Genomic DNA, 144,179 nt, shown 5'->3' on the forward strand with positions numbered 1-144,179 from the left:
TTTATCCAGTCACAGTATTATAAGTTCAATAATATTGGGCATCTCTGACACACCCATTGCTGTTCTTGAAACACAGAAAGTATATACTGTTGGGACAGGCTACAGATCAATTTTAGTCATTTTCACCTCACCAAGGAATCCCAAGGTGGATGATCCCAGTGCTCTAAAATACTCCCACAAAATTCAGTTATGGTTTTTTCCAGCAAGGTATTGGTTGATCCAATTTAAATGTTCCTATGCAATGCCCCGGAAGCACCTTGTTACAAACAATTCCATCCAAGCTTCTCTGGATTGAATCGTCAGCCCAAATGTTGATTAGAGCAAATGTTTTTTTTTTTATCCCTGCTGCCATCTGGCTCATGATGTGTCTCAATCAACAAAAATAGGGCTAAACAGAATAAACAGAAATGTTGCTTACGGACGTGAAACCTTCACGCAGGTGTGGCTGTTTCTTACTTCATCTGCTTACAAACACCCATCATTCATTTTGTCTCACTTGACCCGAGTACATGGTTTCATGCTACGCAGGACTGTGACCCAGGTAACCAGACCCTGGGTTGGGACCTGAGTAGGAGCACCAGTGTGAAAGGGGCTCAAGAAAGAGTGTAGTAAACCTTACTCTTCAGCTAGGAGTGTCCATTTCATGGATTTCAGAAAAACAACAAAAGCAGTTAAACATGTGGCCACCCTCAACTCACCGTCATTTTAACCCTTTGCGGTCCTATGTCGGACCAGGTCCAACATTACAATTTTCCCTTTCCTTTCCGATGTCGGACACTGTCCAACATCGTCAAAAAGACGTAAAGCACAGGTCTCTAATCTCTAGGTCTGAGAAAACCTTTCAATGGCTGAGTGAGAACGATAGGAGCCTAATGAAGCCAAAAAAAAAGGGGTTATCTGATAGCCCCATGCACCACATAGATAACACGGACATAAGCAAAGGAGATACATACAGTAGCTGCTTTTGCATCCAACGCTCAAAGAATATCACAAACATTTGCAGAGCTTTTTGAGATGTATAGTGATAAAATAATGACTTGGATCGCATTATCGAGGAGTTTAGTGATAAAACGAGTGATCAGGAGAGGATTTGTCAGTATGCACATATATAAAGAGGTATGTGAAAAATACAGCAAACAAGGGGTGGGGCTTGGCTGGGGATACAGTACTGAGTGTGCTTTTGCGATTCAGTGCCTTTTAAACCTGTTTTACTCTGAAAAAAAAATTTAAACAGCGCGTGTAAAATAAACAGCACGTGTGCAAATAAATTAGACATGACGCGCCTGACAAGCGCTGAATAAATAGACTGCAAAGGGTTAAGGGATATTTCAGATTTGCAAAGCTACTTTTGACATCGTATATCCAATACATTCATTTTTTATTTCCCAAAACTGCTTTGACTGGTCTAGTAATTACATTTGATAAACAGCAGAGAAATCAATTAACACAGACAAATAGGAATGGAGTCTCACCCCAAATGTGGCATAAAGTGTGGTCTGCCTCCATCAAGGCGTATATCTGCAAGTCAATGAAAGGGATTAATATAAAATCATAACCAGAAGTCAGTACACTACTTACAAGTGGACTGACCAAAAAAATAAAAGATAGAGTAACATCCCTACTTGGCAGGATGTAAGCATGTGTGCAACGTCATTTGATAATGCTTCATTTGTACAACTAATTTACTGAGCTACTATAAAAGAAAGATTGAGCAATAGAATTAGAAAACATTAAAAAATAATGACTGAAATTCATAATGTGTTGAATTTCTGAAAAGTTTTTAAAAGCCTGTATGGTTCTACTTCATGAAGAGTTTCTTAATTATGATGAGTAACATGGTAACATATTATAAAGAATTGTAGTGCTTGGAGTGAAATAGTTGAGTCTAATGAAATTACAGCACTAAATCCCTAACATATTACAATTTGACAAATATATAAAAGATTATCAATAAATCAACAGAAGGCAAGGTGATCATTTTTTTATATTTAACAATAGGAACAGCCACACTGTAATAGAAAACACGATAACTGGAATTATGTACAGTACTGAATTAATGAAGTTGTCACAGATACTAATAAATATCCTGCCATGTATATTTACAACTATAATAACACCCTTGTAAGCTAATCTGTTATATCCATTATGAAGCATTAGGGATTTGCCTTAAACAACAGCTTTCTGTACTAACTTTGGTATTTACTGTAGACCAATCCACACATCTGAAGTTATTAGCAGTGCTTTGCAGACTGTCAGCAGCTATATGACTGTAGGTAACCGAGTCCTCTGGTCAAGACTGCAGCTGCTCTTTTCATGGCTCAGGGGATGTATGTAGATAAGAGATTCCAGTTGTGGGTGGTTTGGTTGGCCTTTCTTCTTTCTGTGGTTAAAGATTCAGTATCATATAGTTTAAGCTTCATAGTGCTGTACATGCATTCTTTGTGAGTTATAAACAATTTTACCTTAACCGAAAAAAGTTTTACCGTTCTCTTGTTTTCCATTTTGGAGATATCTACCTCTTTGTTGGGTTACCTGAGCGAATCCTTTGTACATTGACAACATTGTTTTTTTTAAAAAGACTGCAAGAATCAAATATTTATTAGAGCTGCGTTTTCAAGAGATGTGCTCTTGACCACGGTCAAGAACAAAAGTATAAATATTGGCAAAATAAAATGTCTAGTCTACACAAACTCCACTCAAAGTTAGGGTAATCTGTTCTATCTCTAATACTAATAACAATATAGGAACATGTATATACAAAAGAAAAGTGAAATGCTGTGCCATCTTATTTCTTGCTGCCATAATATGGATTTCATGAAAAATGTTCAGACTGTTGATATTTTAATAATTGAAATGTTATAACTGATATGGGCTGGATTGTATTTAGTGCAGTAATGCAGTGGCAGCAGTGTAGCAGGGTTAAATTAATTTAGCTTGATTGGCCCAGCTGGTTAACAGGAATACGCATATTAATATATACCATGTTTAATATATTCTGTACAAACAGTAAAACAATAAGAAAATCAAGGATCGATTCAAAGGGTTTGATGAAATTCATACAATAAACAGACAGCATGTGGACATTTTTTGTTTGTAATTTATCTTTTGATCATGACATGATTGTCATTTTTTAATTAATCAGGTTTAAATATACAGAGTGAGGTTTATAAATGATTACTACCAACCTTGAGACTTACAAATCACATTACCAATGAATTCCTGTCAAGAAGCTTGAAATCCTTTGTTTGTAAATGCACATACAGTGAAGACAGGCTGTCTCCAGCTCACTACACACTGTGAAGGACTTCCAGTCTGAGATGAGAATCACTCACAGGCCCAAGAAAATGTATTGAATACAACAAGCACATTTGTTTTTCAGTCATGCTGTTTTTAATGTAAAACAAACGTAAAGATCACTGTATATTGTGTAGACTTTTTTTTCCTGTAAAAAACAGGAAAATCATTAATCATATTCCCTGATTAGCATTACAAGAGCCAATTAAATCACATGAAAGCACAAAGAGGGCGGAGCTCATTTGCATACAAACTCCAGATTTATCTGGCCAGTTAAATATTTAGTTAAATGTTAAATCTTGTAACTATATTTATAAATTATATCAGAATGTACACATTTAACAAAAATGTTTATTTATTTTCACAATATTTATAAATCTGGGGAAAAAATACAAGATTTAAGTTCAATCTGGAAAAAATATAAGATTTAAGCTAAATCTGGAAAAAAAAGACATGTTAAAATATTAATGCTTTTTTTACACATCGCATCCCATACACGCTTCTGCATCCAGCGATCAAAGAATATCACAGACATTTGCAGAGCTTTTTGAGATGTTATAGTAATAAAATAATGACTTGCATCGCATTATTGAGGAGTTTGGTGATAAAATGAGTAATCAGGAGAGGATTTATCAGTATGCTCATCTATAAATAGGTATGTGAAAAATACAGAGAACAAGGGGTTAGGCTTGGCTGGAGATACAGTACTGAGTGTCCTTTTGCAATTCAATGCCTCTCAAATCTGTTTTACTCTGAAAAGAAATATTATAAACAACGTGTGTAAAATAAACAGCGCGTGTGAAAATAAACTGGTCCTGACACACCTGAGAAGCGCTGAATAAATGGAAACTAAGGGTTAAAATATGGTAGTACTGGCACTGCTGTAATGCTCAAATTACCATACAAATGAGATATGGAATGCAAGGCTTTCATAATCTGTTCATTTAAATTGATTTATTATTGTTAAACATTGTACAAACCATTCTGAGCTATAATGGCAAATGCATACAGAAATAGATTTGTATTTTTTATGCTTTACCTTTATCTGAAGGAATTTGTTATTCAGAAATAAAATGCACCACCAAACCTTCTTTTGCAATTTATTAATCTATTCAAACCAGGCGTTAAATTGTGTTAACTCAGTTAAAACTGATGGCATAAAAGTTGAACCAATTTGAGTAAGCTGTCATGCAAGCGTAGAAAAACAAGAACGTAGTTACATAAACGCTAAACTGCAAGTTGCATAAAAAATTATAATTACTCAGCTGATTGGTAATCTGTGAATATAGTGCGATCAGAATCGAATAGTACACATTTTGAAGGATTCATGCAGCAGCTTCTGATAAAGTACTATGCAGATGTATTTCTAAATACAGGACTGGTATATGCCATATACTCAGTGGTCCATGTCTTCCATAGTTATGATATAGTGCAAATTGATACCCTGATATTGTAGATCACTTTGCAAGGCTTTGACCTTAGGTGCCGACATTTAAATTTACTGCTTCATTGAAGTGCAGACAGATTGGATACTAAACATGACAGGCAGTGAGTGAGAACAGCTGGTGAATGTGACTGAAATGGAAAGTTGATGAAAAGCACTCATTTCCGGTGTTGCCTGGTATTAAGGCCCCTGATAGACTCATTTACAAGCATTTGCAGTAAGCATTTTTGTACCAGGTCCTATTTTCACTCAAGGTTAATTGACAATAAATTGACAGGATTTAAAAGATATTTGACAATATTAACAGCTTTATTTAATTTAGACTTTATGTAACTAGAATAAGAAATCGCTAAACACAAAGTCAAGTGTGGCCCTGGGATTTATTTTTAGAAAACACTGACAAAGAATCCTCATCAATCTTTTAAGTAATTTAATTTTGTTTATAGGACTAATATAGTATTGTAGTACATAACACAATATGCATTCCAAATATATTGTACAGCATAGTCTATTGTAATACTATGAGTTCTTTTAAATGTTCAATATTTTAGTACTTCACAGTACATAGGGCATGGTTCTTGGGGCGCAAGCTAGGGTGCTACCTAACCTCTTTCAATCACTATCCATTTCCTATTTAAAACACCAGTTTGCCCTCTCTCCTCCTCCTCCCCTCCACCCTTTTTTTTCCCGTTAGTGCTTCTTCATTGGTCTCCTCTGGGAGTCAGTGATCACACTTTCCTGACCTCGGGTCAGACTTCAGCAACCCTCGCTGCTCAGAGGGAAGTTCTCACTGCGTGAGTCAGAGGGGACCCCCCCGGCCACACTCCATTCTTTCACAGTTGTTTACACAATTATTAAGTACCAATCAGTAACAATCTGGCAGTGTGATTTCATCCATTTCTTGTAATCCCAGATAAGTCCTCTGAATTTTTTTACGGGACATCAGAACCTTCTGTAAAATTTTAAACTCAAGCGTCCTGTGTATTTATAGTCCTGTATCAATCGACCTTGCCAGTGACATGTAAGAATTGATAAAAACATTTCCGGGGTGTTCGCCTCAAAGCAATAAACCATAATAGAATATTAAAATTGATATGGAAATATATATCACTCAAGGGAAGGAGCAGTTATGCGACATGGTCAAGGTGCCGGTAGCCTTTGGAAAAGAAGGTACAATGAAATGAAAAGGCACTCAGTTGATACACTTTGTTATCCCTCCAATTTGCACAAGTTATTTACATCCGGATTATTGTTTACAAATCATGCACAAAAGTGCCTTCTCTGGCCACAACATCGCCTTTCATTTTGAATTTACCGACTTTCTTTGATGAAAAGTAGTCAACATCTGGGAGGTTGTTAGACATCGTCTGCTTTTGACCAACTCTGAGGATGCCTGATTTTCAGTCCTGTGTGAATAATGCCAAAGGAAAGGTCACATTTATGTAATGAATCAATTACATTTACAGCATCTGTATGGCAGTAGAAATGACCCCCAAGTAAGGAAAATTCACGGATTTTATATCATTGAATGTGGAAGTTAAATTCTTTGAATTGGTGAAAGGTATAAAGGACAGTTTTTCTTGCTGTGAAATTAACACATTCATTAGTAGGCTTGGTTGGTTTTATTTAATAACTACCAACACAAACTTCTTAAAGGGATTTATTTGGAAAATACAAATATCAGCACACCCCTAGTAATAGCATGTATATTAAATGCTTATTTATGAGAATTGATTTGACCTTTCTACAGATTTGTAGTTTTATGTTTTAGGGCGCACTTTTCCAAGAACTTTTTCAGAACTGGAAAAAAAAAACACACTTAGAAGCATTATGGCAGGGCAGGGCCCTGCCTGTAAATAATATTGTTTTGTGGGGGTTTGGTGGTGATTGGCAGGGATAGGGTTAATTTCCTATCCCTGCCAAAATACAAGAGAGAATGTGGCTGGAACTGATTGAATAGTTGATGATAATTAGGCTCCAGCTACATGGTATAAAAAGGAGAAAAATCCTTTGTTTGGGGAAGAAGTGGGGTTTTTTTGGTGAGTGTTTGTGCTGTGTTTATTTTGGAAAACTTTGTAGTGAAGGCTAATGCCCAGCCTACGGTTTTGTGGATTTTGATTAAACTTTTTGTTTTAGACTTTGAGACGGTTATTTTGTTCTTGTTTACTGTGTGCAAGACCTGTTTTTCTTTAACCTTTTGTTTTTGCTCTGTGAGCAGCGGTGTTTTGTTTTGTATTTTTATTTTATTTTGTGTTTATTAAAACGCGCAGCCTCGCTTAAACTGCAGCTTCCTTGCCTGAGTCTCCTTCCCTGCCGATACCATCTGGCCCGCAATGCTACCCTGTCACAGGCATGTTTTCTGTACTCCCCCCGCACCTCCCCCATTTGGTTTCATCATGTTTCCTTTGTTTTTCCATATGCAAAACATTTTATACAAAACATTGAGGGTTCTTCCTTAAGCTCTATCTTGTTGTGTTTAGATTAGCCTATGTGGTTGTTTTTGTTTAAACTGATTAATTAAACGTGATCTTTCGAAAATAAGCCTGACTTAAAAGTATTAAAGACAGAAGTGCATTCCCCTTTTTATATGCTGTCAGCTCTGACTCATTTTCTGAGTTTTAATGAGAGCTGGTGGAACTCTTAAATACAGGAGAGCTACATTATTATGAATCCATCCTTTTTTAATTGAGTAGGAGAACAAACGTGGTTTACATGCAAATGGTATCAAGGATTTAGGAATTTGTTCCTTGAACAAGCAGCTTGGATTTGATTAGACTGTGCAAATAAACAATGTATATGCACCCCAAGCAACCTTGTCTATTGTATATATAACCAAGCAACTTGGTATAGGTGTGGCACATCCACTTGTTTAGATTCACTTTGTGTATCATTTTCTATCTAAGTTCAGAGTTTAACCTGTCTCCCTGGCCATTGTAGATGTTAGAAATGCATAAGAAAGACCACTTTACAACTGTAAAATGATTAGGATGCATTAAAACAAAAGATATGCTAAGACAATTGATATTTTATACATTTTCCCTTTGCCATCCTACAGTGAAAAGCTGAAGCTGGATGTATTTTTATTTTTTTAAAAAAAGGTTTTTGAGTCAGTCACGTCTGTTAGTTGTGTGCAGACCTAATTTAAATGTGAACAGTATTTACATATGAAAATGGATTCATATAAAAACGGATTATAAACTCACTAAAACTGACAAATGCAAAAATATTGAAAGAAAATAAAATGTTAGTTGAGGTCCTGAACAGGGTGAACCTGCAAAACAACCAAAAACGATGCTACAGACATGGGGGACCTCTTCCGAACCTGATAGTAATCTCAGGAAGACTATGCCTACTACTTGCTTCAGGAGTTAGTAAAATAACCATCTGGATTCAATGGGCCATTGTAGCCTACCACGTGGAGTCAAATATATGGAAGATGCTTTAAATTAGATCCAGGTCAGTTTAATATTATTATTAAGCAAATGAGTTTAATTTACTGTGGATGTACTGAAGAAACAAAATTAGTTTAATTTGTTTGATTACTTTATTGCATTATGCATACTCACAGTAAATGATAGTAACAGGCTATAATAAACCAGCATATTAACAATTAATTTGCATATAGGCTAGACTCTTTTACCAGTGATACTGCTTTCTTGATATCGAGGCCTGGAAACGTAACAATTGAATTGCTAGTTTTTTTAAACCTCATGTTATGAGGGCTGGCTCTCTGCATGTGTTAAAACTTCTGCAGTTTGGCATTTGTGTGTTGACTTTGCGCCTGGCTGTCCCTTGATGTTCACATTTTCTCTCCTGTCATTCCAATTTAAGTTCCTGACCCATGTCTTTGTTTCAGTAAGACTCTGTTGCTCTGTGTGTTGGTTTTGCAAAGGTCAATCTCTCTGGCTATCAACTCCTTGCAGACAATGTGACACAAACACAGTCTCAAATTAGTCAGCGTATTAATATACAATCAAAGGAATATTTATAAATGATGTCAATTATTTTATCCTCCACGCACAGAGAACAGTGAATTTACTTTGTATCACAACATCCCCTTTCACATGCAATCTGCACAACTTTCCACAGGAAGCAAATTTATATGAAAGCAAGCAAATGTACAGTGTATAATGGGATAAATTTAGCAAGAAACATGGTAATAATTGAACTGCTCATTTCTTTAACTATGGTCTTTGTTGCTGGCATTTCAATTAATCTCAGCAAGTTTGCCTTTGTACACTTACATATTTGAGACCAACACAGTGTAACCAGGAGGTCCCTGTTTCAAATCCCAGCTCAGACACTGACTCATTGTGTGACCCTGAGCAAGTCACTTAACCTCCTTGTGCTCCGTCTTTGGGGTGAGACATTGCTGTAAGTTGCTGCAGCTGAGATATAGTTCACACACCCTAGTCTCGTATCTTGTAAAGCACTTTGTAATGGTGGTCCACTATGAAAGTCGCTATATAAAGATTATTATTATATCATTGATGTGGTAAACTTACTTTCTAATCGACCTGTATAAAACATAAATTATATGTAAGTTTTAAAAGATATAGTTATTAAACATATAGTAACATATATTGTATTACAAGTATATTACAATTATTTATTTCCATAGTTCTGTATTGTATATATTTTCTCTATATTTTTTCACACTTTTGTAAGAAAGTTGTTACCCTTGTTTAAGATACCATCTATAAAAAAAAGTTCCCTGTAAAATATTATCAATATAACAAAAGCTGAATTAAACAAAACGGAAATCCCTTGTTTTACCTTTGTTTATAGTTTTGTGTTGTTTCCTTCAGAGATAAGAGGAGGAGGTTAAATAAGCCAGTCATGAATTCTAGCCTCTGCAGGTTGTAGCAGCACATCAATGGATGTAAGTGGTGAGGGCCGGTGCATGCCTGTTTTTCAAAGAGTGACAGAGACACAAGAAAGCTTCTAGAATGGAGGACGTTAATGTGCCTGTAGCTAAAACTGTCTTTATAGAATGTAAACAACCTGGAAATCAAGCAGCCAAACCAGGAATCATATTTTAGCATGAACATTAGTACTTATTAAGTCAGTCAATTATTAGTTACTTCTAGTAGCACAGAACCTTAGATCTAAGGCTGTTCTATCATTTATGGGTCCTATGAAAATAAAACACACATTTCGTCAAAAGGGCATTCAGTTTTATCGCACCGTGACCTTGGAAAACACTTCAGAATGACTTGAAACTCAATGCCTTGAAAACTCTAAAGTAGCTGAGACAAAGAATTGCCATCTATTTGGCATCATTTGACAATATTGTGTAATTATGTAATTTGTGTTGCTTCCTCCTTGACCAGGGCAATCTGTTTTCTATTTCAATAGTCTTCCTGGTTTACTAAATGTTTAAGAAATGGACCTGATTGTGGGGCAGGGCAGTTTAACCACACAGTTTCCCAGCCCCTGATCCTTACTGTCAGTATGCCTGTGAACAAGAGTGTTAGAATTCAACGGTGTGTTGCAGTTTTTGATTTGTCTTTTTAACATAGAACAGATCCTCTAACGTGTAATGTTTTGCTAGATATCCTATCCCTGTAACTTGTAGTTGGATGATATGAAATTGATAGACAATGGAAAAGTACTAGGAGTGGAGGAGGCTTTCAATTCTGTATGAGGGATTATGATTGGATACAACACCCTCACTCTGTTAACACACAGCCTCTTATGATTAAATATGTGCACAGGAAATGAGGTTAGGCACTTTATTGCCTAATCGTAGTAGTCCTGGATCCTGCCTGTTTCAGAACAAGGGCAGGGAAAAGGTAAACATTATCCAAAATCAACATGAAAAGAATAGATGTTGCTGCTATGATTTCTTACCCATTATAACTGTATGTTTTAATTTAACACAAATTCAACCCAAATTAGCTTTAATTCCTTTTCTATCATCTAACTCAGGGGTGCCCAATCCTGGTCCTGGAGGGCCGGTGTTCCTCCTGGCTTTTGTTGCAACTGTGCCATAAATTACTTAATTGGACCAATCAAGCTTAATTGGTCCAATTAATCAATTCAGTGTACAGTTTGAACAAAAACCAGGAAGGCCCCGGCCCTCCAGGACCAAGATTGAGCACCCCTGCTCTAATTGGATCTTCCTGTGCTAAAGTTAATTAAATAAACACCATAAAGAAGTCTAAACATAAATACAGTTACTAAATGTAAAAATGTATTTCTACTAGAGAGTTTGTTTTAGCTAATAGTTATTATTTTATGGAATGCTTTGGATCATTTTGGACTTTTAGTCAAATGTCAGATTTTATGATATGAATGCACTTACTAGATTATTTTAATTACTTTAATTAAGTTCTATTAACGTTAGTCAGATATCTAGCAAAACAATTTAAGGCACAGTGAACAAAAGCACACAAATAATAGTCAGCAATGACAATAAAAGAAAAATGTCCTGTATCCCGCGACGCATGTTGGAGCTCTGTTGGTGCACTTAAATGATTCAATCAAAAAAAAATCAGAAACCTTTGTTTGTTCGTCCTTTAACTCAGTACTCACAAACCCAAACTGAAATGATGGAAACCGTGAGCAGACAAGCAGGCGGTGTCCAGGTGATAAAGCAGGTCCCCCTAAAGTCGTCAGAAACAGAATCGCTTTCTCCTCTCTGAGGATATCCAAGGCAATGGCAACAGTAGAATCTTCTTCAGCTATCCTATTTGTCCTCCCGAAGTCTTATTTTAATGCAAGTAGTCTTAGCTGGGTTCTTTTTTTATGCAGGCTTAAAGTTGAACAAGCGCTACAAATCTACGCCTTTAGAGCAAGAGTCCATTACTTTAAACACAAGCTATTTTCACACAATTAAAATAAATGACTTGACAGTCAAAGCAAATAAAGACTGGAAGGTTTTCACACAGGAGCCTTTCAGAGATTCTAAGTTAGCGTTCTATTTTCAGTAATTTAAGGAAATTGTTTGGGCTCAAAACGAATTGAGACTCACAGAGTTCTCACTCGCTTACATATTTTTCACAGTTCCCCATCCTTTCAGTGTCTCCCTCTTTTCTACCGTCCCGCAAACTTAAATTAAAATGACCCCTCCCACAAGTACAGTATAAAATAATCCCATTGGTGGAAAAATAACATATGCAAAAAACAAATCGTACATTGGACAAATAAGTATGTTGACATAATCACTTACCAGGCAGAATGCAAGCACATGTTGAAACAGGGCGCTGCCATTTTGCTTTCTAACACATTAAAATAAAAGTTAACAATGGACCATTTCAACTGGAGTAAAAGTCCTGGAAATTAAACAGTAACCAATGAGAAGCAGAACTCTTAATTAGGATTGACAAGCTCTCCTGAAAAACACTGCACAGCATGCCAACTGCAAAGAAATACGATAAAAAAAAACATAAAATAAATAGAGCACCAGTTTTTCTTTTTTTTAGATGGGTGTTACAGATATAAATACCCACAGAAAATGATCGATTTTTTGAGTGCACTGTGGTTTTTTTTTTTCATATACTGGTCAGGGACAGTGCTTCAAACTTGGCATGTCTGAGAAACCAATAACATTGCTGGGAAATAAACAACTATTAAGAGCTGCTTCAGTTTGGGGGAGAATACTTGAAGTCACGTAAGTGATGTTACCTGTAGCTGAGCTTTCACTTGAATTGCCATCATCAATTTATACTTCAAGCCTGAGTCACTGAAAAAAATGTTTTAGTGATTAACTGTATTTTAATATATACTTCTTTGGGTAAATGACACATTCAAGGTCTAATTACAGTATTCCTGTTTTCCAGGGTCCCCAAGTGAGTCAAACAGTCAATAAAGTGTTGGTTCATGCCTCGGATGCATCCTGTCGGATTCCATAGAGCGAAGCATTGGCTATGGCGCTCCTGCGGGTCAAGTAAGAAAAACCTGCAAAGACAGTTTAGCCACACAGCGCTACAGACACCACTGAGCTCAAGCAGACCTGTAGATCTGACTTTTGTTCTTCAGGGGCATGTAGGTCATCAATTTCTCCTCTGGAGCTTCTGGAGGGGCAATTGGCTTGTGGTGTAAATGGAGAACACCCACTTGTCTTTATTGTAGTTCCCTGGGCTCTTGTGGGGAGTTGCTGCAGTGAGGAAGAGTAATTGGCAACACATCCTTAACAAAACACATTAAAAGGGATTTAAAAGAAATCTCAAGCATGAAGGACAGTCATTCCTTTTAAAACAGTTTGGGTTTAGATTGGGAATACAGACTGTACTATTTGGATTATTTGGATTAAACAGAGCTCTAGTAAAATAGAATAAGGCCTTCTATAATTATACATACAAAGCTATGCCATCAGTAAAGCCTTCTGTGCCCAAAAGATAAGCACCCAAAACAATCATACAACAAGCAGAGGCAAAATTTCCAGAGTGCAAATTAAATGTGAGACGATTATCAAGCCAGACAACAGCCAATGTGGTAATATCTTCAAACCCCCCCCCCCACCATCACCACCACCACCACCACCACCACCATCACCACACACACACAATTTTCATACGACCACCAAGATCCCTTGACTCACCTGACACCTGAAGGTGGACTAAGTGAGATGATCTGTGAGGTTCATAATACAGTTTTGTAAAAAGAATCTACATGCTGTAGGATCCAAAGGGTTGACTTGTCATTGCTTAGTTTGCACTGTGTGTGGTTTGTTTCAATCTGTCAAGAATGTGACAAGATACATAAATAACAGTATCAAAAGCATGCAGGTGTATGCTAACATTTTCCAGGTTAACATTAAGGTTACCACTCAGACTGACTGGGAACATCTTAAAACTAAGGGAAATGATAAAAGCAATATTGAGTAAATGAATGTAAAGTGTACGCCCACAGATTCTGAAGTGAGTATCTATCTACCTCAGAAATGTCTTCATCTAGACAATGTGGGGAAGCTATAAAAAAGGCTAACAAGATGCTCGGATACATTGTGAAAAGTGTTGAATTTAAATCAAGGGAAGTAATGTTAAAACTGTACAATGCACTAGTAAGACCTCATCTTGAATATTGTGTTCGGTTCTGGTCACCTCGCTATAAAAAAGATATTGCTGCTCTAGAAAGAGTGCAAAGAAGAGCGACCAGAATTATTCCGGGTTTAAAAGGCATGTCATATGCAGACAGGCTAAAAGAATTGAATCTGTTCAGTCTTGAACAAAGAAGACTACGCGGAGACCTAATTCAAGCATTCAAAATTCTAAAAGGTATTGACAATGTCGACCCAAGGGACGTTTTCGACCTGAAAAAAGAAACAAGGACCAGGGGTCACAAATGGAAATTAGACAAAGGGGCATTCAGAACAGAAAATAGGGGGCACTTTTTTACACAGAGAATTGTGAGGGTCTGGAATCAACTCCCCAGTAATGTTGTTGAAGCTGACACCCTGGGATCCTTCAAGAAGCTGCTTGATGAGATTCTGGGATCAATAAGCTACTAACAACCAAACGAGCAAGATGGGCCAAATGGCTTCCTCTCGTTTGTAAACTTTCTTGTGTTCTTACCTATCTCTCTCTCTCTCTCTCTCTCTCTCTCTCTCTCTCTCTCTCTCTCTCTCTCTCTCTCTCTCTCTATATATATATATATATGTGTGTGTGTATATATGTATATGTATATATATATATATATATATATATATATATATATATATATATATATATATATATATATATACACAAAAAGTTTATAACATGTATTAGAATGGTTAAAGAATATGATATGTTTTGGGACATGCTGCAAATCCTATCAGCAGCATGCCATATTCATATGCATACAATCCTGCATTTGAACAAGTTCTTATGATTTATTACCAGCGATACATCCGGTTATAAATAATAAGAAACATCTGGCAAAGTATTGTTGGACTTTTGAGTAATCGCACCATATAAATGTCAATATTAATATTATTATGCACACAGTACAGTAGGTTGATAATTAACAGCTGTGTCATTAGCCAGCAATAATCTGTCTTTTAACATCGATTTGTATGACGCTGCAGTGACATTTGGCAGAGAGTTCTATAATAAACAGGATGGCGCCAAAGATCAACAGCGTGGATGCATTTTTAACTGTGAAAGCATTGTAAAAGACAAGTCATTGATCAAGAAAGGATATCTGATTAGACTTAATTTAAAATGTATTATCCTGTGAACCAGACATCCAAATTTTACACGGGGAACACACATTAATAACCTCTCAAGGACAGGTTCTGTGAAAACTGGAACTGGATGCTTTTTGGGCCTGTCCATGGCGCAGCCACTGTATGAAAAAGGAGCTGTGGGCTGACCCAGCGACATGCCAGCAGAGAAATGGAAGAGAAGAGAGAGTCTAAGATAGGGCTGATGAGGGGTGTCAAGGACTTGTCGGTATGCAACAAAAACACGAGCCAGCAATAGTGCTGTCATCTTTTATGTCTGTTCCATTTCCAGGATGACCCTGGTCAAGGCTATAAAATCAGAAGAACTATACACTGTCATTTTATGAATATGCTGTCTCTCCATTTATAGGGCTATTTTAGCATACAAAGCTATTGTTTTTCAGTATTGGGGGCTGCATCATGTGGATACCTTATGAATATGGTATAAAAAGTACCAAAATATTAGCATTTTACGATGATACGTCAACAACATGTAAATAAAGCCCATATTCCACATTATATAACGCTTGTTGTATACTCAGTGTGTTCATTTAAGAGCCTGATGTACACCTGCTAGATTCAGAATGCAATTTCCTCTGTTCTATGTATTGCATTTAAATTGCTTTGTTTAGCTCTTATTATTGGAAATGTGGCTAGATTTTTAACAAAAATAGATGTATCATGCGATCATGAAAAAAAATCCCTTGAACTCTTTTTGTTTTGACAGGGGTTTTTAACAAACTTCTAAGTGCACTGCCAGTGGGTGTTATTGTATGGACGGCACACATCAGAAGAGCTCTTCTATTAATTAAACGTGCATTGCAAAAAAAAATTGTTCACAACGACTTTGTAAGATTTTTTAATGATATTACAGAAAAGTTCCACTTTTATTTACTTAATCGTGGCCCACCAGGGTTTTCAACAGATTTACTGGATTGTTCTACTTGTCATCCTTACTTTTTTCCATCTCTGAGGAGGGTTAAATATAATTACTGTAATTATGTGTTAAATGTTTCCCTGAAGATTCCCTTGTAGTACAAAAGAGGTTTGTTAATGTGCTTTGCAAACATTTCTAATGCAAAAAGTACTAATTCCATTGAAGTTTATTTGTTGAACTATGTACTAAATATGTGTTTTTGGGGTTTGTCTTGCCACTTTTTGGGACCATAACACTGTCTTCTTGTGAAACAGAATACTGGACCACAGATATTTACCAAAACAGGCCAGTGCCTGTATATTTAATTGTTGCAAAAACAAAACAAGTACTTTCCTAAACTTTTCTTTCTGGTTACCTTGCTATGATTGGGCTGCTAATCTGCTTGCCAATCCAAAAGCCAATCTTTCCTCCCACACATAATACTTTTATTTTGAACAATTTCTACCTCCTTCCGGCCACAGCCTAACACCCACCCCATTTGGGAACAAAGGAGAGCCTTTATACAGCTGGCAATCCTAGTAACAATCAATTTACACCCAGGTAACTCAATCAGCACAGGTGTTGCCAGTCTCACTCTCCCAGTGCATGCTGGTAAATGTAGTTTGACCCCTGGTTTCAGACTCCAGTCAGAAAGGAAAAATATTGTGCTGGGTTTTCGGGATGACGTATCTCCCATCTATTATTCTTCCAACAACTCTCCTACAGTGGTTATACCTATTCATTCAGCAATGCAACCATCAGTATCATCAGCTTCACTGTAAGACTATAACTGTATACTGAATTTCATTGGCCCTTGTATTACTTGTTCTAAAGTTGATCAATCAGCATTTCTTAACACAAGATTTGCAATGATATTACAGGACATAAGGAAGTGCATTTCTGTCCCAGTAAGAGGATGTGTCTTCAATTTGTCTCTTGAATTTGAGGTATTTTTACCCATGGGATGATGCTAATTGTATCAAACTGGTACTGGCCTACCCCCGCCAGGTGTTCCACGCTTGGAACACGCATTTATAAAATCTAGAAAATTATAGTATGATGACAGTATAGTGACATCACAATTCTAGAAAAAAAGTTATATTCTGGGTGCCAATAGTGGTAAACATAGTCATAGTCAGTGGCGGCAAATGACCTTTGTGATATTGTAGATCAGAGGACCTAAATTATTTGTGACTGCAGTATTTATGTGACTATCAGGGCAAGATCACAAACTACCGTGGCAAAATCTTACATCCTCATATATTTAAATACAACATGGACCCCCTAAACTACAGTTTACAATGCTAAGATTTACATAAACTGCTAAAATACAGTTTACAAACTGGGTCCACTAGAGGTTTGGACTTTAAACTAGGTCAGAACCAGAATCATAAACGAGGTAAGCTAAACAACAGACACTCTTTTGTCAACCAAATATGTGCAAAAGTCCAAATTCTCTTCGTCATTATCTTCAACAGTATCATTTCTAGTTGGCACCCCAGAAGTTACATCTCTCTCCCTGCATATAAAATAAGCACTCTATTCTTCCTATTGCAAATCCTAGCTTGTCTCAGGGCTCTGATTTGTTACTATGACGGCATGCCTTTGACACTTGCACAGTACAACGTTTGAATGTTTTCACTATTAATATGGACTGACTGCAAATTAACCTTTAATACATTCATGATTTGTCCTCTTCCTGACCTATTGCTCCCCATAAGTCTATTGGTATGAGCCATCAATGAAAATAGTTTCCAATGATTTGCCATTGCATGCCTTTGCTTTACTATTCTGTTATTTTCCGCTCTGTGCAATGCTTTTGCCTGGGCATTCCACATGCCTGTATAAGGGCTTTATTGGTATTAGTGATTGGTAGAGGTTAGTGTATTTTCCCACAATATAATTAATTGCAATCTATTACTTTAAGTACAGTTATATACATAACAGACTTGAGGAGATTGCAGATGACAGCCAGACAGGTTGACATCATTTGGATTTGGATCAGCACCCTAGAGCTCCAGTAACCATACCTGACAAAACAGAGGGTTTTACACCCTGTGGCTTTAGTGTGCCCAGGCCCAGCATTTTATTTTATTTTGCTAGACTATATAATGATCCAGGTAACTCACAGCTCCATTAGATCACAAGCAGTCTCATTACCCACTATGCAATACTGACAACTGTCACCCACACCTCCATATACACACTCAGACCCTCAAACCAAACTGGACCCTAAGTGCCAAAATACTTTCATACATGGTCCAGGGGTGCTGGTAAGAATCACTAATTGGAAGTTGCTGTAATAATTCAGATATTTTATCATCTATTTATAAAGCCACCCTGACTGGAATGTTAAATGGTAACGGCTAGAAGAGCTGAATGATAATCGGTAGCTGCTGTAGTGCACACAATGCTGTAAACATTGTCTGCATCAATAGGATCAATTAAATAATGAAGGGTCAGGTTGGAAGAAAATCCTGCAATGGAGTGGATTGGAAGAGCCAAGGCTGCCTACCCCTGCCTTAGGCAAACCCAAGTAAAGTGAGTAGTGCTGTCCATAAAAAAAAAGCATAAACGCTGTGGTAACCTGGAAGAAAGTGTTTTTTTTTTTTTTTTCCAATGACTTAATAACAACATTTTGAGGCAATAAATCCAGTTGGAGTCATTGGTTGTAGGAATTGGTCACTAAAGATAGAGGGGATACTTCAGTCATCAAGATAGAATACACTCTTATCATAAATTGCACAGCTGAAGGGTTGTACCCAGACAGCTGAGAGTCTAAGAATAGTACTGGTACAGAAATAGCACGGTGATATAACATAAAATACACAGTCAATGCTCAGAGCAATAAAGGAACCCTGAAACGACATTAGTCACTGTTTCAAAGCCAAGCTGAGAAGCTGCATCACCATGACGACCAGGGTGCAATTTGATGGGGAGGATTCAGGGGATTTCCCTGGCTTTGCACTTTCGTTGTTGTCCCCGGGGGGGGGAGGGAGAGATATAAAATTGTCCCCGATAAAAGATTTTGGATTAACAATGATATGCTGCATCATTTTTATGCAAACTCTTTTAAAAAAAAAATCCCATTATTATCACTTCAGACCCTAAGATCAGTAGCACGTTGTTTTAACATGATTTTTTTTTAAAAAAGGAATGGAGTTAAGTTTCACTGCAGCCTAAAATAATAAACATCAATTATGTTCTGCAGACAAGACAAAAGAAAAGACAAAATGAAAAAAAAAAATATGTAAAGCTGGCTCCTTTTTGTATTGCTAGAGTTGTAGGGGTCTGTCAGGGAAGCTCTGTGGTGCAGAGAAGGACAAGACCAGAATACAGATCATGGCTCTAAAAAAAGCAGACTGAGTAAAGATGCCTTTATTTGCAATACAATTTAAAATTAGGCAAGAGCTGTCTCGTTAAACCACCCTGTCAGTCTTGCCATGCACCACCTCCCCAAATCAGTAACTTTGCTCTCACTAGTTCTACCCATTCTACCCTGTCACTGACCACAGTCCATACAATTGTGTCTAGTAACAGGAAAACAGCATTTTATTCCAACATCATGAAAGCATAGTGAAAGTAATGCAAGTCACAGACTGCTACATTTCCTTGCAAATAGGTTTAGGTCACTTGTCTCAGTCCTAAGGCTAGGAAGTAAACTCAATTAAAACTGCAGAAGGTTCACTTGATATTTTAAAAAAAAATACCCCTCAGCATATAAATCGTTTTTAGTGGTGACTGACCTAGTTTCACAAGATTTATCAAATGCTGAAGAAACTGGAAATTGCTTTGCATGCTTGTGCTAATGAAAAATGATAGCGGCAGAAATGGGGTCATGCTCATCATCACACCTTGAGTTTATTATTAGTCAGCTTTGAGCCAAACTTAAACAGTTTGCAACCTGAGGAAAAAAAAAAGCCTTAAAATGATTCCTGTTTTATTAATAAAAAAAAAACCTTTGTAATTGGTGACAGTATTGCAAGTAAAATTTGTCACAGTTTAGTATCGGAATGTTCATGTGGAACGGAATGCTTCATATACATTAATAAAGGTTTTAGTGATACATTTACAAATATACTAATTTTAAGATACAATTAACATGTCACTCATTTACTTTTTATAGACAGTTATATCCATTACATTTAATTGAATTACTGCTAGTTGGGAAATATATTTAGCTTTGCTGCTCTAAACTTAGTTTGAAGAATTTCTAGAATTTACTAACTTTATGTCAATTTTACACACCGCAAGGGAGCGGACTGCTGTTACTTTGTATCATTGCAATTCAGATAGTCTTTAACACAGACGATCTGCAGAGAATTAGTTCATTGCAGTTGGTACTGCCTGCAGATTATTGCTAGCCCTGTCCTCCATACTCACTACAAGATGATCTCCAGTTAGTAGACCTTTAGGTCTTATTTACTTATTATGGTCACACCAGACTTTCATACAAGGACACATTTACAGAGTGGATTATTTGCTTCATTGGTCTGAACAGCAGTCTTGATAGTCAGAATGCCATTCAAAATGTCTGTGGAGAGTTGATTACTTACTAATGCTGCAGTATTGTGTGTCAATATGAAGAAAGGAGCCCCTCACTGAATGATTACTTACTGACCAGTCCCAAATCAAACCCCAATCTGCTATGTATCCTAACTAAATTCTGACAGCACAAGGTTGCATTTACGGCAGACATTACAAAGACTTTCCTGCAAATTTCACTTGCAGAGAGAGACAGAGGTGCAGTGAGATGAATGAAGTTCCCAAATCAAATGATCATGTAATGATTATTTTGTTAAAAGTCGAGAATTTAATGAAAGTTTATTCATACCATCATTCAAGAACCATTTGTTAAACTACAATGAGGTATCTTGTGCTTTGGGTCTTGAATCACAACAGAAAATGAAAACATACGTATATTATGATATGATATATCATGTAAAGAAAGAATGTAGATGGTATGTGTGTCTGAAACTAACCTGTCTAGAGATTTGACAAAAAATAAATCTCTTCATATAAGAACATAAGAACATATGAACATAAGAAAGGTTACAAACGAGAGGAGGCCATTCGGTCCATCTTGCTCGTTTGGTTGTTAGTAGCTTATTGATCCCAGAATCTCATCAAGCAGGTTCTTGAAGGATCCCAGGGTGTCAGCTTCAACAACATTACTGGGGAATTGATTCCAGACCTTCACGATTCTCGTAAAAAAGTGCCTCCTATTTTCTGTTCTGAATGCCCCTCTGTCTAGTGTCCATTTGTGACCCCTGGTCCTTGTTTCTTTTTTCAGGTCGAAAAAGTCCCTTGGGTCGACATTGTCATTAGCTTTTAGAATTTTGAATGCTTGAATTAGGTCGCCACGTAGTCTTCTTTGTTCAAGACTGAACAGATTCAATTCTTTTAGCCTATCTGCATATGACATGCCTTTTAAACCCGGAATAATTCTGGTCGCTCTTCTTTGCACTCTTTCTAGAGCAGCAATATCTTTTTTATAGCGAGGTGACCAGAACCGAACACAATATTCAAGATGAGGTCTTACTAGTGCATTGTACAGTTTTAACATTACTTCCCTTGATTTAAATTCAACACTTTTCACAATGTATCCAAGCATCCTGTTGGCCTTTTTTATAGCTTCCCCACATTGTCTAGATGAAGACATTTCTGAGTCAACAAAAACTCCTAGGTCTTTTTCATAGATTCCTTCTCCAATTTCAGTATCTCCCATATGATATTTATAATGCACATTTTTATTTCCTGCATACAGTACCTTACACTTGTCTCTATTAAATGTCATTTGCCATGTGTCTGCCCAGTTCTGAATCTTGTCTAGATCATTTTGAATGACCTTTGCTGCTGCAACAGTGTTTGCCACTCCTCCTATTTTTGTGTCGTCTGCAAATTTAACAAGTTTGTTTACTATACCAGAATCTAAATCATTAATGTAGATTAGGAATAGCAGAGGACCTAATACTGATCCCTGTGGTACACCACTGGTTACTACACTCCATTCTGAGGTTTCTCCTCTAATCCGTACTTTCTGTTTTCTACAAGTTAACCACTCCCTAATCCATGTACATGTGTTTCCTTGAATCCCTACTGCGTTCAGTTTGAGAATTAATCTTTTGTGTGGGACTTTGTCAAAAGCTTTCTGGAAATCTAAATAAACCATGTCATATGCTTTGCAATTATCCATTATCGATGTTGCATCCTCAAAAAAATCAAGCAAGTTAGTTAGACACAATCTCCCTTTCCTAAAACCATGTTGACTGTCTCCCAGGACCCTGTTATCATATAGGTAATTTTCCATTTTGGATCTTATTATAGTTTCCATAAGTTTGCATATAATAGAAGTCAGGCTTACTGGTCTGTAGTTACCTCGTAAAGTTTTGCTTCCCTTTTTGTGGATCGGTATTACATTTGCAATTTTCCAGTCTGTCAGTACCATCCCTGTGTCAAAAGACTGTTGCATGATCTTGGTTAGCGGTTTGTAAATAACTTCTTTCATTTCTTTGAGTACTATTGGGAGGATCTCATCCAGCCCAGGTGATTTGTTTATTTTAAGAGCTCCTAGTCCCTTTAACACTTCTGCCTCAGTTATGCTAAAGTTACTTAAAACTGGATAGGAACTGGATGACATGTGAGGCATGTTGTCAGTATCTTCCTTTGTAAAAACTTATTTTCAACTTATTTTCAACTATTTGGGGGAAGATTTCAACTTCCCCCAAATAAAATGGGAAAACCCGGTGGGGAGCACAAAGGATGAAATAGAAATGGTGGAAATGACAAATGACTGCTTCCTAACACAATTTGTCAAGGCACCGACTAGAGGGGAGGCATGCCTTGATTTAGTCTTTTCAAATAACGAAGATAGAATAACTAAAACAGAGGTCAGAGAACCACTAGCAAACTCAGACCACAACATGGTCTCATTTGAAGTGTTCTTTAAAACCCCAAGAGTAATGACTAAAGCTAAGGTTTACAATTTTAGAAAAGCAAACTATGAAGGTATGAAACAGAGACTAACAGAAGTAGATTGGAGTAAAATAGAGAAAACACCCACAGAAGAAGGATGGTTGTTCTTCAAAAATGTAGTACTAGAGGCGCAAAACAATTACATCCCTAAAGTAGACAAATCTAAATGTAAAACTAAATTGCCAAAATGGTTTAATAGATCAATTAAAAAAAAAATTCAGCGAAAAAAGGCACTTTACAGAGCATTAAAAAAGGACTAAAAAGAAAGTACACAGAAAGAGTACACAGAACTGCAAACACAAGTCAAAAAGGAAGTTAGAAAGGCCAAAAGAGAAATAGAAATGAACATTGCTAAGGGAGCTAAAATCAATTCCAAAATGTTTTTCCAATATTACAACAGCAAGCGGACATTCAAAGAGGAGATTAAATGTTTAAGAGATACAAATGGCATGTCCTCAATACAATGAAGGCAAAAGACCTTCAAAACTATTCCAACATAAAAAAAAAAAAAAAATGGGGGAATTGTGTTTTAAAAAGTTATAATACAAACCAACAGACAGGCATCACCTACAGGCTTCCACAGGTTTTACAGGTAGTTGTTTGCAGGGATTTTACAATTAAATTGACTCTGTTTCAGAGCTTAAAGGGATAAGATCTCTAAAACTGCTGGTGTTTATCTGTTTGCCTTTTCCTTGTTTCAGATGAATATCAAACAATGCTGTTTTTAATAAACAGGAGTGTATCATAATCTGAGGTCAGGTTTGGGACAAAGGGAGGTGAAATGTACATCCGGATGGTAGAGTGGACATGAGCTTGAACCACTATAGACCTCACACTAAACACGGAGGCCCAAATTTATAAAGGGGAAAAACCGACCGCTAAAAGTCACGTAATGTGCGTGTTCAGTACGGCCGCGCTCAGCGTCAAAATAAGATAAGACTAATTAGGTGAAGCAAGAGATTCCGCAATCAAACTCCTTCAGCACTATATTCAACAACAATAACTTCATACAGCTTCATACGAACAGTCTTCAGTTTAAGTATGACTTATCAGTTTAAGTATTTTCTTTCAAACTTGAATTTAACAATACTGCCTGAAGCAGCATTGTTAAATACCAGAACGCCATATTGCAAAACATAAATTCTGTAGGCATTACTGAAATAGCAGTGGAGGATGAGTCTTCACTGTATATGAGACTTTTTTTTTAGTGCACCTCGGAATATCATTCCATCTTAATCTCCTCCACTGTTCTTTTAATAATGCCTACACTCTAGAAGTAAAGGCCCTCGTTAGAACCTTGCTTTGCTTGCTTTGGGGAGACCTTTTTAGGTGCTTCTAAGAACCTTTTTTTACATGGATTCTATATTCTCTATTTGCAGACTTTCTGTTTTGTCATGTAAGCTATGAAACATGTATTGAAAATTGGAGTACAAAACAATACGGTACCGGTATTATAAACCGTAATTTACAAACTGACTTAACCAGAAGGGTTAAAAAATGAGCTCTTTGCAAAATGTTATTAAATGTTTCTTTGTCCTTCAAAACGATGTCTCCTTCTTGTTGTTGACAAGTCTCCTACATCACCTTGCCTTTTATAGAACCTACTGTCTGACTGCGGCAAATAAACGCCAGCTTTTCAATTAGACTGAATATTTAATAGATCTCATTTGCAAAATCCCCTCCCAATTTTAGCGGTTTCATTCAGAAACACCCCAGAATTACATATGCATCAGGGGCTAAAGCGCATAGAGACATTGCCACTGAAAATCACGTCTTAATTGCGTGTTTATTGCATTGCGTGTGTTTAATAAATCTATAATAATCCTGAGACTCTATTTAGAAAACACGGTGAACAAAGCCCAACCCAATAAGGTCACTTTAATGAATAGTTGGAATCTTCAGTCATATTGAAAAAGATAACCAACAGCATTATTACAATAAAAATAAAAAACAATTCAAGCATAACTTATGATAAGAACCATTGACCCAGATAAACACTATTCTTGGACTACCTTACCTAAGGTAGCAGATTTACATTGCTAGTCCAAGATTAATGCTACTTGGGGTCTTTGAAACTATCTTATACTGTTCCCAGATTAAGTTAAAAGTATGGACAAAAAAAGTAATTGACTTTAAAGTGTAACTGTAAAGAAATTAATTAATTAACATATCTTTTTTGTGCCTGCTTAACCAGCAGAGCATCAGTTCTGGTCAATGTATGTAACAGCCAGAGGCTGGGCATGAACCGGCAACCACACGCTCTCCACAAGCAAGCGTCTTAACCACTAGGGGCTCACCTGCATCCATAGATTCAGAGCTTTTATCCTCATCTATCTGACTGAAAGGGGACAGCAATGGCCGTGCATCAAAAATGCTATACAGACCATTTTATTAGATGCCCAGGATCACACACTAAAATAGAAAGGGTTTGTGTAGAATCATTCCAGGACTAAGCAAGGCTCCTGGTGTTTTAAAATGTTTTTAACAACATCCATATAATTCAAAGTATGCACACAAGAGAAAAAAAAGAAGAAAAATAAATAAGCAAATGGAGGGTGGAAAAGCTATGGAGTTGACAGAAACAGCAGGTATTATAAATGTGACGCAGTGAATGGTATTGCTACTTGGCACTTTCTGAGTCTATTTCTGTATTTCCCTCATCCAGTTCATTTATCAAACAGCTCTTTGTAAACGTGTTTTCCCAGAAGCACGAGTCTCTGCAAGTCTGTGTGTTCACGGGGTTGGATGGAATCAGACATCACGCAGCACTGCAGAGAGCCAGTGTGAGTGGTCTCTGAACACATTTTCGTGTTGGGCATAGAAAGGGGTGGTGGTGGTGGTGTTGGAGAGAGGAAATGCCAAGATTAAGCAGCTGTGAAATAGCTGCAGTACACAGCTTTGACAGTGCATCTTGTGATGAGTCATCCGTGTTGCCTAGGCAACTGCCACTGGAGGCACATGCTGTTGCATAACCTCAGCCAGGAGCTTTTCTGTGATACCTGGAGCCATGATAATAAAACCTGCAATGGAGATATTAGTCTAGAGGTTGTTTTAACCTCACTGCTTACAATGAGCAGGGTTCTGTTTCAAGCATTCTCTGTACAGGTGTTACCCCTGTTCCCCCTCCCCTTGCAACACAAATCAGCAGTTAAAATTTCCTGTTTTTAACAGAATACTCAGTTAGTTATTTAATTACTGTGTTTTTACCATTATATTGGGTCTGGAATTAAAAATAATTAATTTTTCCTCTATTGCAGCTTAGAAGCTGTTTTAATGCACTACCCTTGACACCGACTCCTCCTAATCAGGTAAGGCCATGAGTTGACCTTAAGCTCCACCAGACAACTGCAAGGAGGCGTTCCGAAAAGACCCGAAGGGCAAGGGGATGCAAAGATTTGATGGGATGCAGGATATTTCACACTGGGTTTGTGTGAAATGTTGTAGTGATGGTAACACTATCATGTTAAGTGTAATTAATGACAGCTAATGTGATTTTGACACAATCTGTACTTAAACACAAACTTAAGCACAGCTAGAGCTATATGGCATTACATCTTCTACAGTTTAGAAACCTCGAGGAATGAAGGAGAAGGAGGAGATACCTTGCAAATACAGTATATAGGACCAGAATGACTTTTCTTGACCAGTCAGATGAACATGTCTTATAGAGATACCAGCTTGATAAACCTGTTCTTCGGATGAGACCTAAAACCGAGGTCCTATTGTATGTGACTGTTGCAGTTGTTAATGCATAGTTCACCTCCTAGTCTATGAGACGCTTTGGATAAAAGCATCAGCTAAATGACTATCCATCCATCCATCCATTATCTGTAACTGCTTAATCCGATAGAGGGTCGATGTGAGCCAGAGCCTAACCCGGCAGACATAGGACGAAAGGTGGGAGTACACCCTGGACGGCACACCAGTCCATCGCAGGGCAACAAAAGGGCAATTTAGAGAGGCCAGTTCACCTAGACAGAATGTCTTTGGACTGTCGGAGGAAACCCACGCATGGGGAGAACATGCAAACTCCACACAGACAGACCCCTGAGACTGGAATCGAACTCAGAACTGTGAGGCAGCAGCACTAAACCACCGCACCACCGTGCCACCCTGCTAAATGACTAATTAATAATAATAATAATTTACCTCACTACCTGACACCCCTCGAGTTTGAAATAGTGATGTACTGTACTACATAACCCAGGGAACACCCCAATCATGAACCCCGTGGTTGGGCTTCAATGTCCTGCCAACTTGAACCAATCCCATACACCTGTCATCCTTTACACCGCATCTTCATTCGTGAAATGAAAAGTTGTTTCATTTCGGGTTAAATATTTTGAGACTCTTTTTCCACATTGCACTTTTTTTCAAAACAGAAAACTCCATTAGTGTTCATGGGATTTATTTCACTCAAGAGAAGGGAAGTAAACAACTCATTCTCCCCCTTCGAGTGCTTGCCAATTATTTGCCCGTCCTCATTACTGGAATAACCACAACCCTCTATTTATTCCACAGATAACCTTTTTACAGAACTCTGTTAAATAGCTATAACTGCCGTGCTTGATGCTTACAGGCCTAAGGTTGCAATAACATCCTACAAAGTAGATGTCTATAATAATGGAAAGAGGGTGTAATATGATTACAAATTCAATTTGCAAAGTAATTCCATTACCAGCCTTGTCCTGACATTTCCAAAAACCTAAAATGAAATCTTGTTTGTTATTTTGTTGGACACTGAGTTAGATAACATCGTATAACAATTTTTTTTTTTTTTTTTTTTTTTGTTCCTGGGTAGTAAGTGTTATTTCCTAATTGCTTATGCCTCACAATTATAGAAAATGGCTATTATTCCCCACAAACTTTGCTTTTGTGACCAGGACAGTGATATTTCAAAATATCACTATTTCCAATGGGAAAACGGGCAAATGTGTGTTTACAGTATAGTCGTAAATCTCGAAAAACTACTCACTTCTAAATCGTTTGTAGTCATTTTTGTATTACTTTAGTATAAATACATGTTAATTTGGATTCATATGTTGTTTTTTTCTGACTTTATGGGAACGAAAAGACACACATTTGCCTGTTTTCTCACTGGAAATAGTGATATTTTGAAATATCACTATCCTGGTCACAAAAGCAAAGTTTGTGGGGAATAATAGCCATTTTCTATACTTTTGAGGCATAAGCAATTAGGAAATAACACTTACTACCCAGGAACAAAAATTGTGTTACATAGTGTAATGAATGATATGCTTTCTGCAGGCCATACTGACATCTGTTTGTTAATATATGAGCAAAACGTTTTAAAATGAGCAAAAGTCAGCATTATTTTTTAGTAGTGCTCTGACTTTGTGAATTTTATTTCTGATTTTTAATATATTTAAAGAGATTACTGAACCCACCCTCCAGGAGGCGACTCTCTGAAATGGAAAAGCAAGGGAACCCCAAAACACAGCACAGAAATGTTTTCACATGAATTATAATAAATACAAATATTGCCTTGGTCTAATATAAAATCTTAGATGTATTTTACAAATTAGTCCCTATGACTTTTACAGAGCTTCATTGTCATCCTGCACGTCAATAGATGGATTTTAAACCATTAGCTCTTAACCTGTTAGAGCGTATCTAGTTCAGCGAGCTGTATGTCAGCCTTGTCTCTACCGGCAAGGAGGTTCTGATTCCAGCCTCCTCTACAATGTCCATTTTAGGACATCCTCAGTCGTCACCCCTCCTCAAGTCAGTCGTCAGGCATCAGTCCTCCTCGAGTTTTTTTTTATTTCCCCCACGGAGCGCAAGGGGTTGGACGGAGTCGTCTGAATCACCCAATCAAACTTTCGGTGATTCCATTGGATTGACTCGAGGAGGGGTGTCGACTGACTCGAGAAGGGGTGACGACTGACTTGGAGGGGTGACGACTGAGGATGTCATGTTTGTTAATCATGATTCAGGTATGAGCTAGAGCTGAGATGCTCCCACGCACACTGTGGTGGAAGACTGTGGCTCTGGCTGATTTTCTGAATTTCACTCTAAACTAAGAACGTTTTTGTTTTCTAGTTCTTTATTAAGCCATAGAACTCTAATTAGAGGGCATCAGCATCTCATAGTTGATCACGTCTTAAAATTAAGAACTACTGGTCAGACAAGGAGACGTTTAGAAACCATTAAGCAGTGCCTTTATTTTAAATCTTTCAATGTTTCACTTACCTTCCATTTCCCTTTCTGAAAGATGGACATTCTATCAGAATATTCGACAGCCGTCTACCGTGTGGTTGTGTCCTGCAATGGAGCTTTTTTGATTGGTGGATGAAAGTTCCTAAGGTTCTTAAATCTAGTTCAAATAGGTAGAGGACCTCTTTTGAACTTGGTGCTGATGAAGGAATTAATTCCAAACCATTTGTGTTCTTGACTTACCTATTCAAGGGCTTACTTACCCCTTGCAAGGATTTCTACTCATTGTCTACCTAGATACTTTAGCTTTAATTAGTTTGAAATTTAATTCTATACGAAGAATAATCTATAATATTGACTTTTATATATATATATATATATATATATATATATATATATATATATATATATATAGTTTTATCTGTCTGCTACATTTACTATCTACAATATTGCTAAATATGGCATTGTCCTTGACAATCACCTGTAAAATGTTAGCAGCAATACATTAAAAAATTAACTGTAATTTCTTCATCTTCCACAAGATGGTGAAGTTGTCTCACTTTTAGACACTCATTTATTGCACTCATCTATTGTATATTAAGAAATGCTGATGATTTTTCCCACCTGATAAAATCTCACGAAGCACATAATCATCATTTTCACTTTTACAATGACTTCAGTATAACCAAGGGAGACTGTGAATAACAAATTACAACACACAGTCCCTTATCATTGTGAGCCAAGAGAAACTGCCACTTTGTGCAAACTGGAGGACTCCATTCTTATGGTATATGTATATATAATATATATATATATATATATATATATATATATATATATATATATATATATATATATATATATATTAAATATGTGCTTGTACTGTACTATACATTTACTTTCAAATTGAATCGGAATGTTAATACATACCTGATGTTATCTTGAACACTAGGTTAACAACCTTGTTCTTTTTGAAAAAAAAATTGCCATGACATTCACATAATAGTAAGTGTTATATTTATGATATTTCAGATATTCTGAGTGACTGCTATAATTTCATTTGCTGTAATATTTTTTGTTTCATAGACCAAGTATTCCATCTAGTGGACAACATTGTCATTACAAGCCATGGTATCTGGAATATCACTTAGCATTTGTAATGTTTTGTTCACAATAAATTGTGTGGCATTTAAGTGTGCAAATTTGGTTATCTTTGATTTGTGCCGAAAAAATATCCACGGCCTGCATGGAAGCATATAAAACAACATCTCCAGAGGAGGACAGTTGACAATGGCAGACACAGAGGAGCAGAAGCATTATCATTTTGCCTCTGTAATATCACTTGTCCTCATTCATATATAATGTCCTAGATAAAGTCTGTGACTGATGCTATTTTAAAGTGTAGCATGATCCCTGACCCACGTATATAATTATACAGCCCGTTGGCAATTGTGCCTCAGATTGACTTTGGGACTCTGGCTCCATTTTCAGCCTGTGTTTGAAGAGTCACTCTTTGCTTTTTCAAACATCCAAACTTGTGTATCTCCAGATTTCCAGTTTATTCTGCAAATATCACATTATACTCATATTATATTTTTAGAGGAAAATTATATTAAAAGTGAATACCATGCTGAATGCAATAAGGGTGTAAATTAAGGGTTAGGGCTTAGGAGTCAGGGTAACATTTACTCATATTTATACACAGACAAAAACATTGGCACACTACACTTATTATACCATAATTCAAGGTAACAGATTAAGGACAGAAAAAAAGCTAAATGTACCATTTCTAGTAATTTAACACATAATCGTTAACAAAAATCAAACAAACTCATTTCATTTAAAAGTATTCGTTCATGACAAAGGTATTGGCACCCAAAAGTTGTTTTTTTTTTGTGTCCTCCATTTGCTTTTATTACATCTTTCAGATGTTTATAATAATTCTTAACCAGTATGTTGCATCTTGTTGATATTTTTAATTATTAAAACTTTTTTTGTATTTATTTTAGGACAAAAATTAAATACTGAAGCTTACACAAATACACGAAGGTGCACTCAAATCCTGATAAAAATAAAATGCAGACACCGGTACTTTTATTCTTTCACATGCTTTACATGTTTTAGAGGTTGATAAAAAGAAACAGTTCAAAACCATGCTTGCTATTGTGTATGAGGTCCCTGAAACAGGTACATTTTTTGTAGCATTGCATTATTATTTAGGCTATTGGAAATATCCACAATGTGGCATGATCCACCAATGGAATTAAGACTGAAGGCTACCTGACCACATGTGGAATTCTGAGCAAACTGTATTACTTATGGAATATTGAGGCAAACTAAGGCAGACCTTACCCAATGGTAAAGCCCTTTTCTTCAGGTTCTGTTGCTTAATTAAGTGCAGGGTGCCAGTACTTTTTGTCTGTGACTGTATTTGTAACCCAGAACATACTGAAAGTTTAAAAACATTTAGAGGTTTTAATTTACCAGTACACTTTTACGAAAACCATTTCGTAAAAAGAAAAATTACATTTTCTTGATATCTGGATCTCACTGGGCACAAAATATATATACACCATTTATTGGAATCTAAGCATTGTATAGATTGTGTAACATATGTAAGCTATGTTTATTTTTTCTGTTTTATTTTTTATTGGTTTTGTTCTTTGAATATAATGTACACAGAAAAAAGGTTGTTCATAAGAAGCCCATAAATGTTACTTATGTTTGCATGAAAAACAAAACAAACTAAAAAAAAAAATTAATTAATTCTCAGTTCTTGTGCATTATATTTTGCTATTAAACTTAAGCATCATCAGTTGGTTAACCCAGTCTTTTTTCATAGATTAATGTTGTTCTGTGAAAAGTTGTCCATATGAAAAAAAAACACTTTTTCAACATCCAGAGAATTTGTAACAAATGACAAATATATTTGAGCCTTTCTTGCTAAATTGAGAAATAGTTGTTCTGCATTTCTCCAAAATACAGTCAAAGAAATTCCAGTAGTTTTATTTTGCATATAGTTGATATGGCTCAATTTCTGATTTCAGTAAACACTGGAATACACTAATGGGATTCTTCAGAACTGTGTTACCTAGTGTTACTTAAGGTAATCGTAAAAGCAAAGCGTAAGCCTTGCAGATGGAAATATGTAGTTTATTGTGTTTTTGTGTTATTTATTAATATTTATTTAATTAATTGTTTAGCTGTTGTGGCGCTTCGCCGGCGACGATTACCTGTCTGCATAGAGCAGCAGCTGAAAGCAATCAGCTGTTCCAGCAGGCGGGTGGGCGTCTCTCAGCGGAGCGTCAGTATAAAAGCATGGCGATTGCTGTGATCAGGGCTGGTGCAAGGCCTGCCGTTTTCACGGCACCTTTGATTTATTGTTTGTTGTACTGTGTTTTATTTTGCACTTTTTGTACAGCTTGCTGTATTAGTACTCTGTGCGTTACCGTCGCTGGTAATGTCACATGACCACCTTTATTTTACTTTCGTTTTCGTTTGTGTTAATAAAACCTAACGCCGGCACTTGCGCGCTTCAACACCACATCTCTCTCTGTATGCTTGAACAGCTGCGACCCACATGCGTGACACGAGAATGACCTTGTCACAGGTGCTAATCAGGTTCTGTGAAACCTGCCATATCTATTAATATACAGTTAAATATTCAAGACTTAAAATATTAGAATAAAACTGAACTACAAATGTTAAACTAGTGTATCTAATAGGTTTCAGCCATGAAAATATAAGTAATACAAATAAAATAAAGATGAGGGATTTTTTTTTATTTATTGGGAGATGATCATTGATACAGTTTAAAACCAGTAACAGGCCTTGGAAATTGGAGTAGAATCTTAAACAAAAGCCTGTTCTAATGTTATTCAAAAGACCAAACATTTTCAATTAATTTATAAAAGAAACACTACATGTATTGATAAATATACATGTATTGAGAGATACACACTATATATATTTTTTATATATATATTTTTAAAAAGCTAGTGCTTTCTTCATTCTAACTTTGTTAATCAAACAGTAATCTCCACCTCATAACAATGGTTATTTAGTTCCATTTCTCTTAATTACAAAGTCTTAGGACGATCTAAAATGAATAATTTAACCTAGCTCCCTTTCAATCCCTGGATCAGGATTCATTTTCACTCATGGATGAAGAGACTCCATTTCTTTTTGTTGTTTTTCTTTTGCTTTAAGCTCTCGGTCATATCTGCAAAAAAGAAATGGAACACAAACTGTCAAGAAAGTTAACCCTCTCAAAAAGAGGATGCAGAAGTTAAAAAAAAAAAAAACAGACATTGGACTCCTAATGTTAGCTTAGGTACTGCAGTTCAATAGTAGAGTTAACATATCTCTAAGAAACGGATGGCTTTGAGGTACTGCACTAAATAACACGCAAGCTTTGGTGGCTCCTCACATGTTTCTAAGTAACTCATAAGAGGCATTCTGCATTAGCCTGAGAAAAGACGAAGACAGAACTACCAAGACACACAAAAACATGCTACCTACAAATAAAATGAATGGTATGGGCATTACCTCTTCAGGTTACTAAATACAGTCAATTCTCGTTAAAACTAACTTCAATTAGTTGAATTTCCTACATAGTCCCGGCCAAATTTAGTAGTTGCAGATTGTAAATTACTTCTTATAATACAAATTCACTTAACACAAATTTCCTGTTGGTGCAAATAAGAAAAGAAAGATTTTGTTGCAGATTTCAACATTCCCACAAACACTTGGCTGTTCACAGGTCTGTATAATTGTACCCTCTGTGGAATCAAGTTGTCAGCATTTTCAATTTGCTCAATACCCGAAATTCAGGATGTCTTGCCTTTGTGTTTCAAAAATGCCTGTGATCAGAATGGGACATGCTGGTTTCAAGTGCAGTTCATTTGCAATGTATACTTTTCAAACGCTCACTTAAACTATTTTCAATAAAATACACAGTACCTTTAACTTGTCATTGCTCTGTAATTGAAATTAGATTTTAGTGTTACTGTAACTTCAATAAAAACTGACAGCATGCATTTGACTAGACTCCTGATAATACGAATTACTGAAAATTATTTTTTTGCGGGTCCCTTGAAATTTGCATTTATTGAGAATTGACAGCAATTACTTTTGTTCTTAAGTGGTTGTAGCTAACAAAATAATTCCATAAATCTCCAAGGAAGTGCATGACATGAACACACATTTCTTGAACCTAATATAGTACCAGATATTACCATTATCCAACAAGAGACAGCTGGCTAGGACCACAAATCAGGACTTTCCTCAATGTGAGATTCACACTTACTGCCAGATACGGTAAAGCTGGGATCCTCCAGCACAGCCCAGAAAGAAGTTAACAGCAAATAGGCTCCAGTTTTTTGGAATAATGACCAGAGAGTATCTGGACCAAATTAAACCTGTGGGTAGAGCAAATATCACTATAGAAACACTGGGAAAAATGCAAGCTGCAGAATAATGATAAGCATTCCCTTGCTTACAAACAAACAAACAAACACATATTACAACATAGAATGAAGACTACATTTTACAAAAGTACAACAAATAAATAATACATTGACTGAGCTCCTTTATATATGTGGGTAAAGGCAGAGCATATTCATGAGATACTTGGCAATTAGACTTTCGGCAATTAGACTTTCAATGATAGGTCTCAGAGTTTAAGCTGCAGTCTGGCTGGCTGGAGAGACTAGATGTACAAATTACAAGACAGAGAAGAACAGCCTGCGAGTCAAAAATGGGCAGGAGAGCATTTACTGTATTGTTAAACAGGTTTGACTGTACTTTTCACCCAATTTTCTATAGCAGATTAATGTTTCAAGACAATGATGACCAAATAAAGCAACATGAGAAAAAAAAGAAAAAAAGTTGAAGCAGCCCCTTTTCCCCTATACCTGTGGCGGTCAACACTGCTGACTGTGAGGTACTGAGTTTTTCTGCCGGCCGGGTCATGTCTGCTAACCCTGCAATTACCAAGCCCTGGAATAATTGACAAGAGAAAGTTTCCATGAGCCATAATACTGTATTTCAGCCAAGAGACTGAGCCCTCACTCAACAGCAGGGATTGTGTGAACCATGCGACGGGATAAACAATCCAGGAGAGCCAGCCATAAAGCTGGTCACCTCTTTGTCTATAATAAGCTTCGGAGGAAAGCTAAGCAGACAAACGTTTAGGTCAATGCCTTCCTCTGTGGGCCATTTAAAGTAGGTTTACTGGTTTGTCCACAATATCTCTTTGCATCGTTCACATTCTAGTCCTCTCAATTCTGAAGGTACAACAGCCCTCTACTCCATGTTACTCCATGGTTCTACTGCATAAAGAGTATCCGAGTGCTTGACAGTGTGTCCCTTTCACACGTATTCCATAACACTGCGGCATCTTTTATGTAGAGTTCTACGTGGAAAGGGACCAGCATTGCACAGGGGACATACATGTGGACCAACATGAAGAGGGCTGTTCTGTTGTCTTTTTATTTTTTGATAAATGTCTGGAGAATTAATTTGAATGGCACACATTTAAAAAGGAAAGAAAACCCATGGGTTGGGTGTTTATTCTCACAATAACCTTTTGATGAAAATGACATTCTGAATAAAACAAAATTAAAAGCACACTCTCGCAAAATGTTTCTGAACCATAAAATTGATAATGTTTAACATTATAATATTAATCAATTTAGTGTATATATAAAAAAAAAAAAAAAAAACACCCGGTTAAAAAAACATACAAAAAACTTATACAAAATGCAATTTTGGATCCAAAAACTTTTAAGTAGTGCTGCACAAACTGATTATTTGGTTCAAACTCTCCACAGGTTAGGGTCATTGGTGTAGATTGGGCTAATTCAACATTGAAAGTGAAACAAGTGAAGAAACAGCTGCTTGGATTTCTGTGGATTGCAAATCCAAGCAGCTGTTTCTTCAGGTGTTTCACTTTGAATGGTAAATTAGCCTAATCAATACCAATGACCCTCTACTGGCTGTTAGCAGCTGATTCTGTGAAGAGCTAAATCAGAATTATGAAATAAGCGTTAATGTTAAATGATACAACATGACCCATCAACATCACACTCACCCATTTCATTACAGGGGCCCAGAAGAAAACTGTTCTCGGACCTAGGAAATGGAAACAGATAAATAAATAAATGAAAGTATGAGGCCTTTCTTTAAACGGTACAGACACATGAATGCCGACAACCATCGATGCCGACTCCTGGAGTAGTAACACCTGCACATCAAAGGTAATTATTCCATGTAGTTCAACGTTCTGTTTCTTTCAACAGATTTATATTTAACACAGGGTCATGTGCATGTCTGTAGCTTTGCAATTTCACAGGGATCAAAACGAGGACTGCTCTGGGCTTAAATAAGCCCAAGCATGCATCAGCCCAGGTCAGTACAAGTTTGAAAATACGTAATGAAAACAAAAAAAAATTGAGAAGACAGTCAATTACAATTGGGTGCACTGCAGGCGGATGGACGCCTCACTCTGGATAACATTACAGTACTTATGAAGCTCTGCAAAAACAGGACAAACCGTATTGACCTCCAAATCTGCTGCCGACTATGTTTCTTGTGTAAACCCTTTCATAAAAATCAGTCTAGTGCATTCACCCAATGCTGCACCTGTAGTAACACCCTTTCGTCACTGATTTTCACAGACTGGTATGCTTAATTCTATACATCAGCCAATCAGTTGCCAGGACCTTGGAAAAGTAGATCACCATGACTTACATTTACAGTAAATGTCCTGTGGTGTGTTCTGGAAATACAGTGGGATCCACATGTTCCCTTCCTTGCTCTGTAGGTTACAGCATGCCGCCTGTCGCGACAATGACGCATGGCATCAACAATTGTGCATTTTCTGAAAAACTTTGAACTCAGTGGCACTGGAACTTTGGAAATAACTATTACAACAACAGCAGGGGTCACCTTGACCTTCCACTGAAGAGGAGTAAATGTTTCCGCAATATGTAAACTTTAAGCAATCAATGACCTTTTATCTCAACTCTCAAAAACAGAGGCACCAACCTCAATTGTGCTACAAATTCTACCCCGATATTTTGTGTCGCTGTGGTTGGACATGTCGATCCCACTGTATAGCCTTACACAACCAATCATAAGCTAGAATTCAAGCAAAAGAACCCTCTTGAACTTATGCTGAAGGAATGTCCACACCAAGTTTACAACAGGAAGAACTGTTAAAGCTGGTTTAAATTATGCACATTTGTTTTCCAGAACTCAAATTTCAGGTTTCCTGATGGACACATTCTCTGTACAAATTACGTATTTAATTCAATGTCATGCCATCAAATAAAAGCTGACCCTGCCTGTTGTCCAAACAAATCTAAACAAATATTTTGTGAGGAGTATAAATTATTAAAACAGTAATACATGGCAGAAAGTACAGCTTGCTTCTATTCACTATGGTGCTCTAGCTAAAGGAAAACAACATTTTCTTGCAGAGCAAAGGACAGACACATTTTACTGAAGTTAAACAACTGCGTTTTGTTAATTTCACCCTGTGGTAGGGATAACAACCACGAAAGACATAATGAACAAATAAGATGTCACTTCTGGCCAATATATGCACATTTGTACCTTACAGTCTAGAAATAATATACCAGTTGCCCAAGCACTGGTTACATCTGCACAGTGATTCTGAAACTTCTACGTGTAAACTTCCCCTTTGACATTAATCCTATACCTGTCTGATAGTGGAAGCATTCACTGTATTGAGTTTAATATACAGTATTCACATATTGCTATTTAATGACAAATCAATTTGACCCCTGTACTGTATATTCTAACTATGTGAACCTAATTTATTGCCTCAAATAGCTATGCATTGTCATTGGAAATGTAATTCCATTGCTGGTTTTTAATATATCTTTCTTTTTTTCTTGAAATGAACTAAACACCATTTAGTGCATGTTCCTCAAATCTAGTAAGTAAAGAATAACATTAGGAATGTCACAAATTTGGTGTGTGAAATAATTTCTTGGAATAAACACCAGATTATGGCAATGCGTTGCACCAGTTTAACCAATCAGAGGCCAAAACAAATGTAGGCTACTGTGATACACTAAAGATTTCTTTATAAAAGAATGTCCATGTTCAGTTCCAACATAAATGGATGATTAGTTTCCAATATATTGTTAAAGAAAATTATTTTGGCACAAACACTTGCACCTGCCCTGTGGAACTAACAAGAGGCTAGGGATATTCAGTTCATCTGAGGTCGACTGAAAATGAGTGCAAAAACAAAATAAAACCACAAATAAATAAATAAATAAATAAATAAAGGTTGGTCTCAAGAGATATTAAGCAAAGCCACCTCAAAATAAAATCCAGTTCAACTGTGTCAGGGGTTCTCATCCATGTTTTGAAATTGTACCTTTACAGCTCAACTACCTTTACAACGTGTGATCACTGAATGGTACCACAGTTGCAATAAACGGCAGAATAATCTGATTAACGCATTTCTTTTTTTCCTGCTTATTTAATATATCATTTGCCACAACAGTTTTCGACTGACAAACTGCTGGTTTAGAACAGAATACCAGTCGGCTTAATTCTTAACTTTTAATTGGATGCACAGAATTAAGAGACAGTACTTAGGAATCTCTTTGGGAACACTGGTATTTGCTTTCTATTCGGCAAGGTTATTACAAATAATACAAAATTGTCTGCACTGTAAATGTTTATCATGTTACTATTTACTTTGCATCTCGGCATAATTGTATGTGCCATTTAAAATGTTTACAACATCAAAACCAGCATAAAAATTAACCAAACGGACTCTGTATAACTAACTTTCTGAAGTTTTGCACTTTCTGTATTCTTATGTTTTCTACCTTCGTTTTGCTTTTGCAGGTAAGAAACGTATCCATTTCAAAACACTGAAAATATATTCAACCAGCCGCTATTACTGTTACTAAAATCCTGCGGTAATAAAACAAAAAACATCAAAAGTATGAGTATTGTGATTATTACTTATGTTTACTGCAGCATTTATACTTCTAAAAAAATGCAGAAAGATTGTGCTTCACTGATAGACAAGTTGAAAACAGCAAAGATCATGAGCAGCACAGAGCGCTCTTCAGGCACTCGCCAGGCGCTGCTTCACCCACCCATGTAACTAACTACGAGGACCCCGAGATTGTGTCATCAGTTTTCTTTTTTGCATCTTCAGTGCTGATGCCAGCTATAGCTTGAAACCTAAGTTTGACCTTGGTACAAAGTCAGCTGTGGTTACAATGCTGCACCCACCCTAATAATAATAATATACCAGAGTGGAAATTCACTGAATCAAAATGTGTGCAGGTGGAAAGTACAGACTTGATAGAATCTGCAGGTTTTTCCTTCACCTGCTAAACAAAAATAAAATATTTAAGTGCATTGGTTTTGAGGTAATATATAATACAGTTAAAAAAAAATCAATTCAAGATCATTATTTCATCTTTTACTTTAATGGTCATTTATTCTTTTCTCATGCATACCCCTATGGCCTTTAAAAGCATCCCCTGTCATTAAGGCAGTGGCATGTGGAAACCAAGATAAACTAAAATATAATCATCTTGTCCATTTTTAACCATAACCTATCTTAATTTAGTAACTGGCATTTGCCTTTACTGTAAACACTTGCCCACAACGAGTTCTTTAAATAGTTGTTTACTTCCCATGTCTACGACAATGAAAAAGCAAAGTGGAGTTATGATGCATGCATAAATAAATAAATAAATAGACAAATAAATAAATAAATAAATAAGGGGGGGTTGCCACAATCAGTATTGTGCAATGTACACTAAAATTACTTTGAATCTCCCACTCCATTAATATGAAAACTTTTTTGCTGTTGGTTTTGATCATAACGCAACACAAACTGACGCCATCTTAATGGCAGTAGATTTACATGGGTGTCTCCCTGGCTTTTTACTGTACATTCATTTACAGACGAAAATACACCAGAGAAAGTCCTTCACTGTCATCATTAAAATACCCCACTTTAAGGACTTGCATGGCCTGTAGCCCTAAGTGTCTTTTTTTATTTCAATATAAAACAATCCTACCACAATTTGCTTTTTTGCAATATTGACTAGCTTGCGTTTTACTACCCCCACCTTCCTGTCTTTAGGTTAGCGAAACAGATACAGATCTAATGCTCACAACTGCTGCCATGCTTTTAACAATATTCACCTCTGGTGCAATAACATACTTCTATTACAGACTGAAAGGTATGGGGTGACTACAACATGTCATTCCAGGCAACCTATTTTGCCAGAGAAGCAAGAGTGTTATCACATAGCATCCAGTAACAGACAGGCAGGTAAGCTACCATGGAGATATAAACAAACATGAGAATGCTACACCGTAGATGACAGATTTGTGTATAAAACGTCAATCATCTTGTGTCTAAGATTTCAGGCTGAATCAAAACTCGTAATAAAGCACACACCATCTAGATCTTATGTTCAGATGCTTCCTGTATATGTTATGTGCTTTTTACTTTGTTATACAGCTATTTACATGTTAATATTAAAGCCAGAAAGCTGTCTGGGAGTTCACTGTATCATTAAACCCAGTGACATTGTCTGAAGTCCATTCCCTTCAAGGAAATGTTTCAGTAAACTGTGCTGCGAGACAATGACAAACTAGTGCAGTGTTCTCTGCCAATCAGTGAGAGGGGAGTTGGCTGTGGGCCGTCCATTCACAGTCACATGTAAAAAATGTCCTCTCAAGTCCTTCAGGAGTATAAATAATAAAACTAATAATGTACACCTGACTGTACAAAATATAAAGTCTTGCAAGTCAGAACTGGGTAGCAGGTCATATTAAAGTATTTAGCCTCCAAAGCCCAGTTTTACACACAGGGAAGATATTCTGTTTATTTACTGTTTACCTGACCGGTATCAGGATAAGTTGTAGGCTGTGAAAAGATTACAGTTTCAAGATGAGGAAAAAAAAGGTGTTCTTTTTGAGGTCCAATAAATCAATGATGTCTTTGCCACTCAAATCACAGGGAGCATAAATAAAGTTAAATTAACACAAATATATTTGTATCGTTTGTTGCATCTTCTTTAGCAGCCGCACATATTTCAGGTGTATTTGGTTACATTACCTTAACAAGTATGAGGGTGATTTAACTGCACAGCAGTTTAACTATTTACATGACAAGCTGATAATATCCCTTGACTTCAGCCAAAGAAGCATGCACAGTAATTAAAGATGTTACTATATTGAAAAACAGTAACCGTAGCGTGGGTTTTGTACTAAAGCAGCGTTAGCTGCTGCAGGGACAACAGTTTATTTCTCAAACTGACCATTTTAATGCAAGTGACAGCAGAATGCATTTAAATACTTGCGACTGTAATTAGGAAGTGTACTCCTGAGAGGGGAACAAAAAAAAAAAAAAAAAACATCTAGGGAATAATAATGAAATGTACTGCAGCTTACTTGATTGCAGTAGAAAAACTGCAATTCACTAATCTTAGCTTTCAGATTGTGGTCATGAAAAAGAATGATTTGGAAAAAACTAAAATTATATCACAGTGTGTTGTATTGTGGTGTATTTAACATTGTAAATAACATAACAATATCAATGAAACTTAAACTTGTTTTTTTACTGCAAGAATAAATGGTTACATGTACAGTAAAAAAAACACACACACATTAGAGCTGGCTGTGTTACATGCTCTCACACCAGGACTCCACTAACACTGAGCATTGGAACTGCAGCATTCTGTTTCCCCATATTACAACAGTACACAATTAGAGGTGCCGTCACCATATCCATACACAACACTTGCAAAATATCTCAAATACAAAATTCCAAGTTCATTGCAGTCATAAACTGCATAGATTACCTATTCAACAGAATGAGGCAGCAAACAAGTGATTACAAACATAAGTTACTGTTTTAGTATCACTTTGGTGTCTTAGCAAGTTCTTGTATTTTAAGCAGCTGAATATGGTAGCAACCAACTTGCTCCTAATGTGGCACCCAGAAATTGGATTTGGCGACCAATGGCAAAAAGTTAGTCTGCAGCCCTGTCTAGGCAGCTGGTTGGCAAACAATAAAAATCTGAATATATAAATAGTTGTTATAAGGTTAAACTGTTTCTTTCTGTTGCCAATAATTAGCTTAATATGTGAATCCTAAGCAAAATTACACAACAACCTACAGTCTGGCCTTGAGTTAAGTTTAGCGGCATTGGTGCCCTCTACAAAATTATTGAACACAAGGTCATTTTGGCCTTGCCCTTTTTTTGCCAGTTTAGAGTCCTGTTAATGTAATACGGTTGTAATAATATTCAATGCTTCACTTTCTGATACTTAAAGCTATAACAGTCAGTTTAAGACGCTGGACTTGAATGCCATTATTTCATTAAATTGATTTATTTTTTATTCTGACCTTTTAGTTATTGTATACAATGTCACACTTTTCAGTAGATTTACTATCTTAATTACAACAATCAATTAATTATTCCTAGCAATCTTCTAACACCTCAAACACTCTCATGGACCAATTCACTTATAAAGCTGGCATTAAGAACTCAAATATTAAAATGTGGATATTGGTACCATTATTTGCTAAATTAACTGGAAGCTAATTTAATTTACATTAGCTCTTCAGTAGCTTGCTATAAGGTTATAAGAACTGGGCTTAGCCAGAGCAACTAACTGTACAGTTAAAACGGGAGAAGATTAGGAGTAGTATAGGCTGATGTGATGTACTGTAGAGATCATAAAGCTGATCCACTGAGCCACATTAAATGTGATAGTGTGTTTGTGTGTGCATGCACCATCTATCAATAGTGGAATGCTATTGAAAATTTTTTGAAGTAGGCAATTTCATGTATCTAAATAGTGGAAGGTGTAAATACCATTTAAATTCTTTAAAATGGCCCCTAACAGAAAAAAAACCCACCACACTAAAGAGACCAACGTTACATTCACTGTTAGCACATAAGAACATTTACAAATGAGCCATTCAGCCCATCTTGCTAATTTGGTTGTTTGTAGCTTATTGATCCCAGAATCTCATCAAGCAGCTTCTTGAAGGATCCCAGGGTGTCAGCTTCAACAACATTACTGGGGAGTTGGTTCCAGACCCTCACAATTCTCTGTGTAAAAAAGTGCCTCCTATTTTCTGTTCTGAATGCCCCTTTATCTACTCTCCATTTGTGACCCCTGGTCCTGGTTTATTTTTTCAGGTCGAAAAAGTCCCTTGGGTCGACACTGTCATTAGCTTTTAGGATTTTGAATGCTTGAATCAGATCACCACTTAGTCTTTGTTCAAGACTGAATAGATTCACTTATTTTAGCCTGTCTGCATATGACATGCATTTTAAACCAGGAATAATTCTGGTCTCTCTTTGCACTCTTTCTAGAGCAGCAACATCCGTTTTGTAGCGAGGTGACCAGAACGGAACACGATATTCTAGATGAGGTTTTACTAATGCATTGTAAAGTTTTAACATTACTTCCCAGGATTTTTTTTATAGCTTCCTCACAATGAAGACATTTCTGAGTCAAAATAAACTCCTAGATCTTTTTCATAGATTCCTTCTTCAATTTCAGTATCTCCCATATGATATTTATAATGCACATTTTTATTGCCTGCATGCAGTACTACACTTTTTTCTATTAAATGTCATTTGCCACGTGTCTGCCCAGTTCTGAATGCTGTCTAGATCATTTTGAATGACCTTTGCTGCTACAACAGTGTCTGCCACTCGTCTTACTTTAGTGTCGTCTGCAAATTTAACAAGTCTGCTTACTATACCAGAATCTAAGTCATTAATGTAGATTAGGAATAGCAGAGGACCTAATACTGATCCCTGTGGTACACCACTGGTTACCGATGTGGGCTTCACAACCTTGGCACATAATGGACCGCAACCAACTGGGAAACACGACAGTACTTACAGGCTTATTAGCCAATACAGAAATTGTCCCAGTCAAACCAGTAGGTTTAAAACATTAGTTTTCTACAAGTGTGCCCTACCTGCGGTAATCCATCTGCACGTCCTATGTCAATTTTATAGTAGCCGAACACTGACAGCGATTACGTGGACATCATTGTTTTGTTCTAAAATGGGAAGATGTTGCTTAGATGGATTCATGAAGTGAGAAAAGCATTCAAACAAAATACAAATCTACAGTGTAGCCCTGACTATTTAAAAACAGCAGTCAAAAACATGACAGTCAGTATTTTGACTTCTAACATATTACACTTGGGTTTCCTAAATTATAGCTTATTTACAGTACAGGTAAATTAAAAAAAGAGTTTACAGCAGTGGTCACACGGTGGTGCAAAGAATGCATCACAGGACAGTACAAGAGAACAACTATCTCCAGTAGCAGCTGGGCAGTTTCTTATTGCAGTCCGTTTCCAACCACAGCCAGGATGAACCAATTTAAAATTATTTTTACGAGATGGTGTAGGAAAGCGTTTTTCTGTAACTAGTACAGCGGCATGTACTTGTTTTAGGCATATCAAGATGCAAAACAAAAGCTGTACTACTTTATAAAAGATAAAGGTAAGCTATCACCACCAAAGCTAGAATCGCTACATTCGTTTGAACCAGACACTAGAACATAATGAGCATACTCATTTTAATAGTAAACGGTGTAATACATCGCATCATTTCGCAAATGCTGCAGTGTACAGCAGAGCAGTACAGTAAGCAAAATAGTCTGTCTTTAATAACTTTCACTGAAATTAAAAACATCAACAACGGGATACTTGTGTGCACAGGACATTGATTGAACTGTATTAAATGATTCATACTAATCTCTCCGATGGCAGGCCTGGGTTTTTAAGAATGTTGTTACACCGGTAAGACAAGTATACCGCAGTATTTTGCACGAACCAATCAAAAAAACATTGGTAGGTTAAATAGATTTGACAAATATGTCACATTGGTATACCAGTAATCACCCTACCACTCGCCACCCTCACATAAAAAAAAGTTTAAACACACGAATACAATCAGGACATTCCCATCAGTTTCGTATTAAATTCTTACCTGCCGGGTGGTTGTAAAAGGGTCTCAGCTTGGCCGGCAAAACAAACTCGATTTTGTTCATCAGCCGGTGGTAAGAGGCTCGCAAACCCGTCGCTGCCATGTCGGCTGACAGTTGTAATTTTTTTTAACCTAAAATTAACGATGTAAGGAAAACAAATTTAACAAACACAAATATAACTATACAGCAAGCAAGTCCTTCACCTCTCCGCATGCACTGACAAGACGGTGGACTCTCGCTTTCTTTCCCTTGCTGGTGTGGTTGCCCTACTGTCGACCTTCCCTTTACTTGGTCCTCTATTCGCCCTCTTTATTCCACTCTACCACCAGGAGGCAGCTCACAGCACAGAAAACAAAACCCACACTCAGAGAAACTCAACGAGCGGTCTGTGGCAACAGAACTCCATACAGGGGCCATGATTTAGCGCTGTTTGGGCAAGGGTGAGGAGTGCCATTGGCTTACATGGATGTTATTTAACTATAGATTGCCTCCATGCAATTTGAACTTCCGCATTACCGTATAATCGCATAAATATGCTTGTTATGTATACTTAGTTACACGATTTTTTAAAAAACAGAAAAATGCAGTTAATTCTTTCTTTTCATATACAATGCATCCGAGTATAACTTAGCGCACCCACGACTAAAGATACTGGTACATGCAAGGCACCTGGGCGCCGAGATGTGTATATACTTTTCTCTCTCTCTCTCTCTCTCTCTCTCTCTCTCTCTCTCTCTCTCTCTATATATATATATATATATATATATATATATATGTGTGTGTGTGTGTGTGTAACAACACATGATTATTTAACATTTACATATTTTGCCAAATGGAATGGGCACCTGCAACTGCCGCCATTTTAGCTTCAACTCGGAGTAGAAATCACGTATTGAACTGAAAGCGTTTAAGCCAACATGGCCAACGTGTCGTTACAATCCGTAACAAGTTCGTATGAGGTTGCATTAATAATTATAACAAATAATTATCTTCACAAGGCGCTACGAGTCGAAAGGAAAGATCGCTTTTTTTTCCCTTTCCTACTGGTATGACACAATAAAGCCCCGCCCCCTTCTTGTTTTGTGTTCTCGCGTTGAGGGCAGACAGACATCATTGGCTGCAGGGTTTGCTGGGTTGGAGAATGGAGAGAAGTAAATAACAAGCAGTAGCGGAGAAAAGCTGGGATGTAGGCAAAAGTGGAGTGGGACTAATAATACACAAGCTGTGGTAGATAGGAGGAGAGTGGGGCAGAAGACGATACTGTACAGAAAAAAATAAACGGACCAGTGGATGTTGAATTCGTTCAATGTTATTTTTTAAAGGGAGAGGGAGTTGAACACTATGTCCTGCCCCAGTAACCTGCTTTGGGATGTGAGGAAGCGCTCAATAGGGCTGGATAACCCTAATGCCGTCAGGATTAACTACTTAGGTAAGAAATATTAATGAAGCTAAATTAACTGGTGAGCTCGCGGTACGCACAGTGACAGCTGTCGAATCCAACCGGTCTAGTTAATGAAGTCCTCGTGCTTTGCATTTCGATGATACTGGATTTAAACGCATAGTGTGATACTGATACGTCTACATTGCCAGCTAGGAGTTGCTCTGCACAGGTTTACTACGGAAGCACTGACATTAATTGTTTATTAACACTATTTAAAAGCCTGCAATTACTGTATCTGGTACTTCAAACTGATGACGTTAGGGAGTGTGAAATTCAGTAGGTTTAGCACTGCGTGCTTTGCAAATTAGAGCTTCTGTATATTGTTTTATACAGTCAGTCGTTAGATGTGCTCTCCTGGTTTGTCCCTATGATAAAAAAGGAAAATATAGTACACCACAGTACGAGTTGTAACTATCTAAAGGGGAAACTGTTTCTTTTCCATGGTAATAACATTAACATTATTTGTTCCAAAGCGTGTACAGTACACGAACATAACAAAGTTGTTATGAAAGTGATGCCTTAATGTTGGTCATGGTTCCTTTTAGGTGTGTGTTTATAAAGAGTGAAACATTTAGACTTACAGTCATTCACTTTAAAATCAGATGCTGTGATTTATGACAGTAATTGATTTAAGTTGCTGGTACACTTCCTTTATTGTTGTTGCAAATAATAGCAAAAAACCCTCCTTTAAATTCTTTCTGGAGGGAATTGAATGACCAAGGAAGGGTACAGTTGAGGATCTCAATTAACTTTTATATTGTTGTTTTTTACAGTATGAATTGTGTTGTGTTTTGTTTTCATGTGTAGAAAAATGTTATTTCACAAAAGTTGACTTCCAAGAACTTAAAAATCGTATACAGCAATAATGCTACCTAAAATAAGCTCTAGTCAGGGATGTGCAATTCGAAGCCCTTTGCTATAGAAAAGGCTTTGCAGTTTTTTATTATAACTTGCTATATACATGTCTAAAAAAGTGAAATAAATACAATAATAATGAATGTGCAGTGTTGTGAATGTGTACTATGTTATCCAGAGGAAAGTGCTATTTGCACCTACATTAAATAAATACACCCTGTTCTCATGCATGCAGAGCCCTCCTTCAGGCCTAAGGGAACTGAGAAAAAAATGTAAAAAATAGTGTCTACAGTGTGAGACACACAAGATCTGTACAGGCTAACAGTTATGGCGGCTCCAAAGTAGACCAGTAGAAATATTATTTTCAGCTAATGGCTGAGGGTTTGGCATTTATTTGTAATCTAACTAAAAGCTTCAGTATCAAATGCACTATTCCTTTGTCTATGCTTACAATGTTGCTCCATAGTTTCTGTTTCTGTGCACAGAAATAACCATAATGTTATTGTCAATAAGAAAGCAGACCCTGTTCCTCAAAGTTGGTTTTACAGCAGCTATTGGGAGCTGCTTTCCCCCAGAAGCCTGCTCACGACTGTGTGAAATAATTGGCAAAGCAAAGAACAATTTTCTGAATGTAATAATTTTGTAAAAATTGCCCTTAGTACTTTTTTGAAAGGAAGGTTGAAATGTTATTCATTTTCGTGGATTCAGTATTAGTTAAATTAAAAGCATAATGTGGATAATGGCTGACATGTATTTGAAATAACTCATTCTCAGTAATATGATTCTCAGTCTATTACTGTACCTGCTTAATAACTAACTAGCCGCAACTCCCAATGGACTGCTATTTTTTTTTTAGCCAGGATCACTATATACATTATAATAATGCATAATCTTGGTCATCCAGATTCCGTTTTGGATTAATTGGTTGAAACAATTGTACTACTGCTTATAGATAATGAGACTTCATAGACTCTTTTTTTTTTTTTTTACCAATATGTCCAAACTCAGTACATCAAAATTGTGATTTTAAAGACATGTTTAATTTGTTAATTATATTATCTATTTTGGAGTAAATCAAACACAGATATTCCAACCAAATAAAATAAAAGGCCATGTCTTATCCTAAGGGAGACAAAGCTGCATCAGTGTTTCCAGACCAATATCAAATATTGGTTTGTTTTGCATTCCCCATTTCAGATTTTGCTCTGCTGCTGTAAACAGAATAAATAGAATAGACTACTGTATGTGGGAGTACTTGACCATGAGAAATAATCCACTTCCCCGAGTCCAGCCTGCATAACCAATTTGTATTGGCTCAAGGGGTATGTGGCCCAATTCCAGTAGATGAATAATGTATCTAATTCAGTACTCCATATCTTGTACTTACCTTGGAAGCCTGCTGTAAAGGATCAGCAGTATGTGTCTGTGTACACGGCTTCTTACAGAATTCCAGCTCCTGTTCTGTATGTTCATGTTTAACAATGTTTTTAACCTGAAATGTGTAGGACATTTACAATTGAAAACTAATGTGATAATAACACAACATTTTTAAATAAACATAATGGACCCTATATAGCAGTAGTATAATAATACTGAACCCTGATCACTACACATTATGAAATTGTAATAATTTTGTTTTTTTTGTCTATGAAAAAAAATGCACAAATTCAAATTCCACTAACAATACATATAAGTATATACTGCAAAAGGTTCTCCAACATTTGTGGAGCAAAATAGGTTTTATGGGTGTGATTTGCCAAATATTTATGGCTTTACAGTATACATAGTGTTCCGCGTTTCCGGTTGATTCCAAATTTTACCAAAAAATTACAGGATTGTTTTTTTAACTGGATGCCGGTTTTTAATGATTTATTCACAATTTTTGGCAATTATTCAATATTTTCCAGGTACTATTTTCCAGGAAATGCATAATATTTTGATTAAAATGCTGTTTTATTTTGACTCCGGCATTATAATAAGCAGCCCTACACTGTATCCTAGGATACAGCACACATTTAGATGTCATAAGATCAAATAATGTTCAAAGGTGGTTCTCTGTCACTTCACAAACACATTATCACCTGATTGTTAGCCAATCAAAGTCTGATTATTTTGGCAATTGCTGGGCTTAGTAACTACTAGCTTGATCAAAAACTAAATTGAAACACACGAAAATATAATGTTTTAGTGTGCATGGGGAATACTGGTTGGTGACTCACACACGAAGACGTAATCCATTTGCAATAAACTGAGTGTCCTGGATGCTGTGGCCTCTCATCTAGACTTTTTTTTTTTTTTATACCTGTGTTTTTTTGTTTTTATTTTTCTAATTTGAAGAGTAGATTTCATAATTTAAATATCAGTAAATAAAATATTCTGTAGATTTGTAACAAAGACTATTCCTCAAAATGTTACCCCTTTTGTCAATGACCCTCTTGGAATTTATGTCTGCAAGTTGTGCTCTTTAATATCAGTTGTGCTGTTTTTTGTATCGGAACACATAAGATTTTATTTTTATTATTGCATGCACAGTACTGTAACAGCACCCTGTTTATGTTACTGTGCTAGTATTTTTCCAATGCAACACTTGTCAATAGATTATAAATATGTGGTAAGAGAATGACCCAGATTAGTTTGTATTGCGCGTTTTGATTTCATTCTCAACTTAATCTATTTTCAATCGCTAGATGTTAAGTCACTTTGGTTAAACTGACAGAAATGTGAGTTTCCTATATAAATCAGACTTCCCATACAGACATCTTGAAAGGTTGTTTTGTTTTTTTAAAAGCACTTAGATTGCTTGCTCACTCTGCTGTGTTTTATCAGCCAAAGAGATTGTTGGAAAAATCTAAATACTGATGACATTGTGAAAATGATACTCATCATTTTGGCCGAGTGATGCTTCCTGTGCCCATTGGAGTTTATAATGTACCCACTGTGGCATTAGACCTAATACAGTTATGGGGGGGGGGGTTGTGTGCTATCATTGGCACGAGTAATCCTCCCGCGGGAGTAGGTAGTAACAAAATTATTGAGTTGCAAAAGTGTCAAGCGAGTAGTCCTGGACATCATTCTTTACAACAAATAATAAAATTTTGGTTTTTTTTTTTTTCATTATGGTCGCTTGACTGCCCAACTGATATTTATAAACAAACTACCTATATGGAAAAACGAGAAATTTAAACTTTACCCAAAATGACTTGGTCTTACAACAAGAAATGTCTCTCTGAAGGCCTTACTGTTAACTGTGCTTTATCAGTTCATGTGTTCTATTATTACAGAACATCAAGGAATCTATTTTTTTTTCCGTGGTGCAGCAATTATGGGCACATTTTCTTTGATCATCTTATCAAAGGACAACAGTTGCCCTGGCCCTAGGATGCATCAGAGCCTCACATGGACACCTGCTGGGTGAGATGTGACTGGATCAGCTGCCTAATCATCACCCACAGTAACTGCCTGTTGGAGCCTTTCAGTCTACGCTGATAAACCCTGAAAATAAAACCAGCATCACGCCTACATCATCCAAGTTATAACAATACATATGAGAGATTTTGGACCTTGCTGCGTTGTTTCAGGGCTCTGAACAGCCTCATCCAACTGCAACCTGTCCTGAAGCATGATTGCAGTGTTACATTTTTGCCTTTGGAATTGGCATCTTCATTCTTTCCGTTCAGATAGCAGCATGGTGCACCTTAATAAAAGTCAGCAAACACCCTTATTCTCACTTTAAAGTTCCCCTGAGCTAAATTACAGACAGCAGTTGCACCAAATGCATTTCCCTGATGACACCAAGCAAATAAAACTTATTCGGGCAATAGGTGTCATCTGGGATTCAAATGATGAAAAGTAATAGACTACTGTATCAGTTTTTGTATTTTTAGACACTCTTACAAATAAATGTTATATTTTTTTGTGACGTGTCTACTGCAACAGTAATTGTGTAAATGAATACCAAGACCTGGGATGCATTCTCAAATCTGTTTGGTTGTGGCCTGAGCAAGGTCTGAACCACATTGTTCGTTTGTAATCTTGTGTCTGTTCCCAATCAAAATTTATAAACAGTCTGCTCTGTTGGAAGCCAGATCATGATGCTAACTCGATTCTAAACTGTATACTGGCTATATGGGAGAGAGGGCATCTTGTGTATAGCCTAATTTATGCACTGAATCATTCGTTTATTAGGCTACATTAATGTTATAGAAAAATTGGTTTACAAAGACACATTTGAACCATTAAAACATCAACCAGCTCTGAAAAACTTAATTATCTATTTGAATATTGTGGCATCGAATAAAGCAGAACAGTATTTCACTTTTATTTTTTTAAATACCAGTAAATGTGTACTTTGTTATTGTTATGGCTTCAGCATTAAAACATTGTACAGTTTCGCTGCCCCCCTGTCCCCATGCACCTCAGATGAATAATGTATTAAACATGAACAAAAAAAAAAAACTAATGTTTATGATAAATGTGATTCAGATGAGATTAAAATAAACAAGATCCTCACAATTGATTTAGGAACTAGCTAAGATAAAGTGCCAGTATATGAATGTCTTGAGTCCTGCTGCTGCAGCTACTTTTGAAAACAAGTCAGTATTATTTTTTAGTAGCACTCTGAGTTTGTAAATTTAATTTCTGCTTCTTAGGTGGGAAAATATTTTAAAATAAAAACTTAATACTTTTAGATGTATCATGCATTTATATACAGAGAAGTTTAAATTACTTCCAGATTGGCTAGTCTGCGCTGTGAAGTATATAAATATTTTGATTTTGAGGTGGCTGATGAAGGCATGGAATAATAAAACCAATATAACAAGAACTTGTTTTTCTCCATGGCTATTGTGAAGCAAAGCACTACCAAGTTAAAGTAAGTTACTGTTTTTATTATGTAAATATCTGTTAATGTCTGTATGTATGTTTCGTATTGCAATTTTGTTGTTATATTTCTGTGTTTTGGAAGATTTCAATATTTATCGATGTAGAAATACCATTTTCATATCGTTGCCCACCCCTATCATTAGCCATTATGTAAAAACTATTTAAAACCATATCAACTGGTTTCTCTTACAGATTTGTATTTTTCATCCTGCTAGTGTTTTACTGTCCCATGGTATTAATCAAGAAAATGTTAAAGCATAATGAATAGATCAATTATTTACTTTTTTTTTTTTTAATGTTCTGCGTAATACATGTACTGACTAAAGTATTTTTAAGTTACAGTGCAATTTATTTGGATGTCCACTGCCTTGTGGGATGAAAAAATTACAGAAGCACTTAATTTTAGGATTGTTTAGGGCACAAGCAAGCAACACAGTGCTTTTGTAAGTGGAATGTAAAATGGCAAGCTATTTGTGCTCCACATACTGTACATAATGTAGCATCTTGTTTTTAGTATTCTCTTAGATTTTTGCAGCGCTTTCCACTTTAATTCTGTGCTAGTCCATGTAAAATTACAGGGTAATTGGTGCTAATTAATGTATTAGAACATGGCTAAAGGCTAAATGGCAACCTTGAAATAATTCTCAACAAGTAGGGTATGAAATTAGCTGTAGCTCGGTACACCTGCTTTTAGTGTGTTTAGCATCCTTTCCAGGGAGCCTCCAGAACTGATGGCTGGTTGTCTGTTTTTATCAAACACTACATTTTCCTTTCTAGAAAGTGCATTACAAATATTCAAGGTGATAAAAGATCTTTAACAGTGCAAACCTGATTCAAATTCTGGTTTATTTATAGCTTTGGTTAACAGAATGATTTCCACATACAAATATCAATATAAACATAATAGAATAACCCATAGTTAATTTTTTTTTTTTATTTTTTATAAAATTCGCAAATATCCCAGCCTTCGTTAACAATGTAGGTAAAAAACAAAAATAAAAAACTAACCGTAACCCTTTAAAATCGAAACAATAGCTTTCAATGTAAATCGAAAGTTTCTTTTTGCAGACACAGAACTATGATTATCCAAACTAATAGCTTTATCAAGGTTAGTTTTTGTTACATCATTTTGCAGGGGCAATTATTTGTACCTCCTGGTTAGGTCATTGATACTTCCATTTACATTCAATAGTCTACAGCTTTTCCACATATCCAATTGACTTCATGTTTACAAACCATTCTTTTAGATGTGCCATTACCCATAGACTATGTCCCTCTTAAGGCTTTGTTTTTACTTACAAGAACACTCATGTCTGAATACACTAGTTTGTTTTGCTTTCTATTTTTTGTTGTTCCTTCGTGTCCTACACTATAAATACTAAGGAGTATTTTATTTTGGATGCCTGATGTCAGTACCGTATAGATTTACCCCAGTGGACAGCAGTCTACATGTTGCTAGAACATGTAGAATGAAATCTGTTGCTTCTACATTGTTGCTTCAGATTTCAAGGGACAGTATTCTACAGCATGTAGAAATTGTAGAGATTGATGTATTTGGTTATCGTATAGGCATTTATCAACGATAATCAATGCATTGACGTTTTATTTTTCAAAAGTAAATAATAAACATTCTTTTTTTTTTTTTTTTTTTTTTTTTTTAAACAGAAGATCCAATAACTAAAAATGTGATATGGAATGACCCAGTTGTGTTTAAAACAAAATGTCCATAACACAGTGCAGGAGTTTGTGCCAGTAAGCAAGTAATTTCTCTTTTGACCATAGCAACTTACTAAGTCTGAATGTGATGCATAGAATTTGGCGTGCCACTGTATACTATTTTGTTTAAAGTTGCCACTGTTAATAGAGAGCAAATCTAGACAGAAGTGTCCGTAACCAGATCTGCACAGACACTGACTGCAAAGGGATCTAAATATAGATGTGGATTTGTATGGAGTCACTATTTCTGGTATGCAAGCCTGATGAAGGTTAAAAAGATTTAACTAAGACAGTCAGCAGTATTTTGTTCATAGTATACTCAGCCGTGGGACTAACTTTTTAACAGACCCTTTGGTCCAGTTAACCCAGCCAGTGGTTTGTGAAAGGTAACTTTTGTGATTGTTGAGGATGTGGTGCAGGCTACAACATTAATTTAAATTCCCAGGGCACATCAATTACAGACCTGGCTTGTAGTTGTGCTGAGGTAAGGATGAACATGAATTGGCTGACATATTGCATTTAGTTAAAACAATATCTGTCTGTCTACTACTGTATAATATTCTTGCCCAAATAACTTTTATCAAAGTCACTTTTATCCTCTTAAAGTCCATAGTAAGCTATTTAGTAACACCCAACATTTTTCTTAACTTAAAAATAAATTAAATAAATAAAAGGTTTGCTGTCATTCAGAATGATCCGATTTAAATAATGTTTTCTCAGTGTACTGTAGTAGTGTCAAATCACTTTTCTAGAATTTGGAATCCTAGAAAATGGCCAAACAAGGATTTTTCAAGCAACCTCAGGTAGAGCTAGAGATAAACCCTGACACATTCTTCACAGCTAAAGCAGCGGTTGTTAATGTAATCTCTAGCATGAAAATCTTCACAGTTCAATTGCTCCCAAAAACCAAGCCAGTTGTACAACTTCTACCATAATATGTTGTCTTGTGTTTGTACCATCCACAGTGTCTCATTATTTAAAAGCCACCTGTCTCTTACACTTATACTTTTACACTTTTAACATTGGCTACAGTTCACATAGAAACATGAAACTTCAGCAATTCAGATTACCAGAGCACTGTGCATTGCTAATAGGTTTTAACTCCACCTCTCGTATTCGCAGCTTCTGATACAGGCAAGAAGGCATTTTTTATAGGTCCTAATTTGGTCTACAGCAGCACAGTAAAATACGTACGTTGACTGAAATTGAATGCTGTTGTTTTGGTACGTTGCAGAGAAGTATTTCTGTAAGAAAAGACTGTTCGTGCTGTATAATAATGGTATCGCTACTGTTTTGGTTTGACTGCATCATCTGCATAATTCTTTCTGCCAAAACTGGCCCGCTGCTTGCAAACGGGCTGCACTGTTGTGAAGGCAATTGCTGTACTTGCTGACACAGGACACCCTGTACCATGTTGCAATCAATGACATTTTAAATGTTGTGATTTACTTTCTTGGCAACCCTGGAAATGTGTTCAATTACAAATACAGGTTGGCAAAAACATGGATACTGTGGAATTTAAAACCTGAGTTCGGAGCTTCAGATTCTTCAAAAGCTGCAGTAGACGAGTTATCAAACTGGTACTGTATCTGAAAGGAAGAAGCAGATTATTAAGATCCTTACAGGACTCTGTCAGGAGGGGAGTGGTGTCGGTGAATAAATCTCCAATCAACAGTTCCAATGAGAAAACAGTCCGTAATTATTAAATTAAATTAAATAATAATGTCCACCCCTGGTGTTTCAACGATAGATCAGTACCTTCTTCCAAAGTGTTTCTCTTGTTGGACAGTACCATAGTGTATGGACATAGCTGTCTATCTTATCTCCTGAACAGCACTGGCATGTTTGGGTGTCAGAAAGACCCACCAGAAACAACCTTCTGCTGGAAAGGTGTGTTCTGTGCTCTTAGCATTCCAAGAAACTGAAGGAGAATTGCTGCATATTTTACCACAGAAAACAGAATCATATTACAATTGATTGCTCACCCACATATTAATAGGGGCAATCATCTCCCCTTCATTGGATTGCATTAGTATATATTAGAAACAAATTGATTCATCCCTCAGTATTTTAAAACATTCTGAGCCAGAGTGAAGGGGGCATACGTATCAGTTTGGTGGATAGTTTGGTTTTTAAAGACTGCCTCATTTGAAGATCTTGAAAGTAGGAGTTTTTATGAAGATGGCATTTTTCTTGCAGCTTCTCAAATAATAAATTTCCCAGTCTCAAAAAGGTGGTTTAGATGTGAAATACCCTTTTGCCTCTAAGAGATAAACTCAAACGGTTTACCTGCTATCTGAAAATCAGGATTTTGCCAAACATGAGAGCAGTGAGATGCGTGCAGGTTGAGTTTAGTAATTCTGTGGGCTGTTAACCATGCTTTTAATTGTAGCAGAGATCTAACATGTAATGAATCATAGTCTGAATCTGCCAGATCTACCCAATCTTGGGGATCATGCAATTTTTCTAAATTTAAATTATTGTAAGGTGACATTGGTTTTATATTGGGAAATATTTTTAAGAAAAATAAAAAACTGAAATATCTTGCTTGCATAAGTATTCAGCCCCCACACATTAATATTTGGTAGAGTCACCTTTTGCTGCAATAACAGCTTTAAGTCTTTTGGGGTAAGTATGTACCAGCTTTGCACACAGTGTTGGAGTGATTTTGGCCCATTCTTCTTGGCAGATTTGCTCCAGGTTGTTCAGGTTGGTTGGATGACGCTTGTGGGCCGCAATTTTCAAATAGTGCCACAGATTCTCAATGGGATTGAGATCAGGACTTTGACAGGGCACTGTAGGACATTTACCTTTTTGTTCTTGAGCCATTCCAATGTTGCTTTGGCCTTGTGCTTGGGATCATTGTTCTGCTGAAAGGTGAGTTTCCTCCCAAGCTTCAGTTTTTTAGCGGACTGAAGCAGATTCTCTTGCAGTATTTTCCCGTGTTTTGCTCCGTCCATTCTTCCTTCAGTTGTAGCAAGATGCCCAGTCCCTGCTGATGAGAAGCATCCCCACAGCATGATGCTGCTACCACCATACTTCACTTGAGGCGTGGGCAGTGTTAGGTTTGCGCCACACATAGCGCTTTGAGTTTTGGCCAAAAAGCTCTATCTTGGTCTCATCTGACCATAAAACCTTTTCCCACATCGCAGCTGTGACACTGCCATGCTTTCTGGCAAACTCCAGACGTGCTTTCAGATGGTACTTTTTGAGTAACGGCTTCTTTCTTGCCACCCTCCCATACAGGCCAGTGTTATGCAGAGCTCTTGATATGGTTGACTGCTGCACCATTACTCCACTCCCAGCCACTGAACTCTGTAGCTCCTCAAAGTGATTGTTGGCCTCTCTGTGGCTTCTCTCACAAGTCTCCTTCTTGTTTGAGCGCTGAGTTTTGAGGAACAGCCTTTTTCTTGGCAGTGCCTGGGTGGTGTGATGCAGCTTCCACTTCCTGATTATTGATCCAACTGTGCTCACTGGGATATCCAAACACTTGGATATTATTTTTTTACCCTTTCCCTAATCTATGCATTTGTATTACTTTATCTCTAACTTCTGTAGAATGCTCTTTAGTTGTCATTTTCCTTCAGATTCACATCCTTACCAATGATCCTTCAACAGTGGGGTTTTTATCCAGAAAATGTGACAGCAACTTTAATGGTGCAGAGGTGGAGGCCAATGGTAAGGTAATTGTGTCCTCTTTTGGGCAATTTCTTTCATCGGTGCAAACTGGGAGCTTCCACAGCACAGGGGTTGAATACTTATGCAAGCAAGATATTTCAGTTTTTTATTTTTCTTAAAAATATTTCCAAACAAAACCAATGTCACCTTACAATAAATGATTCTGAGTTTCAGTGTTTAAAAATAAAATATCAAACAGAACGAAATTTCAATGTACCATTTGTAATTCAGTAATATGAGAGAATTGGTCAGGGGTCTGAATACTTTTGCAAGCCACTGTATATATATAACGGGACTCAAGAAATTTGCAGTCACTGTTATGAATGTAATGGAAATGTCTCAACAGAAACCAACATGTGGATTCGAAAAGGATTGCTTATTTCTTCTGGGAAATCATTCCATTACTGTTCTTCAAATGGCCTTTCTTTCCTATGTTATTAATGAGACTCTTGGTCTAAAACATCTAATGCAGGGGTATCAAACATACAACTTTTGGCAGCCCACCCATTAGTTTCTAAAATTGCATTGATACTGTATCGTTTTGGCTCATGCTGACAAAGTCACAAAGGTGAAAGAAACTATGGAGTCTCAACGAAAGGTTTTTCTGAAAATGAGAAGAATGTGCTGTGGATGACAGTTTTATTGTTAGCAAAGATATTGCATGTGCTGCCAAACCTTTTTCAGATGATGAATTTGTTAAAGGGCGCATGCTTACAACAGCTGATGCAGTGTGACCAGAATTTTTTTTTTTTTTTTTTTTTTCTAACATCAGCCTGTCTCATAACATGGTTGCTGAGTGTATTGCGGAAATGGCAGTTAAGATTTACTTTAAAGTTATTGAAGTGCTTTTAAGTTTAAGCATGAACAACAGAACCACAGGAAATAAATTATTTTTTTAAACTTCAAGAAGATATGGGAAGTGCAAAAACACCTTGGAAGAAACTAACTGGGATTACAACAGATGGTGCACCATATATGACTGGACAAAAGAGTGGACTGGCTGGCAGAGTGCGTGAAAAAATGAAAGAAAGAAATGCAGAAGTACCAAGTTTCTTACACTGCATTCTGCATCAACAGGAATTATGTGGAAAAGTTATAGAATTAGAACACTTAATGAGCATTGTTATTATGTGTGTGAATTTCATCTACAGCAGGGGTTTGCAACATCGACAGTTTCTTGCCTTGTTAAATGAGTCTGAATCGCAGTGTGATGATTTACTGCGTTTTGACCCATGTATGTCGGCTGAGTCGTGGGGCAGTGCTGAAGCAGTTCTTTCACTTGCGTAAAATAATACAGGACTTCATGTCGGATCAAGGAAAATATCTTGTGCAGCTCAATAATTCCCAATGGATACTGGATACTGCGTTTTTTGTTGACCTCACTCAGCAAATGAAAATTTTAGTCAAAAACTCCAACAGCCAAAGCTGATCGTAACACTAATGAATCAAGAGGTGAGAGCTTTCAAAGCAAAGCTGATTTTGTGGTAGCAACGTGTGTCAAACCAAAATTTTGTTCACTTCAGTGTGTGCCGAGAGATTCAAGAGTTACACAAAGATAACACTATGTAACACAATTTTTGTTCCTGGGTAGTAAGTGTTATTTCCTAATTGCTTATGCCTCAAAAGTATAGAAAATGGCTATTATTCCCCACAAACTTTGCTTTTGTGACCAGGACAGTGATATTTCAAAATATCACTATTTCCAATGGGAAAACAGGCAAATGTGTGTCTTTTCGTTCACATAAAGTCAGAAAAAAACAACATATGAATCCAAATTAACATGCATTTATACTAAAGTAATACAAAAATGACTACAAAAGATTTAGAAGTGAGTTGTTTTTCAAGATTTACGATTATACTGTATTTACAGTATAATGGTAAATCTCGAAAAACTACTCACTTCTAAATAAAATATAATGTATAAATACATGTTAATTTGGATTCATATGTTGTTTTTTTCTGACTTTATGTGAACGAAAAGACACACATTTGCCTGTTTTCCCATTGGAAATAGTGATATTTTGAAATATCACTGCCCTGGTCACAAAAGCAAAGTTTGTGGGGAATAATAGCCATTTTCTATACTTTTGAGGCATAAGCAATTAGAAAATAATACTAACTACCCAGGAACAAAAAAAAAAAAAAATGTTACACAGTGTAATTTGATGATGGAAGACTACAAGCGCTGCAGTGAAAAACTAACAAACCTGATAAAATAATTTGATTGCCGATTTTCAAGACTTCCAGTCTCATCGAAACATCTGTTAGTTATTTGCAAACCCATTTACCTGTAATGTAACAACAGCCCCGCCAAGATCAACAAAGTGCCACAGCAACATTTCTATCAGTATGTTCCAGTCAACAAGTTCACCAAATTGTCAGAACTTTTTTGCAAGCCCTGAGTTTATTTGGAAGCACTTACATTTGCGAGCAGCTCTTCTCAACAGTGAACCTTAACAAATCAAAACACAGCTCAAGGCTTACAGATGAACACTTGGCTGCTGTGTTGTGAGTAACCACAGCTGAGGATATACAGCCAGATATCAAGACACTGGTGTGGGAAAAGAATGCTGGTAGTTTGTTTACTGTACTATATTGCTGTGTCTTGATAATATTTTATGTTGTATTGTTATGTATGTCTAAAGATAACCAGTGTTGCTGGACTGTTAAATGATTTAATCAGTACGCTTCTTTAGAGCGATGTTTCTGCGCATGCGCCAAAGAACGGGACAGTGCTCAGAAAATAGCATTTTTCATAATAACTACATATTGCCATAATTTTCTAATGTTGCTGTTTTCTTCACATTTGCCCAAGGCCTTTTGAAATCTACTTCAAAAGTTGTATGCATTTTTTTAACATGGCGAAAACCAGCAACATTTTGTATGCCTGCGCTGACTCTCCATAGAATTGTCGAGTATCTTGTTGAATAGAATCTTATGAAACGCCCTTCTAAATATTATTGGCTGAAGCAGTTTTAAGTGAGGCTGGATTTTCATTGATTAAAATATTAGTGTGTGCTCCTAAGGCTGCAGTGTTTTCGGCACAGTGCGAGATTGACAGTTGAAAGTTTGTCTGGTTGTTGGGAAGTTTGTCTGGTTCATTGGAAATTTGCAGGTCCGTACAGCCTTTCGTATTAATCAATTGATAAATTAATTGATGAGTTATTAGATGAATGAACAAATTTGTTTGAATTACTGTATGAATTGACAAATTTATCAATCACTCAACCCGTGACTCTCAAAGAATGAAAGTGATGTTTTAAAATAAGGCCTCCAGAGCTGAAATCCATTTTGTTTCTGACTACTTGACAAATAAGACCGTACTACAGCTGTAGTATTATTTTGTGTATTACAATTGCCGTTTAGAGAGACTTCTAAAATGATGTGCCCTGCTTTTTAGTACTGTGATGCAGTGGGTAAACAACACACTTGAATGCACAGTAGCATGCTGTTGGAAGTCATTAGATGGTACTTCCTGTAATGTAACTTCAGTGTGGTTGGGGAGGTCCCCTAATACAGTAATGAGTTGCTGAACCAAATAACTGAAACACAATATATTGTAATTACACAATATTCTTGCATTTAAACCACAAGGAGACACTTTACAGTTTTTGAAGTCTGATTTCTTTTTTTTTCTTTAAATCCACTTAGGAAGAAGTGAATTTGTCCAAAGACTAAAACTTGAAACAACGCTGACTGTGCATGATGGCTGTGTAAGTATCCAAAAGTATTTAGCCTGCATTTCCACAAGTGGCTTAGACCAGGCATCTATTAGAAAGTGTCTGCTTCAGTTAGGACGATTCACATTCTCACATCCAACACTGTGCTCAAGGTGTGCTTGGTTCAGGATGTCCACTTAAACATAAGCCATGTCCTGAAATGACCAACACAAGTGGACCCAGTCCCTGTGTCTGCAGCCAGTTATAACCTCTGCGTCGGACATTAATGCTTAAATATAACATGCAACTATGGTGGATGTAGGTCATGGTGATGTACTGATTGCTCTGATTTTGGTATTTGTTATTTACGAACATAGCTGTACAAGTGTCTGAAAATAAAACATGCAATACAGTGCTGTCTTAAGAACTATAATGAACCAACTTTTCATCGTTATGTCAATTGAGCAATTTAAAAGTACACATTTGTAACACCTGTACCTGGCATTAATTATGCGGCGCTAAAGAAACAGAACAGTCAAAACACTGTGTTGTTGGGGCAAGTTCGTTCGCTGATGTATTAATGAAAGTATTGGAATAAAAAAAACAAAAAAACAAAACAAAAACAAAAAAAACATATATTACAGCATTGAAAAGTTGTTCAGATCTGAAACTGTAAGAAACTACTGTACTGTAAGTCAAGTAGACAAAAGTTTTGGCTAATACCTACATCAATGGGGATAACCTGACAGCTGAAATAATCTATTTCTATAGTTTTAAGCCATTTCACTGATGGCTTCAATTTCTAAAACAAGATTTATGTCCTGTGATCTGATAAGCGTTGAAGAACTTCTATAAACTGTCTTGTCTTTCCTCTTCATTGTGATTGAGCTGGGATTTGAACACAGTCCTTTGTTATCACTGGAGACTCATTTTTGAGATTCTTCTAGCACTGAGAGAAGTATTTTATTCTGTTTTGCAACAGGTGAATACAATATGCTGGAATGATACGGGAGAATATATTTTATCAGGATCTGATGATACTAATTTAGTAATAACTAACCCCTACAACAGGAAGGTAAGTGAGTCTGATTATTATATATGATTTGAAGTCACAATGATTACAGCAGCATTTTAAGCCACAGCTGGGGTATTTTAGAGCATTTTACAGTACCAGGGAATCCAAAACGATTGTTTTTAGGTGTAATCCCGGGATAACCATGGATAGGTGAGTGATGCATTTAGGGTGTTGCAGAGTTATAGGTTGATCAGATCACTGGAACCAGTTTTGGCAATTTGCTGATGTACAGTGTGCACCCTTTATCTTATTTTTTTTTTTTACATATTTTATACTAGTGAGCTATACCAACAAGTTATTACAGGAATTGAACAAAATGCATTTTATTATCCCCACTGAGGATGTGCATTCTAGGGAATGAATATATAGTGCATGCAGTTGCATATCCCAGTGTAGACAAATGTTTGTCCAATTGGGATTAACTTGCCAAGGACATTCTTTAGCACACGTTATCAACAATATCATAATCTGGGGGTATATGGAGAGTTTTCTCTGATACAATTGACCCATCCCTACTGGTCTGAAAGTGATGGTACCTACAGATTAATTAAATGCTAGTAAAGAGAAACTAACTATATACAGGACCATGTACCTGTAATGTGAAGCTCTGTGTCTCATCATGTTTCCTAGACCCAATAGACTGCATCAGCCTGTTTTTCTCTGAACGTTTGCTTTGTTCAGTCGCAAGTTTGCTGCTTGATTGATTTGCAATTATTCTCTTTCTGATGTGCTTTGTCTCCACCGAAGTGAGTACAGGGATGGGATACATCAATATTGCAAAAGAGAGTTCATGCTTTTAGTCTCTCCAGAAAATAAGAAAATTAGAAATGCAGAAATTAGCTATGGACAGCTCAGAGGGGTGAGTTGTGGAGAGGTAAATAGTGTTGAATACAAATAAGATGTATCAAATGACGGTGCTTCAGGTAATAGTTGAGTCGTGCTTTGTCGCTACAAAAAAAAAGTCTATTGTACCCAACTTTTGAATATCACAATTTAAGTTTTGAAAGATATGCCACGGATAAGGACAGTCATTTCCTGAATTCAGATGTTTTAATTTAGGTTTCAAAAAAGCTCTGTTAGCTCAAAAATGAGGTATAAAACCAAATTAAAAACCCAAAACATCATAGTATTTAACTAAACATTTAACTGTACTGTTTTATGAAAAATAAATGAATTCAATATTTTCAGTAAGCTTCATGATTTATTGTATCTTGGTACATTGTACACACCTAATGTCAAAATGAATAATGTTATTGTTCAAACAGGGTGGTACACAGTTACTAATTTTTTAATATAAATCAACACACATTGCTTGCTGATGTCCTGAGGTGCTAGAGATATCCTGCCCCTGTTACTGGGATTGAGGAATTAAGAGAATAAGAATTGGAATGTACTCATGGCACCAGCGTAAACACCCCAGCTATTCTTCACATATGATGTCAGACACGAACTCGTTTAAAATCTCATCCAAAGGACAGTTGATAGAATACAAGTACAGCTTTGTTAAGTCTCAAAATCACACACTGCCACTTAAACGCTTTAGATCCTACACTGGCCGTGGGCACCTGTCTTGTCCTCCCCAACCTTATGAACCCTAAAATATCTGCCAGTTGGTTAGAAGAAGATAATGTATTGTATAGCTTCCTTATGGAGCAACCGTCCATGTTTTGTTAGAATTCAGTAAGCCAGATCTGAAAAACCTGAAGGTTATTCTATGTTCTTGTTTCTTGCTGAAGCCTGACCATGACTAACAGCCTGTAAAAGTTACATCAGTTAGCTGAACTCCAGCCCAATTTGTCAGTATCTGTTAGCCAGCATTAGTGTTGTTGCCTGAACTCCCTGTTCCACTGGGATGTTTCAGATTAACCTGTGATAATGTCAAGGTGAACTGCGGTTGTTTTACATTTAAACTAAATGAAAGACAAAATTCAGCTTCACAAGGGGGACAATAGAAATGTAAAGGCTGTAAAATAATAACCCTGAATGATATAATATTTAAGGTATGTGTGTGAACTCTATCAAACACTTGTTTTAGATCTGTTGGTTCTTGTTACAGGTTAAGGCAACCATCCGCTCAGGGCACAGGGCTAACATTTTTAGTGCAAAGTTTTTGCCACACACCAATGATCAACAGATTGTTTCCTGCTCTGGAGATGGAATCATATTTTATACCAACACAGAGAAGAGCCCGGAGATCAACAGACAGTGCCAGTTCACCTGCCACTATGGGACAGCCTACGAGGTAAGAGAGTCGGCGACTGCTTCACTATTGTTGGATTTCATTGCCTGTACAGTATGAACCTACATTTCATGTTGCTAGTTGTAGCTGTTGTTGTTGACCAGGATGCATGTCATGTTGACCTGTTCATTTTGAACTATTAGGAACTGAACAGAACTGATTTAGTTTTAGAACACCTAAGTTGGAGACATGGCTCATTTTGACAATTATTATTTTGGCGCGTCGGGACAACCCACAATTGCCTATACGTGCTCTCTATACCAAACTAATTCAGTTTTCTGAAAAGTGAAAGGATTTGTTATTTGTTAGGATTTGCAAGTTATGTTTTTCATCATTTTTCATTTTAACAATTTTTTTTAAATTGGTGTATATCAGTTTTTTCCAGGACACCCCTTAGTTAAATGTTTCTGAATTTTGACACTGTTAGTTTCCTGTCCTTGCAGATCATGACCGTACCAAACGATCCTTACACCTTTCTGTCCTGTGGGGAGGATGGCACAGTGCGGTGGTTTGATGTCAGAATAAAAACCAGTTGCACAAAAGAAGATTGTAAAGATGTAAGAATGACTTTGCTTAATATCTCTGTGCTTTGTGATGAGTATGAATGTGTTCATCATCAGTGTTGAGGTCAATCCAAGGCGATGATTAAACAGTTTATTACACAAGATATTAATTTTGGAACTGATTTTAAGGTTTACTTATTGAATTTAATGAAGGCTGTAAAACACATTTATGCATGATAGAGCACTGTTTTAGTTCAATTGTCCACATCTGTAGTCTCAAAATGTAATGTGTTGTCATACAAAATGGATTTGGTAATTTTGTATAGTATGGTACATTACCTGTATACAACTACAGTTCAGTAAACTACACTGTACTGCTGTAATTAGTATTTATCCTAATCTATTAATCTGTAAGATGCAATTGATAGGTTATAGATTTGATAATTGGTTCGTGTAGCTATAGTGTCATAATGGTTGGCAGTTATGGAGACATATATTAGGATATCTTTTTTTTTTTTCGGTAATCTGGATAAAACTAGATGCTGAACAAATACCATATTTGTCCTATTGGGTATTTGCATACATCCATGGCAGTAGAGTGTTACAAGCTGATACTGTAGGCTAATGGTTACACATTGGTGTAGTAGCTGCACTTTGAGAGAAGTCATGTTTGAGGTCTCTGTTGAGGGCACAGGGGTGCTTACTGAGTTTTAAAAAGCCACCAGGATGTGATGAATGAAATAAAAAAGGAATATAAACAAGTATGATAGCTTAGTTAAGTTAACTATGATACTGTAGTCAGTTTCTCTTTACACAAGTATACATTTGCATTGCTTCTGCCCTTTGAGACCGAGAACCTATATACCTAGTTTACCTTCCTCACTTTTTTCTCTTCCTTTATATCAATTTGAACCCTTTTTCTGTTTTTGACAGGATATTCTTATTAACTGTCGCCGTGCTGCTACCTCGATCTCTATATGTCCCTTGGTCCCCTATTACCTGGCAGTCGGCTGCTCGGATAGCTCTGTTAGAATCTATGATAGAAGAATGTTGGGAACGAGAGCTACAGGTAAGTAGAAGTGTGAAGTGCTTTTAGCATTGGCACCTAGACCTGTTACTTATCAAGGAGCCATGCACACTTGCTAGGGAATTCAGTGTCAAAAACCATGCTGTTCTTTGGGTGCTATAGGATTTTAACAAGATGTATATTTATGTTTTATTGAAAAACAGTACCTTTTTAAATTATATGGTGTTCCCTCACTCTATTCTGGTATGTTAGTGTCTGGAACATGTCTAGGTCATTCTTTGTTCAAATGCTTTGACTTTCTGGCCCAAAAGCGAGTGCCAGTAGCACAGAATTTAAAGATGTGTTTATGAATAATTAAGGGAAACAGAGAAGTTATATAGGCTACCACTTTACATTGTCTGTAGTGGTTTGAGTAAGTGTCCCTATGGGTGATGCATATCCTCTGATGACAGAGCTAAGTGGAGGCGCTTGTAACATGCATTTTGTATATCACATTTATCCCTATACTCCATGTCAAGGAAGCTTAATGCTTTATCGAATCAGAAAATGTTCTGTTACTTACATAATTGCCAAACATAGTATGGAAATTGCTTAGCCCATTCTCTTAAGGGCATCTGGCAGTTCCTGATGATCTACTTTTGTTCTGTTGGTCTAATAAAGGCTGTCCCTAATTTTGATGTTACAAGAGCAAATTACACATGCTGCCTATCGAATATCATTAGATACATTTTTAAATATTACTGTGACTCTTGATTCAATACATGGCTTAACAGATTATGCACTTGAGGTGACGTGGCTAAACTATTTAACTCTGTGGGTTTTCTTTTTTTTTTAATTTTTTTTTATATAATTGTAGGCAATTACATGGGCAGAGGCACCACAGGGATGTGTGTGCGCTTTGTTCCCAATCACCTCTCCAACAAGTCCTGCAGAGTCACGTCTTTGTGCTACAGTAATGATGGGCAGGAGATCCTCGTTAGTTACTCATCAGATTACGTATACCTGTTTAACCCCCAAGATGACCAGGCCAAGGAGTTGAAAGGCCCTTCAGATGAGAGGAGGGAAGAGGTCAGTATAATTAACTTTCCAAGGACAGAAGAAGCTACTGCTCTGCCTGCATATCTCTAGTTGTAAAAGGGGAAACTATGCCGGTATGATTCAAATAAAATAAAGCTGGCACTGTTGAAATCCTTAAGGAGAGAAATGTGCTGGCTCATATGCTGTGTCCCTTGGCTGTGTTTGCTGTAATGTCTGTTTACTAATCTTAGATTCCTTTCCAAAAACAGCAACAAGAACATGTGATAGGCGTGCGTTCACAGAAATAGCAGTGCAGTCACTGATAGCAGAATGTGAACCAGGGAGTCTGAGCCCATGGCTTAAAGGTATATCTCAGGAAGTCTGCACTGGTTTGTGGTTATGCTTCCTGAAGTCCAACAGGGGGTGCTTTCCATGCATGTGTTAATATCCATTTGGTTCCATAATATCCATAAATATCCATAATATTTTAAAAAATACAGGTTATAAAAAAAAATTAAAATATTTTTTGAAATAAAAGTAATGTAATAACTTGAAGGATACTGGTTTAATGCTTTGAACAAACAAATAAAAGGAAGTGTGGTGGGTTTTAGGTGATGCCTAGATGCAGACCTTTAAAAGGAATGAAGCAATTAAACTCACTAGAGCATGTAAAGGTATTGAGTTTCTGTAACAGACTGCAGATAAAAAAACAAAGCTAATATGAAAGATGAGAAAGAAAAATAACTAAAGTGAGATTTCATAGTATGACACTGTGTAACTATTCTAATGTGGTACTGGGACTGAATGCCAACAGCCAGGAATGGCCAGTGTCCTTTATGGAAAGGTGTTGATGATCTCAATGTTTTTTCAAACAAATTTAATATAGGAAATATGTGAGCATGAATAATGGTAAAAATACCACTGTGAACCTGAAATATACACATAATGCAGCTCATTTAACAAACTTCTTCTTTAAGGCACTGTATAAGTATGACAAACCCTGGCAACAAACCACATCTTGAGCAAATTCTCTCTTTGTCTTCACTGAAATGTTTATAGTAGCAGATGGAAAAATGTTTTGATCATAACTACAGGGACAAACTGAAATAGTATTTCCTCTAAGCATGTTAATTCTGACTTTGCCAGTTTTATTTGTCTAAGAATGAATTGCATTCTTGGCACGGTATTTGTTTATCAGCTCTGACAGGAGATTTGTTTCTTTTTTGTAGCTGCGACAGCCTCCGGTGAAGCGCCTCAGACTTCGGGGCGACTGGTCAGACACTGGGCCAAGGGCACGACCGGAGAGCGAGAGAGAGAGAGACGGTAAGAAGGGGAAACATGCTACCAAAACACAGACAAAAACTACCACGACAGGGTCTGAAAACTGGGACTTCATTTCAATTGGTTTTGTAGTATTTTCCAATAGATGTAGCCTGCTGCTGCTTGGAATAGTATGACCATGATTCATTTGTTAAATTTTTTAAATGAAAAACAAGATTTTTTTTTTTTACCACTGCATTGACATTTCTCAAGCAGTTTCTGACAGCAGTATTTCGGCACTACATTGTATAAAGCTTCAATACATGGGGATTCATCAGAGGTCAGCTAACTGTTAAACACATCTTGAAACAAGTGCTAAGATAATATCCCAATTTTAACATTGTAATAATGTCAAGAAACTTGGTTACAATTAGGAGCTGGTTAGGTTTATTCTGTTTTGCTTAAACTGATTTAATTTATTTCAGAAAATGTGCACTAGTGTTTTCTTCAAAATACTGCTCATTTAAACCATTTTTTGTTCAGTAAGATCAAAGGGCCAACTGCCAGTCCTTTCTAATCACAACCCCTTTGTACATCGGCATCTCTTTTTAATGTTTTAATTTTACCTTTTAACCACCATTTTATGAAAAATATCTGTTAAGGAAGATTCATTTAAGGATGTATTTATTTCTGGTTCTCGCACAAATTCAGTTTGTTTGAGAAGGACATGATGATTAATATTATTCAAATCAATTTAGTTGCACAACAGTGATAGGCTTGCCCTCTGAGCTGTCTCCTCTCAGTTCTTGTTCCTTGAGTGCTTGGCAGTGCTGCAAGCCTTTGTCCCCCTGATCTGTATTGCTGCAATGGGGTTGTCTTCTCCTTGGTGACAGAGGGAGATCCCTCTCAAAGGTTTTTTTCAAAGCAGGCTGCAATCCAAGAAGCAAGAACTGACAAACGGCAGACTGTGGTGGGTGAACCCGTAGCTGTTCCTCCCTCAAGAACAGGTGTGGTTCTTGCTAGACAGAGGAGTGCAACAGTGGTGAAGCAATAGAAAAGCTATTAGCGCTAAAGTGAAATTAGCCAAGAGTACGCTGTGATGTTCTGAAGTGGCACATTAGCATCTGGAAACTAAAATGATATTATATGAAATAGGCAAATACTTGGGTACTTCAGATAAAATCATAATTTTAAGTACCTTCATAAATATTCTATATATATATATATATATATATATATATATATATATATAGATATATTATATATATATATATATATATGTGTATGTATGTATGTATGTATGTATGTGTGTGTGTACATTACTTAGCAGTACTTGATTCAGTGTTGCTTAGTTTATTGTTGCCATTGATATGTATTTTGACATATGTAGTTTTATGTATTACAGATATTTAAGACCCAAGGTTTACTCTGCCTGTCACCAGACTAGCGTTCATGTACTGTAGTACTTAAATACGTACATTTTTTTTTTTTGGAAAATTGGAATCGTATCTGTTTACGTCCTTCTTGAAATCAGAAACTTACTATGTAGTAAAGGGTGAAAACAGTACCCAGTTGCTCAAAAATGTTAGTTTCTTTTGGGTAAATTGTATGATGCAACATTGGCCATGGTTTTAGATTTTGGAATTGAATACACTTAGGAGGGATACACACTTAAACGATATACATTTAAGTTGGGTAGACTGTGTACGAATATGAATCTTGTCAGATTCCTTGCATTATAGGAAACCTTTACTCCACGTAGGATCTCACAATTCACAATTATTTTACGAAAGAATCATTGGGCATCTGCTGACATGCAGCCACCTGTGCCTGCACACCACACAAACATTTCTTCTTTTTTTCTCTGCTCTTGACATTGGTAAGGAACGGTATTCTGTGCTGTAGCCCATACCTAGTCTTCTTTTGCAGGGATTCATTCACGTGAATGTTTCTCTTTTTAGGAGAGCAGAGTCCCAATGTTTCCCTAATGCAGAGGATGTCAGACATGCTGTCACGATGGTTTGAAGAAGCCAGTGAAGTTGCCCAGAGCAGCAGGGGCCGAACACGATCTCGCCCCAGGGGTAAGTGTTCTTCTGGAAAGAATGCTAGCTTGAGACTTGCATTATGCAGTATTTTATAACTCCTGAAAAAAAGTGATTTTATATTGATGTAGAGACAGACTAAAGCAAATATATTACATCCATGTTGATTCAATTAGGTGACCTTCCAAACAGGAAGTGATTTTTATACATTGTACTTTAAAATAAATAAATAAATTAAATAAAAATTAAAAATATGTATGAGGTTTTAAAAAACTAGCAAAGAACCAAAACATCTCCAACACAAGAGATGGTAGACCAATAATATTATGCTGCTCATTCTAATAGGTAAGAAAATTGATTTTAAACCCTTGGTTAGTACTTCATGAATATATACTTCTGCTGTTTCCACTGCATCGCCACAAATTGATTCATTTAAACTACCAGGAGAGGTCTTTCCAAATTAATGTTTTTCAGCTGTTCAGTTCAGTAAGACTTAGTGTAAGTACATCCATATATGTACCATAATTATTATATGCTTGTGTGTGCTTCTTATTGCTTTGCTTATAAACTAAATAGCTGTGTAGTTGTTATAGGTGAAGCACTCAGTCATGGGTAATATTTTCAGCGTAATAAATTTGTGAAAGGAGAGGCTTTTCATTTATTTTATTCCCAGAGGAAATTTTCTGTAGGCTTTATTTGTTTTTACTGGTCATAGGTTTATATACATTGGTTTGTGCAAATAACAAACTATATATTGTCTTCAGTTTATTCATGGCTACTTGGAATTCTGTGAATTTGTATGTTTATTTTTAAACCATATAATTAGTAGAAAAGAATGTACATGAAAAAAATATTATCACTGGTGGTGACTAATGGGGGAAATCATGTCAGTGTGGAAACATATTCACTAGTGATAAGCAACTCCAAAAACAACATTGTCACACACAATGTTTGCAGGTCCTACAGCTCAACCAGAAGGCACAGATTCCAACCTTAATCCCGCTGCACTGGAGCAGAGGTCTGGAGAGGAATCCATGGAGGTGGAAGCTGTGGCTGAGCCGCTTCCTCAGCCTACCTCCTCTTCCTCCCCAATGACTGCTCCGGCCCCGTCCACCTCCTCATTAACCGAGAGCCCCCCCACCACCTCCCTGCTCTCCTCCCCCGATGGCGAGCAGAAGACACAGGCCTCCACTGCTCCACCACACGAGCCCGCTCAGCCAGGTAAGCCAATCACCCTTTACAGAGATGTCCAAAGTATTAATTAGTACCGATGTACATAACGGAACCCGTCAGTAAATCAGGCCTGCGTTTCTGTAACTGCTTATTATATTTAGTGAAAAGTTGTTCACGTGCTGCATCACGCTTATGTTACAGTGACGGACAAATATGTTGGCGAAAATTCAACAAGAGGAACCTTTGCTGTAGGAAATAATTTGGGGGTATTTGAAATACTGTTATCAAAGTGTCTTACTCAAGTCTTGTGAATCATGTAGTCAACATGAAACATTTCAATGCTTGAAATATACATTTACAGATTACTAAGCCTCTATCACTAATTTACTCAAGTATGTTACTCAAGTATTTTATATAATTACACAATTTAAGCAAAAACACTAGTGACTTCCCAGGGACTCAATACAAACCTGGGTTTTCCAGTTTATTTTTTTTTAGTAAACTCTCTGATTCCTCAATAAATATTACTACAGCTGGTGTTTGTTGTGAGGGTTGAATAATAACAGCTTTGCAGTGCCCTGTGGAGTGGTGTAATCAGATGTGGGTAGTGTAGTCTAGAGAGTGGCTCAAGTCTGTCAACGGCACAGATCATTGAATGGGAAACCTTGCATCGCATCCAGTTGGGATCTCTGTAGTTTTTTTTTCTTCCTCTTCGCTGAGTTATACTATATATAACAAGGTATCTGAAAAGATCATTAAATATGAGCTTAAAATGTGATCTAATTCCTAACCTGAAAATTGCAAATTCCCTTCAAAAATACTGAAAAAAAATTCCTGTTTTTTCTTTTTTTTTTTTTGTAAATGCTCTAACTAAATACATTCATGAGAGAGTGCATTTAAAAATCTAATTTCTCTAAATCCAAACAGAACAGTTGCACACTTTTTCCTCTGCACCTGTATTCTTTCTATCTTTTTTCTTTCTTCTTTGCTTTGCTTTATGTTTATTCACCTCCACTTTATTTTCTGCCCTGTCAGAGACCTGGCCTCGGAGGTTGCCGGTAAGTCTAGTTTGTAGGCGTTTTCAGCGGCTGCTTTTGATGGCTGAACGACAGGGGCAGGACGAGCAGCCTCCCTCCCACCCTGTCCCTGAGCCTCCCACTACCGGGGGTGCTCAGGGCACCACCTCTGCAGGTTAAACTTGTATATGTGTATTTTCTACTAAAGCATCCGGCACACCTCCTAATGCAGTACTTCACTTGCTGCATGATAATGCAACCCCTAGAGTTTTTTGCACTGCCAAAAAAAAAAAAAAAAAAAAAAAGTCCCTTTTACTGTATATAACAGCCACAGCGCTTCAATGTGAGCACCAGTATTACTTCTACAACATTTATCCCAAACACTGTTCACTTTGGCAATTGAAGATAGATGGTCAGTATCAAAGAGCATCATGTTTTCTTTTGAAATCAATTTAATGGATAATTAAATACATCTATATATGTGACAGAACCCTGGGGTAGAGGAGTTATTGCCAAATTCTCTCCATGTGGAAGATTCAATTCTATATTGTTGGCTTTGCTGCTCCTTGGAAAGGCTATATAGTTGATATAAAATGAAGAAGGTAATAGAGTGTAATATTATTCAGTGTTCTTTTTTAATGTATGAAACCGTCTAATTCCATAGTTTGTAAAAAGCTTTCTAGAGGAATGTATTTCAGCTGTCAAAGTCTGTAATGTGTTATTTCTACGTTTATTTTTAAAATATGAAAAGCAAACCATTCTTCATCAAATGTTTTATATAAAGCTGAATGACTTTATCTTTAAAATGGTAATTTATGACACTTAAAATACTAATTGAACAACCGTAATATATCTCAATTTTATATTTTTCATTAAAGCTAAAAAGTATATTTACCGACTAGACATCAAATATAGAATGTGTGCCATAAAAACACATATCTCCTCATTTCAGATAAAACTGACACCTGGGCAGTATTTGGTTACCAGTAATTATGACTGTTGTAAGATATTGACTAATATTTTATTACTCTAACCCTGGGCTGAACCCTTACCATACAGTAACCAAGTTAATTTGAACAGGTATTGAATGGAAATATTAAATAGCCAACTATAGATAATTACACCAACATTCCAGTTCCCTCCATTTAGAAACATTAGGGCAGAGTGGAAGAAAGTCTGGTTGCCAGGTGCCTTGCCTATAGATACTTAGACAGCCCCATTGTTCCTGGAATGGAATTTACACTGTATATGGAATGAGCAATTAAGGATTCTAAATAGTTGACCAACTTGTAGTTGTTTAGGAAGTGTTCTGCAGCTATGGCCAGATGTTTTGCATCAACCTATAGAATTAACCATTTTTTTCTTCATAAATTCAAATGAAACCTGCTGAATAATTTTACATGAACATAGTGAATTACATACCGGGTTGTAGTTTTTCAAAATCTAACATGAAATACTGTACTGCTATTCTGCAATATCATTATGTATTTTCTTTGATTACATGATGTTAAATAAAATATCTAAAGTATGTTCCTATAGTTTTTTTTATTTATTTATATATTTGTTTAAATTGTCTCAATCCTAAAATTCTAGGTAATGCAAAACTTTGGCCATAGCTGTAGATTACATGATTGGAAGCCAGTGGGAAAAGAAGAGAACTGAAATATTTGGATGTGAGTGGTTCTAGTTTTTGTGCTGAAGGGTGGAATGGTATTAAACCAGAGACCACAGAACCATGGGTTAAAGGTGTTGTGTGTTTTTTTTTTTTTTTTCTTCTATCAGCAATAGTCTTGTTTTTTAAGGTACTTGTAATATGCGCAGGGATTGCTTATGGGAAACTTTGATTTGTGTAGCGTTGTAACTGTTAGCATCTTTAATTAGTACTCGCATCTCATAATCAGTACTTTTGCCGACCTGTCACAAACAGACATTTAAAATTACTTGGAGTTCTTGCAAACTGTTTGTCATTTTTGACTTCGAGGCTAATATCTTAATGCATGTAAAATCATCATATGCACATTCCTCCTAACTGTACCTTTTAAGAGATCCTTCACCCCTTACCAATTGGGAATCACTTGGTGATTTTATCAGTATGTGAATCAAAGCTTATTTCAACAGCGAAAAAGACTGTGTCCTTAAATTGATTTAGTTTCATTTAGTATTTCTTATTCAAGATAGACACGGAGATCCTTGAGTGGCAGATTAGTAGCAGATCCTTTTATTGAAGCTATTTGCAATGATGAAATAAACTTTAAAGACTAATGTATTTTTAGGTGTCTGGATTTGCTGTTGAACAAAATGAAAACTTTCATATGTGCTTCACATTCCTGGTGCTTTTGGGATAGTCCTTCTGTCATGTCTGCCTGTTGCCATGGCTTTGTCCTGTGCTTGTGGCTGAAATGCAGGCTGTGTGTGCAACAGTGAACAACATCAGATGTTTTGTATAGAGGAACATATATTCCTGTTCACAATGCTAATTTCAGTGTTGCTGCAAGTTCCTCAGCCAACATCTGGTTCCGTTAGGGTTAGTAGTGCTTGTATTGTGAGCATGGCCTTGGTTAATTCTACTACTTTCTCTGTTCTGTTTGTGCTTCTGCAGTACTCGCTTTTAAAAATATTTTAACCAACAAAATTGCATGAAAAAATAGCAATAGCAAAAAATCCAATATACAAAGATGAGATGATAACTGGGAAAGAGTTTGGCCTTACAGTAGGTTCGTTTGTAGGTGTAGATGACTTAAAGGCTATGGAACTAGTTAAATACTTCCAGTAAATCTTACCTATAATTGCATTTCCATACTTTACAGGTATCACTTTCATATATGAAAGTATAACACAATATGGTAAAAGAATCCAGGCATTTTCATTTTAAAAATAACTTTTAAAAACAGAATGTGTTCACCATAGTATGAGCTTTTATCACATGGAAATGTGAGACCTATGTAGTGAATGACAAAGTAAATTAGATTTGGGGTTAACTAGATTATTTCATCATCTTAATGGGCTTTTTGTTAAAACTAAACGGCAGCGAGCATGCAAATCTCATTAGTTTATTTTCTATGCTTTGTTGTGTGCAGAGCAGAATTGACATTATAGTTATCCAGGGCCATCAAGGACAGAGCAGTCAAGGACAAAAAGTATTGTTGAATTGCATAAAATAGAAGATCCCACTAAAATGTAGTTTGTTTTCTGTAAAGCCCAACATTAACACCAGTGTCAACCTGCTTAATTCATTTACCCTTCCTCTATGGCGCCACTAGAAATCATTCATATATGAACGATGATGTAATGGTGACATTAAGCCTTTTTAAACAACAATTGGTTGCTTACCAAATGACTGTCATCTCCAAAGGCTCCAACAGCCAATCAGGGTTGGTTTTATATACTTCAGAACTAAAGTTAGATAGACAGAAAGCTAGACAAATGAGTTTTAGCTTTTTGTTTTCTGTCAGATGATTTGGCGATCACAAGTACAAGCTTACTAGAAATCCTACTAAACCATCCAGAATGTTTATAAACCCAAAAAGAAATTAACAAAATAGTGAAGTATTTATAGGATAAACTTCAGGGATGACTCTCCAATCAAAATGCATTTCACTAAAGCCCCAGGCCAATAGAGATGCCTTTTATTATAAGGTCCAGCATTTCAGTATCTTAGGTTTCGGTTTTGATTGCTGTATATGCCATGATTTTAAAGTGCAGCGTTACCCAGAGAGCAGACTAAATTGCTTTACAGAACCAAGAATGCTTACTGACCCTAAAGAAAAAAAAAAAAAAAAAATGGCTGATGTTAAGTTGACAGATCTATCTGATGATGAACTTCTTCACATTACATACCTGTCAAACAATTTGGTGTAAAATCAAAACCACACACAGTATTTATAAAATTATTTCTGATCCTAGCTCCTGAGGGTTGTTGCTACCATTAATACTGTTACAGTTTTTAGGTAGCAGATCACTAAATTTACAGTTATGGAGACATTTCTAAAGAAATTCATTTTTGAGTACATATTAAAACTTGTTTTTTACATTCAAGCTAGGTGATCATAGGGTATATTTCAACATATAGTGAAAATTTTATTCTCTTATTAATCTTCAGATGCTCAACTGTTTAGAACGGTATAATATGGTATACTTTTGGTGGATATGTGTCCTGATACACAAGCCGAAAGTCGAGTTATGTCAGTCAGACCTGAAATGGGTAGAAAGTTCACTGGAGCGGAAGGGTTAGTCTGCAGAACCAGCTATGTATTAAAGCTAACAAAATAGTTCCATACATTTTCCCTGCCAGGCACATACATTTACTATATAGGTCTCAAATATGCAGTTTTGAAAGAAATGTTTTAACAAACATGTATTTCCTTTTAAAACAATATGTCTGGTACTACATTAGGTTCAAGAAATTTCTTCAACTGACCTGGTGAAATTACACAGGAGGTGCAATTGTCCTCACCCCTTCAGGGTCTTCTTTCCTGTCAGTAACCAGCCATTTGCTTTCTGTAATGACTGACAAGTAAAGCAGTAGCACACTTCCTGGAAAGCAAGACTATCAAACAGAACTTTTAGTATCTAGAGTAGTACCAAATGCCATGTTTTAAAATGATAATACAAGTTTAGTGTGTGTGTCTATATAGCTAGATAGATAAATAGATATTGCACATTTGAAACCCTTATAGTGATTTATATACACCGGTGGTCACAATTATGGGGACAACTGTAAATCTTATTGAAATACTACTAAGAAATGAAAACTGTACATGAACCATTGTCTTATGCAAAAGTTTGTTATCCATTAAAAAAAAAAAAAAAAAAAAAAAAGTATAACGATGGATATGTTTTACTGGCATCTTCCCTCGATTAGTCCTATGAAACTATAACCCTTTATAACGGTGTACAGCCCTCTCAGTTCGAAGGCTGCAGACATTTTTCACAACCAAAACTAATTGAGACAATAGAGACATGTGATTACCTGGGACAAGACAGCAGTTGAAGTGCAGACCACAATCAAGAGACAGAAAAACTGGGAGCTGTGCAATTGGAAGTGACTGAGGCAGAAAGAGGAAAACAACCAAAAGAGAAGACATAATGATTTTTGAAAGTCCAAGGCTAAGCGTTTCCTACCCAGACCTCAACTTGCTGCTGATTTCAATTCCACATCATAAGTCACCATATCAAAGGAAACAGTAAAGAGACTTCTTTGAGACACTGGTATGATAGGAAGTTGCATCTCGATTTGTTGAGATGGGAAAACCGTCAAATGCCAGGAATGGACAATAATCAAAAGAGCAATGGAGAAGATTGTTCTGGGTACATTAATCAATGATTGAACTTCAAGAGAAAACTGTATGTGAGAAGTAAAACAGGAGAGAGATTGTCAGGATGTTGTGTAGTGCCAACAGTAAAACATGAAGCTGGTAACATGAAGGTTTGGGGTTATTTTGCCAGTGCACAAACAGGAGATATAGTACAAATAGACAGTACATTTGTAAAGGAACCATATCACTCAATTTTTCAACGTCATGCAGTACCCTTAGGCAGGTGACTAGTGGGTGAAGGATTTGTTTTTCAACATGATAATCACCCTAAACACTTCTAAATTACTTAAATCCGAAAGAGTGAAAACCGGTTTTGAAATTTGACCTTCACTCCATTGAAATGTTTTGGAATGAGCTTGACAGGAGAATGAATAACCAATATAAATGTGCTGTGGAAGATGATTAAAAATGAATGGACAAAAACACATGGTGATGCGCTGCTACAGTTGTGAGGATATGTGACAGAATTGTATGTAGCTGTGATGGCTAACAAGGGCATGTTTTGAAAAAAGTGAAAAAAAAAATTTAGTAAAATGCCAGCAAAACATCATGTGTTGCATTTTCTTTTGAAATATAAATCAATAGTTATGCTGATTCTTCCTTTCTTAGTTGGAGTTCAGCAAAATGTACAGGTGTCCCCATAATTTTGACTGCCAGTGTAAGCTAAAATAAATCTAGCAAAGGTTGCTTATCTCACAAGTTATATATATATATATATATATATATATATACCATACATCAGACAGTGGGAAACATCTTGCTGTGAGTCCTTCTTGCAGGGCTGCCTTTTTGTTTGGGTGCAAAGAGATTGTAACTTGACTTTCTTTGATAGCTGCTCCTGCTTACTTTTTTTTTAATTTATTTATTTTTTAGTTAAAGTCTCATTTTTGTTTCAGATTCCGCCTCCTCTGTGGTTAACAAACAGCTTGGATCCATGTCACTCGATGAGCAACAGGGTGCGTGCAGCCAGACATACGAACCTGTCAGATCTCCTTTTACATTTGCAGAGCTTTGTGTTTCTCCATTTCCATTTCATGCAAGTAGACACGCTTGTTTTATGCAGATTTTGGTTTGCTATATAAATATAGTGAGAGCTAACATAACTAGTAAGAGATAACATAACCTGATTGTGCAGGTCAAAGATACTGTATATGGTGGCTTAAGCAATTTTATCTGCTTTGTAGAAAAGGTATTATACCGGTTACAGTTTATGTGAAAAAGGGAATTCTAAAAGGGAACAGTGCAGTGTTGCTATTTGTTCCTTCATTGACATTGTATGTGTAGCAATATACTGTAGTTGGCTTTGGAACATCCGTTACACATCTAGAAAATAATCTGTGAATTTAAGGCACAATATAATCCCTTTTCATCCTGATATATAGGGATCCTATGTGCATGGCTGAAAGAATCATATGTTACACCAAACATATTTTCATTTAAAAAAAAAAAAAAAGTATATCTGGTACTGTGCTTGAAAGCTCTCCTTTTGCATGTCTTTCTGGTCATTTAACCTTGGCAGTGTGTTTGGGGTCAAACCGGTAACTGGCTGCAAAGCAAGTCCCATCATAGAGGAACCAGCAGGGAATGACAGGAAATATGACACCATATTTTTTAATTAACAGATCTGTTTGCTGTTTTATGTGTTCTTTCAACACTGTACACAAGAGAGAAGTTTAACAAGAAGAAATGCATGACAAAAAAAAGATTTATCAAATTGTTTAATTTGTTGTAACCCCTTAGGAGTGTGTCTTGCATTTATTGCTGTACATTTTTATCTTGTGGCATTTGGAGCAGATATTATTATTATTATTATTATTATTATTGTGAATCACACAAAGATAAAGTGTGGCTCCCATATTATCTTATTCTAGAGTAAATACATTTTAACAAAAACATAATCTGCATTGTTTCTAACAATATTGGGTAATTTTGAATCCATAAACTGGTTTTATCTCCATTTTATAACACAATAATTCAGCTGTAAACTCTCCATTCCATTAAACCTTCAGTAATCCCCCCTTTGACATCTGTAATTACAGGCGTTACTTTTTAAAACAGCTTCTACCATGCAGGAAATGGCCAGCTGAATTTGCGTTACTGTATGTAATTGAAAGTCATTCAGCCTTTATCATCTGTGCAAATGTTGATGAATCAGCTATAATCAGCTGTAGTATATGAGCAGGTACCACTTGCTGAAGGAGCTTATACTGGCTGCATTTTGTTGTAAGAGCTTTATGACTTGGTAGCAAACAGTGGTACTTTTTTTGTTATCAAGCAGCAATTTAATAACCTCCAGGCAGCTATCCAGCCACCCAGCCAGCCTGCCCCAGATAATATTTGAATTGATTCTTGAATTAGCTGTCACCAGTGCTTTTGAGCTGCTTGCAACTTCATGTAAAGCAATACACACTCTGTTCCCTTTCTGCTGCTCGAAATTATTGCACATCTGTTCTGCATCCCGCTCTGCTTCACTTTCTTTTCCTGCCTGTACCACCGCATCAGTTTCAAAAAACCTTTTGTAAACCTTTGATTGGGGAATTTGAGCCACAGGTATTACTTGTCCCTTTTAAAACTACTTTCAAAACAGATTTATTTCTTCTTTTGAACTGATTTGATTTTGTTTGAAGTTTTTGCTGCTGTTCTAATACCATGTTGATGACAAAAAAAAGTTTTTATTCTAGCCGTTGAGATTTGTTCTTTTAATATCACGTGCCTTTGTCAGTTTATCTTCTCTTTTATCCTGTGTGCCGAGTAGAGCATGACTATGCGTGAAATGTGTATGCATGCAGATATTTACCAGTACAATATGTAACATAGGAAGAAAGCCTAATATGTCATGTGGGGCAATCAAAAGTTCATCGTGAACACTAACATTTATTTTCATCTTTTTCACTATGAACTGTGATGTATTTAAGTGAAAATGCAGACATTTAATGTCTACTGTAGAAATAAGCATCATGTGCAGTATATCAAGCAAGCTGAAAAAGTGTACATTTATCGGGTGTGCAGAGAACCCATTATGCAGACTCTTAACCGTACTCGTACTCGGATTATTACATGTCCTCAGATTTACTCAGACGACATCACCAGAAATATCCGAGCTAAAACCTGAAGTGCCACTAATATGCACCTCTGGCCCTGATTTTCACTCAGTGACCAGTGGTTTAATGTTTATTTAAACAAATATGTATATATTTAAAAACAGTAAAAGAGTTTAAAATGCCACAAAACACAAATTTAAGATACAAATGTAACCATTATATTGTACTTGCAAACTTACCTGTGCTTCATTGTAAAGTTGCATTGCGCATAAAAAAAACAGCTTCAGTCTTTTTTTGTCAAAAAAAAAAAAAAAAAAAAAAAAAAAAAAAAAAAAAAGTGCACAAAGAGAACTTGCATACTTCCTAGGTAATTCATATCCTTTACAAAAAAAGAATGCTAGGCGCCATTCCCGAGGGGGGAAAAGAATGCCAAACCAAGCAGTGCTCTAATTAAAGTTTGAAAGCCCTGTGAAGGGGGGTCACAGTTACTCCAAATTGCCTGGTACTCAGAATATTTAGCATAATCACTCACCTGCATTTTAAATGTGTGTTGTATTTGTCATTCATTAACACTTTGGAAAATTCTAGGTACTGTACTACAGTCTGGATAAATGTGCTGGAATGAAGTCTAATCTTTCCACTACACAGAATTATACAAAATACATATTTGTCAAGAACTAGTCCTTATTACAAAGAATGTAAACTATACATGACTTGTATAACACTAGCCCACTTTAGTGTTTTTTCTTTATTGTGCTATTCTTACCTGTCGAACCCCATGAGATAATAATTGCTTCCTACTTCAAATAAATGCAGGCTAATAATTCAGCTAAAGCTGGTACACGTGAAAAATGTCTTCCTATCCTACTTGGATGCCAGTAATGCTATTAAAGGCTTCTTAAGTATTAAGAAGCATTTTTAAGATGTAATGTTGACTGAGTTTCAAAGACTAAAAGCATGCTGGTACTGGTTGTCTTTTTACTGCAGTTTTTTTTTTTTCCACGTAAATGAATTACTGTAAGTAATAATGCGCTGCATTTTTCAAACAGTAGGTTGAACCATCTTAAAATTGATGCAAAAGATTTATTAATTTTTCACATTGTGACTCCGATTATTGTTGACATGTTTTCAGGTAATACAGAAAGTGTTAGCCCTCTAAGCAGTGCTGGGGAACCTGTTTTGAGTTTGCACTACAGCACAGAGGGGACGACTACAAGCACTATTAAACTGGACTTCACCGACGAGTGGTAAGAACAACTGCTAGCTGATACGGCAAAACAAATAGAACCTATACTTTTTGATAAGAACATTTTCACAAGCCAAAACTGGATTGAATCCTTTATTAAGTTGAATCCTATTTTTTGTGAAAGCAACTACCCTGTGAAAAAGTTTCTCAGAACTTGGGTGGGCAAAAAGGCAATGATGTTCATGTTAAGTAGCACTAATTACAGTGCTTTAGACTATGAAGCTACACAACTACTTAAGTGTGTCTAACACCACCTAAAGAAAATAAACTGTAGAATACAGTCTGTTACTGTCAAGTTTGTATTCACTTCTGTGTAACCACTAGGCTTAATAACCACTAGTTTATTGTTGTCAATGCAGTACTTGTTTGTCAACCTTAATTTGGCAAATGTTGTATTTGTTGTGTTGATGTTTGCTGAAGATCACCATGCTTTTCTCACTATGGACCCAACAGGAGCAGTACAGCTTCCAGCTCGAGAAGTAGTGGAAGTCACAGCAAGCCGGGTGAACAGGAGGGCTCCCAAAAAGCACAAAGAAAAGAGGAACTACCAGTGGAAAGCATGGAAACTAGTAAGTACAGCATGTCCCTTGTTCTGATGTATGGCATGGCTTGGAAATCTGTATTTGCAAATACTGTACAGAATTCATTATCCGGTGGTTCCTGAAGTGCATTGTAAATGTTTTTTTTATTTATTTTTTATTTATGTCATTTTTGTGTTCGTTGTTAATTTGGGTTTTGCAGGCTACAAAGATTCATAATTAGCAATATAGTGCTTTTAAAGCAAACAAAGCTAGGGCCTTGCTGTGCGTCCTTGTAACTTGCAGGGTGTGTGTCAAATATTTACATAAAAAACAGTATGCCCTATTAATATGGATGCTTGACATAGGAACTTTGTTTGTGTGGGCCTCATATTCCAGCCAATATACTAAAAAGTATTGACATCCTGTGATATATTAACTTTATTACCTTTTAGTGACTATGTTAACAACCTCTTTATCTCCGTTTCAGCCTCTTGTGTGATGGAGCAGCCTGGGCCCAGCAGTGTGGAACAGGAGTCTAGTGAAGAGAGTCCCAAGCAGGCAGCTGACATCAATGAGGAGAGTACAGCAGGGAGCTCTCAACAAGAGGAGAGTACCCCCACTCTGCAGACTGATGAACAACAAGGAAGTAGGTCTGACAATCCCAGTGAGTCCTGTCGAAGAACAGAGCCAGCAGACGAGAGCAATCGTGAGGGGGCAGCGACGGCCTCCAGGAACTACCACGATTCGGACGACAGCGACGATGACCCCATTTTAATACCCTCATCAAGGTATCGTGGAGGACAGGGACAGAGGTATGTGACAAACAGTGTGCTGCCATTGTACCTAACACTACTGCTGCTCAACCACCGATGGAGTATTATTGACTACATATTATTTCACGTCAATAGTCTTTGTTTTTGAAAGGTTGTTATAAAGGTTAGTGTAAGTACAACTGTACCTGTTCCTCATACCTTCAGTGCAATATTGTCATGTTGTTGGTATTGTCCAACCACTAGTGGGATTTGAGCAAGTAAATCACATGGCAGTTTGTGTAATTACACACTTATCAAGGAGGTACATGTTGTACTAAAGGTAAAAACTAAAATTGAATAATGTCAAAAGAAAGAAAAACTTTGACCTGCTAGTTTGTGTCAGTATGTGTTCTGCCAATTATTATATATACCTTTTAAAAAGTCACTTATAAAAGTTTACCCTTGTGAAAGTAGTGCAAAGTCTAGTAAAGCACAGTGTAAGCATGGGAAAGCTCAGAAAACCATGATAAATAATGGTAAATGCATAATATAACCATAAGAGAACTGCAAATTTACTGTGGTAAACCTATATAAGGGGTAGCCCTTGTGTGGTTTTGTATGAAATATATATGTTCTTTTTCTGAAAGTAAAAAATGAATTTTTCTATTCAAAGGAGAAAAGGCTTTCCATAACTAGTATACAGTACTTCCAGAGACGTGGGGAATGTTTGAAGACCAAGATTGGCATGTACCTGCAAACCCCAAAGGGTTCCTGGTTGTAAAACGCTTGGCCTCTAGAAATGTATAAGGTGTAGGTTGAGTCTAAGCTTCTACATCATGATTAATGTTACGCAAGCCTGTCCGTGCTTAAGTGGTCCATGTTTTTTAATAGAAACAGAGCTAGTCACAGAGTGGTGGTGCACCCCATGGACACATGTCATAGAAGCAGCATATTGCTTGAGCTGGTCAATTTTAGTGCTACAGGTTTTACAGTGTTTCAATTTCAATGTCTTCAAGCTACTAAGGCAATAACATATCGGATGAAGCTTCTAAGATATATAACGATTCCACTATTGTAAGTAATTTTGTGTAGTAGTTTTATTGTACAAAATTACCCTATTTTTTATAGTTAGTATGAATAGTAAAGTGTGTAAATATTGTGTTCCCTCCAATAGATTTAATTTCAGAGGAACAGCGGTAGGTGATAGAATGATAAGGTAATTTTGAATGCTTTTTCTTTTCTTATTACAGTAATGGTTAAACGCTAACGTTTTATTAACTGTTACAGACACCTGGGTTTGTAAGATAAAATGTGTACTTCCTTGAAACCCAGGATGGTACATTTTTTGTAATCGCTGTACAGGAACACCTTTAACCATGAACTTACTATCAACATGTGTGGAGTGAAGGTGGAATATGGTTGTGTGGCGCTGCATGTGTGCATGACTTCAGTTCTGATGCACTCTCATAAATAACTACATACACACAGTAATTGTTTGCAGATGTTTCTGCCATTTTAACATTAAGTTTAGGAACAGAAATAATGTGATTGAACTTCGGTGTACACAAGCCAAAATAAGCTGTTGAACTGGTATTGGGCAAAGACCAGTTGAATCCCTCGTACCAGCCAAGTTTACTTTTGGCAATGATTTTTTTTTTTTTTTTTTAAACAAAACAGCAAATATTTTAAAGTAATTCTTCAGAGAGAAATAGTGTATAGAATAATAAACAGAGCGTACACTGAGACCAATAGATTTAAAAGTGAGTTTTTTCTACACTTTGCATAATAAATTGTTGATGCAACACAAATAGTGTATGATATTGCTCAGTAAAAATGATGGCTGTGTGGCTGTTCAGCATTTGCACATGCTTTAGCTTTTTAATTGCAAGTGCATGAAGGGATTGCGTAACACATTTGTGAGACATTGTGGTATATCCAATCTCAGTTTTACAGGAGAGGCAAAGCAAAGTGTTGGAAGGAAGGATAGGCTACATCCTGCTGAAATAATAGTTTTAGAAAGTCTAGTCTGAGGGTGGCAACTAGAAATCAGATTTGTGATCAAGTGAGTCATTTCATTCCAAGTTGGATTTCTGTGACAAAAGCTGAATATTGAACGATTGTAGCTATTGGTTTATATATTACAGTTTTTTAAAATGTTTATCAAAGAAGAGTTCAAGAAGAGTTGCCGGTATTGGTAAGAGTTAGGTGAATGAAATTACTTTAAGTTTAGCCTTCATCTTGAACCATGCTTCAGTGAAGTAAGGCTAAACTGGAATTCTCACTGAATTGAAAGATTACACGTTTGTGTACTAAACAAGATCTATGTCAAATCCTAAATAAAGCTCTATTTTATCAAGTGCCACATTTCAATCACTCAAAATATAATGTTGAAGCATGTTTTTATTTTGTTTGTTTTTTTATTTTTTCCTTCATTGGACTAATGAAATGAATCCATAAGCTTTAACTGCTGTGCACTTCCATGCGTCACGCCTTGCGTTCAGAAAACCGGTTACTGTTTCACTTCCTACGTTATTTTACCCCAATAGTGTCTTTGGGTTCAGTCACGTCAGTCGATAAGGGAAGTAGCTGGATGGTTAATGACAGGAAATAAGGCTTTGAAAGGGTTGAAGGCAATTACCCAGTGAGGGCAAGTAAAACACTACCTGAAAGTATAGACTACAAAAAAAAAAATGTAGTCCATGTTTGCTATCAAAACAAAAATGTAAGACTTACTAGAGAAGTGCATGGCAAGTAAAATGTATGGAATTATTGAATTGGTAATAACCGCTTTTTGTGTATTCTGAATAGTTTAGGCATCGTCTCCTTTAAAGCCTTTGGGAACCACCCATAAAAACATTCCAGTGGAAAGTATTTTTTCTCGGATTGAAGTTGTGTAGCTTCACATAAAAAATGTCTAGTACTTAAAGGGTATTAACTGCTATAACAGACTTCGTGATGGATCAGGTGCTTGTAATAGGTAGTACAATTGGTTACGCAGAAATATCTGTGCAGAAACACATTACCCAATATAACTACAGTCATATTTGGTCCAGCAATATTATCTTCTAATTGTACTCACATTGACCTGTAGAGCTCTAATGTATGTAGACAGTTGTTTCTGTGGCTCTGAAGTACGTTTTTTTTGTTTTTTTTTTGTTTTTTTTTAATAATTCTCCTAGCCTGTCTGTGTACCTTTTTAAATCCTAAACAAAATTATGTTCATGAATGGCTAAACAGATTTGAACAAAGAACAATTCTGACCTAACCCAATTGGTCTTACCATATGTGTCTTGGATTCTTTAGATTGGATATAATTCATTCAGATATCATTGCATGCAGATGCATACATTGTGTGCTGCAGTCATTAAGGCTGAATTCAAGGTAATAATTAGGGCGCCTGATTTTCGGGTTTGACCCGATTTTAACCCGATTTCTTCCCCCGAATGCTTTTTTCTGCATTTGGGTTAAACCCGAAAACATTTTGCTTTTTGTTCACACTTTTCTTCCAAGTTATTTGTTTTGTGTTTAAGCCAAGAGCATTTAGATGTAACAGTCAATCCTTTCTCTTTATAAAACAACATGGAATAAAGTTGTTTAGTTTTTCCTTGCGTTCTGTGTGCAATTATACTTGCAACTCCACCACAAAATAAAACTTGATTGGAATGGAGAAATGCCTTCATATACAATGTGAGAGAGAGAGAGAAGAGAGAGAGAGGTCAAAAGTTTGCATACCCCAATGTGTGGAAATATACATACATTGTGGATTTAAACTGTTGACGACAACTTTGTTGTCAACATTTTTGTGCTTAAGCATTTGTTTATTTCTTTCTAAATAAAACCCGATTTCTACCTAAATATTTATTCTTTCTGGATTATATATTAAAAAAATCTACCTGATTTTCAATCGATTTTTTTCATTAAATAATTCTACCTGATTTTTTAAAAAAGCATTCACCTGAAAATCGGGCACACTAGTTATAACCTAGGGATTTACACTAACATTTTTTGCCAGATGTTTCATCCATCGTAACGTTAAACAGCCAGCATAATTACATGTGATACAGACTGTATTTGGTGCACAGCAGAACGGAAGGTTGTGAAAAAAGCTTGAGCGTTTGCGAAATCGCTAGTACTCAACTTACTATTATCAGTAATTTCTTCTAGTTGTATTCCTCTCTGAACATTTACCTTTTTGCACCAGTGATTATTTAATATGTTTATTTCTGAGGATCTGATTTTAGTTAATCTGGTCCCCAGGCGGTCTGCAGCAGCCCGGATCCAGGAGCTCTTCAGAAGGAGGAAGGAACGAAGAGAGATGGAGGAGAGCGAGACGCAGAACATACGGAAACCTCCCGTAAAGATGGTGTACAAAGGCCATCGCAACTCCAGAACAATGGTACAGTACCTTCCACCATCTTGTAGTGCACTGAATGCCAACTTTCGAAGGTACCAGCAGTGTACACTTTACAAAAATGGAAAGCACAAGCTCATAGAGACATGTAGAGACAAAAGGTATTCACTCTGATGGAGTAATGGAAGTCTGAGTCACTCTGAATAAATAAAAAGAGAAGAAAGGGGGGAAATGTGATGTCAGGATAACAAAGAACCGTCAAATTTAACCATTTTACTTGTCTCTTAAGTGTCCAAATTAACTGGTAGAAACTGTCACTATTGTGTTACCCAATGCAGGATCAATTTATATATATATATATATATATATATATATATATATATATATATATATATATATATATATAATAAAAAAAGTACAGAAATGAATCAATCCCGAAAAAGTTGGGGAAGGTCTTCTATGTGGCGCCATAAAGTATGTCATGCACAGGTCTGTACCAGGTTTTATAACATGGGCCACCTCTGTCAGGGTGGGGCAATTTTAACATTCTGGAATGCATTTTGGAGTTTGGCTGCTTACTATTCATTTCCTTGTCCTCTGCCATTTTACTTGGCATTGCCAGTTTTATTTTTACAAGATAAAAAGCCATATGTGAGCAAAAGATTATGTAGAACACCTCAAGATTATAGACAATAGCAAGAAAATAATTTACCAGCATGTCTGATCAGACTGCAATGCACCTTTTTAAAGAAACAAAAGAGTAAAGTAAATCACAGCTGTTTTAGTGAGTTTGGTTTTATATGGGCTTGACAGTTACTCATGCTTGACATTTTAGATAAAAGAATCCAGTTTCTGGGGAAACAACTTTGTGATGAGTGGCTCAGACTGCGGCCACATCTTTATCTGGGATCGACACACGGCTGAGCACCTGATGCTGCTGGAGGCTGATAACCATGTGGTGAACTGCCTGCAGCCTCACCCCTTCGATCCCAGTGAGTGATTTCTAGTTTTGCCATGGCTCAATTAAGATTGAAATTCTGACTAGGATTAACATGGCCATTTCGCTGTTCTGTAGTACATAACGATTTTGATCAGGTCAGTATTTTTTTTCTCTAGTATATATATGTCCTGCTGTAAGTGTTTCTGCTTTACGCTTGGAAATGAAGTTCAAAATTCTATTCTTTTCTTTTATACATTTCCTCTTATCCTTTCCTTCCAGTTCTTGCATCTTCCGGCATAGACTATGATATAAAGATCTGGTCACCACTAGAAGGGGCTACAGCTTTTAACAGAAAATTGGCTGAAGAGGTAAGAACCTAGTTTTCCCATTTCTTTGTTAGTGATCCCTGATTGGCTGGGACTTTAAAATGTAAAGGTCAATGATTGTATATATATTGTGGGGGGGAGCACAACATTTACTTTCCCAGTCTTTGAAGCACGCTAAAATAAATAAACTTGTATACTAAACTAAGGGTAGTGGGTTGATCTTCTTGTTCAGACTGTTGGTTTGCTTGCTTATTCTGCTGTTACATCCCATCTGTTTATAAATATTTAATTGAATAAGGTGAGGTGATTGAAGTGGTTACATAATTAGCTTAGCACAAAGGGTGTCTGGCCTTGTCAGAAACACACACAATGCACTACATTCATCATTCATAAAGGTGTTCATACTACTGCACTGTTTTCTCCTTCATAAAACTCTCAGTAGGTTTTGTGTGTGCAAGGCTTAGTTCTTTATTTGTATGAATGCAGACAGCTGACAACATGAATATAAGGGCTGTGCTCTGAAGAGCTGGAGGCGTTGTGCTATTATGTAGCATAATATGTGTGAATGTTTAAAAACGAACCATAACATTGTATGTGCTAAAACACTACATGTTTTCTTTTTTTTTTAAATTGAACAACTTTAGCCCCTATCTGTGATGTGACTATATACACTAGACTTCTTTTGTGTTGCAGTAGCAAGTAAGAAAATGTAATTGATTTACAGCTAGTTTCACAGACACTGATTAGAACTATAATAATAATAATAACCTTTATTTTTATATAGTGCCTTTCAGAGTGGACCACCATCACAAAGCGCTTTACAAGATACGAGACTAGGGTGTGTGAACTATGCATCAGCTGCAGAGTCACTTACAAGAATGTCTCGCCCGAAAGACGGAGCACAAGGAGGTTAAGTGACTTGCTCAGGGTCACACAATGAGTCAGTGGCTGAGCTGGGATTTGAACCGGGGACCTCCTGGTTACAAGCCTGTTTCTTTAACCACTGGACCGCACAGCCTCCTGAAGTCCTGGACTTTTGGGCTTGTCTTGGACTACCTGATGTTACCTTATGTAAGGTAGTCCAAGATTAGTGCTAATCCTTGTCTGTGAAACCAACCGTTAGTTCTTGTTTAACCCTTTAAAGGGAGCCCCTTTTTAAATTTCTTCCTTCATTCCAGTTCATTTTATTATCCCTCACTGGAGGCACCTGTCTGTTTATCAAATTTTCCATGTATCTACAGAAACGGCTGTGATGAAACTTAGTTTGGACATTCTTTTGCACAAGTCAGTGTCAGACTCTAGGAGTGTCTGGAGAAACCTGTTTGCCTATGTTTATGTCAAACTTACATTGTACAAGGTGATTAGAAGGTAAGTTTACCACATCAACGCACCATATCATTGATGTGGTACTTTCTAATCACCCTGTATATAAATACAGTGGAAGTAGTATTTGGAACAAAATTGAGTTTGGTAAAAATAGATTCTATGACAAATATTCTAAAATGCAGCCACCAGCAGGATTTAAGTTAAATTTGAGTTTTCACTTGTGTGTACAGCTAAAAAAAAAAAAAAAAAAAAAAAAAAAGCATAAGTAAACCACAGTAATGCTATTATTTTATGAAATTGTGTCTTGCCACTTTGTTTATTGAGAAGAAACTACAGGGATTTAAAAAAAATAAAAAATAATAATGTCTATGCTGTTTCTGCCTGAAATACACACAAGAAAAGTTTTCTTCCTCTGGTTTTATAGTAAAGCCTTCACAACCTATTATTCATGAATATTAGTTTGAAAATTACTGTACTTTAGTTATATTCATTTGGGAATTGTGCAGCATGTGATTGGAACAGGAAAGTGAAAGTAGTTTTTGTATTTAAGTACATTAGTAATGTACTTTAGCTTAGGTGTTGTAGTAAATGTATATACATTTATGTAATTGATTAACCCATTAAGTTTGACCTATTGTCAGAGCAGTACAAAAATGTAGTTTAAAAAAAAAAAAATTGCAAAATACCTACTTTTTGTCTCGAGTTTATTATTAGATGGGCCTGAGAATTCAGGTCCAGTAGAGTTGAGAGTATTCTTTAAATGAGAAATAGTTTGGTTTTATTATAGAAATAAATAAAACATTTTAGAAGTGCATGTCTATACTTTGTTTTTCATATGATTTACTTAGTAGTTTTAGGAACAATTAGCAGTGCAATCACCAGCAAGTGTTGGGGGCCGCACTCGGAGGCCACCAAAAAAATGTGTTTGAGAATCACTGTTCTAGTGGCAGTGTATTGTGAAATGTGATTAGTCTAGGATACTTTTTCTGGCTTTCGTTGGAGGGCAGGCACAATCTGCATTATTCAGTTTAATTTATTCTAATTGTTCACTGTTGTTTAACATCTTCCGTTGGGGGGGAAATGTTACTGCCTAATTGATGTTAATTGATCTTCCGCTGTGTAATTCCTTCCAGCAGCGAGCCTCCTGCGGTTTATTGTGGGTGGCTGTTCTGGAGTTCATTCCCAGCAACAATCCCCGCAGGAGTGTTTGTTAAAGCTGGCATGAGGGTAGATATTATGGAAATGCTGTCTTATTAGCCAGCAGCAGAAGTGTTTTCTGGCCCGTGGAAGATTCATTCTTTCCTTGTTTGACAGAGTTATTGTTTTGAGAAATGAAGCCTTGCACATCTAGTTCTCCATTTTCAATCCACTCACCAGTTGCACATAAACTGATCAGTAGTTGTCTTTAGGATCAGTAATTGTCTTTAGGAACAGCTTTTGGGATGCAATTGTTTATTATTTCTCAGTAACTGGTATGCAGTACATTTCCCTAGTTTTAAATTGTGAAATCATTTTACAGCTGACTAACAGGTAAAATTTCTTTAGCCCTTATACCATACCATTAACTCATGATCCTAATTGCGACCACGCCTTGTATCCACATTAATAGCATATTGTTATGTTGTTAATCCAGTTAACAAGTGTATTATAAAGCATCTGTTATTTGACAATCTAATATGTAGGTTACTGCAAGCCATTAGTATAATTTCTATTCAGGTAAGCCTGCTAGTTTTGTATTCTCTTGTGGTGTTTTAGAATAGTTAGTTTCCTGTAAAATTGAACTTGCTAGTGGTGTATGAAGTACTGTATAATAGCCTGGCTATATCTCTCTGAAATCTCCTTGTTGCCTCTCCCTGTAGGTTATTGCTCGAAATGAACTGATGCTTGAAGAGACAAGGAACACCATCACAGTCCCAGCGTCTTTTATGCTGAGAATGCTGGCTTCATTAAATCATATAAGAGCAGGTTGGTACCACAAAGTTATCAACTAGTAATTGATTGTCAGTTTAATTAAGAGATCTGTAAAGGCGGTGTGCATGGTAAATATTTTTTTTTCAAGATTTGGCACACATTCTTTTAATAAATTTGCAAATAAAGCTGGTTTAATAAAATATATATGGGCTAGAAATATAATCCTGTCACACTGTTTTCCACTATACGCCTCAACTCCAGTCCAAATTTGTGTGTGTCTGTCTATATATATGTGTGTGTGTGTGTGTGTGTGTGTGTGTGTGTATATATATATATATATATATATATATATATATATATATATATATATATATATATACACACACACACACATACTGAATCATGCCATTTAATTTATCCTCACCATTTTATATATCATATATAATATGTATTGTTTGCAGTTTTCCTTGATTAGAAAATACTGCATTCAAACTACAGTATAAAAAAAAAATAACCTTAATAAAAAACAATACATTTTTCCAGCAGATTTGTAGCTTTTGAAGACAATGTAATTTAAAGTTTTAAATCTTACTATTTTTTTCATTCTTTGTTTTTATAAAATGAAGATAGTCATTTTATAAGCATAAGGTGCAAAAGGGGCTTATCATTATTTCGTGTCAGAGGTCAGAATTTTAAAGATTTTAAAACAATTTTTTCCAGACCGTTTGGAAGGCGATCGATCTGAAGGTTCTGGCCAAGAGAATGAGAATGAGGATGAAGAGTAAACCATTGTTTTTCTACAAAGCACTTGAACATTAATGAAATTTGTACAAGTACAATGTATAATATTTTCCTTATACAGCAGTGCAATTTTTTTTAGGTTGTTGTTTTTTGGGTTTTTTTTTTTTTTTTCTTTACTTTATTACTAACATTTTCTGGTGGAACAACTGCTTTTAAAAAACGAAAACAAAAAAAAGTGTGAGTGTAAACTGCAGCAATAAACAAGAAATTAAAGAAAATGGATGACGGGTGCTTGAGGTTATAAAGTGCAATATTATTTTTCAAGTGCAAATGTTTGAGCTTGGATCAGTGTAAAGAGTGAGTTTTCATTATTGTAGTTACAAGGGTTAAAAACTCAAACAACAAACACCCAGTATACCTGCTGTAATGCATGTAAGCTAAAAGAAAAATGATGCTTTTCAAGTAAACAATTTGGTTGTTAAAACAGTTTCTGATTCAGTTATTAGCCTCCTGTTAAATCAATGATCAGGTCATAGGAATACAGCTTCTCAAGGTTTTTTGTTTTGTTTTGTTTTTTTAAAAGAAAAGGTGGAGTACCTACATGACCACATCTGCTAAAGAGATGGTGATCAGGGTAACTAACCTCAACCATTTAAATCTCTCAATGAAACTCCACCAGGGTTGGATATACAGACCACTCAGCAGTGTGCACAATGCATGGTATACATTAGTTTTCTTGTTTGTTCTCCTAAGAAGTGTATCTTATTATGTTAATGTATGGTAAAATCACAAGTTGGTTGATTTCCCTAAACCAGCGGAGACCAGCTGCTGGAAGTAATATCCAAATAATGAAGAAATTAAACGAAAGCTTTTCTCATCTCTGTTGATATCACAATGACTCCTAGTGGGCATTACAGATTAACATTGGTCTATCTTATTCTCAGGTAATGCCTTCTTTGATGGATGACATTGTTTTATAGAGGTACATAAAATATTTTAAATATAATACTGTCACTTATCCCTGGCACTGGGAATTTGGCAAATTGTAGCCTGGATGGTTGGCTGTGGTCCGGTGGTTAAAGGGCTTGTAACCAGGTCACCTTTTTAAAGCCCGACTCACTCTACACCTTAACCACCCTTAACCTCCTTGTGCTTAGTCTTTCGGGTGAGACCGTTGTAAGTGACTGCAGCTGATGCATCCTAGTCTCTAAGTCGCCTTGGATAAACATATCTGATAAATAAACAAATAATGATAGATATGGAATAATATTTTTTAATAATGAGTACCAGGGTGCGAGTTGTCAAATTTCAATTGCTGGAGATAAAATAGAAACTGCAAAACAGTAGGCAAGCCTGTAGCATAGATACATCACTTGTGCCAACAGCTGGCACCATGCAAGTGCAGTTATTGTCATTAAATAAAACAAAACAAAAAAAAATTCTCTAACTAAATGGCAATAACAACTTATGCTTATAATCAACTATATATATATATATATATATATATATGTGTGTGTGTGTGTGTGTTTTTTGTAAAGCACTCAGGACAAGTAATTGCATATAACCTGCTTAATAACTTACTCCAGTTATAGGGAGCGTATTTTTATTTAAGAATAATTGTGCTTGGAACGTGCATATTTTAAACTGCCCAGACTTCCAGATGACAGTTCAACCCGCTCTGTGATACTTAATGTTCTGTTTCTAAACAAACGCTGCTAAACTTACCCAGTCCTAACAGAAACAGTGGGTAGCTGTTCTTCTGTGGCAGATTCTGGCTTTGGGAAGATTCTTCAAAAATATTTAAATGTATTGATTTCTGGTTGCTTCTTTTCATTTTTGTAACTTCACTACAACACCCTCTTGCACTTACAAATTGAAAAAAAGACTTATGAACAGTTTAATCTGAATTGTCCGACTTCATTTTGAGTTTAACTATCCTTGATCAAACCTTGCAGTACCTTTTATCTACAGTGATTCAACAAAACCCCTCATTCAGGCAAGTGTGCACTAGTTAACAGTATTTTTTTTTTTTTTTAATACAAAATAATTCAATATATATTCTTCTACAATGGAGAACAGTGGTCTAATACATGTATTTAACATACAAATACCATATAGAGATACAAAATTATACAAAAAAACACATTTCCTAATTGCAGCCTGATGCTGCTTTTGCAGCTCTTGTTTATTTATTTATTTCTTAACACTGCAGTATCCACTTTTAATGTTTACAGGGAGCAGCCCAGTTTGTTTTGCTTCCTGAAATAAACATGTAGATAAACAGGACTGCTTCCCTAAGAGTGCCAGCCACAAGCCTTTTTTGGAAAGTGAGTTTCTGCCCCAGCAACTGGAACTTCCTTTGGTGATATTTAATCAAAACTGGCCAGTACATTATTGAAAGCCTATGTTGTATACATTTTGTCCTGATTTGGGGACAAACTGCAACATTAAGATTGTCCAGTTTTGTTTCCATGCATATGAAACGGCATCTTTGAAACTGGATGCTTTGAAACCAATTTCCGTTTCAAAAGCGGAAACGCCAGCAAAATGCATCACACACTTTTGTGTAAATGCACTGACCATCACATCACTGTTTTGCTGTGTAAATGGAATCCCTGAACATGTTACTAGGTGCTTCAGTAACTGAACAAATAACTGGTGTTTCACAAGGAACTGTAATTCACATTGCAAACTCACTTTTTGTAGTTTCTTGTAGAAGCATGTTGATGGGTGAAATGGTAGTTGTGTAAAACAAAATATATTCCTGATAAACAAATGCAATAGTGTCTATTGCTGCACATTTGGACTGCCTTTTTAAAAGTTGGATACTGCATATTTAAAGTCAAGTAATGGCAGTGCACAACCAGTTTTGACTGCTTTTCACAGGTTCTACCAATAAAGAAGTTACATGTAAAATTGGTCCTACACTCCACTGCATAGTACCATTATATATGTCCTTAAATATAAATCACTCAAGTCTTGTGGAAATAAAATTACATGGACTGTGGAGAACAGTACTATAAAGTGGTGTGAATAATGTGTTTTTGAATGCAAAACAGTGTGACATTTACTTTGGACTTAATTTCTAATAATGCATTACTTAAGATTCTACTGCCCTTTCCTACAGTACATGTACCTGATATAGCCAATCAGGGAAGGGATTTATGAGTCATCAAATATGGCATCCCATACAGAACTTCTCCTGCCCAGTAATGCCAAAACTCCAGGCCATATAAGATTTCAGAATGCTTTTCCAGACACAAAGCTTGCTATATTTCAGCAGTTTTAGGGACCCAAATCAAGCTTGTAACACCACTCCTTTAGGATTTGTGTAAAATGTAATTCTCCTTTTAAAAAAAAAAAAAAAAAAAAACATATATTGACAATGATTTAGGAAGTTGCATGTATAATATTTCCACAAAAGGAATATAAAGTCTGCTGATGGTCACACGCGTACATTCTGGATGTACACAGTTTCACAGTCCTTTCTACAGTAAGTTTGCTACATGTACAGAAAATAAAGATGAACATAATCAAGCTTCCAATGGGCTTGCAGTCTTACTGGTGCTGGTAAAGAAACAGCAAGATAAACAAAACCAATGCATGAAAAATTCAGTCACACAATATTTCCTATACATTCTGGTCCCACAATTGTAGTGGTTTTCTTCATTTTTACCCCCCCCCCACTCCCCTCCACAAATAATTAACTGCTACAATGTTCAGCAATGACGATGAGGCTACTGCTTCTTGGAAAGGTGGCTTCCAGAGACCAGTGTATCTGTCTCAAACTGCTAAATGAGAATTAAGCACAAATTTCTTCAAGGTCTTCCTCTTCTTCATTGCCATCATGTACTATTCCTTCATCAATGCTCTCCAGCCTCAGTCTCTGCCCATTCAGGTACCTGGGTCCTCGCTGTGTGTTGCCTAGGCTCGCTGGCACAGGCCGGACAGAAAACAAACTGCTTTTTTCATCCCCAAACAGAAATAATTTGGCATCTGTCTCTATAGCTTTAGCCAGACAAGAGGCATAGCTGTCCAGTGATTTATGGATCTCTGCTGTTACTTGAAGTCTGGAAGAATTTGAGTTTTCTAAGAAATAATTAAATACATTTTAGTACATGCTGGCATACAAAGTTTTTTTTTTGTTTTGTTAAATTAAAAAAAAACAACAACAAAAAAAAAACAGACTAAAACAAATGTGGAATGTACTGTGCCAACAACTTCATGCTTAAAAGTTTATTTTATTAATTAACTTTTTTTTTTTAAATAACTGAGGAATTAAAGCTTTGTGAATAAGGCCCTTTCTTACCATGCTCAAAACTTACAAAAATGACACATGCGCGCGCGCGCACACACAGGAAATGCACTGTTCTAGTCTCTGGCCTGGAACACCACATGTGTTCCATGATGTGAGCATTCTTTAATGCTTCTTAAATGAGGACTCTAAAAACACAGGATCTATACCTATCACAGCTGCATGTCTTACCCAATGTTCATTTGAAATAGCCTTTTAAAACATATGAATCCTTCCATACTTCTTAAAAAAAATGATTTATCAAGTAATACTACAATTTCTTTTGGCACCTTTGGAATGTTGTTCCACCTGGTCCTCAAACGTGACAGAACTCCGCCTCTTGTGTGACCAGCCACTGTTATGAGAATGGTGTGTACAGTCTGAAGTGAAGTCATCCAGCAACATGACATCTGTGCCTGAAAGAAAACAGACACACACTTGTATTCAACTGCAGTACCTCCACCTACTGCATTTATCCAGTGACAGCATGCATTCTACAGTATATACAGTATGATTAGCCTTCTAAGAAATTTTTGTGAACAAAAAAAACAAGATCATGTGGGCTACTTGGTTGCAGTGGTCTTTCACGGCATTTCTGAAATCACTTAGATTAATGGGACCTCACTTCCTTGTCTTTACCTGAGTCCACAGTGCTGCTGCTGTGTCCTGTGAGCTGTCCTCCTCCTGCCAGCATTGCTGTCAAGTGTGGCGACAAGCCCAAGTCTGTGGGGAAGAGAAAAACAATGCTTGAATTGGAAAACTGCAATAAAACAAAAAACCTACTAAAACAGCAGTGTAGGGTTGCCCATATTCAATCTGCCGCTCAGCATAATAACCCACTAACAAATCAGGACTTTTTGTTTCTTACACAGTGATACGTCACAAAACACTTTAGGTGGTACATTTTTGGGGGTGTTTTCTTGCAAATATCAGCAAGCACTGAAGGTAGGAATCAAGCTAGTGGATCATGCTCCTGGTCTGAATTGCTGACATGCACCTAGCTAAACAATGAAATATTTAAGTATGGTATACCAGTAATATATCATTTCATTAATTTACTAAAGTTTATTCACTTATGAAAATGTTAGCAAACCTTGTTTATACATTATTATTATTATTATTATTATTATTTAGTATTCAGATGCCAGGTAGGTCAGACAAAGCCTTATAGATGACTTTTTATTTAGTATTCACTCTACACCTCCATGCTGCTAAAAAAAAAAAAATTGTAGCCTTGCTTGAGGGGCTTGGTCATCCTCTCACTTGGGCTGACTGACACTTTTTGTGCGCTTTTATCTTTTTTTGTGTGTTTCAAAATGCCCTCCGTTCGCTATCGCAGACACACAGGTCCTCTTAAAGGGAATGTTGAATCCTTATTGGTTGTAACCTTATTTTGTAGAGACTTTCTAAGAACATAAGAAATGTTACAAACAAGAGGAGGTCCATTTGGCCCATCTTGCTCATTTGGTTGTTTACTGATCCAAGCACGAACCTCATCAAGCCATTTCTTAAAGAAACCGTGTAAATCAGCTTCCACAACAATGCTTCATTTTCTCATTTCTTGCTCAGATTTTTAGATCACTTCTAAGATACCCCCTGTATGTAAAACATCTGGCCTAGTTATAAAAAGTCTGCTTCAAGGAAATTATTTCTGTGTTATTTTGTTATAGATATAAATTAAGAGATTCTTTGTAATTGGAGTATTTGAAGCTGTCTGAAATGCCAGAGTTCTCTTTTTGTATGTAAGAAATAAAGGAAATGGTGTCTTTTACACTGTGTTGTGCTTTCTTTTTTATATCAGCTCCATCAAGTTATATAAATATATATATATATATATAAAAATACACACAGCAAGCATTCCACTATATGGTGGCATTATTAACCTCTTATGCACTTTGTACTTGCATAAAAAATAATTTGGTAGCCATTTAACATGTAATAGACATAAGATCCAAAGAATTGTGATAGTATCGAATATCATGATACTGTGCACTGAATCGTATCGAGGCTCCCTAAATGAGGTATGGCAGAACACTAATCTTGGTCCAACTCATTTCTACAAACAAGGAACAGTAAGGATTCAAATATAGACACTTGTGGTAACGCAATCCCCCAATCCAATTTCGCATCTCTTACAATTATTTTCTGCTTTCTGTTTTTTTAACCTTTTCTGTATCCAAGTACATGCCCTCCCCTGTATTCTTGCTGATCTTTCACGTGGAACTCTGTGGCTTTTTTGAAAATCAAGATAAATTATATAGTGTTGCCATCATCTACATTAGCTGTAACATCCTCAAAAAAGTCAAGTAGGTTAGTAAAGCGAGACCTCCCTCTTCTGAATCCATGCTGGCTATCACCTATAATATTGTTGCTGTGTAAATAAATAGTCTTCAAGCTTGCCTCTTAATATTGCTTCCATCATTTTGCATGTTACAAAAGTTAAATAGGTCTATAATTCCCCACGTCTGTCTTATTCCCCTTTTTAAATGATGGTATACCAGTTGCAAGCTTCCAGTCTTCAGGGACTGCACCTGTTTCTATTGAACGATTCATGATACTGCTATAGCAGTCTACTTGTTTTTACCCTTGTTTATATAAGCACCCTTTGTTAAATCATATCAGGGCCTGGTGATTTGTTATTTTCAAGCTCTTTTAATACCTCTACTTCACTGATGCTGAAAGCCCTGTGTGTGCGCAAAAGACAGCTTTTTTTTTTTTAAATCCTCTCTAGTGAAAGAATGTATTCACAACTTGTGTGTGAGTTTTTTTTTTTCTTTTCAAAATCGGTGAGCATGTTAACCCAGTAGTTAACTGCATATAAACTTCTGCATCTTAACCATGTCTCTCCAGCAAGCAACCCCATTTACTGTACCTGTGATTCGATTGGAGATGCTGAATAGCCGGGAGGTCCTGTGGCGAGTAACGAAAGACTCCCTGTAATAGCGGTCCCCGAAGCACATCCCCAGCAGCTCCTTGCGTACAGTCTTGTTCCAGAGTCCATAGATGAGGGGGTGGCACACTGCGCTGGTGAATGAGAGCCAGGTCACCAAAGTCTCCAAGCTGGGGTAAACACTGCCCTTCCCCCACAGGGCTTCAGTGCTGATCACGGCCATGTAAGGTCCCCAGGTCACTGCGAAGGCGCCTATCACCACCAGGATGGTGAAGAAGGACTTGCACTGGTTGGCTGAGTAGACAATACTTTTCCGGCTTCCGTTGGAAGAGGTAGATGTGCTGGAGTTCTTGCGGTCGTTCTTCTGCAATGACTCCTCTTGGGTGATCACCACCGTCCCGCAATGGATCTTGCGGGCTTTGATCCGCGCCACCCGGAAGATGAAGCCGTAGCATACCAGCATGGCCATAAAAGGCAGCAGGCCACACCAGGTGATCCAGAAGGCCGTGTAGCCCACTTCCCGATGCCAGGCGGCTGTGCAGGTCCTCTTGAATGGATCGAACTCGAAGGTGGACCAGCCGAACAGCGGGGGCAGGCAGCCAATGAGAGAATGCAGCCACACGTAGAGGATAGATGCCACAGCTCGGTTTCCAGTGATCTTCATGGGGTAGACCATAGGGTAGAGCACAGCATAGTATCTGAAGGTGAGGGAGAAAAAACACCCCAGGGCAAAATTAAAATTAAACAGCAAACAAAGCAAACTTTATTTATATAGCTGTGTTTTACTAGACACCAAGGGCCCTATTTTCGTACGTGACTAAGGGGTTTAAGTGTGCATATGTTGTCATTTAGACAGGTGACTTGTGTACATTCGAAAATCGCAAATACGTTTAGATGCTTTCAGGCATTTACTCGGTTAAAGTTGTCTGTCTATTTCGTCATTCACAGCTAGTTAAAAAAAAAAAAAACACACATTACAATTTTAGTCAATTTAGTCACCTATGAAAATTGGCCTTATGTGTCAGGGAATAGTAATGCTAGGAGACGGCGTGTTGCATATTCTCTTCCCTAAAGATTTTTGCAAGAACACTGACCAATGTGTGATGCAAATGTTCTGGTCTTAAAAAATCTCCAATGCAACTATTTATAAAACACAAACAATTATAAAAAAAGTCTGCATATACTTTGTTTACACTTTAGGCAAGGCTCTGCCAAAACATTTTTCCCAGTGTCAGACAGACAGACGCACATTCCAAGGGCGCAGGCAACTCCAAAGGCCGAGAGTCCCGATAAACCATGTGTACGTGATTGCTTTGTGTAAGGTGCACTAAAATGTAATCATTACAAATGTATGAACAAATGCACCCGGACAATAATACTGTTCTCCATAGCTTTAGAGGAATTCCTGAGAACCTTTGATGATGCAGCAGTAACAGTCAGGGGTGTGCAATTCATATCACCAGACGCCTGGGACAACAAGATTTGTGTGAGGGACAACAAGATTTTGTTTTGCTGTATAAGTAGTTTTTATTTATTTATTTTCCCTATGTTAACATATATCAAACACAAAGGTTCTATGAAACAATTAACAACCCTGTTGGAACAAGGCTCTGTACTCTTCAACACAATAATCAGAGGGAATGGATTTAAAGAGCCACCAGCAAGAACCACTGCTTTGGTGTTACAGTCACAACCACTCACACCGTACAGTGTTATTTTGGGCAAACAGCCATTTGCCATTCCCATTTATTTCAATAACAAAGTCAAGCCGTGTTAAGCACACTATATTTAAGGCAAACTCAGCCGCTTGGATCTCGTTATGTGCCATTCACGCAGAGTGAAAAAAAGCAGTCGGCTGACAGCACACTCTTCGGAGGACAGCACGTGTTTGTCTTCACCACTCCAGAGTAAGCGCAGGGGTGGTAGCGGTGGGCTAAGCCTAAATATAATTGGGCATTTCAAACCGAGAGAAAAACAGGGTAAAAATTGATTGGCGACAACTAAATTTAAAAAGTTAAATAAATAAATAATGAATCAATAACAATCTAGTACAGTAATTATTACAGCTGTGTATAATGGTATTTAAAACAGGATTAATTTATCTGGCTTTTTACTCTGGTCCCATCGCAGTTGGATATGTGACGGATTACTGTACTTTTACATTCACAGGTTTCAGTACATCTTTTTTTTATTAATGTAATGCGTGTCTTGATAAAGATTTTGAAACGCACACGTGCTTGTTTGTTTTGATTACTGTACTGGTGATTGGGGGGCATGCTGAATGCCAGGTTATTGTGTGGGAGTTTATACCGTCCATAGCTCACTGCGGGTGAATCACATGAACACAAACGCGTCTGTTCTAAGCTCTGGCGAATGCATCTCAAAGAAAAGAAAAAAACACGGTGCCCCACACTCAGTCTTACCTGTCAATTGCAATGGCTCCCAAAGTGAGCATGCTGGCTGAGCTGACAAGCAGGTAAAGCAGGGCAGTGAAGTTGCACCACACCACGCCGAAGATCCATTCACGGCGTATGGAGCTGGCAATGACAAAGGGCAGAACCAGCACTGAGAGGAGCAGGTTGGAGAGTGTGAGGCTGAAGACAAACTTGTTGCTAGGTGTGAGCAGGTAGGGCTTCTTGTACAGCGTCACCACGATCACCAGGTTGCCAAGGCAAACAAGGACAGCAATGACTAGGATGAGGATCGTCTCGACCACGATGGCGCTGCCATCCTCCGCAGAGGGGACATTTCCCAGGGCCGTTCCATTTCCACTGCCGTTCATTGTGCAAGACTTACACAAAGCAGAGGAGGAGACATGCTAGACTATCGCTGGAGATAAAAAAAAGTAGCCTTAAATTATGTTGCAGTTATTTTAGAGAAAAAAAAAAAAAGTCTTGGACATGCCCTTTTACCAATAAAGACTTGTCAACACTTGTCTAGGAAATCTAATTCTGTGCTTTAAAGTGCCATCCATGAACTTAATAACTTGTACTGGAATGCCCAAACCAAATATCACAACTTGACAAGCATTCACAAGAATAAACACAACTTTTAAAAAAAAAAAAAAAAAATTATTTATTTTAGTGTGCCCAATCATTTTCCCCCTCACCGCTGCAATTCCACACAGCTCAGGAAAGCCGACGGTTCAGGGAGCGTCCTCCGATCCCACGACCGTCAGCTTCCTCTTTACACCCAGGACCTCGAGAACGGAGGTCAGCAAGCAACCGACCTCTGGACGACAAAGGCCAGCCCTGCAGGTGTCTGCTTTTGAGCTCACTGGGCGTCTGGCCAGAAGACTTCGCTCTAGCGTGATGAAGAAAAACATAACTGTTTTAACATAAAAACTGTTTATTTAACGACAAAAATGCTTTATGAATGTTATGTTCCAAAAATAAAAGTTGCAAAGAATGCCAATAAGTATTCCAGTTTAGAATTTTGCAAAAGATTAACTTATAAAGTTGTCTGCAACAACTAGCACCTAAGGCTGGCTCTGTAAAAAGTAGTAGTTTCTTTCCTTGTCCTGCTAAATATATAATCCGGCAACAAACCCTGCATCTCAATTGTACTGCTTTCCTTGAAAACAGAGAACATTTCGGGGTACAATTTTACTTGTGATATTGCATATTTTACAGAGAAGATTATTATCTATTCAGGGATGCCAAGATATATAGTCAGTAAGAGATCTGAATGAGGACAAATACCATTCTGTAAATCATTTGTTGTTTCCATATCTTGTGTCGGTAGTGTATATATATATTGCTTGGGGCATGCCAGAAGGAAGCTATGAAACCCTTTAAACTTATATAGTAGACTGTCAGTGCTGTTATGGATATGCACCTGGCTGTATTATCAAGACCCAGACTGAAAGAATACTTTTGCCACTCACTGTGTTCATCGGATCACACCACAAACACTGTCTGGTTTCAGCAGGCTTGGAATACTGTCAAATGGATTGAAAAGTAAAATACAATGCAATAATATCAAACTGTTGCTCTCCATTCAGGGTTTTATTAACCTCCACTGCACCTGGGTTATCCAGTGGTATTAGCAGAAGCCTCAGAATCATTAAATCACAAAGATTTAAATCCTAGCACAGATTCACCCTTGTGTGACTGGCATGAGTCACTTCACAACCGTTAGGGTTACTTTTTTTCTGACAAACCCAAGGTTATAGTATCTGGTCAATGACCCCAATTGATGGCTTTGTAATTCAGCTGTGGAGAAAAATACAGAAAAATAAATTAACCATCTATGAACAAGTGTTGTATGTGTTTTTTTTTTTTATAATACTACAGTTAATTTGTGCAACAGTGCTTTTGTATCCACCTGTCTAGCACAGTATGTATATTCTTTCTTAACTTCTTCTCCACAGCATTACACATTACATTTTTCAAAATGTTAAAATAGTTTGTGTGAACTCTACGGAGTTCGACAAATTGCTCTGCCAAGACTTTGAAAAATGCATTTTACATTATAAAATAGATACACTCTCTTGTGCATCGCCTACTGATGCCTTGACCAGACTGCACCCAGCTACCTCCAGACCCTCATCTCTCCCTACACCCCCACCTGACCTCTCCGCTCCGCCTGCACTAGAAGACTTGCTGTACCTCCTCTACACTCCCCTGCCTCCAGAGCCCACTCCTTCTTTGTCCCGCAGTGGTGGAACAACCTTCCAAAGGATGTCAGGACTGTCCAGTCCCTGACCACCTTCTGGCACCTCAAGACACACCTCTTCACAATATAGCATTCTGCCTTTAATGCAATTTAACTTGTACTTATCTGCTCCCTATTCTACTGTATTTATTCCTGTACTTAACCCAATCTAACACTCATGCAACTATCAACACATATCTGCTCTTGAACTGCCCCGATAGTAAATTGTACTGTTTTCTATGTGCTCTTATTAGGACTGAAGTCATTGTATTTTGTATCTTGCTCTCAATTGTACTGTAATTCTTGATATGTATTTTTTGTATACAACTGTAAGTCGCACTGGGTAGGGGTGTCTGCTAAGAAATAAATAATAATAATAATAATAATAGATTAAAATGGTACAAGTATACACTTCGTGACTTTAGGGTTACATACAGTACCCTTTTTCTTTCTGAGATTAGATAGATAAACTCGCGTACTATGTAACTTTACACTGAGTGCATGTTTTAAGAGTGTAATTAAAAAAATGACCTATCCTTATAATCGAGCATACCGTACCAGTACACGAAAAAAAACAACATGTTAACTTCACAACAAACTACAAAAACAATAACATTTCAACGGTTCGTACAAAATTGAACAAAGTACATAGGACTGTAAAAACCACTAATGAGAGGTACGTAAAGTATTCTTAACATTTACAGGTACCCAACCTACAACATGCGGTGACTGTAACGTTGCTCAGTGGCTGGCATGTTTGTTCTAAAAATGGGTTTCCCCAGAACTGGCCAAGATATTGACAGATAGATAAATATACTCACGTCGCTATGTATAACACCACCCTAAAAAAAACACCGGGCCCCATTCTTATGCCCAGCGTATTTCCTTCAGTCTAGCCACTAACTTCCCCTACAACTGGAATAAATGAGAACAAGGGTGCCATTAACTCCTAGTACACTTGAGAGGTCTGCGAAGCATCATATATATATATATATATATATATATATATATATATATATATATATATATATATATATATATAACCGGTATACACTTTCGATTTTTTAACATTTAAAGTTATGTTTTAATTACACTGCATCAGAAAATAAAACATTTCAGCAGCACTGCAAATAGATCTCATGCAACCACGGGTTAAATAAATAAACAAATACAAACAATAAAAAAAGCTTGCCAACAAAGAAACGTTGTAAATAGAGTCCGTAAAAACTTACAGCTTTCCAAATTTGTGTTTGCCATTTGATTAATTTACATACAAATCCATAGAATTTTTCAGAACGACAAGTACGAGAGTTCCTCCTTTGTCTTTAAAAAAAAAAAAAACTCTTTCTCACCTCCTTCTTTTCACTGCGCCGGTCTCGAACTTTCATCCCTCTCTGGTCCTGCAGAATATTCCCGATTTGTGGAACGTTTCGGGATCAGTCCAGGGAACTTTCTTTATCTTCATCCCAAAGTTTTTATTGAACTGTTTCTAATGAAGCCAGGCAGTTCCCCTGGCTGCAATGGCGCCCGCCTCTCTCACTCATTCACTCCGCTTTCCCAGTCGCAGCTGGCGAGATTTCACCAGTCTGTGGGGGGGGTCTGGTGAAATCTGCTTCAACCTCGCAAATCTCAACGCAAAATAAATAAATACGCCTTCAAACATAGTATTTTTTTTTTTTTTTATTCATGTTTTTGCCTCTTTCTTTTCCTTGTTGTAAATGTTCTTGCAGTATTTTGAAAGCTTTAATGCGATTGGTTTCCTTGTGGGTTTTTGTTGTTACTGGTTTTGTGAATACCAATTTCAGCATTGACCAGACCACCAAGGAAGATCAAATGTTCGCGCAGCAACTTCTACCACCATCACGCGGGCAACTCCCAACCAATCCTGCTTTACCAGAGGTCTTGAAGCGAACAAGGAAGCTGCCATGTTGTTATTTTCAAACACACGTGCTTACTGAATAGGCCATTTCAAACGCCAACAAAAAAACAAACACGTGGAGGCATTTTTGCTCTTGTTGACCAGAAAACTAAACAGACTGTAGTTTACATTTTATTTTTAAAATTACACAATTAAAAAAAAAAAAACAGATAAACACCACTTTGGACATTCTCTGCTTATATCAAACAGTATGTAAAACAGAGTGATTTTAGATATTCAACATACAGTTAACCCTTTCTGCTTTTTTGCTAAACCTTCTTGTTAAAATGCAAAACCTGTACTTCTGTGTTCAATTAATTATTGTATTTCACTGCAAATCACCACCTGCTGGATGAATGAATCAGTACTGTACCTCTTCAGAACAATAACTTTCTTTTTGAATGCTACCTCCCTTAGAATGAGCAAGGAACAACAACATTCAAGTGAATACAAAGAGAAAGAACATTTATAATCAAGCTTGCAGAGTACATGTCATTCTGTAAATCAGTAACTACAGTACAACAAGTAAAAATTGTCACGCATTTAAATTCTTGTAACTACTCAGAATAGAAGTACTGTCTGCATTTACACTTGAAGCTCGATATACAGTACATGAATTAATTGATCAAACAAAAGCTATACCACAAATAGCCCGCTGCTGGTGGCAGAGGAGTGCAAGACCTAAGAATCTAAAAGGCACATATGCAAACCTGTAACTAAAATGTAGGACTGTAAAATGATTATCTGATGACAATGCTACCTCTTTACACATGATCACATACAGTTCTTCATTTCTGTATGTAAGTACATTCTTTTTGGTAGTGTCATCTCTGGAACAGCTTTAGATTATACATGTATTGCAAACATTTTCCATCCACATAGAAAGCTACCGTACCAAAATGCATGGTGGTTTATTGCCTGACATTACATTACAGTCAAAACAAATAAATAGGCAACGTAAAACAAGTTAGCACCACTGCTGGTTTTAACATTTTGCCCCTCCAGTGACAGGGGTCTCTATTGCATTGATACAATGGGAAAGATAGCAATCAAACTTGCAAGGTTGTATCTCCTGTATTTTGGATTGGTTTAGACATCTGAAATGATTGTAACTGAGTGCAAAAATATGGATGTCCCAGAAAAGTACTTTGTAAAAAGACCAACTACTCCCCTCACTTAGATACACAAAAGAACAATCACACTGTAACATTATCTTAGCAAGTGTCGAAATATACATCAAAGTAGTAGTCCAGCATTGTGAAGGCTTCAAGATGTGTTATTGATGGTAGTTGCAGTCATTCAGAGACACCTGGTCCCCTGAAAAGTTATTCAGTTATTCCCCCGACAGTCTCAGGCGTATGCCTCCTTCTCCACCTTACCACTAATTTGCAAAGTCCAGCTGCAAGGAAAACAGCTGCAATCATGGCAAAGTAGCTGGCATAAATAAGAAACTGGGAAAGAACAGCAGACAGAAAGAAATAATTAGTGTTGGGACAAACATGCTGGACCATCCGTTCAAAACTCTGAGAAGTGTTTGAATATTCGTTCATTTGCCAAACGGAATAAAAGCCATTATATGTGAAAAAGGGGAAAATAGGATCACAACATAAAACTAAAATATTCATCACTAAAGATAATACTCCCCTTGCAAATTGGGCCAGTGTTAGAAAGCATAAGGCATTTTTGGAGTGATGTACCTGCATCTATATATACTGCAGAGAAACAAACCATGATTCTCCAGTAGCAATCACAATTTTGGAAGCTTGGCTTGCGTGCACATCCTAACCTAGTCTCGGTTTCTCGGTTTACTTCTTGCTGTCATATACTTTTTAAGTAGCAAATCAAAAGCAGCTGTCTTCTTGTTCGGTTTTTTTTTTTTTTTTTTTTTGGGGGGGGGGGCGTTATTTATAGTCTTTAGAAAATGTCACGTAAATTCTGGCAAAACAATAATCTCCAATTCAATGTTATATGGCAAACCAGCAGAGAAAAGGAAGGAGTCTTTTGTACTTTACCAAAATTTTTACATGAGCATCAGTGGTGATGATGCAAAAAAAAAACAGAGGACACAGCTAGTTACGCCTATGTCAGTACATGTTTTTAATCATTTCACCTATCATTTCATGGAATACATGCTAGAACATAAAGGTATTAAAATATATTTTTTTGTTTATATTTGTGATTAAAAAGTTATATATATTTACACACACTATTAAAAAACAGGATCCAGTTATTAGGGCTATAGGATATAGAAGCATTACATTTTATCATAAAAAACTGTTTAACTCACCTTGCTTAAAAGAATTTCCTATGACATGAATAGGTATCCCGTTCTGCAGTGGTAACACTACTGTCTTTACATACGTATTGGGATATCAGAATGCATGCAAATTAAGAGACTTTAGTAGACTGTGAATTTGAAACCACTTAGCTTGGTGTTTGGGTTACCTGAGTGAAAATATCCAGTCCAAATCCACTCGAGTCGACCACAATGACAGTGAGTAAAGTCTGTAAGGCGACAGCAGCAAAAGTGTTTACACCAAACACCAGGGCGTACCTCTCCATGCTCAGGTTAGCCCCTATCTGATACCTGTGTTCAAAACAGAGAAGAAATTTAAATTGCAAAATACACCATAGGGTTATGTATATACCAACTAAAATTACAAAGTTTTCAAAAGTCAAAAACTGGTGGGTCTGGCATTTTTTCAATGCTCTTTTGTAACTTCTATGCTGTAAATATGTATGTCTGAGGGCAAACAGAATCATTTTCCCTGTCTTTTTTTTTTTTTTTTTTTTTTTTTTTTTTACTCTAGGGCCAGGAACTGCAAAGATTTTTTTTTTTTTTTTTTTTTTTAATTCTAATTTTTTATTTTTAAGGACCTTCAAATATTTCTTTTCACATTTTAGCAACGTATCATAAATTAACAAATGCCTTGCACATATCAAAAGCATGCAGTTGAAAACACACTTTGTTAGTGCTTTGATTTTGTAGCATCCATCTCTTTTATAGGTTGTGTACTCGCTTAGCTGGAGATCAGAGTGGTTTTTTTTATATACAGGAAACATTATAGGAAAGATACTCACGTTGCAATAGTTATTAGCAACATGTATGTACTTCTAAAAACAATATATGACACATAGCACATCCAAATATTTCTGACAGTATCCATAATGTACACAGCTACAGCAATGACAACTGAGAAACTGCAGAGCACCAGCTCCCCCCAGTCTTCCCAGGATATCTTCACATAGCCCACACCAAAAGCTGCCACAGCACCTGGGAAAGAAAACATGCAGATCTGGGTCAATTGCTGTGCACTAAAATAAGCACATTAATAAGCAACCCATTTACAGTTTATTGTTCTGGATATTTCCAGCCTAAATTCAGTTCAGTAGCAGTCTTCATCTGGTAGTAAATTATTTGATAAACAGTAAACCTGAGCATATTGCATTTCTCTTAAAGGTAATCAGTTAGTTCTGTGGTTATGTGCTTCACTCCAGGCAGTACAGTGAACTGTTGGGTTATAGCATTTTTTGACATTGTGAAATGGGTTACAATACATACAAGTACAGTTTAGCAGTTTAAATAAGACACAAACGAGTTAAACACATTCCAGAGGATTTAGATTTTCAAATGGCCATTGTTAAATAGCCTCCAGAAAAAAAGGGATTACCATATTAAATACAGACAGAGATGCAGTCCACAATAGCACTTGGCAGAATTCCTGGTTTTTGCCCCCTCCTGTACCTAGTAAAGTTGAGATGGCCTCCACACAGCCGTTGTAGATGTCTGAGGCCTGGGACGGCAGGACCTCCTCCCACAGTGCCTGGGCATAGTTGATCACCTGGAAGTATCCGCAGGTGGCCAGAGCCCACCATACCGACCAGCAGAGCAGAGGCCAGAACGAGTAGCACTGCAGCAAGTCCAGCCACAGCATCCTGAGCACTCCCAATAAACCACCACCGCCGCCGCCAGCCTGCCCCTCGTTCACCTGCACAGATAAAAGCAGCAGGGTTTCAGGGCAGCAAGCAAAGCGTTCAACTGAACAGGCTTACACCCACCACCCCAAGACCAATAAGAGAATTGACAGGGAGAAGTAGTGAAACAAACAAGGGGCACTGTGAAGCTATTGTATGTTAAACACACTCAATTTGCAACAAATTAGTTTATGCAAGAACATCAAATAATAATGCAGAGTTTCAAAGGTTTAAATGAAAAAATGACAGCAATCATAGTGCGAGTATAAATGTACAGTGGGCACTGTGTATAGGATTAAGACAGTATCTTGTTTAAGTTTGTGTGGCTGCAGGATTTGAATACTAACACACTGAGCATCAGGAGGGCTATCCTCAGCATTCAGTGGAACCTTAGACTCTGGATCTTCCAATGCAGCTGTAGATAGTACTCTGGGAGGCAATTTTGCAGCCTCAACTGTCAGCTCTTTTTTGTCCACACATCCATGTGCTTGATGGAAAAACAGGCTCTTCTTTGGCATTGGCAGAAACCATGAGGTGACAAAGGCCAAAGTCACAGATGCCAAAGTGATGGCGTTCAGGTAGAACAAGGGTGTGTGTGCCAGCGACACCAGGACCTGTCCTGTGACCGAGCCTACGGTGTACCCTACCAGCGTGATGCTACGACAGTAACTAGTCCCCCTCTGGTACTGTGCAGAATCCACCACACTGTAGATGTAGGAGTAGTAAGCAATCTCTGTGGCTGTGGAGACCCCATAAAAGAACTCCATAAACTGTGTTGCCATTAGCCCCTGAGCATACAACAGCATCAGGTAGGTAACGACGAGACTCGCCCCCTGCAGGATGATGACAGGTTTGTACCGAAGGAAGTCTGTAGCCAGGAAAACTGGAAGCAGCAGCACAAGGTATGAGTATGTCCATACTGGGAAGATTTCATTAAACACCTAAGAAGACACCAAACAAACACAGGCAACTTAAAGACAAGAGTTTATTTGAACATTTAAAATAAGTAAAAAGCAGGCAATGTGTTGGTGGTAATGGTTGTTTGACAGTTCTCATCTCATTTGTGACTCCTGTCCCAACAAGGCTACCATAATAAAAGGTAGTAGGTCGATTTTCATATTGGTTTCACAGACCGTGATTTGCACCAAACTTGGACTACCTAACCTAAATTAACATTACATAGTCCAAGACTAGTGCTAATCGGGGGCTGTAAGCTGTACATGTCTACACAGTAGCAAGCCTCAAATGATGTGCATCCGCTTCTGACAACTGTTCTCCACAACAGCTGCTGGACACAGAGTCTAATCTATAATTAAAACTTCATCTGAGATTACTGAATTCAGACCCCTATAACTGCATCACAGAGCACAAGGTTTTACTGATAACTGAATGCACAGCTTTTAATTTAATACAACAGCAAGGCGAACACACTGCTGCTCACAGTACATTACAGTAACATGTTGGCTGTACTTCACATCCACCTCCAGGAATATGGTCCCTCTTTTCGGGAACTGATGCAACTTCCCTCAACAGTTCAACAAGACCATAGCCTGACCTTTGTGTAAAATTATTGCTCACTTTTAAAATGCATGGCAAATCCTGTAATTAAATAATAACTTAGAATTATCAGTTTAAACATTACAATAAGTACATCTTCAAGGTGCGATAACATCATTTTATTTCCTCTTAATACCATTATCTATCTCTCTCTCTCTCTCTCTCTCTCTCTATATATATATATAACACGTGGTTAGCACTATTAACTTGAGATGCGTTTTCATCCACCACACATGATGTAGGCTGTAACTGTTTAAACATGTGTTCCCACGAATACACGTAAAACTACTGCTGCTGTTTCAAAAAAGTATTTTGTTCAAATTTATAGAATAGTTAAACACTAACAAAAAACCCTAGCGATCAACAATAAAACTTGCCTTTTCAGACTTACCTCTTTCTGTGTCAGGTTTTTATCAGGTCCCACGAGGTATGCTGTGATGAAGGGCTCTGAAGGTCTCATGTTTGTGAAAAATCCACAGACACACAGCATAAACGTGGGGAAGACCCACGCTTCTGCCATCGCTAGCAGCACTACAGCAGCTGATAGCCTTTCTCCCTCTCTGGCTCTGGGTGAATGTTCCACGAGTGAACAGCCGCAGTCTGGACGCGTGCTCTGCAGCGAGGTCAGGACAAGTTCACCTCCCCCTGCCAAAATCACCGAGTCATGTGACATGTGAGCGTACGAGTCACGTACGAGGATTGGCATTCTCGGCATTTTACTTACTGAAAGTTACGTTTGCGTTTTTTATTGGAATTTATTTGTATTATTTATTATAATTATTTTTTATATTTATCAGTGTTTTTTGTATCATAAATGGTTCTATTTTATTTGATTGCTCATCAAGTGATTACATAAGAGCTTTTGTAGTACGTATATAATACATGAGATATTGCTGAATTACTTTACAAATAAACAGTGTACATTAAAAAAAACGTATTTACCACAAGCTGTAGTGTAGATAGATATATATTTGAAAATTATTAAAGAGAGCTAATAGTGGAATTGTAATTCATATTATATGGCTAGTTTAAGTTCTCTCATAAATACTTTTTGAAAAGTAAGACAAATAAAGTACAACAGCTTAAATGATCAAAGCTGTAACTCAAACGTTACATTAACATTGTAACTTTTCAAATAAAAAATGCTTATTACAGTTGGAAGTATAGTCTGTTAATAATTTCTACAAATATTTGTGAGCAGTCATGTTGATGTTTATAGGCTATAAGCTATGCTTATATGTGGATCACAATCAGGGAGTTGTCATGATTACACATAGTTGCAGACAAAAGTATTGGCACCCTTAACTAAATAGATGATTTAAGACGTTTTTTTTTATTATTGAATTGTTGTCAAATGTGGTTAACATTAAGGTCGTCTATCAGCCTTTGTGTTAAATCCTTTGCTGATAATGGTGAATTTTTGCGAGCTGCTCGAACAATTCTACAGGCTATATAGTCTTACTTTTCCTGGGACGTCCACTTCTGTCCATCGTTTCAGTTGAATTAGTCTTCAAATACTTCTTGATTATTGTGGATTTTCGTATTACATTTTTTCCCCGACAACGCTCTTTATCGATTCCCCTGCTGTAGTAATTATTGTAACACGTGGTTTTCTCAGATCTATATCCAACTACTTTGTTTTGACCATGCTGTTCTAAGTGCACAAAGTACTTTGCTACAGTTTCTGTGCATGTTTTACAGCTAATAGTTTTTATAATATTGCTAAATTGATAAGTAGTGGTTTCTAATTGAATAATGTTTTAACTAGCTCAATTAAGACTAACCTTAACTTACACAGACTTTAATTGAAAAGGTTCCAATAAGTTTGTGATCAACAAATATTGTTATTTACTCCAATAGGGCAGTATGATTAATATAGGTTATACAGCAGCTTCATTGTATATGGTGAGAAATATCAGTATATATTTGTATATATTTGTTATCAGTAATACTGTATATGTATTTCTTAAATGTGTGTGAAGCCAAATGATATCATATGCAATAAAATAAGAATGTTTCTTTCATAACTTCGAACACTCAAAAGTAGGACTTTGGAACTACTACATATTGTCCCTGACTTTAGTGTGTGTAATTCAGGCTATTAATTAATTAAGCATACAGGATGTCAGATTTGTGTAAATGCTAGTTAATGTAGATCTGCGCTGTCCAGCTTTAGTGCTGGTGAACCCTTAACAGAGCACTGCATAACGAGCAGAAATCTGAACTCCATCATTTAAGTGAGTCGTGTATCAAGTGTAAAGAAGTCAGAACCAGAAAGACATTCACAAAAAAGGCACAACATGTTGAAAAATGTAACAAACTTAAATTTCCGCATTCTTCACAATAAAACAAGTGTGTGTGTGTATTATATATATATATATATATATATATATATATATATATATATATATATATATATATATATACACACACACACAAGGTTTTACTGATAACTGAATGCACAGCTTTTAATTTAATACAACAGCAAGGCAAACACACTGCTGCTCACAGTACATTACACTAACATGTTGGCTGTACTTCACATCCACCTCCAGGAATATGGTCCCTCTTTTCGGGAACTGATGCAACCTCCCCAGTAACTGTGCAATCTCCCTCAACAGTTCAACAAGACCCCAGCCTGACCTCTGTGTAAAATTCTTGCTCACTTTTAAAAGGCATTGCAAATCCTGTAATTAAATAATAACTTAGAATTATCGGTTTAAACATTACAATAAGTATATCTTCAAGGTGTGATAACATCATTTTATTTCCTCTTAATACTACTATCTCTCTCACTCATATATATATATATATATATATATATATATATATTCTGTAGGTCAGCTTTGGTAAAAAGCCCACTCGCCACGACAAAGTCCTAACCTATGGAGTGGGGTGTTAGTAGTAGGTTTAACAGAAATGCCTTCTTACATAACCCACAAAAAAGAAAGACTTGAAAGAGGTTGCCTGTCTAATAATGACATTACCAATTTATAGTGACATACTGTATGTTATCAGTAAATCACATGGACATTTCATACTCTTAACTTTTATAGTATGTAATTGTCTAATATCAATTAATAGGAATGGAAATTTAATTTGAAATTGAAGCATTACATATACTGTCTGAAACATGTACATGTAAATGTGAAGTTGTTAATTACTTCAGAATTACATCTACTGTACTTTTATATCATGTTACACACACCTTATTGGGGTCGTTGTCATGCTGCAGAATAAATTTGGGGCCAATCAGATGCCTCCCTGATGGTATTGCATGATGGATAAGTATCTGCCTGTACTTCTCAGCATTGAGGAGACCATTAATTCTGATCAAATCCCCAACTCCATTTGCAGAAATGCAGCCCCAAACTTGCAAGAAACCTCCACCATGCTTCACTGTTGCCTGCAGACATTCATTCATGTACCGCTCTCCAGCCCTTCGGCGAACAAACTGCCTTCTGCTACAGCCAGATATTTCAAATTTTGACTCATCAGTCCAGAGCACCTGCTGCCATTTTTCTGCACCCCAGTTCCTGTGTTTTCGTGCATAGTTGAGTCGCTTGGCCTTGTTTCCAAGTTGGAGGTATGGCTTTTTGGCCGCAAGTCTTCCATGAAGGCGACTTCTGACCAGACTTCTCCGGACAGTAGATGGGTGTACCAGGGTCCCACAGTTTTCTGCCAATTCTGAGTTGATGGCACTGCTGGACATCTTCCGATTGCGAAGGGAAGTAAGCATGATGTGTCTTTCATCTGCTGCAGTAAGTTTCCTTGGCCGACCACTGCGTCTACGGTCCTCAACGTTGCCCGTTTCTTTGTGCTTCTTCAAAAGAGCTTGGACAGCACATCTGGAAACCCCTGTCTGCCTTGAAATTTCTGCCTGGGAGAGACCTTGCTGATGCAGTATAACTACCTTGTGTCTTGTTGCTGTGCTCAGTCTTGCCATGGTGTATGACTTTTGACAGTAAACTGTCTTCAGCAACCTCACCTTGATAGCTGAGTTTGGCTGTTCCTCACCCAGTTTTATTCCTCCTACACAGCTGTTTCTGTTTCAGTTAATGATTGTGTTTCAACCTACGTATTGAATTGATGATCATTAGCACCTGTTTGGTATAATTGTTTAATCATACACCTGACTATATGCCTACAAAATCCCTGACTTTGTGCAAGTGTACCTAGAAGAACTGATGCTGTTTTGAAGGCAAAGGGTGGTCACACCAAATATGGATTAGATTTAGATTTTTCTTCTTTTCACTCTGCATTGAGTTAATTGATAAATATAATCTATTAACATGTCTATTTTTGAAAGCATTCTTACTTTACAGCATTTTTTCACACCTGCCTAAAACTTTTGCACAGTACTGTATATATCCATTGTAACAGTAGTATGAATAAAATACAATCTGAACCAAAAAAAGATTCTGTGTTAAATCTTATCCGCCCATGGTAGAATATCCTTAGCCTGTATAAACCCAGCGTTGTATTCTCCGAAAACGACCTGCTTGTAAGTAGAGTTAGACCCCCCCCAAAAAATACAAATAAATACATAAACAGAATGTGTTGCAATAAAATGTGTACGGAAGAAATACACTGTAAAATAATAAAAATAAAAATCTCAGCTCAAATGATGAAAACAGAAGACACTGAAACTATTATGTTATCCCATATCAGTCTTTCTATAACTTGGTGCTGAAAGAGTTAACTAGCTTACAAACCTTTGTGAATAGGACCTATTAATTTATACAGGTATATTTATTTTTCACGTGGGTTGTGACATTCACTGTTTTTGTTTATTTATTTATTTATTTATTACAGCTTTGGAGTTCTAGAATAAAAATACAAAGTTTACACTGGAGCAAAAATAAAAAGATTTCACCCTCACTGCATGTTTCTCAATATCTATTGGGACCACACTGAGTATAATATACTTTACTATAGGTCCCAATCAGTCATTAACAACCAGTGTTGGAGAAGTTACTTTTAAAAAGCAATATGTTACAGTTACAAGTTACTTTAACAGAATTATAACTAGTTGCAATTACTGTTACAAATAGTTACTTTTAAGGCACAGTTTAGACTTTACAGAGATATTTTTGTTTTACCTCTGCTCTTCACTGGTTGTATATTTCCATTCAGTTAACACAGCCACTGAGTAGTAATGCCTTTCCACTGCTAGAGAGCTCTGATAAAGCAAGATGAAGAGTAGAAGCCCAGTGCAGGACTTCACTGCAGCAGTCCCCATATCTGTCACTCAATGTCTGCTGTCCACCAAAGAAGCAGCTCTAGTCATGGCTCATGTCCTCTTTATCTGCTGGGAGACTGCTGGGAAAAATCTTACCTGATGCACCCTTTGGAATTCCATTGAACTGCAAACAGTTACATCACAATCGACTGCCTACTTCAGCCACCTGATTGTATTCATCACCTCAACTTTTTCTTTCTTTCTTTTCAATGAAAATGACAATGCACTAAAGAAAGGTTGGTCATATAAAGGAAACACACATAGATATGTTTAACTTGTACACTAATAATAAAGCAGTATATAAAAGATTTATAGCATTGCCACCGTCAGCGTATGGGTTATACCAACACTCGCAGCATGTAAACACACCTCTGCCTTCAGCCGAAACATTAGTTCCCAACTCACTGTGTTGCCCTCAGTATATATAAACTGGAATTATAATGGTGACTCAGTGGTATTTTGGAGTATGGGATGCTGCAGAGAACACAATGGCTGTCACATGTTCTTAATGTAGTCACGATTACTTTATAAGCACAAATTCAATAAAAATGTATCTGACTTCCTAAAAACAACAAAATCATTACGACTTCAAATATTAGGGTTTCATGGGCTAGTTGAAGACACTCAGTAAAGCACTACCATATTTTAAAACGCTATGGTCTGACAATGAAAATTTGCATCAGCTGAAGATGCTTTGGTTGTAGTACCATTACCAGTGTGGCCTGGTAATGGTTAACCCTGGTAAAACATGTCCAAAGCAGGTTTGGCCATGATAATAGTTTTGTGGATGAACCATGAACCAAACATGGTGTAACATTGTTTAAACATGATAGAAATATCTGCAAATCTGCCAAATCGTTTATTTATGGGCACAGAATTTAGATAATACACTCTGGAGTTACATGCTTCATTCATGATTCAAACCCCTTGGTTTTTACTGATAAACAAGAGTCAAGCTGGGAACTGATCATGCCTGTTCCAGATATTTTAACTAAGGGGGTGGGGGTGCATTGGGGAATGGTTAACTAAGAAAGCAAGAAATCCCATCATTCATACAATATTGTCAAGTCTTCAGAAGAATGCAAGTATTTTGGACTTTGGATAAGTACACAGCATGGGAGAAGTTGTGTAATTGACTTCTCTGTCGCAGTTTTATTTTTATAGAAAAACTGCAAAATAACTGCGAGTCATTTCATTTAAATCAATATAAAATATTATGTTTTTATTTTGTAATTTGAAAAAAAAGAAAATGTAAAATAAATTGTAGGGAAATCGTAGTATTATCTTATACACTGCAGCAGGAGTGCTCAAAGTTTACAGAGCGGAGGGCCGTATAGCAAAGCTACTGTGGGACTTTTGGCCACAAGTGACCAAATTGCATGGCTTGCAAATTCCAAGTACCTTTTCCAAGTGCATTTATTTGTGTTGCAGCCATTTCAATATGTCAGCTTAATAAATTACAAACTTAATAAATATAAACCATATAAATGTAAATTACAAGAAGAAATGACCCACTATGGAACTGTCAAAGCATAAATAGCAGTAACTTTATAGTTGCAGGGTTATATTTTCACTGCATGCTAAATGTGTTAGTACACTTGACCCGATTTTCCCTACTGGGTCACATTGATATCTCATGCTTTCCACCCACAATATTGTATGTTGGACAGCCCACTCTGGTTCTACACATCACAGTTGTTTCAGTTGAAGGTTAGAAATACCTCACTGAAGTGAAATTACATTGTATTGCGAGTTTTTATGTAGGAGCGATGAACCATTATATGGCGTAGCCCACTGTACAATGTAAAGTGAATATGAATGTGAATTTTTCATGTTCATAACTAGAGATTGCTAACTCGCAAATCAATGGGACATGTCTTAAATTACTCCTTAGCATGACATCTTTCACTGGGTGAAATATTAGTGTTTTGCGCGAATATCAACCTAACGTCACAGGGTTTATTAAAACCTGCTTCCATCAAAACAATGCAAAACACTTACTAACAAAACATGGACTTTAAATTTAACCGTAAGTTTTCCCTTCACACCCTCTCAACGTATATTGAATGGAAACAGATAGTTCATTGCTTCATTCGTCTTTAAAGCTCAGGTTGTTCGGGATAACAAGCTTGTCAGCAGAACTTTCAAGCAAGTGTTTTTGCATGCGAAACAATCAACAATGTTTGATTTCTGTGTGAAAATGTAAGTTGTTTATATTGTTCACCAAGTTGATTCTGTATAATGTACATTTGTTAACTTTTGCAATTTAAGCCATCAAATTAGACAGTACTAGCCAATACCTAAAAGTATAGTTTGTGGTTGGATAGTTTTCATAAAAATAACACTGTAGTTATTTTAAGAATTCTTATTTCAATCGAACTATACAAGTTGTACCGAGTTTGTACAGTACTGTATACTGTAATTGATTCACTCATTGATATTTTTTCATAAGGACATTTAACTAAACATAAACTTGTAAAAACTGTAATACTGCAAACGTGTGAGTTCTGTTACTTACATGTATGTTAATGCCATGGCTCATGTGCACCTGTGGTTAACTTGACACCTGGGATAAGTCAACACTAAATGGCATCCCCGTGGGGTGTCGAGTTAACCAAGGTTAACTGTATATCTACTCACTGCCTGTATGTGTGCCTTTTTGTGTCATAACAAAAGTATGATTTTTCTGTTGAAAAAAAAAAACAAAGGTCTTAAATGATTTGCATTTAGCAGAATGTTATTCTTCATCATGCTACTATGTATTTGGAGTACAATATCCTTCAACATCATTGTGAATTGTCTTATATGCAAATTTACCAGAATGTTGGTTGTTCTACAGAAATGGATCACACTTTTGTTTAGTACCATGCTGAACTAGTTTAAGTTGCTCAGTTGTGCATTACTGTAAGCTGAATAATTATTATTTTGTTAATGGAAAATCTGTATGCAGAAATAAATACATTGTTCGGCATTGTTAATTGACAATTTACATGCAGGAATAAATATATTCTTTGATGATATACTGGTAAAGATTATAAGATTATGTTTGAAAAGCAATCTACTTCTTGATACCGTAAAATATGTACACCTGCTCCATCACACTCTTTTCATGATTTTTTTTAAATGATATTTAATCAAAGGTCAATAGAACACAGCTGGGCAGAAAATTCCCATCATGATAAACAGAAAAGGGCAGCTGTATTTAGGGCCACCAATGTTTATATCATTAAACTAGACCTGGAATTTAAAAAAAATAAATAAAAAAAGCTAAACAAAAAGCTTTGGATCAGAAAATGCTTGTCGTTTGGGGGGGGGGGGGGGGGGCTCCTTTAACAGCTTTTCCCTTTTAAAGAGTTGAATAGCATCCTTGCTTTTGCTTCTAGGTTTTCTCTTTGCATTATAGCTTTCATGGTAAATCAAAACATCTCTTACTTGACAAAAGATACAGGTGCTTAACACCAGGGGAGCTTGATATTTTGTATCAAACGATGTGCCCTACAGACTGACCTGCAAATAAACCGCAGTTCTCCTGGGTAAATGTTACCAAATTCAGACAAACTACACAGTCCTGAACTGTTTAGATAAGTGATACACATGTATATGCTCATATGCTTTTTCTTAACCTAGAAATGACCTCATGAATACAGAAAAGAGGTAAAAAAAAAAAAAAATGAAAATAAAAACAGAAAAGTGCTTACTTATTAAATCTTTAATAAGGCAGATTAAAAAAAACAAACAAAAGAATATTGTTAGGAGTTATTTTTAGGTTGTGGTTCCTTTTCCAGTTCTGACTAGGTTTGTGTATTCCTAAAGTTTACTAAATGTAAGTACTATATTTTTGTATGTATATTGGTGAATGGGAGTAGCTACACAGAGAAGGAAGTTTATCCTACTTTAAAGCACCAAAGAAGGTGATCCCCAGAATGGCAATGTGTTATTATTGTTTCTGAAGGCAGAGATAGTAATGCACAAACAGCTGTGTAGAAACTGTAGTACTGCATCTGAAATCAAACACCATGCTGTGTTTCTCAAAGATTCCCAACAAAGCACAGAATGTCTAATGGGAATCGAATTCAGCCATCTGCTGTGTCAGGAGCACCAGCCATGAAAATCCCACCCATTTCAATGTCTGAGACAGAAAGTGTTGCAGGGTTGTCTGTGGAGTCAGCCAGGTTTACATGGTGAAGTGTCTTGTGTAGTCATATTCTATAGTTGGAATGACAGCTTGCACAAATTTCAAGAAAATGAGAAGGTACCTGATAATCTTGAGTTAAGAAAAAAAATAAGCATTATTCCCAAAGGTTTCCATTGAAGACATCTGGAATTTAAAAATAAATAAATAAATAAATATAAACATGGTAACTTCAGATTTAGGTTCACGTTCATGGAATACAGTATAACATGCGACTAGGTTGTTTACAGCCAACCTCACGAGCGAAATAACCACAGAACAATGTATTCTGTTTATATAACACAGACAATGTATGGAAATGAAAATACTTTTGATGCTAAATTAAAACAGCTGAATTCTGAGAACTACTTTCCTTAGATCAAGCTCTGCGTTTCCTTGGCAACACAGTGTAATTTGTAAACAGTCTGATTCATCGCGTCATTTTTCTGTTGGGTTTGAATGAATGCAAGGCAGATTCCAAAATAAGATTCAGGAAATAAAAATTAAATAAAATGAAAATTACTCAGCCATGAAACTTAAAAAATTAAAAACAACATATTACATTTCATTGATATATCAAAGCAGTGCCACACCTGAATGGAAGCTTCACGAATTATAGGTTCTGTGTGTGCTTTGTTTTTCTTTGCTTGAAAACAGCCAAAGAATTATAGCACTAAGAAAGTTAAATTAACCCTAAAGTGTATTTTCATCCTGTGTTCTGGTGCAGTTAATCAAAAACAAGGATACATATGAACGCCAAGCTCTCCTCCTCCTTCTGCTACTGTCTCAATTATTTTTTTCATTACTTCTGCATGTCTGAAAAAAAAAAAAAAAGATTACTTACATGGCAAAGGACATTGTATTTATTTACTTCATATCCCCTTAATGTTATGGTGTTTACAATAATCTTTAATTCTGAGAATGACACTGGCATTATCCGAGCCTGTAGAACCCTAGTTGCCGATTAAAAAGTTCTGACGTCACAAATTTAACAAAAAAGCCATTAAACTCTGCAGTTTAAAAAAAACAAAACAAACAAAAAAAAAAACTTGTGTATTTGAAATACTTGAATGGCAGACAGAGTTTAAAAATTGTTCAAGCAGTTTCGCAGTGTTTTTCCTGCAGGGAGTACCTGCACGGGTGTACTGAACACATGGCCGGCGGGGGGAGATGAGGGTGGTTCTCAATTGTCACTGTTTTCTTGACATGGTCCTGGCTAATGTCTTCATACATTTGATCCACTGTCAGAGGCTGTCGATCCTGAAAGAAATAAAATACCCAACCCTTCGTTAGAGACAATGAAGAGCGCCTTCTGCAAGTGTACGTGCGTTATTGCACAGAGCAGGAATGGGGAAACGAAGGAAATTGCTGCATTGCTCTGGGCTGCTTTAACTGAACAAGACATTCTGAGGGACCTTTCATGGATGGAAGGCAGCTAGGAAGGAGGGGGATTTGTTTTTCCAAGGGGAAAAAACGTAGCTATTCCCTGGTGAAAGAAACGTTTGTCAACTTTTATCTTAAGATTCGCCTTTGAGTGTTCAAAATTATGAATGAGTAGTTATCTTTTCTCATATACAGGCGGCACCACTTAAATCAGGATTTCTGCTTAAATTGGACAGGACTGGGAGCACTGGGAGAGTACTGGGAGACGGCTCTTCCCAGTGCTCTTTATTGTGATGTCACTTAGTTTAATTGGGATACGGTACTTTCAAATGATGAATGGAGATCACCTTTCAGAGCAAGACAGGTTTGCATAATGCAGTGCAGTGAATAAGTGATTACACTGCGGCTTGCGTAAACCAAGTTGAACTCTTGACAGAGTCTCCGCTGTGACAAAGAAAGATGATGTGTCAAAATATTGCAGGTGTCTCCCCTTGTGATAAGATGTGATTTCATTATTTTTCTTTTAATTTAGAAATAAAAAAGTAAACAATACTTCTCTCTTGTGCATGTCACAAATTATGAACACAAGTGTGGGTAAGACCCTTTCAAATAACTCTCGTTTAATTGGGACAGCCGCATATTTGGGATATTTTTACATCTCCCGAGGCATCTCGAAAAAGTGGCCCTGATTACATTAACTCAGGTCTGTTAGTGGGTTCCCTTCATTTTTTTTACCGTAAATCTATATCAAAATCTACATTCCAGTATTGTATATATACTGTGTTGTGTTATATACTGTATTAATTTTATACAACTTAATACAATGATTGAAGATCAATAATTCCTTTGCATCCATGATAATGAAGAATACACACACACACACACACACACACACACACACACACTGAGTAAACAAAACATTAGGAACACCTGCTCTTTCCATGAAATAGACTGACGAAGTGGATCTAGGTGAAAGCTATGATCCCTTACTGATGTAAGCTGTTAAATCCACTTCAATCAGTGTAGATGAAGGGGAGACAGGTTAAAGAAGGATTTTTAAGCCTTGACACAATTAAGACATGGATTGTGTATATGTGCCATTCAAAGGGTAAATGGGCAAGACAATTGCAACTCAATATTAGGAGTGTGTTCCTAATGCTTTATACACTAAAGTGTATATATCACAGTGTGACACAATGGCTCCTGTGTTGAGGTCAGACCATGAAGATGTAACTCAGGACTGTGGTAATGAAAGCGCTGATGCATGAATTTTATTAATAAATAAAAAGATTGAACAAAACAAAAGACTTTGCAAAAGAAAATGGCACGTTGTCCAAAACAAACAGACATACCCAAAACAATGACACAAACAAGTACCATGCTGAGCCGTTTCAGCACGAGTAGCAATTGTTATTACATTTATTATTTTTACCTCCTGACTCTCTCTCCACTCTGAACACACCGACTCTTTTATGCAGCTGTACCAAGACTCGATTGCTAATCAATCATTCAATTGAATCTCGGTACAGTCTACAATAACTACTTTGTGCACTCCCCAAGCCTAAATACAAATATACATTTAAAATCACTTGTGCTGCATAACCCACACTTTGTGCAGCACTACACACCTACATATAAAAACACAAAATACCCAAGGGGCAGGGGACCCCGCCACATACAGATATGTAGGAACACTATTCAATACCATTACTTTAAACACACTAGAATAGTTACCTCGTCATATCCAAAGAGCCAGAGTCGTGGAGTCTGGTAATACTTGTCATAGTTGATATAAAGGTCATAGGTTCGAGTCTGCAGAATGGCATCTTCCCCTCCAGCGTCGGCTCTGGGTTTGCTAGCTTCTATAATTTTACTGGTGTCCAGCGTTGCCTATTGAGAAAACCACTAACAATCAGTCCTCAACAACAGTGACCTGTTGGTATTTTAAGAACAGAAACGCTAAAGATACTTGTCTCAACAAGTTTCTTTAGCCCTTACTGTTTTCATGTTCTTTTTGTTTTACAGACTTGTTTTCATTTATGTGGTCTGTTTATCCTGCAGGTAAAAGGGACCCCATCTAACCCTCAGAATTGTTTTGTATGCTGTCTAAAGGAACCCAGGTGGGCTCTATTCACACAGAAAGCGAGTGAGGGTAATCAAGGTTTTGTGCTACCGACTAAAACAGTTCTTGCACCTGATCAACACAGGCAACATCATTCCACTTACCTCATCTGTTTCCAACAGCCCACTTTCTTCATATTCTGCAAATGAATAATATAAGCTTGTTGTCATGAAGACATTTCTTAAATTTCAATTCCATCAGTCAACATAATCTAAACTTATATTTTACATTTTAAGGCAAACTATAACCTTTAATAATGACCAGCTTACCTGTCTCACTGATTGGTCAACATCTGCACTTACCATGCACGTTGGTCCTTAGCCACCAGGGGGCAGAAGTTACAGCAGTTGCATTGACTGGATGTATGTTCTGTGCATGATTATTTGGTACCGTGTCCATAAACAACTGGTCATGAAAGTCAAGAAAGACTCGCTACTCATGAACATGCGGTCATTAAAGCCTAGGATACGCATTTAACAAATATGGATACCTGGTGGGCAAAAATAACAAAGGAGGACCAAGAAGCTGTTAAATAAGCTCCTGATATTGAGCCACAAACAAGGAACTGCCTGAAGCATTACATGGAACTGAAAAAAGGAACAGACTCAAGCATATTATTTAATAGACAAGAGAAATAACTGAACAAGAACAAAGCATCCCTGGGGCATAACAGCACTGGAAATTGTTGGAAAGAATCATAGAAAATAGTTGTGTACAACCTGTAAAGACACTTGTTGAAGGGTATGGTCTGCACTCTACACTGTGAGAGGTTAACACAATGTGGCACTTAGCTACCGTAAGAAAATCATAGATTACAGCTGGTGTACCAAATTAAGACAATGGACCTGATTTTCCACCTTGACCAAGTTACCCATGTAATACATTTACTATGGAAGGAGCAATATTCGTGATATTGGCCCTAAGAGGTAACCCTATACCAGTATATCGTGACTGTACCAGATAAACTTTAAAAGTCATATGACCTTGGTATGGTAGTCACATTAAATCAATGTGGAGGCGATGAAAGGTTTAGATGATTTAAAAAAATAAAAGCTCCGTTCATGGGAATGCTTAAATACACTACATACTGTAGAGTAAGCTAACAATCACTGTACATAAAAACAGAATAATACCATATATACACAAAGACACAAGCAGCCGTGCCTGTCTCACACTCACACACACCTTCCATGTCAGCAGCTTCTCCCTCTTCATCATCATCCTCATCCTCCTCTGCACACGCTACCGAGTGAGTCTTGAGATTCATATTGTCCTTTTAAAATACACAACTTCACTAAATGAGGCGGTCGACAAACAGGCAGACTTTCAAATTGAAAACGGTACATTTTAAACGTTACATTTTAACGGTACAAGTGAACCAATTCACTTTCTCTTGATACTTAAGCATTTACAAATCTAGGTAGCCACTTACCTTACTGTCCAAGGTGATCTCTTGAACTGCTTCCATCACCCCCGTTACCCCTGGGGAGGGGGGGTTAAAAAAAGGGAGAAAAAAATAAGATGTAGAACTTTATCAAGCAGAAAAACATCTCAAGAAAACAGAAGTTGTAAACAGGTTAACCAGGTTTCTGCAAATCATTATGATATTTACTTCTTAACCATAACTTTTAAACAATACAGTATACTTAGTCCTAAATCAATTAAAATATAAATAATAATAATAATAATAATAATAATAAATGAAAAGCTAAGTTTCTCACCTGAATTGTGATACGTGTCCACCCAACCTCCGTCTCCATCATCTTCTTCTATGATAGCCTCTTGCTCATCCAAGTACTCCATTTGTTTACACCGTTTGTAGCATGGCACTGGAGGAGGAGGAGGGGAGGGGGGGAGAGAGAGAGAGAGAGAGAGAGAGAGAGAGAGAGAGAGAGAGAGAGGAGTTTTAATAGCAGCACTGTCAGAGGCACCAGTTATTATTGTGTGGCTTCATCTGTGACCTGGATTGTAATAACAAATCAGGATATTTTTTTAGTTTGACTTTGTATCTGAACCCACTGCATTGGTGTGTAATATACAGTGACTGCTATTCATTCAAAGCAAGTATTCCAAGTAAAAAATCACCTGAGATCGATTTTGCACTTCGAGAAGTCCAGTATGATATTGTCAGTTTCACATAAAAGATGTAAACTTTAAATTTTCAGCTTATTAGTGACTGAACAACAAAGCAGAGAGCTGTTAATCTAAGACTAAAGGAATGGATCTTGGAAGGGTGCTTCATAATACTGCTGGTGAACTCTCATGTATACTGCAAAATAAAACAAGTATACAGAGTACAAACGAGACCTTTCAAACAGTGTATTCGTCACTCACTAATTACATGACAATTAAAGTTTAAACATACTTTTAATATCCCCTTCGGTTACAATTTTTTATTAAAAGGGTACATCAGCACTACATGAAAGATAACATAAACTAGCCCACCTTGCTGTTCCGAATGTATTTCGCCATTGTATAATAATCTGTATGCATCCAAACATCTGCATAATGCCACGCTGCTAATGTCCAAAGTCACTGTTCTCGAGCATCTCTTCTGAGCCAAAAAGCATGACTTCTGCATGTACCCTCACATGTGGTCTGAAACGTTCCTTCGCACGTTGTACTTTGATGTATTATGATTAATGTTGCATTCAATAAATAAAAAATAAAAAACGTCTGTGTTGTGTAAGTGGTTGTGGGGAAAAGAACCCAAGAGCATTTCCTGACACGACACAGGCACAATCACCTACACACCGGGAAAGTCGAATTTGGCCATAAATTCCATCTCCTTATCAGTTTCTGAACAATCTGATGCAATATTGTCCGGTATTATTTCGGCTGTTCCCTGTGTACAGTCACACTGTGTTGCTGAGGAAAATTTGAATTTAAACAGAAATGACACAACTTCGATATGGCAGTGGAACGAACAGTATGTTTCTCTTTCCATTTGTAGATTTTTGCTTGCCATCACAATTGCCAAGTCCGCTTGTAATAAATAATTAAAACGTTGCTTTAATTTCTTGAGAGTTGCGGGTGGCGTGACTGACTGGTGTCAACGTATATGCATGTCATTAGAATTTTAGAATCACCCTATCCCCACCAGTTCAACTAAGAAAAACTAGAACTACTAAAATAAATAAATAAATACATTTGTATAAACACCCCCACTCTCCTCCCTCTGAAATGGGTTGGGCTTGTTTTGAAAGGCAGTGCCGATTTGACTTGGCAATACTGTTTGCCATTGTAACTGTGTCTGTTTGGGTGTTTTTGTTATTAGACACCTTCTGGTATACAGAAACAACAAAAAAACCCAAACAGACACAGTTATAATGGCAAGTAAAAATCTACAAACAGAAAGAAAAATGTACCACTCTACTGCCACAAGCTGCAGGGATTTACAGGCTGAACTGGAACCACGAACATTATTATAATGGAACCTTACGCTGTACAGTAAATTATGCATCATGTGCGCTTTTGTTAAATACTGAAGTTGTGTCAATAACAGTTTAAAAATTTAAAATTTCCTCAGCAACATTAATCATACTAAATACATCAAAATACAACATGTGAAGGAAACATGTACAGTGTGAAAGATGTCTACTACACAAAACGAAATCAGGTACAAGTTCCTTCCTTATGGAAAATCAGACGGACCATGTCTGTCACACAGACTGGTGCGTTTCCACACAGAGGTAATACAGCTTATACAATGCTTTATTGTACATGCGCCGGTATGTTTCAGAGTACATGTGAGGGTACATGTGGAAGTCATGTTTTTTGTCTCAGAAGAGATATTTGAGAACAGTGATTTTAAACATAGCAGCGTGGCATTATGCAGATGTTTGGGCACATACAGATTATTATACAATGACCAAATACATTAGGAACTGCAAGGTGGGATAGTTTACATTTTTTCTTTCATGTAGTGTTGAGGTACCCTTTAAAGTTTTTAGAAATTTCAAAAGAGTTTGTGTGAACTCTGCGAAGTTCGAGAAGTTGCCCTGCCAAAACAGTCAGCATTAGCATGTGCCCTGGAGGAACACCAGCAGCAGCACATGTGAAACTGCTGAACAAAAGATCTGTGTTGCTTTACCCATGCAAGTGTTGATAGAAAGTAGCAAAGCAATTGCAAAGTCACTCAGTTCATTACTCACTGATGTATGCACGCTAAATTAGGCATGCACGGTAAAAATAAAAAAGTAGCAGCAGCTTGTTGCAAAATGCTACATTACTTCCTGAAAGAACACAAGCTACAGAGCAATCCTATTACTGCAGATGTTATATTTCTTACCATTGCGAGTCAGCAGGAATTGCTTGTCCTTTGGTAAATACGGCTTTACCTTTGCCTCTTCTCCAGAGGCCCTAAAATAAAAATACATTACAAATTAATTAACTACTGAATGATTTCTGGGAATAATACCCAATCTAAACCTCCATGTGTACACAGAACAAAGATGTAATAGTGATGAGACTTTTTAGTCTCTTCCCCTCCTATCCTGATGGCTTTCATTCTGTTTCTTTAACAATATATTTTGCTCAGTTTGTTCAATTATCCAGTTATTTGACAGGATGTCTAGTCACAATCTGCAACAGTCTCTCACGAATGAACTTAGGGTCATTCAGATTTCAAAACGATTTGATTCCCTTTTCTTTGTTTCACTTCCCTTTTCCTTTAGAGACTCACCATTGCCAAGTCGGGCAGTGATGGACCAGATGATCTCCAGCAGCCACAAACTGAAAGAAAGGAAACCGTGAAATAAGCTTAACTCTCATGAGACAAGGCATTTAGTATACGTACTATGTACAAGTCTACAAGATCAGGGGTTTCAGATCAAATTCAATGAGATATTGAAATCACCTGTATGACAGATAAACTGTCCATATATACCAAGGTTTCCCCAACCCATTTATATAGCTTATGTTACCCTTAGCAGCATTTTCAGCAATAATACAGCAGAATTCAAAATATAGCCAACTTTTAATTGTCACTTAAAATCATTCGATCCTGCCTAGTGAGAGAAATTGTCAGGATTCCTTAAATGCTGTCAATTATAACTGTTGAAGATCTTTCCAGAAGCAGGTGAAGATTAAAAAGAAGTAAACACATTCTCTTGTTATCATTGTAGCTGCCATGGACTTACCTCTTCTGGGGTGATCACACCAGTTTCTTTGAATTTTGATTCCTAAGGGGGGAAAAAATATATATATAAAATTGTCAGGAGAATATTTTGCAAGTCCCTGTTTTTTGATGCAGAGAAAATGTTGTTTTAAGACAATAGTCCTTGCTCAGACAAGATTCTGGAAGCACCAGGCTGTCTGCTCTGAAACCTGATTGTTTGCATTAAGTGACCACAATACATTTAGGTTTCCTCAATACCTCCCATGTCAAACACAGCATGTTTGAATTTGTACAAAGCACTTACCAACAAACATTTACCATTTGTAAGCAAAGGTGTTCCATGTACAAACATATATACCCAGCACCCTCCACTTATACAGCGGTTGTGCACTATCAGTTAAAAAAAATACCCATTCCCTAACACATTGGATTCTCTGAATTATAATGAAAAGAAAAAAAAAAAAAAAATATATATATATATATATATATATATATATATATATATATATATATATATATATATATTTTTATTTGGTGCATTGGTATTACATTAAAACATGAAAAAACACCATTAACACTGTACGGTTTAAACTGTAAGGTTTATTAACGGTCGGCTCAACCTCCTTTTAACTGCCGTTAAACTTCCACTAGGTGACAAGTTAATCTAGACTTCTCTGTAAACTTAATTTAGCAGCAGTATTTTAATAATATAGGTTTGTTTGTTGGACAAAAAGTAACGCCTATGAGTTAATCTCATATCAATCTCGAGTAAATCTCAAACTGGAAGTGGAAATAACTTCATAAAAATGTACCCCGTATGATTATTGTAATAAATCCTGTCAGTGTACTACAGTAACTTAGCCATCGTCTTTATGACGTTATGTGTCTTGTATTCTGATATGCCAGTGTTAGCGAGTTAATATTTCCAAAACAAACAAACAAACAAACAAAAAACGTTTTGTGGTTTTTGAATGCTTAGGAAATACAACAACGAGCAGTTTATTATTATCATCGTTATTATTATTGATTGTATTGTTGTGCGACAACTTTAAATGTTGCGTTGTTACGTTATAGATTGATTTCGTCATCAGAGAAACACAGTACCGTAGAACCAAAAACACTGGCTTTGGACTTACAACAAATAAAGTTGTACCAAAGTTTAATGGATTTTGATCGACTGCTGAGATACTCATCACGGTGTAGCAAAAAATACACTGCGTTTTATGAATCACGTAAAAACGAAAGAGAAACGTGTTTCGGATTGTGAGCTGTATAGTGTGAGCAACAGCGTTGCACCACCTCCTTCTTTGCCTACACCCCGACTACTGCCATTTACCTTCAGTACTGGTGTCAGGAACTCAGCCACTCCTAGAGCTGTCCCTTTGACCGAATTGATGACGTTTTGCATGTTGATTTCTTCTCGGTGCCTTTCCCAGCGAACACCCGCGCACACACACGGTTTTTCGAGACGAGCTCAAATTTCTGTATTATGTATTACTTTCCTAGAAACTAAAGCTGTTGACTGCTTGCAGCACCACTAGATCACATGACCCCGTCACCTGATAAGCACTTCCTCGATTTAGAGCAGACGCACCAGAAGCTACAAAAGCCCCTCTACTTTAGCTGTGACAAAAACAAATCGGGATGCATGGCAGTTGGATCACGTTCGAATATTTTGTAGGGTTGCAAATGACTGGAATGTTGCAAAACCTAATGTCCGTTTTACTACAAAAGGGTCGAACTTGGGAATCTAGTCTGTTGCAATAAGAATTGTAGTTGCTAGAATGTCTTCTTGTGTACGTCCTTATCTGTCCTCTCAACATATCGTTCCATTTTTGACATTCGTAACACTTCGAAATTACATTTCAGTCGTCTTCTTTACAAGATTCTGTCTGTATCAACCAAAAAGCTCGTGTACTCTGCCGGCCGAATTGACAGTTTCCTATACGGTATACTGCCAGTCAGTTTTAAAATAAATGGTTTTGTTTTGGACGGCACAGTATTATATATATATATATATATATATATATATATATATATATGATATATATATATATATATATAGTGTCACAATGTAAAACTAAATAAAAATTAAGTCCAAAGAAAACAGTTAAAGAAAACTGAGCTACTTAGTCGCTGTGTTCAGGCCAGTCATATACTTAATAAATTCAAATTACGGTAAAATTCTGAATATTGGGGATTGTTGTTATTATTATTTTTTTAACTCTATACTCCACTTCAGAGTAGTTAACAGATTTCCAAAAAAACGATAACGTTCTCTTTAAGAGGTTGGCTCTGTTTATTAAATCGATTGATTCTGCACATGCGCTTTATGGTGCACAGGGAACGGAAGTGACTTGAGTTGGGATGTAGTTGTGTGTAAATAGGCGGGCAGGTATATTTAATCTTGTAGCTGAATTCGAATGTTTTACCTACTGAACGTCAGCTTATGAATTGGCGTGTTAAACAACAACCCTTTGTTATACCTTAAGGTTATTATTTGTATGTTGTGTGACAGTACCTACTTAATGTGTCTGTACTGTTAACATATTCTGAGGGGTGCAGTATATCTGCAGTGAGGTAATTTAACCCATACAGCAAGCGTACCACGTGCTCTTTTTCAGGACCTCCCACCCCAGCATTTATGCTGATAAAGAAGCTGATTTACAGTGAATTGATGTTTCTGTGAGCAGATCAGATTGCTTTTAGCAAGCAAGGTAGTTTAATTTACAATGCACAGGGCATGAAATTAGGTTAGTTTGTCTAATTACGCTGTTGCCTACTTGCAGTCGATACGCTGATCGAATATAAAGTATAGGCATTATAATCAGTAAATGTATTAACGGGCTATAATAAAACAGCTAAACGAGTTTTTTTTTTTATAGACCAAGACATGCACAAACATGTTGTTTACTCATATGAATATAACACTATTTTAAGCACATTAAACAAAGATGTTATTTTTAAATTTATAAAACATCGAGTTAACATAATTCCGGACGTGTAAATAAAAAAATAAGTACATTTACATTTATTTAGATACCCTCCATTGTAACTGCTGATGATGTTTAGTTTAACAATCAGTGTTGTTTAAAGTTTCTAATTATTTCAACTTCTACCCCTTGCTTAAACATTTAAATATAACCTATGCACGTTACAGTTTGTACACTTCGAAACTGCTTATTTTATTACAGTGTAACGCGGCTGTGTGATACACAGGGCCACACAAGTTAAAAGCTCTAAAGCCACGAGCCCGGCTCTTTTGCATTGTGGTTTACACTCCATTCACACCGGGGTATCAAATGCCCAATTGATTTTTATGCAGCGCTATATTCTTTGATGTATGTAGATAATGGCGAATAATGAACTTTGGGGATTTTTTTTATTATGTCTATGTCATTTGTGTTTAAGGTTTTATTTCAACATTGTACCAATGTGTGACATAAGTGGGCAGTAAAAGTGATACACAGAGACAGTTCAAAAGGCGAAGAGCTTTTTCAGTACAGGAGTAAAAAAGATGCACAATCAATGTATTTGCCTTACAACAACGTTTCCCCTGCGCAGTGAAATATCAAGGTTTGTAAACTAGCTGCAACCATATTTTAATGAGATGAGATGTATTCTCCCCTAACTAAAACACGTAGTCAGATACAGATAGAAAACTAGTGATTCTGCTAGTTCTCTAGCAAAGAAATTGGCCAGTGTACTCGCATTGAGTTAGAGACAATTAATTGACACCTGTGCCTCACTCTTCATTGCTGAAAGGCTAACTTAAAATAATTTCACATGACGTGTATTATTATAACATACAGAAATAAAGAGTGAAGTAAGACAGTGTCTAAAATAATAGAGCTTTAAAGTTATAGTTGAAGTATGCAGTACAAGAATGCAGCACTCCCCTTAACTATACCGTCCCAACCAGAGGCGCCAGCTTATCATGAACTGTTTAACTTTCCTTATCCCTAGCGTAGCGTAAATACTCAATATAACAAACCAAAATGAAAAAGGTCAACTTCAAAACAGTTATAATCCACAGCATTCCTTACAGTTATGCTGTCAAAAAAACCAAGTAACTTAAATGTAAATTATTGTTTATTATTTTAGTCATTTAGCACGGTGGTTTTCAACCCCGGTCCTGGAGACTCAGTGTGTCTGCTGGCTTTCATTCCAACTGAGCCCTCAATTAACTAGACCCTTCATTGGAATGATTATTTGCTTAGACCTTTTTAATCGTATATCAGCTCAAGTTACTTTGAAAATGTTGTAGCCAAATTGAAATTTGAAACTGAAAAACAACTAAAAAGGTCTAATTAAGCAAATTATCAATTCAATTAAGTAATTGAGAGCTCAGTTGGAGTGAAAACCAGCAAACACAGGGGTCCCGAGGACCAGAGTTGAAAACAACCTAGCAGACACTTTCATCCAAAGGGATTTACAGAGACTCGGGGGTGAACTATGCATCACAACTGCTGCTGCAGAGTCACTTACGATAGGACCTCGGTTGTTTTACATCTCACCCGAAGGCCGGAGCACAATGAAGTTAAGTGACTTGCTCAGGGTCACACGCAGTGAGTCAGTGGCTGAGCTGGGATTGAACCCGGAACACCCCCCCCTTTATTTAACCACTGGACCACAATCGCAATAAAAAATAAATCGCAAATCAAGTTTTCAGAGGATAATAAAATGTCGCTCTGTTTTTGAGTGAAACCGGTTACCTAAAAACGCACGTAGGATACAGTCTAACAATCATAAAATACACTAAATAACAGTAATGAAACATTAAAACCCAGTCAAAATATGACAATTATTTTTATCGACACCATGTCTATTTATGATAGGATGCAACCATGTGGATCTCTTGTAAAAGCTGAAGGTGGTCTTTTAAATTAGTCCATCCATTCCACCAAATATGTTATTACCACCATCTACAGGTTAAAGAAAATCCTTACAGAACAGCAGAATTAGTTGAAAATGTAAAAAGAACAGAATTTACAAATAACTGAGGTAGCGGCAGCAGTATTTTCAATATTGTTTTTAAATACTCGAACTTTGCAGAAATATTAACGCCAGTGCATGGAAGAGACTGACCTGGTTCATTCGAGTCGTTAGCTTTTCGCCAAGATTCACGCGTTATCCATCTTCTGGATTATATTTAAATTAAGTTATTTATTTTAGTTTTAATTAAGGAAACTTTGAACTAACTTTAAAATAGATCGCTGAACTATGCTGTAGTCTACTCCTCGCATATGGCTCTTCACTGGATAATGTTTTTCATTTGAAATAATCGCATGATCACGCTACCCACGCTGTTGTGTGCCTTCATAGTAGTTTATGGTATCAATGTGTTTATACAACTATTAGTAGAGTAGCATGTACGCCATGTACATACTTTGGGGGGATGTGCCCCGTTAAAATAAATATTGGAGGGGCAAATGCCCCTTTGCCCCTGTTGGAAAACATGGATAGAGAATTGATTAACAGTTTGCTAGGCAGGTGGACTGGCAGAGCTATACTGGTGTTCTTTTCTGAAAAGAGACTAATATCGCAGATAGCAGACTGTTTGGTTCAAATTACATGTACTGCTAACAATTGATAGAGACCTTGTGTCTACAAGCTTCTTGCCCAGTATTGACTGCAAGCTAACAAGATAACAATGCTGTGGACCAAAAGGAGCCAGACTCTAAGACTTTTGGAATGCAAAGCATAAAGGGGCTAAAAGGCTCCCAGGGACTGCAGTTGGACCCAGAGGTTCTCAAGGAGTATAAGAGATAATGCCACTGGACTCAAAGGGTCTCAAGCGATACGGAGAAATAGGAACAAGGAAGATGACAAAAACCAGATGTATGGACCTTTTGGGCACCAGGGGTCTGAAGAATGCACTGAGCTCAGAGGTCGTCACACTAGACTACACACACACACACACACACACACACACACACACACACACACACACTAAATTAAATAAATGGTAACAGAATAATGTGTTGTACCTTTGCAATTGGTTAAATATCAGAGAAGAGGAGGTGGACCATCTATACAAAAGGGTATTTAATGTCATGCAAAAATTGTAAGAACGAGTAATCTGTTTGTCCTGTACCTGGGACCAGACTCCCTGCATATTTCAATAAACCTAACAACTGATTGAAGAAAAGGACTCTGTGCATTTTCTTGAATCTACTTACTCACCATCCTTTTTTTAAGTTACATCAGCCCCCACTAACTCGGCGCTTATGGTCTCAGCCCCACTCACTGTCATTTTCCATACATACACTTGAGCTGATAGAATCATGTCTGCCTGGGACAGGATATGCCCCGCCCCTTTGTGTGAGTATTATTTTGTATTTGTTGTGTTATTATTGTTTACAGCCTGGATGGGGTTAAAGTGCACCATCCAGATAAATTTGTGAGAATGCGTGTGATTATTGATAACCTGGTTGTTGACCGCGCATTTGATAAAACCCGTGCCGAATATGATTGAGGGGTAATTGATAGCCAGTTGACCCCTCGGCCACAATATAAAAGACCTGCAGCTTTGGCTGAATGGGATGGGTTGTCCACAGGAGGAAAGAGACAAGAACAGATATTGAAAGTAAACAATTGCTACTCGTGCTGGCTTTGAACCAGCACGATACTTGTTTGATTTGGTGTTCACTTTGTTTTGTGTTTTGTCTGTTAGGTTTGCCCAAAGAGCCATTTTGTTTTGTAAAATGTTTCTGTTTTGTTAAATCTTTTTATTTATAATTAAAACTTGTTGTAGCGCTTTCATACCCTGCAGTATTGTGTCTGTGTGTGCTATTCTCTTCCTGGCCTGACGCCACCACAAAGCCAGCCTGTTTACACTGCCCCTAGTGGAATAAAAAAATTAATAGATTTAAAAAAAAAACAAAAAAAAACAAAAAAAAAACAGGATGATACAAAACAGAAAATAACAGTGAAGGTAACAGATATTTCATATACATAATGAGTTAATCTTCAACTTAAACAGAAAATGATACAAAGCGAATCTAAATAACAAGAACAGTACGTTAGTTTATAACTCTGTTTAAAACTCATGCCAAGTTAATCTTGAAAGGAGTGGTCTCAGTAGAGCTCAAAATCCTGGCTAGTACAGTTAGAGCAGCCTGCAACATATACATTATACACTGTATAATGATTACTAAGTTTCTGTTTCTATATTTTCTCTTCTTAATACAGGTTATGGCAGTGTTGTTTTCCAATTTTGTCATCATTACAACAGCATTTCTCTTTAGGATCATGCTAAAGTGAGTAGAGCAAACTCAATCATTTGAGATGTAGGGAGGGTTGACAGTAATTTGGGGGGGGGACGGGGGACGAATGTAGCAATATTAATTCATCTTTGATTTGTCTTCTGTAATATATCACATCTGCATCTCCCTGTTCATTTACTTCTGCTTGCCTGTTGACTCCCGAACTCTAGATTCAGACCCATAATGAAAACAATCCTTGAAAGGTCACAAATTCCTCCAGAAATTCTGAAACACCTCACAGACTTCAGTGCTGTCCTTGCTGGCCCTAGAACATATGCAGGGTCTTCCAGCTGAACAGAATTCAATTCACAAAGCCATAAAAGAATTTGGTAGAATTGGCACAGATATCAAAAACAGGTGTGATTGTTGGTTTATCTTGCAGCAGTAAAATCTTTGTTGCCCCCACAAAAATATAAAATAGCATATTTATAGAGAAGCATACTGTTCTGAAAATAGAAATGAATGAAATGACCAAACTGTTGATGCAGATTCCACCCTTTTCATTTCCATTCACTGAACTTCCACTGTGCAGGAGACGTTTATCTTGGGTGCAGTGGGCTTCTCTTGTGATCCTGTTTCTCTCCTTTGTGGCCATGAAAACCGGGACTGGAGAGAGTCAGAACACCATCGGTGCACATGGATTTCACCCCAATCCCTTTGTCCTTCCCTCCAGCTGGGAGACAAGCCCCTGAACAGCAACTCTACAGCATCTTCATACAGAACAGCAAGCTGTACATCTCCGGGGTGGCTTTTAATGGCCTCACATTGGTTTTAAACTCTGACTACCGGTCCCTAGCCCCACACTGTGGGTTATTCCTTGGGCACAATGTCTACTCGCTGGCCCTCACCTTTGTCACGGCTGCCCTGGGATTGTCGGTGGCATTCATCCTGAAATTCAGGGACAACATGTTCCATGTACTCACAGGCCAGGTAACCACCATTCTCATCACCACAGCTTCAATCTTTATATTTGACTTCAAGCCCTCCCTGGATTTTTTTGTTCAAGCCCCTGTTGTGCTGATGGCTATATTCATTTACAACGCCAGCAAGCCTCAGGACACAGAGAACAAACACTCTGCAGCAAGAGATGCTGAGGGTCATCAATGGTGAAATCTATGAACAGTCCAGAGGGGTAAGTGTGCAGGTCGACACAAGTTCACCACAGGGCCACTACGGTTTTTGACCATTGTCTAATTTGAAACAAATTTCTTAGAGAACTGCTGTGGACAGAATCGAGTTATTTTTATAAATCCCTTTGGTCTAGATTGCAGTGTAAAGAGAAGTGTGCGTCATTGCAATAGTAGTCGTATTTCTAGCTCTGCAATCACTTAGTAGGAAAGTGTCACATTTCCACTTTGAGCTGTATGTGCTGTATTTGTGGAAATGCAGTGATTGTTATTTGAAGCTTATGTATTGCTTCATACTGCCTCTCTTATAACCCTGCTGATGTAGCATGGTTCAGAGTCATGAATGTTGTACGGGTACTTCCTCTCATTAAAATAAATTTGTGTTCAGTTAGGCTAAATCGCCATAATTGAGCGAATATTATCAAGTTTAAATTGATACAGCTGTATTACCTTCTGTGGATTTCTGTGGAAGCTTTGTCTAAAAGTTTAATGGTGTTACGCCATGCTAAAACTGGGTGTCTTCATTTTCACCAGTAAAAAATATTATAGAGAGCCTGCAGAGGGCAGTATGTCACTTCAGTGGATTCTTCAAGGCCAGTCAAAGCAGCAGTATTTCTTTTAGTTGGCAAAGCTGCGTTTCAGATTTCCCAGGGAAACACATTATGCATTGTCACTGATCTTACCAGACGTCCTGCTAGAACAACATAAAACAATTTGCTCATATTGGATTACTTGAGGTTTTTATTGCATAGATCAACCATACCCATATTTTTTAATATACAGTATAAAGCTATGACCAAAAGTTTTGCATCACCCTATAGAATAACTAATTTTGCGCCATAAAGTCGAATGAAACCTGCTGAATAATGCTACACTAACATATTGAATTGTTTTCCATATACTTAGCGAAAAACTGACAAATTGAAAAATGTGACATTTTGACATCTGACATGAAACACTGTAGTACTATTATGGCTTCCAGGAATCTTTTGTAATCTTGTTTTGTAGTTTCTTTAATTACATGATGTTAAATAAAATATCTATTTTTTTTCACACACACACACACACACACACACACACACACACACACACACACACACACACACACACACACACACACATACATATACCGGATTCTGCAGAGTCAACGCCCATGTGATCTATCGCCCCACCCCCGCTTTTAGCTGAATGTCACATTTTCACTGTTTCTAATAACCATATGCAAAAAATTTTAAATAAAATAACCATGTGCAAATAATGCCAGAGTTTTCAAAACTCGCGCTTCAGGTGGGTAGAACAAGCTGTGCAGTACAGTAGTTGCTCTGTGCATTGATTGAATACATTGTAAGCGCTTTTCGTTCTGGATCCGACAATACAGACTCTAATTGATTACACTTTCCAATTAAGTTAAAGTCCTTTTTTTTTTTACAATATACTTCAGCTTTAAAGGTTAATGTGTGTTTGTATGAAGAATTAAAAAGGCTTTACAGTGGACTTACGCAGCACCCTTTTTTCAGGCAAACCCTTGACTTTGTCTGTCATCATTTAACACTAGAACCGCCACGGTTATACTCAGACCTAAAATGCCGCCGGCAGTCATTATGACGGTTACATTTTAAACAACACCAATATTAAAAAGAAAGACAAACTATCGGCTACAACTCAAAAGTTTTATTCCAGCACAGGGGTGTCAAATTCGATTTTACCAAGGGCCATATCTTAATTTAACGTCTGAATCGCGGGCCACAAAATGCACACCTTTTACATATACACATGCATTTTAATAGGTGATATAGAAAACGCATGTTTATACTCACAGTTTTTAATACATACACATGTATTTTACATATGACTTATTAATTTAAAACATGTTATCTGTCTTACCTAGTTGCTGCCCTCTGCGTTCTCATTTACTGAAGAAATCTGGCACCACAACAAGCTTGTCAGTATCGGGATTCACGTTTTGTGCTGAACGATCTTTAGCACGGAATGTAGATGCTTGTCATTCAGGCGAGATCTTTGAGCAGAATTATTAATCTTCATTAATCTCATTTGTTTTAAGATACTGAACCGAACACTGTTTTGTTGTTACCTGTATTTTTATTTTCAGCGGGAGACGCGCTCTGGGTGCAAGTACAGTGCTGACACTCTTACAATTATATTAAGCGAGGTTTCGTGTAAATGTATAATGAAAACAAACACAGTGTATATTTTATCACTTGTACAACAAGCCCATGTATGGAATTCAAATGAAAGGACATGGAATAGTCTTTTTTTTTGGTAACAATTTAATTAGTTTAAAAGCAAACAAAATGGTCGTTCTAAATCAAATAAATAATCGGTATAATTGCAACAATTGAAATATACGTTTTGAAAACATCAGGGTATAAATGCAACAATTGGAATGTATGTTTTGAAAAGATCACAATTTCACCTGCAAAGCATTGTGGTTAATAAAAACGTTATGTAAGTAACGTTTCACAGCCCAGTGAAAACGTTACCATGGTAACATTTTTGCTGTGAGATCAGGTTGCATATATCAGGGGAACCTCACGGTCCGTCACGGTTTATACCTTACATTATATATATAATGTAAGGTATAAACCTTGTATATATATATATATATATATATATATATATATATATATATATATATATATAGCAGCTGAATTGCATATATATATATATATATATATTGCATATATATATTCCGGTATATTTATTTATTTATTTTATTCTTAATCATAAAATTCTAGGTGCGCTAAACTTTTGGCCATAGCTGTATATTACTGTTTCTTTGTGTATCTATGCAAGCTGCATTACAGAAAGTCAAATACCGCTATACAAGATGAAAAGGAGGTTAAGGATTTCCATTAGAAGCATTGAATCTGTCTCCCTTGTATGGAGGGAAGTGTTGTTCCTACTATTCTAACACCTTGCAATTAAAGCATTCTATAATTACTTACTGGCTCAAAGCAAACATTAGGTCAAGAAACATTCCACAATTTTAACCCTTGTATGGTTTGGGGTTAGATTAACATTAAGCTTTATGTCTACAAAACTTCCAGAGTTCAGCTGCAAATTAAACTGAGTTCAAGCCCCAAATAATGGTACATAATAAACACACAAGGGGTGGGCATTCAAGAATAAAGTACTGTAGGGTATGTATATTGTATAAAATTGTGAGGTGGGGTCCGGGCAGGGTTCTCTAGAACTCAAACATCTCAAACCAGGGCAAAGACAACTCTAGAGAAAATGGAGCAACAGAACCATTCAGAAGGATTTTAAATGCCATAAAACAGTAAGGGAAATGTTAAACATATATGAGGCTACCTACTCTATGTTTTTCATACACATTTTTTTCCTTTAGATTTTAGGATGGAGAGGAACTGAAGAGGCTAACCAAGCCCAACACGAACTCTGACACTGTACATTCGTTTCAGCTTCTGCATCTCTAACATGCTCAGATACTAAGAGCATCAGTGACCTGTGCTGGTGCTGTGAAGCCATGTTGTCAAGTGAACTTCACTTGTCTGTGATGAGAGCAATACAGCTGGAAATATAAAAAGATAACGGTTATAAAAGGAATTGATGTGAGGTGCCAAGGACATTCCTGCACATTGCTCAGGCAGTGGACATTGTGACAGTACTGTTTCCTGCACCCATTTCATACAACACAGCCACAATTTACAACAAGACATTCCGAATCATTATTAGTCAAAAGTGTTCGCTATCATTGATTCATTTCCATTTTTGAGTGGCTTTTATTTATATAATTAAATGTGCATTTAAACTGTGGGAAGACTGTAAACATGCTAAGTATTCTTTGTGTTGTGCAGCTTGTGGCATTCTCCAAGGTCACATTTCATTTTTTTGAAAACCGGTTTCTGTCTTATTTTTAACTACTGTAATGTTTGTCTTGGCACAATGTTGTAATATATAAATAAATACATAATTATAAAAAACCTAAAGGAGAAACAGGACTACTTTTTGTGTTTTTTTTTTTTTTTAATAGCTTACCAAATCTGTTTACATGTGCACGGTTAAATGATCAGTTTTAAAAAGAAAGCAATAACTAAATATCCTTCTTATGTCCAGAATAACGCATGCTAATTGGTGTATAAACCTCTGCCTTAGACCCTCCTATACTCATGACCTGCATTGCGCTACTCTCCTGTATTCTGGGCTGACTAGACCCAAGAATGTTGCAGATGGTACCTTGCGCTAGACTTTGTTATCTACAGTAAAGCAGGTGTTACTGTTGCAATGCCCTCCTAATATGAAATTTACCCCACATTTGTCAGCAAAAATTACATTTTTTAAATGGCTGATTATAAACAGTTTTTACTCTGTCTTGCATGTGCTTTTGATAGCTTATAAGTTTGTATTAGAACACATCCATGCATAAAAAAAGACACATTCCATGTTTTCAAATATTGACTTTCCTTTTTCATGTTGTATCAGCGGTACAGTATCTGAAGAGTGATACAGCTGTGATCCATACCTGCTTTTAATATATGAAATAAGGAGTCAATATCCAATAAATACAAATGTAACATAAAAAAAAAATTAAAAGTGTCTTTCTTTTTTATTTGTCTACAATACAATGTCCATGGCTTAGAAATAACCCTTTCACAGCTGCCTGATCACTTTATCCACTCTTACTCACATTGGTGCTTTAATTCAAACAAGCATTACAAATAAGTAGAAAAAAGTTCTGGTACTATTGGAATGAAACTTTGCAAGTAAGTAAATATTCAACCCTGTAGAATTTAATTAAAAAAAAGTCAAGAGTTTCATTTGTTCCACTTAGTAATAGTATCAACGGTAACTGTGGTGGTGATCCTCCTGGTAGCCCTCTTGGTATCCATGGTGGTAACCATACCCCCCATATTCATCTTCAGGGCACCTCATGCCCAGTGACTGCTGAATGGCCATTTCTTGACGCCGGAGCTGCATGGAGTCTAGAAGGTCGTAGATGATGGCCATAGATGCCACTGGCGACGGGTACCAGGATTTAACATTTCCATCCTTCCCCACTAGGAGCATTGAGAAATATTCAGGACTTATCTGGAAGTAATTTCTAATGTCCTTCACCAGGGAGAGTGAAAGTCCTTCTCTCTCCACAGTAGCACTACCTATAAACACAGACAGGACAACAGATTTCAGAATGATACTCATGGTGGTATTCAGGCCTGGGGTAAATTAAAGTTTTAATTACGTCATTTGTAATTAATTGCAATTACAATGGTGGCACAGCTGCACAATTGTAGATGTAATTATACATTATAATTCATGAAATGTTAGCCTTAAAGTGAAATTCGGGGGGTGGTAGCTGGGCACCTTAATTAATTAATGTCTATCATCATTAACCTCCTATTTAAACCCCAATCTCACAC

At 36.8% G+C, this 144,179-nt stretch overlaps 7 protein-coding genes across 15 annotated transcripts in view; 2 read left to right on the forward strand and 5 right to left on the reverse strand.

Annotated features, from left to right (window-relative positions):
• Positions 1 to 32,717: 32,717 nt before the first annotated feature.
• LOC121328177 (mitochondrial pyruvate carrier 2-like) lies at positions 32,718 to 46,003 on the reverse strand. Of its 2 annotated transcripts, XM_041272734.1 has the most exons (6): positions 45,852 to 46,003; positions 45,009 to 45,137; positions 36,050 to 36,090; positions 34,872 to 34,956; positions 34,265 to 34,376; positions 32,718 to 33,178 (listed from the first exon to the last, which is right to left on the reverse strand). In XM_041272734.1, exons 2-6 carry the CDS (start codon positions 45,106 to 45,108, stop codon positions 33,115 to 33,117), a joined length of 402 nt encoding a protein of 133 aa, XP_041128668.1. In that variant the 5' UTR covers positions 45,109 to 45,137; positions 45,852 to 46,003; the 3' UTR covers positions 32,718 to 33,114. The 2 variants fall into 2 exon arrangements, with proteins under 2 accessions (XP_041128668.1, XP_041128667.1); XM_041272733.1 differs by lacking the exon at positions 45,852 to 46,003 and having other exon boundaries at positions 45,009 to 45,310.
• Positions 46,004 to 46,123: 120 nt separating this feature from the next.
• LOC121327830 (DDB1- and CUL4-associated factor 6-like) lies at positions 46,124 to 93,542 on the forward strand. 6 transcript variants are annotated; one of them, XM_041272064.1, is made up of 21 exons: positions 46,124 to 46,435; positions 61,229 to 61,290; positions 62,219 to 62,311; positions 64,368 to 64,553; positions 64,994 to 65,107; positions 65,987 to 66,122; positions 66,937 to 67,148; positions 68,327 to 68,420; positions 70,319 to 70,438; positions 71,357 to 71,620; positions 72,608 to 72,763; positions 78,800 to 78,859; positions 82,077 to 82,191; positions 82,644 to 82,759; positions 83,199 to 83,523; positions 84,638 to 84,679; positions 87,721 to 87,859; positions 88,650 to 88,806; positions 89,034 to 89,122; positions 92,266 to 92,371; positions 93,038 to 93,542. In XM_041272064.1, the coding sequence occupies exons 1-21, from the start codon at positions 46,348 to 46,350 to the stop codon at positions 93,100 to 93,102; spliced, it is 2,739 nt and encodes a 912-aa protein (XP_041127998.1). In that variant the 5' UTR covers positions 46,124 to 46,347; the 3' UTR covers positions 93,103 to 93,542. The 6 variants fall into 6 exon arrangements, with proteins under 6 accessions (XP_041127998.1, XP_041127999.1, XP_041128000.1 ...); XM_041272065.1 differs by having other exon boundaries at positions 84,650 to 84,679; XM_041272066.1 differs by lacking the exon at positions 84,638 to 84,679.
• A 722-nt stretch (positions 93,543 to 94,264) lies between these two features.
• On the reverse strand, positions 94,265 to 106,752 carry LOC121327831 (G-protein coupled receptor 161-like). 3 transcript variants are annotated; one of them, XM_041272072.1, is made up of 7 exons: positions 106,251 to 106,752; positions 104,129 to 104,182; positions 102,666 to 103,545; positions 100,225 to 100,940; positions 97,992 to 98,075; positions 97,643 to 97,768; positions 94,265 to 97,147 (listed from the first exon to the last, which is right to left on the reverse strand). In XM_041272072.1, the coding sequence occupies exons 3-7, from the start codon at positions 103,022 to 103,024 to the stop codon at positions 96,861 to 96,863; spliced, it is 1,572 nt and encodes a 523-aa protein (XP_041128006.1). In that variant the 5' UTR covers positions 103,025 to 103,545; positions 104,129 to 104,182; positions 106,251 to 106,752; the 3' UTR covers positions 94,265 to 96,860. The 3 variants fall into 3 exon arrangements, with proteins under 3 accessions (XP_041128006.1, XP_041128005.1, XP_041128004.1); XM_041272071.1 differs by lacking the exon at positions 104,129 to 104,182 and having other exon boundaries at positions 102,666 to 103,071; XM_041272070.1 differs by lacking the exon at positions 106,251 to 106,752 and having other exon boundaries at positions 102,666 to 103,071; positions 103,352 to 104,708.
• Positions 106,753 to 106,935: 183 nt separating this feature from the next.
• Positions 106,936 to 112,974, reverse strand: LOC121327832 (thiamine transporter 1-like). The gene is made up of 6 exons (XM_041272074.1): positions 112,740 to 112,974; positions 111,139 to 111,732; positions 110,562 to 110,805; positions 109,898 to 110,090; positions 109,262 to 109,403; positions 106,936 to 108,267 (listed from the first exon to the last, which is right to left on the reverse strand). The coding sequence occupies exons 1-6, from the start codon at positions 112,866 to 112,868 to the stop codon at positions 108,142 to 108,144; spliced, it is 1,428 nt and encodes a 475-aa protein (XP_041128008.1). The 5' UTR covers positions 112,869 to 112,974; the 3' UTR covers positions 106,936 to 108,141.
• Positions 112,975 to 121,274: 8,300 nt separating this feature from the next.
• On the reverse strand, positions 121,275 to 131,941 carry LOC121328082 (ubiquitin-like-conjugating enzyme ATG3). The gene is made up of 12 exons (XM_041272561.1): positions 131,722 to 131,941; positions 130,408 to 130,449; positions 129,951 to 130,000; positions 129,558 to 129,628; positions 126,988 to 127,095; positions 126,699 to 126,748; positions 126,452 to 126,539; positions 125,371 to 125,405; positions 124,879 to 125,034; positions 122,894 to 123,021; positions 122,509 to 122,577; positions 121,275 to 121,846 (listed from the first exon to the last, which is right to left on the reverse strand). Exons 1-12 carry the CDS (start codon positions 131,791 to 131,793, stop codon positions 121,765 to 121,767), a joined length of 951 nt encoding a protein of 316 aa, XP_041128495.1. The 5' UTR covers positions 131,794 to 131,941; the 3' UTR covers positions 121,275 to 121,764.
• Positions 131,942 to 137,582: 5,641 nt separating this feature from the next.
• Positions 137,583 to 143,463, forward strand: LOC121327514 (probable UDP-sugar transporter protein SLC35A5). Its single transcript, XM_041271584.1, is given in 5 exon segments — positions 137,583 to 137,647; positions 138,186 to 138,283; positions 138,327 to 138,718; positions 138,720 to 138,785; positions 142,158 to 143,463. Coding segments are annotated over 5 exon segments (702 nt in total). The 3' UTR covers positions 142,239 to 143,463.
• LOC121327862 (coiled-coil domain-containing protein 80-like) overlaps positions 142,559 to 144,179 on the reverse strand; it is an 18,242-nt gene continuing 16,621 nt past the window's right edge. Inside the window, exon 7 of the mRNA XM_041272142.1 lies at positions 142,559 to 143,918. Within this exon, the coding sequence (XP_041128076.1) occupies positions 143,602 to 143,918 (317 nt within the window). The 3' untranslated portion in view covers positions 142,559 to 143,601. The remainder of the gene's footprint in view (positions 143,919 to 144,179) is intronic.

The sequence above is a fragment of the Polyodon spathula genome, chromosome 15, assembly GCF_017654505.1.
Source record: "Polyodon spathula isolate WHYD16114869_AA chromosome 15, ASM1765450v1, whole genome shotgun sequence".
Classification (NCBI taxonomy): Eukaryota; Metazoa; Chordata; class Actinopteri; order Acipenseriformes; family Polyodontidae; genus Polyodon; species Polyodon spathula.

What these genes read in the sequence shown, in the direction of transcription:
- LOC121328082 (XM_041272561.1), bottom strand. Translation starts at nt 131,793, where the DNA reads ATGCAAAACGTCATCAATTCGGTCAAAGGGACAGCTCTAGGAGTGGCT. An exon ending in CACTGCCCGACTTGGCAATG is followed by an intron (nt 129,629 to 129,950) that starts GTGAGTCTCTAA and finishes TTTTTATTTTAG; the next exon opens with GGCCTCTGGAGAAGAGGCAA. An exon ending in TGTTCAGTACACCCGTGCAG is followed by an intron (nt 122,578 to 122,893) that starts GTACTCCCTGCA and finishes TTTTTTTTTCAG; the next exon opens with ACATGCAGAAGTAATGAAAA.
- LOC121327830 (XM_041272064.1), top strand. Translation starts at nt 46,348, where the DNA reads ATGTCCTGCCCCAGTAACCTGCTTTGGGATGTGAGGAAGCGCTCAATA. An exon ending in ACACGAGCCCGCTCAGCCAG is followed by an intron (nt 71,621 to 72,607) that starts GTAAGCCAATCA and finishes CTGCCCTGTCAG; the next exon opens with AGACCTGGCCTCGGAGGTTG. An exon ending in CTGGACTTCACCGACGAGTG is followed by an intron (nt 82,192 to 82,643) that starts GTAAGAACAACT and finishes TGGACCCAACAG; the next exon opens with GAGCAGTACAGCTTCCAGCT.
- LOC121327831 (XM_041272071.1), bottom strand. Translation starts at nt 103,024, where the DNA reads ATGAACGGCAGTGGAAATGGAACGGCCCTGGGAAATGTCCCCTCTGCG. An exon ending in GGAGCCATTGCAATTGACAG is followed by an intron (nt 100,941 to 102,665) that starts GTAAGACTGAGT and finishes CCTCACCTTCAG; the next exon opens with ATACTATGCTGTGCTCTACC. An exon ending in GGTGGAACAACATTCCAAAG is followed by an intron (nt 97,148 to 97,642) that starts GTGCCAAAAGAA and finishes ATTATTTCTTAG; the next exon opens with AAAACTCAAATTCTTCCAGA.
- LOC121328177 (XM_041272734.1), bottom strand. Translation starts at nt 45,108, where the DNA reads ATGGCAGCGACGGGTTTGCGAGCCTCTTACCACCGGCTGATGAACAAA. An exon ending in CTTTTACAACCACCCGGCAG is followed by an intron (nt 36,091 to 45,008) that starts GTAAGAATTTAA and finishes TCCATTTCCTAG; the next exon opens with GTCCGAGAACAGTTTTCTTC. An exon ending in GGGCCCCTGTAATGAAATGG is followed by an intron (nt 34,957 to 36,049) that starts GTGAGTGTGATG and finishes CAATTATTCCAG; the next exon opens with GGCTTGGTAATTGCAGGGTT.
- LOC121327832 (XM_041272074.1), bottom strand. Translation starts at nt 112,868, where the DNA reads ATGGCAGAAGCGTGGGTCTTCCCCACGTTTATGCTGTGTGTCTGTGGA. An exon ending in GCCCTCCTGATGCTCAGTGT is followed by an intron (nt 110,806 to 111,138) that starts GTTAGTATTCAA and finishes TTATCTGTGCAG; the next exon opens with GTGAACGAGGGGCAGGCTGG. An exon ending in TTGCTAATAACTATTGCAAC is followed by an intron (nt 109,404 to 109,897) that starts GTGAGTATCTTT and finishes TTTTGAACACAG; the next exon opens with GTATCAGATAGGGGCTAACC.